This window comes from Bombina bombina, chromosome 1 (genome assembly GCF_027579735.1).
Source record: "Bombina bombina isolate aBomBom1 chromosome 1, aBomBom1.pri, whole genome shotgun sequence".
Classification (NCBI taxonomy): domain Eukaryota; kingdom Metazoa; phylum Chordata; class Amphibia; order Anura; family Bombinatoridae; genus Bombina; species Bombina bombina.
Window position 1 is genome coordinate 973,490,047 of NC_069499.1, and position 144,179 is coordinate 973,634,225.

At 37.0% G+C, this 144,179-nt stretch overlaps 1 protein-coding gene across 1 annotated transcript; it reads right to left on the reverse strand.

Annotated features, from left to right (window-relative positions):
• Positions 1–39,101: 39,101 nt before the first annotated feature.
• On the reverse strand, positions 39,102–85,756 carry HRH3 (histamine receptor H3). Its single transcript, XM_053716012.1, has 6 exons — positions 85,699–85,756; positions 45,028–45,092; positions 44,399–44,678; positions 43,413–43,579; positions 39,554–39,989; positions 39,102–39,496 (listed from the first exon to the last, which is right to left on the reverse strand). The coding sequence occupies exons 1-6, from the start codon at positions 85,754–85,756 to the stop codon at positions 39,102–39,104; spliced, it is 1,401 nt and encodes a 466-aa protein (XP_053571987.1).
• Positions 85,757–144,179: the final 58,423 nt, after the last annotated feature.

Here is a 144,179-nt window from a genome sequence, read left to right on the forward strand (position 1 = left end):
AAGGCTATCCTAAGAAAAAGTAACGTAATATGGGTAGACTTGATGGTCTTTTTGGTCCTTTTCTACTGTCAAAGTCTATGTAATAGGGAGTGAGATTTGCCCATGCTCAGAAAAGGCAGAATGCAACCTAAGTTGCCAACATGTCTTCTCCCTTATCTAGCTTCAGGCAGTGAAATAGTGCAAGGCAAAATGATGTAAGCGCCGTCCATATAAGTGATAGACCTAATGGTATAAAGAGTCTGTAAGTCCCAAAAGATGTATACCCAAATTTAATGGGAATTTGAGCTGCTCCCCTTCAGTAGTACTCTTGTGAGACAAGAAGTATCCAATCTAGAAAACAAAAAACAGGGCGCCCCAATGGAGTGATATCTTCAGACTTTAAAGATGTGATAAGTGACAAAAGAAACATACTCACAGATTGGTATACACTCAAACAGTGCAATTGAGGTAGGCTGAACTGTTGGAAGCCTCCCAGCTGACTTGTGTGAGGTCTCAAATCTTGTGCAGGAACAATGACACACAGCCAGTATTAGTAGAGGGAAAGAGGACCAAAACCAAAACTGCTGACTTATGAAACCTTGGATCCAATGTTGGAAAACTGATACAAATCCCCAGAGTAGATATCCGGAAAGGAAAAGGTGGCCCAAAACAGACACTGCTCAAAGTGCAATATCCTCCTTCTTTCAGAAAGAACTCAGGTCAGCAAAAGATATAATAAAAAATGCTTTAATTAAAACGTATTAATTACAACATAAAAGCACTTAGCTCACAACGCGTTTCTTGGTTTACCATTTCATCAGGTGAGTGACACTGAGAATTGCTTAGTGTTCATTTTGCAAAAAAAAAAAAGTTGTTTGCTGTTTTTGTTATTGTGTGTTTGTTTTGTTACCCAATCTGTTTCTTTTAATGTTAACTTTGATTTAATATATTTATTTTTATTAAAGGGGCACTGTTTTATATCCCTTTAAGTTATTTTAAGTACACCAGACTTCTGAAATCCTCATTTTTAGTGTTAAAATTAGTCTTGTATTTTTGACTACTGGTTCGGCTGTGTGCATGCTCCTATATTCCCTCTAGCACAATACTAACGCTCAGGCAGAGAGTTATTCTTTTTTCTTTTATGTAAGTGGCAAGAGTCCATGAGCTAGTGACATATGGGATTTACATTCCTACCAGGAGGGGGCAAAGTTTACCAAACCTCAAAATGCCTATAAACACACCTCCCATACCTTAGTTTTACAAACTTTGCCTCTCATGGAGGTGGTGAAGCAAGTTGTGCTTGATTTTTCTTCTGTGATAGGGGCTTCTAAGCATATTGAAGCCCAGTTCCTCTCAAAGTACAGTGCTTGTTTGAGGGATGTGAAGGGAGTATTGCCTGATGACGCCATGTTTTCACCTATGGGAAATTATTCTAAGGCTCTCTGTAAATCGGTAGCAGGGATTCATCTGCTGCCTCCCTTTACAGATTGACATTATACTCCTCTACCATAACCTCTGCTATGTTTCATTACTGGTTTGGCTGTCTGCTATATGTGGATGGGTGTCTTACACAGTAAGTATATACTTTTTTTTTTTAATTTTCAAAGAAGCTTTATTTAGATCAACTGAGTATACATGTCGCACATTGGATATTCATAACACATATCAAGAATGTTACAGCGTACAATGTTCTCTGTCTACAATAAACATTATAAATGACCCGTCAATGTCCATTTTCATTGGGTTTCAGTCTTTAAGCGGGTACAACATATTAACTGAAAAAACAATGGCTGTACATCCTTTCGTGATACCGTTGGGGTCGCCACAAAGTCCAGAGTATGGGGGGGCGCTGGGGGGGCATAAGGTGTTATCGGTAGGAATGCGGGCGAGGTGAAGTGAGCTACTGCCTGGGAGCTACACCTGTAAATGTTTAAAGATCACTAATCTTGTTTCAACATCGCCAGCATCCTTTCATGTATTTCCACAGTGTTACTTCTAATGTAATGGTACCTTTCTAATTGTAAAAGTGTATCTACTTGTTTCTCCCATTCCCTAAAAGTGTGGATTGAGGTAGATTTCCAGTGTCTGGGAATCAGCATTTTCACACCACTCATCATCGTTAGCAACAATTTTTGCTTTGCCACATCTTTTAGCTTAGGGAGGCTCATTAAGAGTAATATTTTAGTGTCTCTAGGAACTATGGTCTCTAGGACCCTACAGATGTATGCAATTATGTCTGTTCAGAATTGTTGTAATCTAGGACAGGCCCACCAAATGTGCTGTATGGTTCCCTCATCTGTGCAGCCCCTCCAGCATCTGCCCGTGGAAGTAGGGTATATCACCTTCAGTCTGGCCGGGGTCAAGTACCACCTTGTCAGGTATTTAAAGTTAGTCTCCTGAACCTGAGCTGAGATGGATGCTACTTTCTTATTGAAAAATATGTGTTTTCAGATTTTTAGTGTCAGCCCTAGGTCAAGTTCTTTATCCCATGCCCTGGCGTATGTTGGTAAAAGGTGTTCCCTAGATATTTGTAATTTCTTATACAATATAGAAATTAGGTGTGAGGGTGGCTGGCTTGCCAGACACAATTTTTCAAATTCAGTCGTGGGCGAGAAGTGATGTCTTATGCCTATGCGTGGCGACATAGTGATTTACTTGTGCGTATGACAACCATGTCATGGAGGTGTCTGCTTCTAAAATATCTCCCATCTTTTTTAATTTGTGTTGGTGTTGTTGTGTTAGGTGATGTATTGTGTTTTCTCTAACGTGCCGGCCATTGTGAGTAAACTTTTTTATTATGTTCAACTTCAAGTTGGGGTTATCTACGTAAGGCGTCAGAGGTGACACCGGTGTGGAGATATACGTGGAGGTATGGACAATCCTGTCCCATGTTACAAAGAGTTCCCTCATTAGAGGATAATCCTCTATCAGGGTAGGCCTCTCTTTTTTTGCTGTCCACGCAAGGTGACCTGGATTATTTGTGTGTAATACGAATCTATCTATCTGGATCCAGTGTTTTTTAGGGTCGTTTGTACACCACTCCACAAGCCTCTGCAAAATTATTGCCTGTCCATACAACTGTATGTTTGGGATACCCAGTCCTCTGTCTTTGGGCAGGTATAGTGTTTGTTTTGAGATTCTTGGTTTTATACCATTCCAGATGTAAGCCTTTATTGTGTTTTGTAACTTATTTAGGTAGTCTCATGGTAGGGGGATAGGTAGAGTCAGCAAAATATAAAGAATTCTGGGTAGGACATTCATCTTTATAACTCCAATGAGAGATTTTTGTTTCTCCAACAAGAAAGGTCTCTAGTCAGTGTTCCCTCTAATTGTTTGTAATTGGCCTCAAATAGAGTCTCAGCATTTGCTGAGAGGTATACCCCTAAGTATTTCATTTTATCAGGCTGCTGCTTTAACGGGCAATCTAACAATAATTGTGAAGATTTTTCCTTAGGCGTAGTGATGTTTAACAGTTCCGATTTGTTGACATTTAATAAGAAATTAGAGTGTTTGCCATATTCACTAAAAGTTTGCAATACTCGTGGGAGGGAGATTTCCGTATTTGTAAGTGTAAGTAGTACGTCGTCCGCATATATCACCATTTTATGTTCTATGCAATCTAATGTAATGCCTGCGATCTGTGCACACCCACGGATTTTAAGGGCCAGAATATCTATGGAGATTGCGTACAATATTGGCGAGAGAGGGCATCCCTGCCTATTTCTGTTTGTGATTGTGAAGCTATCCGATAGCCACCCATTGACTTTTACCCTCGCAGTTGGTGTGGTGTATAAGGCGAAGATCATTTCTATGAAAAGTTGGCTAAACCCCATTTTTGACAGAGCGACCCTTAGAAAGGGCCATTTCCCTCTGTCGAACGCCTTTTCTGCATCTGTTGAGATGAGAGTTAGGGGTATCTTATCCCTTAGATGAGCTGTAGTACCCTTAGAGTATTATCTCTTGCCTCGCAGCCCGGCATGAAACCCATTTGGTCTGGATTGATTATCTTTGGAGGATTCTATTAAAACGTGTGGCTAGGATTTTTGCGTATATTTTTATATCAGAATTTAATAAAGAGATTGGCTGAAAGTTTTCTGGTCTATTTGGTGGTTTGCCTGGTTTTGGAAAAACAGTTATGTGAGCTTCGAGTAGGTTGCTATGGAAGCCCCCTTCTTTTAATAATGCGTTGTATGTGTCCGCTAAGTAGGGTGTAAGTAACGCTGCAAATTGTTTATACTAAGACATGCCAAACCCAGACTTTTTCCCGCAGACATATCTTTAATTGCTTTTAGTATTTATTCATGTGATATGGGTAATTATAATTGTTTTGCCTCCTCTGTGTCTATAGTTGGGATTTCTATGTCTTTTAGATAGTTTTCTATTTCTGTCAGGGTGGTCCCTTTGTCTGTGGCAGGGTTTTGTGTTAAATTGTTCGATTGTAAATTATATAGTGAGGAGTAATATAGTCTCAGCATCTCGGCTATATTCTGGCTATCCTTGTGCTACATCCCATGCTGGTCATATATGTGCGCTATGTGAGCCTGAAATTCTTTCCTTTTGAGAGCCTAAGCCAAGAGTGTGCCGGGTTTGTTACCAAACTCAAAGTATTGTTGTGGTAGGCGTAGTGCCCTTAACTGTGTTTCCTTGAGTTGTAGTGCTTGGAGTTCTTCCCTGACTTGTGTGAGTGAGTTAAGTATAGAGACCGACGCTGTGGTATTTTTTGTGTTCGGTTTCCCAATAAGCAATTTGTGCCTTTAATGAATAATTATATTGTCTACTCTGCTTGCGTAGCTGTCCTTTAATTTTAATCATGACTCCCCGTATAACAGCTTTATGGGCCTCCCATACCATTGAGGTTTTGGTCTGTCCAGTATTGTTAAGTCTTTTAGTTCTCTGTCGATTTCTAATTTATGCAGCAGGTTTTTTAGTAAATGTTTGTCTAAGCGCCAGATGTAGGGGAGTAATGGTTTTTCGGGCCAGACAAAGTCACAAAGTGTAGCCGAGTCTGTCATAATATAATCTATTGTAGAGTATGACTGATGTGGGTGTGAGTAAAAAGTGAAATCTTTGTCTCTAGGGTGTAATTCCCTCCATGTGTCGTATACCATGAGTTGTTGTAATTGGTGATTGATGGATTTTAGTACTCTCCTGGGCATGCTGGAGGAGCCACTCGTAGTGTCCATTACGGGGTCCAACGGTGTGTTAAAGTCCCCGCCCAAAAAGATTGCACCCCTACTTAATTCTAGTATCTCTTGTATGACCTCTCTCATTGCTTTGTGTTGTAGTTGATTTGGCATATACACATTCACTAGTGTTATATACCTGTTATATAGCAGCCCAACCACTATGACGAACCTTCCCTCCCTGTCTTTTTCTACTTGAGTTGGCTGGAATTGAAGCGCGTTCTTGATCAGGATTCCCACCCCTTCTGTTTTATTCGGTCCTGAAGACAGAAATGTTCTCTTATATCTGGCATTTAATAGTTTAGGCTCTCTACCCTTTTTAAAGTGTGTCTCTTGAACGAAAATGATATTCCCCTCCTGGCTGTGTAATTCCCTAAAGGCTATGGAATGCATTCCGGACTGTTAAGTCCTTTAGCGTTAATGGTTATAAGACGCAGCCTATGTGAGTGTGGCATGGATCCCTGACCCAGCATTGTGGACCATGTGGCTTTATAATTTCCGTAGGAAATTGTTCACTCAAAGGTCGGAGATGGAAGAGCAAGTTGGGATGGGGGAGGGAAGGGGTGTAGATTAACGGGGGAGGTTAGGTTCTTGAGGATAAGGTTGGGGTGGCGGCAACCCTCACCCAAATACTCCTGGTGGTGTATTGGTGCTATAAAAGCACTGGTGTCTCCTGTTCTCTGGAGAGTAATACAGAAGACGAGTACAATGACTGAGTGTGGTATCCCTTACCCCCAGCCTGAAGTGTTTAAACATATAACTATTCAGTAACAGATCTAAAAAATGTTTTTGCATATTTTCTACTAACGCCCCACTGCAAGCGCACCGATGTTTGTATTTAAGTTAAATTTGTTCCGGCCATTTACCTCTGCATACGTCCATACAGTTCTCATTAAGTGTATGGTTTTGTCTGTGTAATTCAGAATTCTTGTGCTAGTTCTAATGTAATTCTGGGCTGTAATTGGCACTATCCTATCAGTATGTTAGGCGTGCCGTTAAGAGTTTGTATTGTCCCTCGAGAGGTCACTCTATTTGGGTGTTGCATTAGACTGTGTGTGATGGGAAGGACATGGGCTGAATCTGATCTCGTGTAGAGCCCCCATGGTTCCTCCTGCCGTTATAACACTCCCTTTAACCCGGTGTGTTGCATCCATGAAAGTGACCTTGTTACAAGTACCTAAAAAATGAATTCTCGGCTACCCCGTGTAAGCCTGCCTTTGTCATTTGGTACAGTATATACAATACAGAACGGTCATCGCTCCAGAAGCAAGTATCATACAGCACAGTACATATACAAACAGAGTGCATGCAGGGTCATACATTTGGATAATTCAGATAAAATATAGCACATTTTCAAATGCCATTTTAAAACTACATTCCTGCAACATGTTTGCCCCAAAGCTGGCTATATCAAGCGTTAGGATGTCCTGTGATCATCTAGAGTTATTCTGCACTCTAATCACCTATCCCTGTGCTATTCTAGTCCCCGGGAATGTTATCGGGTATGTACTGCAGGGTCATGTTGCTAATGTTAGGTTTCTGTGAGGGAAGGATTTCTTTGTATCCTGCGTTTACATATGAATTAAACTGGGTATTCATGACCAGCATCCAACACTCCCCACTATGTCAATTACATGACATGCTTGCCTTACATGAAAATACACATTATTCTACAAACCTTTTAAACATAGTTAACTGCATAACATAAAAAAACAATGAAAACATGTTGCATCAGTGACTACATATCAACTTTACCCATCCATTGGATGAAAGTCTGTTTGGGTGTGTCGTCCACTGACACCTATAGTAAGCGGTGAGAATGTCCACATCTCAATGAAAGGTAGGAGTAATCCGTTGTAAGAGAACCACTTCCCTATGTTTTTTTGTGCGGTTCTTCTCCTTGAGTGGTGATGCCAGGCATGCCGGCTTGATCTCTTGAAGGTGTAACTTCTATTTGTAGTGTATTGCAGAAAGTCTTCAGGTCATCTAGGCTCCTATATGTGGATGATCTATCTCCTCTTGTGGCGGTTATACTAACCGGAAAGCCCCATCTGTAGGGAAGTTTCTGTGATCTTAGGACTGATGTGATAAATTGTAGCTCTCTGAACGAGAGAAACAGCAAAATCCCAAACGTAATAGTTACATTGTATCTAGCTTAGAGTTTATTTTTATTTTACAGGCAAGTTTATATTTATTTTAACTAGCTACAATAGTTATTAAATATTAAAAAGAATTTAAATTAAAAAGAATTGTTGCTCTACATAAAGATGGCCTAGGCTATAAGAAGATTGCCAAGACCCTGAAACTGAGCTGCAGCACGGTGGGCAAGACCACACAATGGTTTTACAGGACAGATTCCACTCAGAACAAGCCTTGCCATGGTCGACCGAAGAAGATGTGGGCAGGTGCTCAGCATCATATCCAGAGGGTGTCTTTGGGAAATAGACATATGAGTGCTGCCAGCATTGCTGCAGAGGTTGAAGGGGTGGCGGTCAGACGGTCAGTGCTCAGACCATATGCCACACACTGCATCAAATTGGTCTGCATGGCTGTCATCCCAGAAGGAAGCCTCTTCTAAAGATGATGCACAAGAAAGCCTGCAAACAGTTTGCTGAAGACAAGCAGACTAAGGACATGGATTACATTTACTGGAACCATGTTCCGTGGTCCGATGAGACCAAAATAAACTTATTTGGTTCAGGTGGTTTCAAACGTGTGTGGCGGCAACCAGGTGAGGAGTACAAAGACAAGTGTGTCTTGCCTACAGTCAAGCATGGTGGTGGGAGTGTCATGGTCTGGGCCTGCATGAGTGCAGCCAGCACTGGGGAGCTACAGTTCATTGAGGGAACCATGAATACCAACATGTATTGTGACATACTTCGGAGACTGGGCCGCAGGGCAGTATTTCAACATGATAATGTCCCTAAACACACCTCCAAAACGACCACTGCCTTGCTAAAGAAGCTGAGGGTAAAGGTGATGGACCGGTCAAGCATGTCTCCAGACCTAAACCCTATTGAGCATCTGTGGGGCATCCTCAAATGGAAGGTGGGGGAGCGCAAGGTCTCTAACATCCACCAGCTCCGTGATGTCGTCATGGAGGAGTGGAAGAGGACTCCAGTGGCCACCTGTGGAGCTCTGGGGAACTCCATACCCAAGAGGGTTAAGGCAGTGCTGAAAAATAAAGGTGGCCACACAAAATATTGACACTTTGGGCCCAATTTGGATATTTCCACTTAGTGGTATACTCACTTTTGTTGCCAACGATTTAGACATTATAGGCTGTGTGTTGAGTTATTTTGAGGGGACAGCAAATTTACACTGTTATACAGGCTGTAAACTCACTACTTTACATTGTAGCAAAGTATAATTTCTTCAGTGTTGTCACATGAAAAGATATAATAAAATATATACAAAAATGTGAGGGGTATACTCACTTTTGTGAGATACTGTATAAACACATATAAATACGTTAATATTTATGTAAACATATAAAGATATATATATATATATATATATATATATATATATATATATATATAAATACAGGGAGTGCAGAATTATTAGGCAAGTTGTATTTTTGAGGATTAATTTTATTATTGAATAACAACCATGTTCTCAATGAACCCAAAAAACTCATTAATATCAAAGCTGAATAGTTTTGGAAGTAGTTTTTAGTTTGTTTTTAGTTATAGCTATTTTAGGGGGATATCTTTGTGTGCAGGTGACTATTACTGTACATAATTATTAGGCAACTTAACAAAAAACAAATATATACCCATTTCAATTATTTATTTTTACCAGTGAAACCAATATAACATCTCAACATTCACAAATATACATTTCTGACATTCAAAAACAAAACAAAAACAAATCAGTGACCAATATAGCCACCTTTCTTTGCAAGGACACTCAAAAGCCTGCCATCCATGGATTCTGTCAGTGTTTTGATCTGTTCACCATCAACATTGCGTGCAGCAGCAACCACAGCCTCCCAGACACTGTTCAGAGAGGTGTACTGTTTTCCCTCCTTGTAAATCTCACATTTGATGATGGACCACAGGTTCTCAATGGGGTTCAGATCAGGTGAACAAGGAGGCCATGTCATTAGATTTTCTTCTTTTATACCCTTTCTTGCCAGCCACGCTGTGGAGTACTTGGACGCGTGTGATGGAGCATTGTCCTGCATGAAAATCATGTTTTTCTTGAAGGATGCAGACTTCTTCCTGTACCACTGCTTGAAGAACGTGTCTTCCAGAAACTGGCAGTAGGACTGGGAGTTGAGCTTGACTCCATCCTCAACCCGAAAAGGCCCCACAAGCTCATCTTTGATGATACCAGCCCAAACCAGTACTCCACCTCCAACTTGCTGGCGTCTGAGTCGGACTGGAGCTCTCTGCCCTTTACCAATCCAGCCACGGGCCCATCCATCTGGCCCATCAAGACTCACTCTCATTTCATCAGTCCATAAAACCTTAGAAAAATCAGTCTTGAGATATTTCTTGGCCCAGTCTTGACGTTTCAGCTTGTGTGTCTTGTTCAGTGGTGGTCATCTTTCAGCCTTTCTTACCTTGGCCATATCTCTGAGTATTGCACACCTTGTGCTTTTGGGCACTCCAGTGATGTTGCAGCTCTGAAATATGGCCAAACTGGTGACAAGTGGCATCTTGGCAGCTGCACGCTTGACTTTTCTCAGTTCATGGGCAGTTATTTTGCGCCTTGGTTTTTCCACACGCTTCTTGCGACCCTGTTGACTATTTTGAATGAAACGCTTGATTGTTCGATGATCACGCTTCAGAAGCTTTGCAATTTTAAGAGTGCTGCATCCCTCTGCAAGATATCTCACTATTTTTGACTTTTCTGAGCCTGTCAAGTCCTTCTTTTGACCCATTTTGCCAAAGGAAAGGAAGTTGCCTAATAATTATGCACACCTGATATAGGGTGTTGATGTCATTAGACCACACCCCTTCTCATTACAGAGATGCACATCACCTAATATGCTTAATTGGTAGTAGGCTTTCGAGCCTATACAGCTTGGAGTAAGACAACATGCATAAAGAGGATGATGTGGTCAAAATACTCATTTGCCTAATAATTCTGCACTCCCTGTATATATACACACAAATGTATGTGTCTCAAAGTTAAAGTCATTTGCCTGATTTTTTTTTCTAACACCCAAGATCTCAAATCTTTGAGCCCTTATAACTTTTTTGTGCAATGTTTTGTTGTAATAACAGTCAGCCAGATTATGAGTTTTGAGCGCTATAGGGAAATTAATGACCGCAGCATTTTCGGCGGTATTTTACTCCCTATAGCGCTGGTATTACGAGTTTAAAAAAAGCTGGAGTTTGCGGGCGATATGGCAGCGTTGAGCTCCATACCGCACACAAATACCAGCGCTGCTTTGAGCTACTGTTACGTGCTCATGTACGATTTCCACATAAACAACAATGGGGAGAGCCAGCTAAAAAAAGCCTAACACCTGCAATCACGGAGCGTAAAGCTCCGTAACGCTGCCCCATTGATGTCTATGGGGAATTTTTTTTATGTTTAAACACCCTAACATAAACGGAAGTCCAAGAGGAAAAAGAAGAATTTGCCAGGCACCTTCAATAACTTAAAAATTAGTAAACTTTATTGAGTCAAAATTAAAACATGGTGAGAGAGGGGATAAGATACCCCTAAAGTTAAACAGACTGACATGTTTCAGCACAAAACGCCGTAATCATAGTCTCTAAAAACTTCTAAAAGCAAACCGCCTTTTCAATCCAGTGCTCACATATCATTGGTAGGTTACTAATTAAGATTTAAAGGCATACGGGGGATGGAGCATTGTTAAACAATTTTAAGTTAGTAGATATGCTACATAAACATAGATCTATATGCATGCAATTTAGCCTGCTAGCTTAATCAAAAAACATCCTTCACTTATGAAATTCAAACATTTTTTAGACAATAAATATACATTTATATTAGTAGGATTGACTTAAGTATATCTAGGCCCCCTATAAAAGGGTCATAGATAATCTGATCCCTAAGATTGATTAGAGTCCAAGTATCAAATAGCCTACTATTTAAAGGAGATGGTGTTTATATCCCAAAATTTGGGAGAGGATACATATGTATGAAATGCAAACCATACACCTCAAATAGTTAGCTCTAAGTTACTGGATTATATTGTAGAATAAGACACACTCTGTGGGGCATATTCTAGTAACCACAAAACATGTACCACAAAGGACAAAAGATTAATTTGTATCCATTATGTGTATGTTAAACATATGTTGGTATACACTTACAAAAGACTTATTTATTTGATTTGATTAATTAGATTGATCGTCCCTATTCAGGTGCCCCTATGTCTCCTGGACCTTATGTGCAATTTAAAATTTTATATGTAATTATATTAAAGGTGGCTAGGATCTAATTCCAATGATTAATAAAATCATATTCGGAATTTAGGCCCAAAGGTCTTTTGGTTTGGAGTCTAAAAATCCAATACATTTCCTGTCTGGACAGGATCTTAAATAAGTTCCCCCCTCTCTTTTGAGGTTGAACCTTTTCCACAATCGTCCATTTCAACGAACGACAGTCTTTGTCGTGTCGCTGGACGAAATGGGACACCAGGGGTGTGCTGCTTTTACCCACCCATATGGTCGACAGGTGTTCTCTAATTCTAGATCTGACATCCCTGGTGGTCAAACCTATGTACTGAAGTTCACAGGTTGAGCACCAGAGTAGATATATGCAATTAGTCGACCTGCAATTTAGACAAGAGGTAATTTCAAAAGTTTCTCCGGTCACCACCGAAGAGAAGCTATTCCCCACCTGAACATATTCACAGGCCTTACATTGTGAATAGACACACCTGTAGGTACCCCTGTGTCTAAGCCAGGAGGAAGATGGTACCGCCGCTGAGTCTGGCTTCCTAAGCATAGATGGCGACACTGAATTCCCAATAGTTTTATTTCTCCTGTAGGAGAATCTACAGCCATTCCTAGCAGTCACAGCAAGGGCATCATCTGCCACCAATAGGTGGAAATGGTTTCTGACTATGTCACAGATTTCTCCATATTGAGCTGAGTAATCTGTGACAAAGGTTAGTTTATTTTCTTAATCACCCCTATAAGGTTGCTTATCCTTTAGGAGTTGTTCTCTAGACAGGGAATTAACCTCATACCGAGCCTTTTTAATGATCTTTTTCTTATACCCTCTTTCTAGTAGACGTTGTTCTAATTCGTCTGCATGTCTCTTGTAGCTGAGGGGTAGAGTACAATTGCGTTTCAATCGCACAAACTGTCCCTTAGCTACCGAATAGGGCATTTGTTTCGGATGACAGCTCTTAGCATGTAGGAGACTGTTGCCTGATATTGGTTTCCTATAGACTTCGGAGGTGACTCTACCTGTTGGCCATCCCTTCAGTTCCAAATCAAGATAATGCACTATGTGCTTGTTAAACTCAAGTGTAAACCGTAAGTTTACATCATTGGTTCTCAAGTAATCCACAAAACATTCAGCCTGTTCTTTTTCACCCTGCCAGACAAACAGCAGGTCGTCTATGTAGCGTAGGTATAGCAGGATAGCAGGTCTGAAGGGGTTTCTATCCGCATAGATGCTGGACCGCTCCCACCAACCAATGAACAAGTTAGCATAGGTTGGCGCAAACTTGGCTCCCATGGCGGTCCCGCATCTCTGCAAATAGAACTCCCCCTCGAACTAAAAATAGTTATGTGACAACAAAAACTGTGTCACCTCCAGTACAAAATTTCTGAAAGGTTCACTGTGTGTGGTCCCATTCTCTAGAAAATAAGCGACTGCTTTTAGACCCCAAACATGGGGTATAGAGGAATATAATGAGACCACATCCACAGTGAGCCAACCACAATCCGGTAACCATCTCAAGTCTTCAACTTTATTCAACACCTGTTTGGAGTCCCTAGTATAACTAGGGAGGGATTTGACCAAGGGTTGAAGTACCCCATCCAGCCACTCAGAAAGGTGCTCCAACATTGAGCCTATACCATTGACTATAGGTCTACCCTGTACATTTACTAGAGTTTTATGCACCTTCGGTAGGTGGTGAAATAGTGGGATAACTGGATGTTCCACATAAAGGTACTTAGATGTTTCTAAATCAATAAGCCCATCCTCTACTGCTCCATCCAGAAGGTGCATTAGCTCTCGTTGAAACCTGTTGGTAGGGTTCTGTCTAAGATGTTCATAACTGTCTGTGTCTTGCAGCTGTCTCAATGCTTCTTTAATATAGTCAGCCCTGTCCATTATGACCACTGAGTCCCCCTTATCAGCCTGCTTAATCACCAGGCCAGGGTTTTGTTCCAATGATTTTAGGGCAAAGCGTTCATTCCTAGTCAGGTTATTACCACCTGTCGTCCGTGTTAATGAAAGCTGTCTTAAGTCATTTTCCACTCGTTTGTAAAAGGTTTCAATAATGTTACCTCTGCTCTGTATTGGGTAGAAAGTAGAGGGGTTACGATACCTTTTAATAATATCCTTATTAGTCACATCCATCGATGTAGACCCCTCTACTTCCAACTCCCCCAGAGCGATCAGGTCACATGTTTCCATAAACCCCAAACCTTTGGGCCAGGTGTTATGGACACCATTCCCAGGTGTTGTAAATATCTGGTCTTGGTTAGTGTCCCCAAAGTGTTTGCGCAGAGTGATATTGCGTACAAATTTATTTAGATCAAGCATAGTCTTGAAAAGATTAAAATTGACTGTGGGTACAAAACCAAGGCCATATGACAACACTTTCTTTTCTTCCATAGTCAATTCATGACTGGACAGGTTTAGGACGGTGCATACTTGGACAGGACACGAGTCTGCTTCTGTGGGTATCTCCCTTGCTGAGGTATCTGTGTGCTCGTGCCCCCCCCATCTCTCGGGTGTTGACCTATCCGAAAAACCTGTTCCAGTTGTAACAACTCCTCATCCCTGGCCTGTCCACCGGTGGCACCCTGATGAGTGGAATGGTAGTTGCTAGCCCCCTGCTGAATAGATGAATGGTGATGGCTGTCAGTACCATAGTGTGTTGAAACATAATTGTGGTTACCACCACGTTGCTGTGTAGAGGGGTAGTGGTGATCAAAATGATCAGCAGTAGATGTTTGATATCTGTTATACTGATTCTGTTTACCTCTAGTATAACCTGTATATTGTGGGGCTCTGGCTCTACCAAAACCTGGTCTGTTGCCTCTTCCTCGTGGAGGAAGATTATAGCCCCCCTGTCCTATTGTAGTTGGTATTTATTTCCACTAAGTCTTCGGGAAAACTCCCTTCATTTTCTGACTGGGAGCTATCTCCTCCTGAGTCAGCCTCACTTTCAGAAAAAGATACCACTTTGTTACCTCTACCCCTGCGTCTTCTACCCCTCCCACGTCTTTCTGCTCTAGACTGGTTTTGAAATCTCCTAGTTTGTGACCTCTGACTCTTGTTCCAAATGTAAACCTTGTTATTATCATAATCAGCCTTGTCCCGAATGAATTTGGTGTGTTTAATACCCACCAGCTCATTCTTGATCTCTACTAGAGTGTGTTGCAATACATTATCAAACTTAGGATAATCCACATCTTTACAAAACTTATTTAAAAGTAATTGCACATCATCAATCTCAGACCTAATAATGACCAAGAGATTTGTTTTAAAGGTAATCAGAAGTTTCATCAACCTTATAGAACAGTCACTAAGTACATTATTCCACATTTCTATAAATTCCTGATCTTCTGTCTCAAAAGTGGGAAATTTGTTCATTCTGAGACCTCTTGGTATCATGTTCTGTGCTAAATATTTCTCCAAGGTCCAAATGTCCCATTTAAGCTTCTTTTCTTTTGTCAGTAAATATTCCATATCATCAAACAACATAGGTAAATTGTAATTATTACGATCATGTGAAAAGACATGCTCCAACTCTCTGTTATCCCCATCTCTCTCTTCCACTTTCTTAAGGGAGAAGTATGAAACTACTGCAGTTTCTTCTTGTGTATGCTGCATAGTGACAATAATAGATTAAGGCTAGCGGTCAGCCACAAACCACTAATATATATAAAATGAAAAAAGGAGGAGGACCCAACCTATATTGTCACTAATCAAACATATATATATGTAAGCCAGATAGTAGAACTTAGTATATCTTGCAGGGGCAAATGCTCGTTACATTCGAAGATTTGTACTTCAATCAATCACTTTAATCACTTGGCAATACCCCGCAATCCTGGAGGATAATAAGCAGACCAATAATGCTAAATAAAGTTCCCAGATAATAAATAAAGGTATAAAAGTCCTGAGTAAATATTTCCCATAAGTGGAACTTTCGATCCCATATGCAAACAACCCTGTTACCCGGTAAGTTAGTTGCAGATATCAAAAAGTAGAGTTTCAGAGGCAGGTATACAGACCAAACAGTCTCCAAACATAAGGCTAGTTTCACTCACCGGCTGCCGTATTACACCGGGTACCGACCCGTCCACTAACCGCGGAATGAGATCCTTCTCCAGCAGCCCGGGAGTCTTTTGTGTGCGCTTCACCGGGCCCCAGCCTGTCCACCATTAGCGGAACGAACGCCGTCTCCAACAGCCTGACTGTGTCTCGGACCTGGGTGTGTCTCTAAACTCCTCACTGATTGGTCCTTGTGGGGAGTCAAGCCTCTGACGCAATATGGTTGAATCGGAGAAACCGGAGAAATGTATCTCAACAGTCCCAGTAATCCAATGCGAATGTCTTCAGTACCAAAAGTAAACTGTACCGGGTATAGGGAAACTTTTGTTTCTATGCAGCGGGTTACTATGTCTTTGATCAGCAAAAAACTTTGGTCCGCGTCTCCAGCCGGCAAATGCAGCTAGGTGCCTAGCAGTGGCAAAAGGAAGTCCAAGAGGAAAAAGAAGAATTTGCCAGGCACCTTCAATAACTTAAAAATTAGTACACTTTATTGAGTCAAAATTAAAACATGGTGAGAGAGGGGATAAGATACCCCTAAAGTTAAACAGACTGACATGTTTCGGCACAAAACGCCGTAATCATAGTCTCTAAAAACTTCTAAAAGCAAACCGCCTTTTCAATCCAGTGCTCACATATCATTGGTAGGTTACTAATTAAGATTTAAAGGCATACAGGGGATGGAGCATTGTTAAACAATTTTAAGTTAGTAGATATGCTACATAAACATAGATCTATATGCATGCAATTTAGCCTGCTAGCTTAATCAAAAAACATCCTTCACTTATGAAATTCAAACATTTTGTAGACAATAAATATACATTTATATTAGTAGGATTCACATAAGTCTATCTAGGCCCCCTATAAAAGGGTCATAGATAATCTGATCCCTAAGATTGATTAGAGTCCAAGTATCAAATAGCCTACTATTTAAAGGAGATGGTGTTTATATCCCAAAATTTGGGAGAGGATACATATGTATCCAAACCTTGAAATGCAAACCATACACCTCAAATAGTTAGCTCTAAGTTACTGGATTATATTGTAGAATAAGACACACTCTGTGGAGCATATTCTAGTAACCACAAAACATGTACCACAAAGGACAAAAGATTAATTTGTATCCATTATGTGTATGTTAAACATATGTTGGTATACACTTACAAAAGACTTATTTATTTGATTTGATTAATTAGATTGATCCGCTAATGGTGGACGGGCTGGGGCCCGGTGAAGCGCACACAAAAGACTCCCGGGCTGCCGGAGAAGGATCTCATTCCGCGGTTAGTGGACGGGTCGGTACCCGGTGTAATACGGCAGCCGGTGAGTTAAACTAGCCTTATGTTTGGAGACTGTTTGGTCTGTATACCTGCCTCTGAAACTCTACTTTTTGATATCTGCAACTAACTTACCGGGTAACAGGGTTGTTTGCATATGGGATCAAAAGTTCCACTTACGGGAAATATTTACTCAGGACTTTTATACCTTTATTTATTATCTGGGAACTTTATTTAGCATTATTGGTCTGCTTACTATCCTCCAGGATTGCGGGGTATTGCCAAGTGATTAAAGTGATTGATTGAAGTACAAATCTTCGAATGTAACGAGCATTTGCCCCTGCAAGATATACTACGTTCTACTATCTGGCTTACATATATATATGTTTGATTAGTGACAATATAGGTTGGGTCCTCCTCCTTTTTTCATTTTATATATATTAGTGGTTTGTAGCTGACCGCTAGCCTTAATCTATTATTGTCACTATGCAGCATACACAAGAAGAAACTGCAGTAGTTTCATACTTCTCCCTTAAGAAAGTGGAAGAGAGAGATGGGGATAACAGAGAGTTGGAGCACGTCTTTTCACATGATCGTAATAATTACAATTTAAGTATGTTGTTTGATGATATGGAATATTTACTGACAAAAGAAAAGAAGCTTAAATGGGACATTTGGACCTTGGAGAAATATTTAGCACAGAACATGATACCAAGAGGTCTCAGAATGAACACATTTCCCACTTTTGAGACAGAAGATCAGGAATTTATAGAAATGTGGAATAATGTACTTAGTGACTGTTCTATAAGGTTGATGAAACTTCTGATTACCTTTAAAACAAATCTCTTGGTCATTATTAGGTCTGAGATTGATGATGTGCAATTACTTTTAAATAAGTTTTGTAAAGATGTGGATTATCCTAAGTTTGATAATGTATTGCAACACACTCTAGTAGAGATCAAGAATGAGCTGGTGGGTATTAAACACACCAAATTCATTCGGGACAAGGCTGATTATGATAATAACAAGGTTTACATTTGGAACAAGAGTCAGAGGTCACAAACTAGGAGATTTCAAAACCAGTCTAGAGCAGAAAGACGTGGGAGGGGTAGAAGACGCAGGGGTAGAGGTAACAAAGTGGTATCTTTTTCTGAAAGTGAGGCTGACTCAGGAGGAGATAGCTCCCAGTCAGAAAATGAAGGGAGTTTTCCCCAAGACTTAGTGGAAATAAATACCAACTACAATAGGACAGGGGGCTATAATCTTCCTCCACGAGGAAGAGGCAACAGACCAGGTTTTGGTAGAGCCAGAGCCCCACAATATACAGGTTATACTAGAGGTAAACAGAATCAGTATAACAGATATCAAACATCTACTGCTGATCATTTTGATCACCACTACCCCTCTGCACAGCAACGTGGTGGTAACCACAATTATGTTTCAACACACTATGGTACTGACAGCCATGAACATTCATCTATTCAGCAGGGGGCTAGTAACTACCATTCCACTCATCAGGGTGCCACCGGTGGACAGGCCAGGGATGAGGAGTTGTTACAACTGGAACAGGTTTTTCGGATAGGTCAACACCCGAGAGATGGGGGGGGGCACGAGCACACAGATACCTCAGCAAGGGAGATACCCACAGAGGCAGACTCGTGTCCCGTCCAAGTATGTACCGTCCTAAACCTGTCCAGTCATGAATTGACTATGGAAGAAAAGAAAGTGTTGTCATATGGCCTTGGTTTTGTACCCACAGTCAATTTTAATCTTTTCAAGACTATGCTTGATCTAAATAAATTTGTACACAATATCACTCCGCGCAAACACTTTGGGGACACTAACCAAGACCAGATATTTACAACACCTGGGAATGGTGTCCATAACACCTGGCCCAAAGGTTTGGGGTTTATGGAAACATGTGACCTGATCGCTCTGGGGGAGTTGGAAGTAGAGGGGTCTACATCAATGGATGTGACTAATAAGGATATTATTAAAAGGTATCGTAACCCCTCTACTTTCTACCCAATACAGAGCAGAGGTAACATTATTGAAACCTTTTACAAACGAGTGGAAAATGACTTAAGACAGCTTTCATTAACACGGACGACAGGTGGTAATAACCTGACTAGGAATGAACGCTTTGCCCTAAAATCATTGGAACAAAACCCTGGCCTGGTGATTAAGCAGGCTGATAAGGGGGGCTCAGTGGTCATAATGGACAGGGCTGACTATATTAAAGAAGCATTGAGACAGCTGCAAGACACAGACAGTTATGAACATCTTAGACAGAACCCTACCAACAGGTTTCAACGAGAGCTAATGCACCTTCTGGATGGAGCAGTAGAGGATGGGCTTATTGATTTAGAAACATCTAAGTACCTTTATGTGGAACATCCAGTTATCCCACTATTTCACCACCTACCGAAGGTGCATAAAACTCTAGTAAATGTACAGGGTAGACCTATAGTCAATGGTATAGGCTCAATGTTGGAGCACCTTTCTGAGTGGCTGGATGGGGTACTTCAACCCTTGGTCAAATCCCTCCCTAGTTATAGTAGGGACTCCAAACAGGTGTTGAATAAAGTTGAAGACTTGAGATGGTTACCGGATTGTGGTTGGCTCACTGTGGATGTGGTCTCATTATATTCCTCTATACCCCATGTTTGGGGTCTAAAAGCAGTCGCTTATTTTCTAGAGAATGGGACCACACACAGTGAACCTTTCAGAAATTTTGTACTGGAGGTGACACAGTTTTTGTTGTCACATAACTATTTTCAGTTCGAGGGGGAGTTCTATTTGCAGAGATGCGGGACCGCCATGGGAGCCAAGTTTGCGCCAACCTATGCTAACTTGTTCATGGGTTGGTGGGAGCGGTCCAGCATCTATGCGGATAGAAACCCCTTCAGACCTGCCATCCTGCTATACCTACGCTACATAGACGACCTGCTGTTTGTCTGGCAGGGTGAAAAAGAACAGGCTGAATGTTTTGAGGATTACTTGAGAACCAATGATGTAAACTTACGGTTTACACTTGAGTTTAACAAGCAAATAGTGCATTATCTTGATTTGGAACTGAAGGGATGGCCAACAGGTAGAGTCACCTCCGAAGTCTATAGGAAACCAATATCAGGCAACAGTCTCCTACATGCTAAGAGCTGTCATCCGAAACAAATGCCCTATTCGGTAGCTAAGGGACAGTTTGTGCGATTGAAACGCAATTGTACTCTACCCCTCAGCTACAAGAGACATGCAGACGAATTAGAACAACGTCTACTAGAAAGAGGGTATAAGAAAAAGATCATTAAAAAGGCTCGGTATGAGATTAATTCCCTGTCTAGAGAACAACTCCTAAAGGATAAGCAACCTTATTGTCATATTCCTGTAGCTTTAAGAACTAAGACCAACCCACTCCTTCACCTCCCTTTAAAGGTGTGTTCAGTACACCTGTGCTTTGCTTGATAATTGAAGTTTGTAGTTCCCACTCTGCTTCAAGCTCTAAAGCTAAAATCTACAGATCCTGCTTTTATACCTGTTAAAGGAAATCCTTGTTGTCATTTCTCCAGCTTCTAAACCTAAGAAGCATTTCCTGCTGCTTTACACTTCAAGGAACAGTCTTTGGCAGCAACTCTTGCAAGTCTGTGTTAACTCTGCAGTCTGATTTTCCAGCCAGCTCCATTACTGAGTGTTTACCTCTACCAGGAAATAAGAACATCTTCCCTGCTGTGATCCATTTTGACTCAGTGCCAACTTCGCTCTCTGCAGTTCTAAACTCACTCGCAAGTATCATTAATTTTATATACAATTGTCTCTAGCTGTATATATTCTTATCCAAAGTTCTGCTGACATACAAACTGTTAAAGTGCTCACAACTGGTTAAATCTGGCTCTCTCCTTCTCTCTGCATCACACACTCTGCCTGCTGTAACCTGATACCTCTTGATATATGGACACTGCAGACTGCAAATCAGTTTCTCATTTCTAAGCTTAACTATAAAGAGACTTTGCTATAAAATTCTGCTTTTCTCAGACAATACCAATAAGCTGCTTGTTTGCTGCCTTCTATCTTAAAAGAACACAACTCTTTACAACTGTGTAAAATATACAAAGGCTTCATTTCATCTGTTTTATTCACTTTATTTTGATTTTGTAAAGTGTTATAAAAAGAACTTGTACTAAGTAAACCAGCTATCTCCCTTGGTAATAACCTTTTGTATAAGCCTGTTTTACTTAAGGTTCTCTGGGAATAGCCACATTATACAAGCTTATAACAGAATTATCAAGCCATAAAGAAATTTACTAACATATATACATTATAGTTTAAAGCTTGTATATAAAAAAATCATGGATCCTGCCTCAATGGCAATTGAAATAGCTTCCTTAAACCAGAAAGTTGAAATTTTAGCACAAGGTTTGACTGAAGTTAAAAATGAAAACCACACCCTGAAGAGGTTAATGAATGATTTCTTTTCAAGGAAAGAGGCTGATCACCCTGAACCACAGGTTAACCCTCCACACATTTTTTCTGGTGAAAGAACACGCTTTCGTGAATTCAGAAATGCATGCATGCTGATGTTTTCCATGAAGCCCAGGACATATTATACTGACAAGATCAAGGTTTGTACTACCATCTCTTATCTAACTGGAGATCCCCGTTCGTGGGCTGATAAGTTTTATGAAACTGATGATCCTATTTTGAATTCTATCAGTGAATTTTTTAAGGAGATGGCTGTCTTATATGAGGATTGCAACACCCAGTTAACCGCAGAAACAAATTTGCGCACCCTGAAGCAAGGCAAACGTCCAGTTGAGGACTATGTGGCAGATTTTCAGCTCTGGGCTACAGATTCACAGTGGAATACTGTAAGTCTAAAAAAACCAATTCCGTTTAGGTCTCTCTGAACATCTTAAGGATGAGATCTCTCGCATTGAACCTCCAGACACCATGGAATCCCTCATAAAGATATGCATAGCCATGGACAGACGATACAGAGAGAGGAGAGCTGAAAAACAACACCCAGAAACTTACCTCAAAAGGTTTACACCCTCTCATTCTGAAAAGACCTCCACAGCCCCTGTGCCCATGGAAATTGGGGCCATCCGAGGACCATTATCCCAAGAAGAGAAACAGAGAAGGAGGATTTCAAACCTCTGTATGTACTGTGGGAATAAAGAACACAGTGTCTCTTCCTGCCCTATTCTGAACCGGCAAAAAAGGGGTAAGATTCTTATAGTTAACCCAAATACTGATAACATTCATGAATCACAATTAACTTTCACATTGTCTTTACAGTGGGACCAGCATCTTCTCAAGACTGAGGCGCTGATAGATTCTGGAGCTTATGGAAGCTTCATTGACAAAACCCTTGTAGATACTAATAAAATACCTTGTGTGCAAAAGCAAACCCCTATCTATGTGAAGGTTATTGATGGCTCTACTTATTTAAAAGGCCCAATCACACACCATACTGTTCCTTTACTTGTCTCTTGTAACATGGGTCATACAGAATACATTACGTTTGATATCATTCCTAGCTCACTACACCCCTTAATATTGGGTTATCCTTGGTTAAGAAAACACAACCCTCAAATAGACTGGAGCAGTAACACAGTAACTTTCTCTTCCCCATACTGTTCTGCTACCTGTTTTCCCTGTGTGGAAATCAAAACTCTACACCCTCATATACCATTGCAGTATTCAGACTTTTCAGATGTATTCGACCTTAAGGAAGCCGAAAATCTACCTCCACACAGACCTTATGATTGCCCCATTGATACTAAACCTGGGTCTATCATACCGTTCGGCCGAATTTTTCCACTCTCTCAAAAAGAATTAAAATTTCTCAGAGAGTACCTAGACGATAATCTAAGGAAAGGTTTTATTTCTACCTCAACCTCTCCTGCAGCAGCGGGCATATTCTTTGTCACAAATAAAGATGGGACCTTACGCCCAATCATTGACTACAGAGCATTAAACTCTATTACGATTAAAAATAGGTATCCACTTCCTTTAATACCTGAATTACTTGAACGATTAACAGATGCAACCATCTTTACCAAACTAGATTTGAAGGGAGCATACAATTTAATCAGGATAAAAAGCGGTGACGAATGGAAAACAGCATTTAGAACCCGTTATGGTCTCTTTCAATATAATGTTATGCCATTCGGCTTAACTAATGCTCCGGCCACATTTCAATTTTTCATAAACAATATTTTCAAAGACTTAATGGATGTGTGTGTTGTAATATATCTAGACGATATTTTGATATACTCCAAAAATCTAACTGATCATGTAAAACATGTAAGATGGGTTTTGTCTAGATTAAGAGAACATCAGCTATACACCAAGGCTGAGAAATGTGTATTCCATGTAAAGACAATAAAATTTTTGGGTTACATAATTTCCCCTAACGGTGTAAACATGGATCCAGAGAAGGTTACATCCATACTCAAATGGCCTGTACCTACCTCTGTGAAATCACTTCAGAGGTTTCTAGGCTTCTCTAATTTTTATAGGAGATTCATCAAAGGATTTTCATCCATTGTCCAACCTCTAACTAAGTTAACCGGTAAGAATCGACTCGTTTGGACTGTAGAAGCCCAACAAGCTTTTGAGCACTTAAAAGAATGTTTTACTTCAGCTCCTATCCTACAGCTTCCTAATCCAGAATTTCAATTTGTGTTAGAGGTTGATGCTTACACTGTTGGTATTGGTGCTATTCTCTCCCAACAACAAACCGATACTTCAGTCCTACATCCCGTAGCCTTTTACTCTCGACTCCTGTCTATAGCTGAAAGGAATTACTCCGTTGGGGACCTGGAACTTCTAGCTATCAAATGTGCCCTGGAACACTGGAGACACCTACTGGAAGGGACACTCAAACCTTTTACAGTTCTTACAGATCATAAGAATTTACAATATCTTAGAAAAAACAAGACCTTGTCATCAAGACAAGTCCGATGGTCTTTATTCCTGGACCGATTTAACTTTCAGATCACATATAGACCAGGTTCAAGGAACATCCAAGCTGATGCTCTTTCCCGTTCTTTCATTAAACATAATGAAAAGGAAGAACAACAAACAGTTATACCGTCAACCAAGTTTATAGCTGTAACTTCTAGCCTACAAAAAGACATTTTATTAGCTTTACTAAAAGATTCTACCATTCCATCATGCTGCGTAAAGGACACTACTTCAGGTTTATACTTCTACAACAATTTGTTATACGTTCCTCCTTCTGTAAGGAAGGAGATCCTACATCTACATCATACGAACCCTATGTCCGGTCATCCTGGAATCACTAAAACACAGGATTTATTAACAAGGAATTACTGGTGGCCTGGTTTAAGACAAGATGTAGTTACCTTTGTGTCAGATTGTCATGTATGTGCAGCTTGCAAAAAAGAACACCACAGACCTTTTGGTTTACTAAAACCATTACCTATACCTGAAGTCCCTTGGACCATGATTGGAATGGACTTCATAGTCGAATTACCACCATCTAATTCATTCACAACCATATTAGTGGTTATAGATCATCTTACTAAACTCTCTCATTTCATACCTCTTAAGAGAATTCCAAACGCTATCACAACAGCTAAAACATTCTTTGATCACATTGTGAAACTCCATGGTTTACCGACCTCTATAGTCACTGATCGAGGGACTCAATTCACATCCAGGTTTTGGAAGGCACTATGTAAATTGTTAAGAATCTCCTCTAGAATGACAACAGCATTTCATCCCCAATCTAATGGCCTTACTGAAAGACTGAATCAGACTTTGGAGCAATACTTAAGGTGTTATATCTCACAGAACCAGGATGACTGGGTTGAATGGTTACCGCTTGCAGAGTTCGCATACAACAACTCCATCAACTCTTCTACTAAAGTCTCACCCTTCTTTGCCACTTATGGTTACCATCCAACCACTGTACCCAACTTCATCTCCACCTCAAAATCACCTTATGCTCTGGATTATGTCTCTAATTTGAAACAAACTTTGACTTCCCTAAAGATTCACTTAGAGAAATCTAAATGTACCCAAAAGAGTTATTTTGATAAAAAAACATCTAACTCCACCTCAATACTCAGTTGGCGATAGAGTTTGGCTCTCAACAAAAAACCTCAAATTAAAGGTACCAAGCAAAAAACTGGCTAACCAGTTCATAGGTCCGTTCAAGATAAAGAGAATGATTAACTCTAATGCAGCGATTCTTGATCTACCTGTATCTTACAGGATACACCCATCCTTCCATGTTTCTCTACTTAAACCCTATCAAGGATCTGATGTTAATATTCCTCAAGTCATCGAGGACTCTCCTCAGCTGATAGAAGATCAAACGGAATTCGAAGTGGAATCAATTCTGGATTCGCGCCACTGGGGTAGAACAATTGAGTATCTAGTACATTGGAAAGGGTATGGTCATGAGGAGGATTCTTGGATACCCCTTAGGGACTTACATGCTCCCCAATTGCTCACATCCTTCCATCGTCTACATCCTGACAAACCAGGTTTGGAGCCGGGAAGGGGGCGCCCCTGAAAGGGGGGATCTGTCATATTCCTGTAGCTTTAAGAACTAAGACCAACCCACTCCTTCACCTCCCTTTAAAGGTGTGTTCAGTACACCTGTGCTTTGCTTGATAATTGAAGTTTGTAGTTCCCACTCTGCTTCAAGCTCTAAAGCTAAAATCTACAGATCCTGCTTTTATACCTGTTAAAGGAAATCCTTGTTGTCTCCAGCTTCTAAACCTAAGAAGCATTTCCTGCTGCTTTACACTTCAAGGAACAGTCTTTGGCAGCAACTCTTGCAAGTCTGTGTTAACTCTGCAGTCTGATTTTCCAGCCAGCTCCATTACTGAGTGTTTACCTCTACCAGGAAATAAGAACATCTTCCCTGCTGTGATCCATTTTGACTCAGTGCCAACTTCGCTCTCTGCAGTTCTAAACTCACTCGCAAGTATCATTAATTTTATATACAATTGTCTCTAGCTGTATATATTCTTATCCAAAGTTCTGCTGACATACAAACTGTTAAAGTGCTCACAACTGGTTAAATCTGGCTCTCTCCTTCTCTCTGCATCACACACTCTGCCTGCTGTAACCTGATACCTCTTGATATATGGACACTGCAGACTGCAAATCAGTTTCTCATTTCTAAGCTTAACTATAAAGAGACTTTGCTATAAAATTCTGCTTTTCTCAGACAATACCAATAAGCTGCTTGTTTGCTGCCTTCTATCTTAAAAGAACACAACTCTTTACAACTGTGTAAAATATACAAAGGCTTCATTTCATCTGTTTTATTCACTTTATTTTGATTTTGTAAAGTGTTATAAAAAGAACTTGTACTAAGTAAACCAGCTATCTCCCTTGGTAATAACCTTTTGTATAAGCCTGTTTTACTTAAGGTTCTCTGGGAATAGCCACATTATACAAGCTTATAACACTTATAGGGGTGATCAAGAAAATAAACTAACCTTTGTCACAGATTACTCAGCTCAATATGGAGAAATCTGTGACATAGTCAGAAACCATTTCCACCTATTGGTGGCAGATGATGCCCTTGCTGTGACTGCTAGGAATGGCTGTAGATTCTCCTACAGGAGAAATAAAACTATTGGGAATTCAGTGTCGCCATCTATGCTTAGGAAGCCAGACTCAGCGGCGGTACCATCTTCCTCCTGGCTTAGACACAGGGGTACCTACAGGTGTGGCTATTCACAATGTAAGGCCTGTGAATATGTTCAGGTGGGGAATAGCTTCTCTTCGGTGGTGACCGGAGAAACTTTTGAAATTACCTCTTGTCTAAATTGCAGGTCGACTAATTGCATATATCTACTCTGGTGCTCAACCTGTGAACTTCAGTACATAGGTTTGACCACCAGGGATGTCAGATCTAGAATTAGAGAACACCTGTCGACCATACGGGTGGGTAAAAGCAGCACACCCCTGGTGTCCCATTTCATCCAGCGACACGACAAAGACTGTCGTTCGTTGAAATGGACGATTGTGGAAAAGGTTCAACCTCAAAAGAGAGGGGGGAACTTATTTAAGATCCTGTCCAGACAGGAAATGTATTGGATTTTTAGACTCCAAACCAAAAGACCTTTGGGCCTAAATTCCGAATATGATTTTATTAATCATTGGAATTAGATCCTAGCCACCTTTAATATAATTACATATAAAATTTGAATTTGCACATAAGGTCCAGGAGACATAAGGGCACCTGAATAGGGACGATCAATCTAATTAATCAAATCAAATAAATAAGTCTTTTGTAAGTGTATACCAACATATGTTTAACATACACATAATGGATACAAATTAATCTTTTGTCCTTTGTGGTACATGTTTTGTGGTTACTAGAATATGCCCCACAGAGTGTGTCTTATTCTACAATATAATCCAGTAACTTAGAGCTAACTATTTGAGGTGTATGGTTTGCATTTCATACATATGTATCCTCTCCCAAATTTTGGGATATAAACACCATCTCCTTTAAATAGTAGGCTATTTGATACTTGGACTCTAATCAATCTTAGGGATCAGATTATCTATGACCCTTTTATAGGGGGCCTAGATAGACTTATGTGAATCCTACTAATATAAATGTATATTTATTGTCTACAAAATGTTTGAATTTCATAAGTGAAGGATGTTTTTTGATTAAGCTAGCAGGCTAAATTGCATGCATATAGATCTATGTTTATGTAGCATATCTACTAACTTAAAATTGTTTAACAATGCTCCATCCCCCGTATGCCTTTAAATCTTAATTAGTAACCTACCAATGATATGTGAGCACTGGATTGAAAAGGCGGTTTGCTTTTAGAAGTTTTTAGAGACTATGATTACGGCGTTTTGTGCCGAAACATGTCAGTCTGTTTAACTTTAGGGGTATCTTATCCCCTCTCTCACCATGTTTTAATTTTGACTCAATAAAGTTTACTAATTTTTAAGTTATTGAAGGTGCCTGGCAAATTCTTCTTTTTCCTCTTGGACTTCCTTTTGCCACTGCTAGGCACCTAGCTGCATTTGCCGGCTGGAGACGTGGACCAAAGTTTTTTGCTGATCAAAGACATAGTATCCCGCTGCATAGAAACAAAAGTTTCCCTATACCCGGTACAGTTTACTTTTGGTACTCAAGACATTCGCATTGGATTACTGGGACTGTTGAGATACATTTCTCCGGTTTCTCCGATTCAACCATATTGCGTCAGAGGCTTGACTCCCCACAAGGACCAATCAGTGAGGAGTTTAGAGACACACCCAGGTTCGAGACACAGTCAGGCTGTTGGAGACGGCGTTCGTTCCGCTAATGGTGGACGGCTGGGGCCCGGTGAAGCGCACACAAAAGACTCCCGGGCTGCCGGAGAAGGATCTCATTCCGCGGTTAGTGGACGGGTCGGTACCCGGTGTAATACGGCAGCCGGTGAGTGAAACTAGCCTTATGTTTGGAGACTGTTTGGTCTGTATACCTGCCTCTGAAACTCTACTTTTTGATATCTGCAACTAACTTACCGGGTAACAGGGTTGTTTGCATATGGGATCGAAAGTTCCACTTATGGGAAATATTTACTCAGGACTTTTATACCTTTATTTATTATCTGGGAACTTTATTTAGCATTATTGGTCTGCTTACTATCCTCCAGGATTGCGGGGTATTGCCAAGTGATTAAAGTGATTGATTGAAGTACAAATCTTCGAATGTAACGAGCATTTGCCCCTGCAAGATATACTAAGTTCTACTATCTGGCTTACATATATATATGTTTGATTAGTGACAATATAGGTTGGGTCCTCCTCCTTTTTTCACCCTAACATAAACCCCAAGTCTAAACACCCCTAATCTGCTGCCCCCAACATCGCCGCAACCTACATTACTGTTATTAACCCACTAATCTGCTGCCCCCAAAATCACTGCAACCTAACTACACTTATTAACCCCTAATCTGCTGCCCGCAATTTCGCCGCCACTGTACTAAGGTTATTAACCCCTAAACCTAACCCTAAGTCTAACCCTAACGTAACCCTAACCCTAACACCCACTTACTTTAACATAATTAAAATAATTCCAAATAAAAATTTCAATTAATACCTAAATTATTCCTATTTAAAAATAAATACTTACCTGTAAAATAAAACCTAAGATAGATACAATATAACTAATAGTTACATTGTATCTTTCTTAGGTTGTATTTTTATTTCACAGGTAAGTTTGTATTTATTTTAACTAGGTAGATTAGTTATTAAATAGTTATTAACTATTTACTAACTGAGTATCCTGCAGATGACAGAGAAAAAAGAGATGCGGCACCATAGAACAGTATCGTTTGGATAATTTCTGGATCACAGGAGTAAACCCTCCCCCAAAGATGAATCTACTCACAAGTGGAGCGGCACAAGCCAAAGTGCCAGAAACAACTAGACAAGACTGTTGTGAGTCACCCGTCAGACACACTGGGACGCCACTCCGTCAGTGCTTTCGTCACAGGGGCTCGTCCAGTCTGAATGCTGAATCCTCCAAATTAAACACAATGGTGTCTTGCTAGATTTGCCGGTGAGGTTAGCAAACTCCAAAGTGTTACGTTGTAAATAATACCGGTAAATTTTGATAAGGAAAACACGATGATATAAAACACTCTCAAGGTTCCAAAGGGTGTTGTAGGTTCAGCAAATTGCACATCGGTGACCAATTGTACCCCAGCTGGCCAGACTAGTTACCACTACTAGTTTCAGGGTCACACCCCTACTACCTAGTTAAAATAAATACAAATTTACCTGTGAAATAAATCCTGTCTTACAGTAAAACCTAACATTACACTAAAAATAAATAAATTACATTAATCAAATACAATTAACTAAATTACAAAAAAAATAAACACTAAATTACAAAAAATAAAAAAGAAATTATCAAATATTTAAACTAATTACTCCTCATGTAATAGCTAAGCTAAAAATAAAACCCACCCAATAAACCCTTAATAAAACCTAACACTAACCCCTGAAGATCACAGTATTGGAAGACCGGACATCCATCGTCATCCAGCCGGTGAAGTCCTCATCCATGCGGCAAGAAGTTCTCAATGAAGTCGGGAGAAGTCTTCATCTTAGCGGCAAGAAGTCATCCTCCAGGTGGGCAGAAGTCTTCATCCAGACTGCATCTTCTATCTTCATCCTTCCTACGCGGAGCAGCTCCATCTTCAAGACATCCGGCGCAGAGCATCCTCTTCATACGGTCCCAGCCGTACACTGAAGGTTCCCTTTAAGGGACGTCATCCAAGATGGCGTCCCTTGAATTCCGACCCAATCAGCCAATGGGATTGAGCTCGCAATCTATTGGCTTTTCCAATCAGCCAATAGAATGCAAGATCAATCCTATTGGCTGATATTTTTAACAATTATCAGCTGCATCCTATCGGGACAAGTGACCCTTCACTGGAATAAAATTATTCTGCTCTTTAAGATGAGATTTTACCTACCACACTAGCACAAATGGGGGGGGGGGTAATAGCTGTGTTAGAGTCCCATCCTCACCAGGGTAAGCATCTGCTGCAGGTTATTGCTACTTTTGTATCTGAACCACACTCAACCAGTGATGGCGAAAGAGACTGCATTCAATTTCCCTTGCTGCAGTGTATGGGGTCCCCAAAATCTAGATTAGAAGAGGAACATCCCAGGAAGACAACACATTGTCGTCCTCCACACTCAGGGTTAAGAGTGGGCAACAACAATGTGTCATCCTTCACACTCTATAGTTTAAGTTGTATTTAAAAGTAAAATAGCAAGTAACCCACTGATCTCAGCAAAATTGACATATTGAAGTCAAAAGTAAAAGCGCCTGCTGCATTTAAATTAAACTGAAGAGAGAAGCAGAAGGCAATCATTTTACAGGAGTCTAATCAGATGCTGGCACCAGAGGGTTCCTCTTCAGTGTATGAGCTGTGTGTGCATATGTTGTAGCGGTAATATCCCTGCATCGTCTAATGGATGCCTTCCTACATATAACTAGTAGAAAGATAAGCTAGAAGAGGTAAATTACACTCAAACACACAAAAGTGGTGCTAGCGTCTGCCTTTGATTGTTGGATGATAATCATCATTTCTAAATATAGCATAAGGGAGGTAACAGTTCAAATGTAGAGCAAGAGATTATACAACCAAGGCTGGATTTATACTGCAGGCTCTGAATGTTGGTATTTTCCCCAGCCATGAGAGAAGCAGCAGTGCTTCTTGTAGAACCCAGTACCTCTACCCCATATCAAAGCTCAGCGCAAGAGCTCATTCATATTTATCTCTAATTTGCTAAAGAAAAAGAGATAAACAATGCGCAGAGAACATATTTCTATGCTTTAATACTTACTTTATAAGATAATATTTTTTAAACTGTTGATATATTCGGAATAGAAAATCATGTCCGCTCGACATTGCTAAATGCCGACAGCATAAGCTGTCGGCATTTATAATTTCACAAGCATTTCTAGTGAAAAGCTTGTGCAATGCCACCCACTGCTCACTGGCATCCAATCAGCCGCTAGCAGGGGCTGTTAATCCTATTCATCGTATCGGATTGGGATGATTTCAATACGCCACCTAAAAAGGTGGCAGAGAGGTTAAGAAGAAGCGGACTTATAACCGCTGCTTCTTAACATCCGTTTCAGGTGAGCCTTAAACAATGGGCCTCCAATGCTGCATACGCTGCTTAATAAATGGAGCCCATACTCTTACTGTATTAATAAGATTATGTTAAAAGGATATGAAACCTCCCCCAAAAAATGATGATTCAGACAGAGCGTTAAAAAAAGCTTCCAATTGACTTCTATTTTCAAATTTGCTTTGTTCCTATACCTAGGTAGGCATCTGAAGCACTACATACAGGAAACAGTGCTGCCATGTAGTGCTCTTGAAAATGGATAACATTCTTGCAAAACTGCTGCCATATTGTGCTCCTTAAATGGGCCGGCTCCTTGGTGTCTGCATTGCTACTTTACTGTAACGGCACAGGTAAGTGAGGAAGGAATTTATCACTTGACATTTCTGTAAGAGTAACTGTATCTCACAGCTCTAATCACACCGGAACCTGTATTAAATGACTAGAATAAAGATTTATTTGTTTGTAATCATGCCCTGACAACTTCTACCAGAAGTCGTTATAAGTTCATTGTTTTTATCTCTTGACTAGCCTGGAAAGCTACCCTCTGAGATAAAGCTAGATAACTATAATGCCTGTTAACTAATCTTGTCTTATTTTAAGATTATGTCGGCGCTCTACAAATAAATTATATTTATAAAAGTATTTGTCTTTAAATGAATAAAAAAAAGGTAAAAACTGCAAGTATGCAAAGTACAGCACAGTTTTGATGTGACTTTGTATTTCCTATAAAAGTAACCTGGGTTCCTATTACCCTAATACTCCCATTTTATTGAAGGGACATCAAATATCTGCAGTGGAAACTACCAACAATTTCATGCCATAAAGCATTTTAAAAAACAAAAACAAAAAACCTTTTTAGCCTTTTATAACGCAAATATTGGCTCAATGTGCACATGCACAGTGTTTGTTTACACTGATAGACTGAGCATACCAGTGTTTAATGCACCAGGTGCATGCTTGTGACTCCAATGGAACATTACAAAAACATTGCCTTTAACATTTATAAAGGGACATTTTTAATACGAGCAATTGTATGCTTATAGCTGTACATGTCCCTTTAATGTTGCCAGCCCTATGCTAAGCTATTTATAACAGAAGAAGAATAAATACTCTGTGCCTACACAGAGGGCTCCATACGTTCCATATATTCAGCCATTAAAATACTTGTGGTTTATATTAATATCAATAAGGTAAAGGATAATATTTAAAAGTAAATTAAAAAGACATTTAAATACTTTTTGATTTTGTATAAAACTGTGCTTGTTTCACACATCTGTGTAATCTGCAAATGCTGCAAATCAAACAACTGGTTTAGGCATTTGCAGCACTTTGAAAACCTAGTTTACAGATTTGCTTTTTGACCTCTATAGGGAACATGGGGGAAGCACAATTTTTAGACAAAAACATGAAGTGTTTAGAGTCTATTTAGAATGTTACATTTTGAGTAGTAAAAAACTAAGCAATGTACGCTTATTGTTTCTTTTTACCCACTTTTCCTGTAACTAAACACAGGAAATAAAAAAAACCAATGTAAACTGTCCACAGAGAAGCTGGAGTATATTTTGTTTAGAATCTATAACCCTAACCCTGCAACATTTTATACAGCAATTGCTGGATAAGTTCAGTAACTCATTTACATCAGTCCCTAACTGTTCCTAATTTACCACAGATAAACTGTTACAGGAGGTAAACTAATCAAAAGACTGTTAAAAGGAAAATGTCTCTGGAAAGCAAATCAAAACAATGCAATTTGTGCTTAAAAAATGTCAGTTACAGGGACAATGAACAGTACATAAATGCTGGATATAATAATGCATTCATAACAAAGAATAAAATGTAGCTTTAATTTTAAAATCATATTAGTTATTTAAATATTGAATACTTTAAAGAAATTAAACTTTACATTTATGTAATGAGGAACCAATATGTTGAAACCTAGGTTTCCATGATCTAATCTCTTCTTCTGAGGACAATTAGGGACAGATACAGATCCCCATTTATGAAAGTGTAGGTGGAGTAGTTTCCCAGGCAGGGAACCTGTCTTATTGCTTTTGGGGCCTCCAATGAAGCATTTAAATGGACAGTCTACTCCAGAATTGTTATTGTTTAAAAAGATAGATAATCCCTTTATTACCCATTCCCCAGTTTTGCATAACCAACACAGTTATATTATGTTATGTTTTACCTCTGTGATTACCTTGTATCTAAGCCTCTGCAGACTGCCCCTTATTTCAGTCCTTTTGATAGACTTGCATTTTAGCCAATCAGTGCTGACTCCTAGGTAACTCCATCTGAGTGAGCACAAGGTTATCTATATGGAACACATGAACTAGCGCTGTCTAGCCTTAAAAAAAATGTCAAAATGCAATGAGATAAGAGGTGGCCTTCAAGGGCTTAGAAAGTATCATATGAGCCTACCTAGGTTCTAGCTTTCAACAAAGAATACCAACAGAACAAAGTAAATTTGATGAAAAAAGTATCTGAACCATGAAAGTTTCATTTTGAATTGACTGTCCCTTTAACACTGCACAATACTTTTTTGGACAGCCCTGTTCCTGTGCAACCAATTGTGTGAGAGCATAACTTGTCAATTACTCTTGATTAAAGAGTTTGGAAAGTTGGAAATGTGCAACACCTGAGGACCTCTCAAGACCGCTAATTCTTAACTTGCATTTACAGGTCACATAAGCAAGCCTGCACTGCTAGCGCTCCAACGCTGCACCCACAGCTTCATAAATGGAGCCAGAAGTGTACAATTGTACAATAGCTGTGTGCAATTTGTCCCTAATTGTCTTTAGAAGAAGATATTATATAAGAGAAACCTAAGTTTCAACATGGCATCACTCATTGCTTTATTAAAACTTAGGGGAAACCCCACAATTTTCATAGGTAAATTACAGGAAAAATAAATAATGAAAGAATGTTGCAAGTGGTGTACTATACTGGAAAGTGATTTACTACACTTAGACATTTTATACTACAATCTCAAAAGATTTTAATGTCACTTTAAATTTCTAGTATTGCAATGCTTATTATATTAATGCCTGATCAATATTTTCCATGGAGAATTTACTTTGATTTAATAGCATTTTCCTGCTTCAGTTCCTGTTTGTTGTTGTTTGTTTACAGATTATCAGAATCCAGTGTATTTCTCATGTTCATATTAAGAAATTTCAGCAAACACAATCATATACTTTTTTGATAACTGTGAGAACCACAAGCTATTTTATAGATTGCTGACGGTACAAAACGTCTCTGCCAGTGTAAGAAAATATCATTTATTATTTCAAACAGCAGCACAACAATATTACAACATCACAGGTAGATCCCAGTTGCTGTATAAGTTGACCTCCTGACGCACACACATGCAGAACACATACACACATCACGTGGGATGATATGTGGAAATGTGTAGGCGCGAGGCACCACACAAACGGCTTTGTTTAAGAATAAAATGGTGGTGAACACAAGCTGTCTATCTTGTCTTAATGGAAAACAATTAAAGCTTTCCATTTTTGAATTTGGGGAAAAGGGAATTTTGGGAAATATTGTCAATTTTCCTATTTAAAAGGACATTAAAGTATTTTCAATTTGTTGCATCTAAAATATGGCATTTTTTTGGTCAGATTTTTTACTTTGTGGGGTGATATTGTCCACCAATTAGAGGGGTATTAAAGGGAGAGTAAAAACCTTGTAATTACAAGACATTTCTGTGCTGTAGATATAGAATAACATATATCAGCCAAGTCTTAATGTTTTTTTTTAATACAAATTAACATCCTTTTTTACTGCAGTTATTTTTCAATAGCCAAACTCCACCCACTATTTGCCTTATTTGGAGGAGCCGATCTGGCCTTCAGTTTGCAAACAACTAGACTAGTCATGTTCATAAAAATACTATAAAAGGCTTTGTTTTGCAATTGTTATCTAACAAAGCCAATTAGATACATACATGTAGCAGAGTTAGCCTTGAAAAAGTCAGCAGGGGACATTTCAAGGTCTGACGGAAATAGAAATTGATCAATTTTCAGAGCTGAAATACATGAAATGGGAGCAAAATAAAAATGAAAGTATACGTTGTTTCATTATGCATAAATAAAGATTTTTTTATACAAATCTCAAGGTGTTTATTGTCCATTCAAATACCTTGTAATTACAAGTTTTTTTTGTTGCCTTGGAAAAAATTAAAAGAGCAGAGTGTGGAAATTTACATAGGATATTAATACTGTGTTTCTGCAATTTTTTTCCAAGACAAAACTCCTACGACCATTTTGTCTTATTAGCCAATCCAGATCAGTTAATGTAGTAGACAAGACTTGACACTGTAAAACTTGTATTGCTTTTGCAGTTCATTACCTGATAACTTCTGTGGGAGCCAATTAGGAACATATATGTGGCAGGGTTAAGCTTGTGACGTCTGCAGTAAGCATTTCCATTTCTCAGAATTGGAAAAAACAAACACTTTCAGTGTCAAGTTACATGAAAATAAAAAATAAATTATATTGCATTCTTTTTTTTACTTCACATGATTAAACATTTGATATTACAATTGAAAAGAGGTTTATATCCCTTTAATAAAGACTACTTATTAATAAACATAGGCATGTTTTGTGTATTAATTTAAATAGCGTTAACTTTTTTTTGCAAAAAAAAAGTTAACGTTAGCATGACATTTTTTTAATGTCCCTTTAAAGAATCCTTTATTTCTCATTAGATTTTTTTTTTTTTTTTTAAATAATGAGCAAATTGGTCCAATTACAGTGATACTGTCAGCTACAACATGACTACCGAAGGAAACTGGGGACAGACTTAGGTCCATGGAAGAATGTAAAATGTAAACCCACTGCAACCTCAGACTCAATATCACAACATTAAGATGAAAAAATATAATTTCTTTCAGGGTTCAGCTATACGAAATAGAAGACAAATGTTTTGATAGCAGAGGAACATGTTATGTTATTAAAAAAAAAAAAACAAGAGAAATGTGCTTTAGCTTGATGAATTATAGTTGCATGTTTAAGTCCTAAATACTGCAGGATGAAAGGTTTTAAGGATTGTTTTAGATGCAATAACAGACATATTACATAGGGTATGTTATATTTTGGACATTCCACGTATTTTCGAGTAATATATGTTTATCTTCCCCAGAGTGAAATGAAAAATAAAATTTGGCACTAAGCATCAAAATTGATGACATTTTATCATAGGTCTGCATTCTAATTCATAATAGTCTTACACAAAAACATTTAATGCAAAGCTATTGAACTGTGAACTTTGTTTTCTAAGCTTTTCCTATACATTTGCATAGGCACCATCTGAGTTAGATACAGGTAACTAAAAACAAAAAAATAAAAAATAAATTAATTTCATGTGCATTTCAAGTGGATTTTTGCATGAGTTTTCGCAATCTTTCATGGAAGCAAAAGATTTGTAGGCAATGATAATGTTATGTATAAAATATCAGCTATTGATTTAATATTGATAATGATAATGTTATGTATAAAATATCAGCTATTGATTTAATATTGATAAGATAATGTTATGTATAAAATATAATTATGGCATCCTAAGGTTTTTGAACAGTTTTTTTTATTTTATTTATGTAATAATGGGGTAGATTGGAATCCTTTAGAAAAGATCATCAGATGATTTTTCTACAAAAACCCTCCTAGACTTTAATGGAAAAATCATTAGACAATTTTTTTTTCAATAACTGTGATCGACCCCAATATTTAAAAATGTGTGCTTAGTAAAATTAAAATTTTATAATTAATCTTTTATTACCCACAAACTTAAATAAATGAACATAATGATTTTAGTTGAGTAAATGTTTATTACTATAAAAAGTGTGATTTAGGTTATATTTTTAACTTTTTACTAAACCAAGAATTGATCATGTTTATTATAAAATTGCATGCTCACCTTGAACAAAATCATTAACACAGTTGGGTAAAAGTCAAGATATGCCTCGCAGAAGAAGCCAATATTGCTTTTTCTTAACTGGTCAAGACTGTTGAAAAAATCATGCAAAAAGCCACTCACAAGTGTTTTCTGCTCGATTTTCTCAATTTAAAGTATTGGCAAAGTTAGGGTAGTGCATAGTCACTGTTAAACTACACAATAACTAGATGTTCTAATAGTTTTCAAACAGATTTAAATGGTCTTGAATTTTGAATCTTTTCAAAAAGCCATACAAAACATTTTTCAAAGCTCTTCTAATAGATTGGAAAAGACCCTATATTCAGTTGCCATGGTAACTGTATCATATGATTGCATGTTTAGCTAGGGGTTAGGAGTGATTGTTCCACGTACAATGTGACAATGATTAGAAATATTATAGGAACAAAACAAATCCATTCCTATAGGTTGAGTTGTCAGTAACTGTAAGACATATTTGCATAGTACTGTAGCCAGTGGTAAAAAAAAGTCTGTATGCAATAGAAACAAAAATGGAATTCAAATATCTGTATAGAAAGAAGAATCATAAAGACTCCAAGAAGGAAATTTCCATGCACTATTAGTTCTAGAAACATACAAAATGATGCTTTATGCAATATTGCTAGATCCACACTCACATCTCATTGTAGTCCATCTACCAGAAATAGTTTTTAACAGAATCCAATAGAAGAGATCCGCACTCACTGGATTTGTAATGTATTATGAAGACAGTGATTGAGTCTGATGAAGGGACTGTGAGTTGGAAGCATCACGTCTTCACAATAAATTGTAATGCTTTCTCCAAATCCAGTGAGTGTGGATCTCTCTAGCATTGGATTTTATTTATATAGCTTTTTTTCCTGTTTTCAGCGAGAACAAAGATCACAACAGCTACAATGAGATTTTGTGTTGACTACAGACTATAACGCCATATGTGTAATTGTCTTGTTATAAAATACCACTGGCCACAGAATTCAGATGTGCCTAAAAGCAACAAATATATAAGCAACCTACATACCTACAGTAGAATATGAAAAGAGCAGATACCATAGAACATTGGAACATCTAAACCTTAGGTAGAAAACTGGTCTAAAGGGACTCCATGCTGGTACTTTATTCTATATAATTTTAATTTGTAACTATTGAGGGTTGTTAGATATATTGTTAAATTTGATTGATAATTTCACTCTGTAGGACTGACAAATGATAACAGAATAGCAGCTAAAACCACCCCAATTATATTCTTAAATAAAATCTATGATTGCATTTAAAACAATGGCATTAAGGGGTTTGCCAAATCTATTGTGTTTTCAATTACTTTTGTGTATAAGAAAAAATAACTGAAAATAGAACCACAAAATAACACACAGTCCAGAATTCTCAGATGATCACTCTCCACAAACCATCTATTATATGGGCCCATTTCCAACGGCATAATGGTGTTTATTATGCAGCATCTATTATATTCCTATCAGCAGTGAATAAGCAAGATATTGAGAGATTAAAACAGAATGCTCTGGAGAAACTCCCTACAGATATGTCACTGCCTGGCCATAGCACTTATATTAAGAGATTGTATTCTGAAAACATTTGTAATGATGCTCTTTTAGAGTGTTCACTTCCAACAGTGCTGGAGTTTGCTGTGTGGTTTTATTTTGAGCTTTTGTGGGCACAGGATTTTCTTAAATGCTCTCTTGAAACTGTAGTGACACAAAGGATACAGGATAGGGTTCACAGCAGAGTTTATCCACAGCAACCAGAAGGATACCTCATACCAAACTTCAGGCACACAGTGGCCCCTGCATGCTGCCCTTATGATCATCAGTAGAGTATATGGAGCCCAGCATAGCCCAAATATGCAAACAATCACTGCCAAGGATTTGGCAATTTTTTTGTCTCTAGATAAACGGAACCGTTGAGCGATTCCTTGGGAAACTATCCTCATCCTTTTCTCCAGAGATGGGTTGCTGCAGGATTCATTAAAACTTCTCCTAGTTGACTTGGATTTACCTGCCACAGTCAATGTATTCCCATTCAATGAAGCCCTTTTAACCGCTTGTGCCTTACTCAGCATCTCAGCATCTTTGGCTTTGGATGTTCCATGGTGACCATTTTTCAGAATCTTTTGCTTCCAACATTTTAAAGAGCTGGTCCTGGGTGGTTCTGAAGCCACCTTAATATCCTCCATTGTAGTCTGGCTCTGTGTTTCCTGTAAGACGTCAAGGCGGCTTTTTGTTCGCCTCTGAATGTTCATGTAAATGCTTACATTAAAGAATGTCACACTGATAAAAGGAGTGAAGAATTCAAGAGTGGAAGCAGTTATCAGGAAGTACCAGTTATAGAAGAATTCAGCAAAGCATTCACCCTCTGGAATTATGCTCCTTCCTGCGATATACTCCCAAGTGATAATAGCTGGCCCATAAAGGAGGAAGGCTAAGAGCCAAACCATTGACATCTTCAGAACTGCATGCTTGCTATTACTCTGCTGGGCCCTGTAGCTCACCTAAAAAAATATGCCAATTATTTGAGAGCCTAGTAGAAATCAATACTATACACTATATCCAACAAAAAGGGACAAATCTTGTATAAACAGTTTTTATTTTAATTCTTCTGATTTTTTTAAATATATATTTTTGCACATATACTGATTTCTTTCATGTTGTTTTTTTTATGATTTGCTGTTCCCTGTGTAGATAATAATTAAAACTTGATCAGGTATTAAAACATGTATGAAATCTAGATGTCATGCAACTGTTTGACCTGGATCAACTAAACCTTGTCCTAGGGTAGCTTGGCAAATTTTGTGGGGAAGTTCTATATAAGAAGCCTTCCCAGTTCTTTGCTCTTTAAAAGTGTATTTATTTATTACTTTTATTACAAATCAATACAAAAAAATGTGTAATAATGTGCACTAAAGGATATAGTCCCAATATAAGTGATTGACTGTCTGGTAATCTTCTTCCACTTTATAATAACCTCCAAGAAAACAAAGGAGTGAAAATGATGCAGTTTGCAATCAGTTTATACACTCATATGCATAAAACATACATACAATGAGTATATTCTTCAGTGACCTATATTGTATATGTAATCTTTGTTCCATGTGGTTGTTTGTATGGACACTGAACTTCGGGGCCTATTTAACAGGCTGCTAAAGTAAAAATTAAAGTTTCATGATTAAGATAAACCATGCAATTTAAATAAATATATATATATATATATATATATTATATACACACCTTCTGAGACTCCAGCTCCTACTGAGCATGTGCAAAAGTGTACAGTATATATGTATATGCATTTTGTGACTGACTGATGGCTCTCACATCTTACAGGGGGAGGGGAAATATGGAAAATATTCAAAGTGCATTGTACTGTCTTTTTATTGTGAATTTGTTTCTTGATTCAGATAGAGCCTGCTATTTTATACAACTTTCCAATTTACTTATATTATCTAATTTGCTTCATTCTCTTAATATCCTTTGTTGAAAAGCATATCTAAATAGACTCAGTAGCTGCTGATTGGTGGCTGCACAAAGATGCCCTGTGTGATTGGCTCACCCATGGTCATTGCTATTTCTTCAACAAAGGATATCTAAAGAATGAAGCAAATTAGATAATATAAGTAAATTGGAATGTTGTGTAAACATTTTGGAATTCATGTCCCTTTAAATAATTCTCTATTGTCTTTTTTTAAAAGCTAGATTACACAATGCTCTATGTTTGTCTATATAAAACCAAATGTTATTAATATCACTTAACCCATGCATATTTGCCTTTTTCTATGTTTTGCAAAATATCTTCACCTACTGTCCTATGGCTACCATTTATGTTCTGCCCTAACCTTTATGTAAAGTACAGAAAACCAGCCATTATAAATTCTAGTCAGTTAGATTTCTGTTATTAATGAGGTCTAGAGTATTAAAAGGCTTAATGGTGAACAGTATGCATTGATGGGGGCTCTGGCTGCTTAGATGTTACAATTCTCATTTCTAATCACTTGAAAGGAAAATTCTTTGATTTATTTGAATCCAATGGAATCCCTTTCTTCAAATGCAGTAACAAACTAATTCCTTAGAGAATAAATTAACAAGGTTCAAATCCATTTAGCAGCTTCTGAATATTCAATACAATTTGATAGGGAACCTCAAAATATAGAATACACAAAATGTAGAACAGTGTTAACAAATTTGCCCAAGGCTCAGCAATCCAGTTCTTCACTCACTGCACCTATGTATACCTGGTTTGACTTGCAGCAGATCATCAGTGTCTCATGTATTTATGGAACAGAATTGATATGTTGCTTTAGTGCTGGAGAGTTAGTTGTTAAATGGGAGATGCCAGGTAAAACTCGATTTGGAGTTGGTTGTGTGTGTGTTTGTGGGGGGGGGGGGGGTAGCTGTGGGTGTGCAAGGGAAATCTCACTCCAGAGGGGCTGGCTGTACCAGAGAATGTGGTAAAATAAGGGGCTATAGTGCAAGAAGAGAATATTGTACAAAGAGCTGGGGGCAGTAGTGAGTAACAGTGCCAATAGCGGGTAGTGCCAAGGAAAACTAGCTTTGGAAGGGGGGCACTTTATGTGCGAGTATTTCTGGGTTGGCTACCAAGGAGGAGATACCAGGGTTAGCACTACAGATGATCATGGAAGGGGAATTTAGATGTGCAAAAGAAGCTTTTGTGAAGTGTATGGTAGGTAGATACATTTGAAAGTGGTGGTGTAGGTAGATAAATGTGAAAGTGCTGGGTTCAATGAATCACTGGACTACAGACTTAGCTGTGCATATATGGGGATTTGCTGGGTAAAGGAGGTTGCTCTTGATACAAAGATGAAGATGAAGAATTGGATATGCAACGAGGAATTGGTCTTACAAAAAGGAATTCGCTCTCCAGGTTCAGCAAAATGTGGTTAAAAGGACAGTCTACACCAGAATTTGTATTGTTTTAAAAGATAGATAATACATGTATTACCCATTCCCCAGTTTTGCATAACTGTGATTAGCTTGTATCTAAGCGCTGCCCCCTCATCGCATTACTTTTTTATGATCTATTAACTTGCATTTTAGCCAATTAATGCTGTGTTGTGCTGACTTAAATAACTCCCAGGGCGTGAGCACAATGCTATCTATATGGCCCACATGAACCAGCAGTTTCCTGTTGTGTAAAGCAAATACAAAAGCATGTGATAAGAGGCTGTCTTTAGTGGTTTAGAAACAGGAAGAAATTTAGAGGTTTAAATGTTATAAAGTATATTATTATTATTATTATTATTAACAATTTGGTTGTGTAAAGCTGGGGAATGGGTAGTAAAGGCGTTATCTATCTTTTTAAACAATAACAATTTTGGTGATGACTGTCCCTTTAACTGTGCATAAGGTAAAGTGATATGTAAGGAAAAGGAGAACTACCGATAAGCAATTCTAGCTCTCAATTTCCCTTCCAGCAAATACAAGTTGTGATGACAACTGTGCAGCTGGTCTGACTATTACAATCCATAACCACAATACATTTTCTACTATAAATAGTGTTATAAATTAATGTATAGTAATTGCAGATGAATCTACAGAAGATGGTGCTTACTGTCAAGCAGAGGCTTTTGAATAGGTCACAAAATTATAGTGACTGAGCAATGCAAAAAAGTGTGATTCACAGAATAATTGCACTTGCTTGTTCAATGATTTAAAACAACACTGGTGTCGGAACCAAGGGGCATTTCTAGTAAGCTAAATGTAAAATATAAGAGCACCTATCGATTTGCAACCAATGTGTACAATTCAGTATCAGATTTTGCATTAGAAGCTACACTTTTATCCCAGGATTGACCCCTTGAGTGCCAGACAGAAATGCTTTGGAAGCATTCTAGTAGCCAATGGATTCAACGTGGGAGTTTAAAATAAGACATTCGATTAACCCATTAATTGATACTTACAGCTCTGGTTACCGAGATGAACCTGTCATAACTTATCAGAACGATGTTAAACACTGAAGAGGTGCAGAGTAGGTAGTCGAGGACGAGCCAGAGTTTGCACATATGCCTTCCAAAACTCCATCTTCCAGTGAGCACATATGGCACATAAAGAGGAATGCACAAGGCACCTGGAATTAACAAGCATTGATACATTTAAACTGGCATCAGAGCATTATTCCCCGGTGCAGAGAGCATGCAGATGATTCTGTTTATGAGGAAGCTGCATGAATATCTACAGCCTGTGAACGTCTCTATTTCTCATGACTTACTCCAGTCTAATTTGTACTATTACCCCATATGTCATCTGCATATGCTAGAGCAATCTTTACTGCACAGAGTATGGATTTATTGGCAAATGTGCTCAGTGTATTCCATATTACACCTTTATTTGCTCAAGCTATACAGAAAACGTTGTATGTCAATGTATGCAGATAATCCTGCTTGTCTCTATGTTTGCATCAGCCAATGTATGTCAAATTATTACTTCTATAATAATGTTTCCAATCACAACTGTTTGCACAAGGTATGGATCAATCTGTCAGGGAATATGAGCTATCCTATGTTTCAGTGAATACATATAGCATTGTCCAGAATATTTTCCAAAATAATAGGGTAATTATGCTATCCCATTTGCCAATGTATTCGCACATTTTATATTACAAAGTGCGTGATGTTCCTCACACTTTTAATCCAGCACTTAATGCAGCGATATATATTTAGTAAAAATAAGCCTTAGATCATTTTTGCAATCATCTTTTATACACCAGGTGATTTAATTTATACTAAACCTTCATGTTTTGAGACACCATTTGAAAGTGCTAAAAAGATCCTTTTATCGATGTCATATACTAACACTTGAATGTTAATGTTCTGAATTAAGGAAATGAATGAGATGTTCCTGTCATCAATGTGATTAATGAAAAAGATTTTTGTAGAAAATACTTTACCTACTAAAAAATCCGAAATAGCCAGGTTGAGTAGGAAGTAATTATTCTGTGTCCTGAGGCTGGAGTCTACCAGGAAAGCCAACATGACCAGAGCATTGCCCAGTACAGTGGTCACTATAAGAATCCCCATGAGGATTGCAAGGAAGACTGTCCAGGAGAAAGTGAAGTTACCAGGGTAGCGATCATCCACATCAGCGCTGGTCCAAACAGAGTCATTATGTGGCCAGTTCTGCTGGGAGCTGTCCATTTCAGCACCACAGCAGTTGCGAGTCTCTAGGACCTAAACATTACAACAACAAATAGTCCCCCAGATCAACAGGCTGTGCATCTCCACTTAGCCTTCAGCAAGCAAAGACATAAGCAGGAAATGTAGAGAGCAGAGGGCTAATTCTAATCTTAACTCCAAAGGAATTTGTCCTTCCATGATGTTTCTAATGCAACTTTCTTTTGTAGATATCCCGTTCTGTGCAGATTGGGTGTTCCAGTACTTTACTAATTGCACTGATATTATTTACTGTCTGACTCTATATTATTTTCTGACTCTTTCTACCCCACGCCAGTGAATACACTGAACCACCTCCCAATGTTTTCCTGTGTGAGAGCTGCACCACCTCCAAACCGCCTCCTACCTCCCATCCCACAAGTAGCCCCTTGCACAAATCCTGAAGGATATGCGTATACCCGTCATAGACAGCTGTAATACATATAAGGAGAATTCACAATAAATCTTAGTCCCAGAGTAACACAGAGTTTAACCTTTTGCAGTCAGGAATATAGTATACCATTCTGTAATACTTGAGGAGTCTCACAATTTTGCATCAATCTTTCATTTGATGTGATTCTTAATTTTTGAATGGAATTTTATTATAAGGAATTTGCAATCTCAACAACTTGAAGCCAGTTATACCACATATTGCATATGTCAGGAAGTCTAGTACAATATAATCTCTTCTGCGATTCCTGCATCACTGCTGTCATTCAACCGCTGTTCAATGACACAAGCAGTCAAGTTTGTGGCAAGTGACATATGAATCTTGCTGTAGCTCCATAACCTGGTCTGAAGCTAGACCTTTCCACATTTTATTTTTTACTAATTTAACCACCTATTGCATCAATCTGTAGGTGAAACAAACTATGTCATAGATCCTGATTTATGCAATTAATTGTTCCTATTTATCAATCAACTATTAATAAACACAGTACTCCCACATCTTGAAGTAGAACTGATCAGAACAAAATTACATTCTCGACTCTTGTTAATCATTAAAAAGACATGGCACATTTAGATTATGTCCTGCATGTTTTAATCTAAACGAATGTTCTTTATTTAGCATGAACACGGTGATAGGATTCTAGAAACAAATGTTACATTATGTCCTACAGATCATATTTATCTCTGTTCCATACTCCATCATTTTAACTAAAGGGATTCATATTTTTGTTAGCAACAGATACATCTACAGGTGATTAAAACATACTATGAACGCTGAATAGCATTTATGGTTACGACTCTTCTGGTTACACATATTAACCACAAAACACGATTTAAAAAATAAAATAAAAAAAATTGCTACATGGAAAATTAAGTGGTAGTTTATAAAACTGAAATGTGGAGCAATTTAATTTATTAGATTTCTATAAATTCTACACTGCCACAGATGTTGCAACTGGGAAGCAAAATAAAATGTTATTGTGGATAATTCTGCTATTGCTTATGGTATTGAGGCACGAGAGCATTTTAACCCCCTCCCCCAGGTTTTAGACCTTTTTTGGTCAGGGTGTAATGTGACTTTTTTTCATGCCATTTCCAAAGTAAATGCTCACCAGGACTTGGAAAACATTTGCATACACTTATATACACTATATATTTATATATATATATATATATATATATATAAATATATATATATATATATATATATATATATATATATATATATATATATATATATATATATATATATTACATAGACGGAGTCACCTGCTGCTCCCAACAGAGTCTCAAAAAGTGCTCCCCCCCAATTTGCCACACTAGGCAAGTGTCTTGTTTGCCTAGGTCAAAATATTTTCCTGGATGAACATTCTTACTCATGCTGTCTGTGCACATTGGTTTTGGGTTTATATTATGATTTATGTTGTATAGATCCAAACCAGGCATATTACAATACACATATCCACACCCTGTATTCCTGGTTACTCATTGAATACCATCCCTTAGATAAAATGTCTATAACCCCATATGTAGAGATCAGTTGTGCAGCATGTAATCCCCTGCACAGATGGCAATTATATTCTTTGTATTCATATATACCTTGATAATTTTATGAACAGAGAACAATAATACCTGCAGTTACACAAATGTATAGTATAGTAAGAAATGACAGCCCCAAATGAAGAGTAAAGATTGATATACAATAAATGTTTTTTTTTTTTGCATGAATTGATTATGCAAAAATTAGGCCCTTGGTGCTCCACTCCCTATTCGCCTGTATTGACTCCCCTATTAAAATTATTTATGAAAATGTATTTTACTAATGGGTTTACATTTATAAAGGCAATACCTAAAGCTATGTCTGTGTGAGTATTTTCATTTAAAGGGACAGTTAACTCCAAAATGTTTATTTTTTAAAAATATATATAATCCCTTTATTACCCATTTCCCAGTTTTGCATAACCAATACTGTTATAGAAATACACTTCTTATCTCTGTGATTACCTTGTATCTAAGTCTCTTTTGACAGCCCCCTGATCACATGGCTATTTATTTATTATCTATTGACTTGCATTTTAGCCAATTAGTGCAGTGTCAGCCACAACTCCTCGAGCGTGAGCACATTATCTTTATGGCTCACATGAACTAACAGTCTTATATTGTGAAAAGCTAACAAAAAAGCATGTGATAAGAGGCTTTTTGTAGTGACTTAGAAACAGGCAGAAATTTAGAGGTGTAAATGTTATAAATTATATTAATATAACAATGTTGGTTGTGCAAAGCTGGGGAATGGGTAGTAAAGGCATTATCTATCTTTTTAAATAATAGCAATTTCGGTGTTGACTGTCCCTTTAAGTTTAAAAACAGGATAAATTGTAAATGATACCTAATAGATTAAACTACATTAAGCAAAATACTTATTATTTTACCATATATTATCAAATGTAACACATTTTTACAGAGTCAATTATTGCAGTGAATGGAGTCTTTTCAAATAAATTCAAATTGTTTTGTGAGGCTTAAAATTCCTGTCCTTCAGAGAACCCAATTTTCTATTTTTTTCTCAGTTTGCTCTACAAGGGCGCGTGGAAACCTGCGCCGCCCGTAGTTTCACCTTGCACATCGGGTTATCATATATACGGCGCCGACAGTTGCTAAAGTGCCGTAAGTCGGACAAACTAGCGATGTCCAGAAATAAGCGTAAGTACAAATTTCTAAAGTCGCCAGTGACTTACAGCACTTTAGAAACTGCCGCCGCCTAAAAAAATTAACTAAAGTATACAATCTCCCGTTTACTGTCTAACACACCTCCCAAAAATAGCCCGACACGTATACCCCTCTATCCGCAATTCCCCCTCTCACTCCTAACAATAAATGTATTAACTCCTAGACTGACAACCCCCACAATGCAATAAGCCTAATTATTAACCCCTAAACCGCCATAGCCCACACCACAATAAACCTATCCTAGTATTAACCCCTAAACCGCCGCTCACGGACCCCGCTGCCACCTACATTAAATGTATTACCCCCTAATCTAACCCCCCCTACACCGCCGCCACCTATATTAAATATATTACCCACTAATCCGACCCCCCTACACCGCTGCCACCTATATTAAATTTATTAACCCCTAATCTGATCCCCCTACACCGCCGCCACCTATATTAAATATATTACCCCCTAATCTGACTCCCCTACACTGCCGCCACCTATATTAAATGTATTACCCCCTAATCTGAAGCCCCTTCACCGCCGCTACCTATATTAAATATATTACCCCTAATATGATCCTCCTACACCGCCGCCACCTATATTAAATATATTAACCCCTAATCTAATCCCCCTACACCGCCGCCACCTATATTAAATATATTACCCCCTAAACCTAAGTCTAACCCTAACACCCCCTAACTTAATTATTATTTAAATAAATCTAAATAATATTAATATTATTAACTAAATTATTCCTATTTAAAACTAAATACTTACCTATAAAATAAACCCTAAGATAGCTACAATATAATTAATAATCAGATTGTAGCTATTTTAGGGTTTATATTTATTTTACAGGTAACTTTGTATTTATTTTAACTAGGTACAATAGCTATTAAATAGTTAATAACTATTTAATAGCTACCTAGTTAAAATAATTACAAAATTACCTGTAAAATAAATCCTAACCTAAGTTGCAAATACACCTACGCTATCAATAAATTAATTAAATAAACTACAATTATCTAAACTAAAATACAATTAAATACACTAAACTATATTACAAAAAAAAAACAACACTAAATTACAAAAATAAAAAAAGATTACAAGAATTTTAAGCTAATTACTCCTAATCAGCTCTTTTACCTGTAAAAAAAAGAACAACCCCCCCTATTACAACCCACCACCCACACACCCCTACTCTAAAACCCACCCGATCCCCCCTTAAAAAACCTAAGTCTAACACCCAAGTGCTCCTTACCTCTCCTGAAGACCGGCGGAGAAGGTCCTGTTCCAGGCGGTAAAGTATTCTTCCAAGCGCCGACCTCTTCTTCTTCCAGGAACCAGCTGGCGCGGGCCGGAGGAGTTGAAGACCGATGACCGCGGAGCTGAAGACCGTCCACTCTGGAACTGAAGACCGGCGATGCTGGAACTGAAGATCGGCGACGCTGGAACTGAAGACCGCGGAGCCATGGAGCGTGGAGGATCCTCTTCATATGATCTCCGCCGTACACTGAATAAGAATTCAAGGTACGCGATTAATAATGGCATCCCTTGAATTCCTATTGGCTGATTTGAGCCTTCAAATTCAAATCAGCCAATTGGATGAGAGCTACTGTAATTCTATTGGCTGATTTGAATAGCCAATAGAATAAGAGCTACTGTAATTCTATTGGTTGATTTGAATAGCCAATAGAATAAGAGCTACTGACATTCTATTGGCTGATTTGAATAGCCAATAGAATGTCAGTAGCTCTTATTCTATTCTATAGGTGTTAATACATTTAATATAGGTGGCGGCGGTGTAGGGGGATTAGATTAGGGGTTAATATATTTAATATAGGTGGCGGCGGTGTAGGGGGATTAGATTAGTGGTTAATACATTTAATATAGGCGGTGGCGGTGTAGGGGGATTAGATTAGGGGTTAATACATTTAATATAGGTGGCGGCGGTGTAGGGGGATCAGATTAGGGGGTAATACATTTAATATAGGTGGCGGCGGTGTAGGGGGATCAGATTAGGGGGTAATACATTTAATATAGGTGGCGGCAGTGTAGGGGGGTCAGATTAGAGGTTAATATATTTAATATAGGTGGCGGCGGTGTAGGGGGGTCAGATTAGGGGGTAATGCATTTAATATAGGTGGCGGCGGTGTAGGGGGGTCAGATTAGGGGGTAATACATATAATATAGGTGGCGGCAGTGTACGGGGTCAGATTAGGGTGTAATACATATAATGTAGGTGGCGGCGGGGTCCGGGAGCGGCGGTTTAGGGGTTAAACACTTTATTAGGGATTGTGGCGGGGGATTGCGGTTGACAGGTAGATAGACATTGCGCATGCGTTAGGTGTTAGGTTTTATTTTGCAGGCAGTTTAGGGAGTTACAGGGCTCCAATACTCAGCGTAAGGCTTGCTACACCTGCATTTTGTGGCAAGGTGAAAATGGAGTAAGATTTCGCAATTTTCGCCACGTAAGTGCTTACGCTGTATATTGGATACCAAACTGCGCAGGTTTTGTATATCAGTGTATGGGGGGAAAACTACGGGCGAAGGCAGAAATATACGAGCGTAACTTCTATATAGGATACCAAACCAGTGCAAAATTTGGCGTCGCCGGCTTTTGCGGGCGACGCTGCATATCGGATCGGGCCCCACGAATTTGCCATTCAAAACCCAATCTGTTAGAAAACACTCTATGAACAGGTTTTCACATGATTTTTAGGTTGATATTTAACAAGTTTGAGCCTTCAAATTCAAATCAGCCAATTGGATGAGCCAATAGAATAAGAGCTACTGTAATTCTTTTGGTTGATTTGAATAGCCAATAGAATAAGAGCTACTGACATTCTATTGGCTGATTTGAATAGCCAATAGAATGTCAGTAACTCTTATTCTATTGGCTATTCAAATTACTTTTGTAATTTAGTTTAGGGTAGGGAAATTTGATTATTTTGGGGGGCTTTTTTATTTTATTAGGGGGCTTAGATTAGGTGTAATTAGCTTAAAATTTTTGTAATCTTTTTTTATTTTTTGTGATTTAGTGTTTGTTTGTTTTTGTAATATAGTTTAGTGTATTTAATTGTATTTTAGTTTAGATAATTGTAGTTGATTTAATTAATTTATTGATAGTGTAGATGTACTTGTAACTTAGGTTAGGATTTATTTTACAGGTAATTTTGTAATTATTTTAACTAGGTAGCTATTAAATAGTTATTAACTATTTAATAGCTATTGTACATAGTTAAAATAAATACAAAGTTACCTGTAAAATAAATATAAACCCTAAAATAGCTACAATGTAATTATTAATTATAGTGTAGCTATCTTAGGGTTTATTTTATAGTTAAGTATTTAGTTTTAAATAGGAATAATTTAGTTAATAATATTAATATTATTTAGATTTATTTAAATAATAATTAAGTTATGGGGTGTTAGGGTTAGACTTAGGTTTAGGGGTTAATATATTTAATATAGGTGGCGGCGGTGTAGGGGGATTAGATTAGGGGTTAATACATTTAATATAGGTGGCGGTGGTGTAGGGGGATTAGATTAGGGGTTAATATATTTAATATAGGGGGCGGCGGTGTAGGGGGATTAGATTAGGGGTTAATACATTTAATATAGGTGGCGGCGGTATAGGGGGATTAGATTAGGGGTTAATATATTTAATATAGGTGGCGGCGGTGTAGGGGGATTAGATTAGTGGTTAATACATTTAATATAGGCAGTGGCGATGTAGGGGGATTAGATTAGGGGTTAATACATTTAATATAGGTGGCGGCGGTGTAGGGGGATCAGATTAGGGGGTAATACATTTAATATAGGTGGCGGCGGTGTAGGGGGATCAGATTAGGGGGTAATACATTTAATATAGGTGGCGGCAGTGTAGGGGGGTCAGATTAGAGGTTAATATATTTAATATAGGTGGCGGCGGTGTAGGGGGGTCAGATTAGGGGGTAATACATTTAATATAGGTGGCGGCGGTGTAGGGGGGTCAGATTAGGGGGTAATACATATAATATAGGTGGCGGCGGTGTACGGGGGTCAGATTAGGGTGTAATACATATAATGTAGGTGGCGGCGGGGTCCGGGAGCGGCGGTTTAGGGGTTAAACACTTTATTAGGGATTGCGGCGGGGGATTGCAGTTGACAGGTATATAGACATTGCACATGCGTTAGGTGTTAGGTTTTATTTTGCAGGCAGTTTAGGGAGTTACGGGGCTCCAATACTCAGCGTAAGGCTGCTACGCCTGCATTTTGTGGCAAGGTGAAAATGGAGTAAGATTTCTACATTTTCGCCACGTAAGTCCTTACGCTGTTTATTGGATACCAAACTGCGCGGGTTTTGTATATGAGTGTATGGGGGGAAAAACTACGGGCGAAGGCAGAAATATACGAGCGTAACTTCTATGTTACGCCGTATATAGGATACCAAACCAGTGCAAAATTTGGCATCGCCGACTTTTGCGGGCGACGCTGCATATCGGATCGGGCCCCACGAATCTGCCATTCAAAACCCAATCTGTTAGAAAACACTCTATGAACAGGTTTTCACATGATTTTTAGGTTGATATCATTTAACAAGTTTGAGCCACCATTTACTCAGGCACATTTTGTCTTTTTTATTTTTTATCAAGCATTAGTTAAAATGTTACTAAACACAATTATTTTTATTAATTAAAATCATCCAAATACTTATTTCTTATATTGTTTTTCCCCTTAATTGTGCTGTACATTTAAACAATGTTTAATAATCTATATATCATATTTAGTTTAGGTGAGTGAATTAATTGAAACAGCAATTCTTCTAATAGTTTGGAAAGCCATAGAAGAGAATACCAACCCATTTAAGTTAAATACAAAGTTTTGCATGGCAACCTTTAATGTATTAGAATAAGGTTTATTAAGCAGTGTTTATATATTATGTGATACTTTGTTAAAAAGATTTTGAATGGGACAATATGGATTGCAAACACATTTTATTAAAACCCATCTTTTAGGTTCTCACACAAACACAAAAAAACTAAATTTATGCTTACCTGATAAATTCCTTTCTTTAATAGTGGTGAGAGTCCACAAGCAATTTCTCATGGCCACTAGAAGAAGGCACGGATTACCAAAACCACTTAATTCTACCATCTCTCTGGTATTCTAGTCTGACGTATAGCCAAGAAAGGAGAAGTAGAAAGGTAGAAAAGGACAAAATAGGGAAAATGCAAACTGAAACTGCTGCCAGAAAAAATAATTAAAGGGACAGTCAACTCCAAAAATGTTATTGTTTAAAAAGATAGATAATCCCTTTATTACCCATTCCCTAGTTTTGCATAACCAACACAGTTATATTAATATACTTTTTTTTTTCACCTTTGTGATAACCTTGTATTCATATATACCTTGTTAATTTTATGAACAGAGAACAATAATACCTGCAGTTATACAAATGTATATTAAAGTAAGCAGTGACTGCCCTAAATGAAGAGTAAAGATTGATATAAAAGAAATGTTGTTTTTTTTTGTGGTTTTTTTTACATGAATTCATTATGCATAAATTAGGCCCTTGGGGCTCCACTCCCTACTCGCCTTTATTGACTCCCATATTAAAATTATTTATGAAAAATTATTTTACTAATGGGTTTACATTTATGAAGGCAATACCTAAAGCTATGTCTGTGTGAGCATTTTCATTTAAAGGGAAAGTCAACTCCAAAATGTTTATTGTGTCAAAATATATATAATCCCTTTTTTATCCATTCCCCAGTTTTGGGGAATGGGTTATATATCTTTTTATACAAACCGTTTTGGTGTTGACTGTACCTTTAAGTAAAAAAATAAAATGAGCGGGTCTCATAGACTCTCACCATCATGAAAGAAATTCATTTATAAAGTAAATGTAAATATTGTTTTTATTCATAAGGTGGTGAGAGTCCATGAGCCATTACTCCTGGGAATTAATACACAGGCTGTGGAGTCCATGAGTTATTGGGTGAGGCAATTTTTTTTAAGGCAGGCACCTAATTACCAGCCACTGCTGCCTAAAGGACTTTCATACCAACAACATCACAGTAATCAAATCTAAAGAAAGAATGTTGCTGCCTTGTAAATTTATTCAACACACGTCTCATAATCTTTGCAGTTTAAAAGTAGAATTTAAATGCTCTTACAAAATCTAAATTAAAGAGACAGTCTTCTCCAGAATGTTTATTGTTTAAAAAAGATAGATAATCCCTTTATTACCCACCCCCCAGTTTTGCTTAACCAACACAGTTATATTAATATACTTTTTACCTCTGTGATTACCTTGTATCTAAGCCTCTGCCGACTGCCCCTTTACTTCAGGTCTTTTGACAGACTTGCATTTGAGCCAAACAGTGTTGACTCCTAGGTAACTCCATGGACGTGAGCACAATTTTATCTATATGGCACACATGCACTAATGTCATCTAGCTGTGAAAAACTGTCAAATGCATTCAGATAAGAGGCAGACTTCAAGGGCTAAGAAATTAGCATATGAGCCTACCTAGGTTTAGCTTTCAACTAAGAATACCAAGATAATAAAGAAAGTTTGATGATAGAAGTAAATTAGAAAGTTGTTTAAAATTACATGCCCTTTCTGAATCATGAAAGTTTAATTTTGACTAGACTGTCCTTTAAGTAAGAGGCCATCAAATTAATTATTTGGATTACGGCAAGTAGATAATTAATTATTTGGATTAGGGCAAGGAGATGTGCTATAATTTCCTGATTGATGTTATCTGAAAAATCAATTTAGGTAAAAAAAAATCATATTGAGTATTTAAAAACTGTCTTATCATTATGAAAATAAGACAAAAAAGTTTGCAAGAAAGAGCAAAAAATAAATAAATCAGAAACTCTTCTGGCAGAAGATATTGCTAAAAGCAACAAAAACTTCCAAGACAGAAGCTTTATGTCCAAAGCAATTCAAGTTCCAAAAGAGAAACCTGTAAAGCTTGTAAAAAACAAAACAAATTAATGTTCAAAAGAGGAGAAATTGGTTTAGACACTGGATATATCCTGACTAAGTCTGAACAAAGCCTAGATGTCAAGACATTTAGCAATTTTCCTGTAGGAAGCAGGAAAAGACAAAATATGACTTTAAAGAGTTAGCAGATAAGTCATTATCCGAGCCGAATGCAAAACAAAGAATTCTTGGAATTGTAAAAGAATGCCATCTAAAACCGTAATTTTCATAACAGAAAACATTTTTTAAAATCATTTGAGAAATGTTATTTGTAACAGGTTTGAAGGTCTTAAACAAGAATAAGGCATTCAATGCAGCATCAAAGAAACCTAAAACAGGTATTCAGTCTCTAATCCAACAAGATGAGAGACATGAAATCTTGAAAATTGGAGAAAGCTTGACATCTAAATCGGATTTGCAAATCAAGTTCTGTGGGGCCTGACTGAAGCAATCAGGTTCATGAAGAACGCTCTATTCCATTAGAACTATGACTCTTGGAAAAATAAGTCATTAGGTCTATGTCTGGGAGACCCCATTGTTCCACAATCTATTAGGGAACTAATTGAAGGAGAAAACATTCATGTGGAAGGGATTACCTACTAAGGAAATCTACTCCCCAGTATGCACAATGAAATAATACATAAACAGGCAAAAAATAAATGAAGACAACCACCTTTTTAAATTGTCTTTTCTTTACTGTAAATACATCTAAAAACAGTAAATACAATGTTTGCAAACAATGCAACTGGGAACTTGTAGAATAAAGCCAGAGACATATGAGACAGACAAGCTTGGGCAATACGTAGTAAAGGACCTCTAAATACAGTATAATAGCATAATCAACAAATACATCATACATAGACAATGCATACACACATGGGAAGTACATTTTTTTCTGACAAATTTCTAAGTTAGTTTTATTTTCCTTCCCACTTCATCACTGTGTTTAATTTTTACTTTAGTGGTACTTTACAGTGAAAACCTCTTTGTGTAATAATAGTAAATAATAATAATGCACTGCATAAAAATGAAGCCCAGCATAATACTTAAAATAAATAAATATCTTGTTCTTCAGCAATAAGACATCTGAAAAATGGCAGTTTTACTGTGTATATAACATAGGTGAATTAGCTAAATAGAAATAGGAGCTATTACCACATTATAAAGTTTCCATAATTACTAGACTAAGTATAAAAGGTCTATGTAATAAAGGTGGAATTAGTCTGTTACATGTGTATGTTCCCTAACTATGATGTACCTCAAATTGGTGTATCTACTAATATCCTGTAGGCCATGTGAGTGCAAGAAATGGCCTCAGATGCACCCAATTTACCGTGCATAGTGGCTGCATAAAAGACTGCTTCCAGTAGAGAGCCGATCCAGTGCTGTGTACGTCACAGCAGAGGCTCTATGTACGGAGTATTTTGATGACCCAACAGGAGGAGGCTGAGGATCCGGACCCTGTGACACCTGTGGCAGGCATGAGACCAACTCCTTTACTCGGAGTGATTCTCTCACTATCTCATATTCCAATCTCCGCCTCCGCCTCTCAGTAGCACCTCAACTGAGGTGAAAATGGGCCACCTGAATTCTTCACTTTCCTCCTATGCCTGCAGAGAAAAGACTAGAATACCAGAGAGGTGAAAGGGATTAAGTGCTCTTAGAGCTTTTGGAATCTTTGCCTCCTCCTAGTGTCCAGGAGTTGAATCTCAGGAGTAATGGCTCATGGACTTTCACCACCTTATGAAAGAAAATGCACTGATTTATTCTGTAAATGTAAATTCTGCAAATTTTTAAGATGTGTTATTTATGTTTAATTAAATATAACATCATGCATGAAAATACACATCATCATTCAGTAATCATGTGATATACAACATGACAAAATACATCTTAAATAGCCCCCTAACAATGAAGCCACAATCAAATATATGTCCTATGGGCACTACCCATCATTTTCAGCATATCTGAAGAAATGTTAAAAGAAAAGAAGAAGGCGCCACAATAGTGCACAATCAGTAGTATTGAAATATCACACACACAAGACGAGTACTACTTACTAGAACATAAGCACTTGAGAAGTGCCACAGGTGCAGTCTGGACTCTTATAGCTGCCCAGCAAGCTATCCTCTCGCTACTTCAGCAAAACCTGCAGCTCCAATTGCGATGACAGGACATGAAAACGGCAACCAGGTATAGTCTTTCACTGTTGCCCGATATGTCGAATAGCAGCTGTTCCAAGAGGACAGAGTACAATAAAGTATGTGATGCCAAAGTCATTAAAAAACAACTCCAGTTTATTAAAAACAAAGTACACAACGCATTTCCCGGTACACAGACCGTTTCATCAGGTGTATACAAATAAAATGACATCACAACTTATAAAGACAAAATCAGCGTGTATAGCCAAACATTGTGCATGCGCGCCAAGGTAATTGACCAATAGGAATTCAAACAGAACCGGCTTTGCTACTTATAGGCGGATCAATGGAGGTGTGTGAGACAATACTACCGATAAACCAATAGGCATTATACAAATGAAACGACTCAATGGGATAGATTAGTTATCGGTGATGTTAAGAAATGAAAAACATCTGATTGTCACTATTTACTCCTGATAGTCCAATCAAACTGAGAGAGATATTATAAATCCAAATAACGGATCTAAAGAGATATAGTCAAAAATAAAAAGTATAAATTCCAATATAATCAAAGGTAAATAAAAAGTCTGAATTCACATACATATACACTTGCCGTTCGGCAAGAATCAAGATAGTGAAATATATACCAGTCATTATGAACATACCACATCTTGTGATTATAAACATAAAGATTGATCAATTATAGATAGCTGTGATATACTTCTAAAATACTGGAAATAAATTGCATATATCAATAAGATTATCAATGGAATTATATCATGGAATGATATGAATTGTGGTGATTAATTACATCAGTCAAGTAATAAAAATGATATATTGTGTTAAATTATACTTTTATATATATATATATATATATATATATATATATATATATATATATATATATATATATATATATATATATATATATATATATATATATATATATATATAAAAGCCGGTTCTGATAGATCCACAATGGCATTTATATCTGGTAAAGTAACATAACATACCATATACATCTCACCTAGAACAACAGTCTTATTCAAAAATGCTGGGGATATATCAAGCAAATAGTCTAAAGATTAAAAGATTAAAACAAGATCACAATGTTGTCTTCAATATAAAACAATATAAAACAAATAGATAAGCACTCCACTTAAAGCCTATATGGATGTTGAAATGTTATCTATCTACAACATTATAAAACATCTATTTTATCATATTGGTATATTTCAAAAGGCGATAATAGTATTTACTATACAATATAAATATCCAGCAGTTGATCAATTGAAAGCTGCCATATCAATGTTTTCATTTAATCCATATGGCTTTAAAGTTTTTATTTTCCATATCAAATATGTCTCTCTCTGACGTAAATGCATATATCTATTTCTCCCCCATTTAGGTATAATATATTCAATGGGGAAAATTTTAAAAGTATCTGATTCTCCTTCATGAAATTTTACCTTATGACGTGGTACACTATGATTAGCTAGAGATTTTTTTATGCTCCTCAAATGTTCTCCCCACCTCTTTTTTAGGGGTCTAGAGGTTCTGCCAATGTATTGTACCCCACATTTACCTTGCAGTAGATACACTACAAATGCAGAATCACATGTCAAGTGAGATGTGATATTGAATTTTTCTTTTGTGGAGTGTGATATAAATTCTGTTTTACTACCTGTGGTGTACATACATAGGCCACAATTTGCTTTTTTACATTTAAAAAACCCTTTTTTTAGTCTCCAAAAAGGAGCTTTTAACAGATCTATTGCTTAGGTTAGTGCAAGGCTTCTTCATAACGACCTTACTGGGCGCTAGCTTGTTTTTGAGAGTCGGGCCCTCCTAAAGGTACACATATGGGTCTCATCTAGCACATCTTTCAATAGAGGGTCTCCTTTTAAAATAAACCAGTGTTTCCGTAGAATATTTTTTATTAAATTATGATTGTTATTATATCTAGTTATAAATCGTGGACTATTCCTGGTTTTAGACTTGAATTCAATCTTATCTGTGGTCACCAAATTTATTTGACTCTGCTTACTGATAGTGAAAAATTCTGATCTATCTTTCATTCTCGCTCTCTGGTAACTATCTTCTATCAATTTAGGTGGATAATTTCTTTCCAAAAATCTTTTTTTTCAAAATTTTAGATTGTTCATCAAAGACTAGAACATCAGTACAATTTCTACGTATTCTGCAGAACTGATTATAAGGGATGTTCTCTTTCCATGGTTTATAATGATTGCTATTGTAGTTTAAGTAGCTATTAGTATCTACTGTTTTTTAAAAAAAGTTTTGGTTAATACAGATCCTTCAAAATCCCAATATAGCACTAAATCAAGAAACTCTATTTTCTCTTTTGCAATTTTGGACGTAAAACTAAGACCCATATCATTTTTATTAAGTGATTCTACAAATTCTATAGCTGATACTTCCGTACCATTCCAGATTAACAAAAGGTTGTCTATAAAACGGCAATAGAAGACCAGACTTGCCCCCAGAGGGGAGTTGTAAATATATTTTTCTTCAAAAATCCCCATGAATAGATTTGCAAAGCTGGGGGAAAACCTGGTCCCCATGGCCGTACCCTTAATTTGCAGAAAAAATTGTTCCTGAAATACAAAGTAGTTGTGTGTCAACACGAAAGTAATGACATTCAATAGAAACAATCTCTGCTCTTCAGGTAGATATATATCTCTAGCTAGAAAACTATCTATTGCTTGAACACCCAAATCATGTGCTATATTTGAGTATAATGCTGATACGTCACAAGTCAGCCATAATAAATTCTTAGTATCCATATTCTTAAATTTGGCTAGCTTGCATATTAAATCTGGTGTATCTTTGATGTACGATGGTAAACATCTAACTTCTTTTTTTAAAAATTGATCAATATATTCTGACAAGTTACATGTCAAATTGCCAATCCCCGAGATGACCGGTCGTCCCGGAGGATTAGTAGTACATTTATGTATTTTCTGGAGGTGGTAATAGTATGCAAGATTTGGGGTAGTAGGAGTCAAATATTCTTTTTTCTTGGTTAGAATACCTTTATAATACCCATCATCAATCAATTTAATGAGACTATTTAAATATTGTTTGGTAGGATTAAATGAAAGTCTCTTATAATAATTGGTATCTAATAAGATACGATTTGCTTCCTTAATGTAATCTTCCCAATCTTGCAATACTATCCTACCTCTCTTGTCAGCTTGTCTAATCACCAGAGAGTCATTCTTGGCCAGTTTAGATAGAGCTTTAAGTTCAAATATATTTTAATTTGAGGTCTTATTTTTAGTGCCCAAAGATCCAAATTCTTCCAAAACAAGATTTTGGAAGAGTTGGATACTATGACTAGTGATTGGGGGATTAAAGTTTGATTTCGACATTAAATTGGAATGTATAAAGTAATCAAATAAAGAATCACAAAGACTTTCAGGTTCAAAATAAACAATATCAGTAACTGGACTCTCTGTCATATTGTCTGTAACTATTGATACTTGTTTCTCCTGTTTTAATTTCTTATCACAAAAGTAACGTTGTAGAAACAATTTCCTGATGAATCTATTTAGATCTACAAATAGTTCAAACGGGTTATGGTCATTAGAGGGGCAAAAGGACAGACCTCTTTTTAATACACAAATTTCTTCATTTGTTAGTGAATGACTAGAGAGGTTAAATATACCATCTTTCATTCTCTTAAATTTCTCCTTTTTGGTAGATTTTGCTCTCCCTCTGCCGCCACATTGGCGTATGTTCTTTTTTTTGAGGGAGTGAGAAAATCTCCTCTGGCATATTCTGTTTCCATTTGTTTCAATCGAATCGGTGTATGCCTTGGATGTTGTCTGTAATGATTTTGTTTTTTCTTAACATCACAGATAACTAACCTATCCCATTGAGTCTTTTCATTTGTATAATGCCTATTGGTTTATTGGTAGTATTGTCTCACACACCTCCATTGATCCTCCTATCAGTAGCAAAGCCGGTTCTGTTTGGATTCTTATTGGTCAATTACCTTGGCGCACATGCGCAATCTTCGGCTATACACGCCGATTTTGTCTTTATAAGTCGTGATGTCATTTTATTTGTATACACCTGATGAAACGGTCTGTGTACCGGGAAACGCATTGTGTACTTTGTTTTTAATAAACTAGAGTTGTTTTTTAATGACTTTGGCATCACGTACTTTATTGTATTCTGTCCTCTTGGAGCAGCTGCTATTCGACATATCGGGCAACAGTGAAAGACTATACCTGGTTGCCGTTTTCATGTCCTGTCATCACAATTGGAGCTGCAGGTTTTGCTGAAGTAGCGAGAGGATAGCTTGCTGGGCAGCTATAAGAGTCCAGACTGCACCTGTGGCACTTCTCAAGTGCTTATGTTCTAGTAAGTAGTACTCGTCTTGTGCGTGTGATACTTCAATACTACTGATTGTGCACTATTGTGGTGCCTTCTTCTTTTCTTTTAACATTTCTTCAGATCACCGCTTATCTGCCTATTAGCTTTGGAAGAAGCACAGCAGCCGCTTGTCCTCATAAGATTGGATATCATCTTTCGAATCTACACTACACTTCCTTGGGATTTCTAATTAGGAGTTTACATCACTATATCTGTAGTGATCACGTTTGTGTATATATTATTAATATATCTTTTTTGATGTGTTTCAACATTTTGTGCTGAATGTTACAATTTTAGGTAACCTAACGTTATCATATTATTTGTTACTACTACTCAGATTGTGAGTAAATTGGTACACAAGGAATAGCAACATTATTCCAATTAACTCACTGATAGTTATTGTTGCAACACTATCACACATTTCTTTTTGAACATTTTCTTTTTGCACGTTATAACATTAGGCGCCTTTAACAATCACATTAATTTAAATCTTTGTATTATCACTAGGCACTAGTTAAAGAGTGACTATCAATATTATACACTAGCGGAAATATGCAGAGTAAGGAATTAAGAAATCAGAGTAGTTTGACTCTAAGCAATTGTGAAAACTTTATGGAGGTTTCCACTACTTTGGATAATAGTAGCTTATCCATGATAAAATTATTTTTGAAACTTGAGGATGCACTGAAACAAGAGCACCATCACTGGTGGGACATAGACACTTTGAAAAAATACAAAAATAAGGGACACAAACCTAGAGGTCTTAGGATATCTAAAATGTGTTATTTTATTAATGATGTAGATTTGACATCTAAATGGCAAAATTTATTGTCGGAATGTTTCTTCAAATTAATTGATTTATTGATTGAGCATAAAGAAATGCTTTTGAAAAACACTGAACTAGAGATAGAGAAGCTTCAATTAGCTTTGTTAAAATTTGAACAACATTCTGAATATGTGAATAAGAACAAAGAAATCTTAGAAAAGACTGATAACTAATAAAAAAAAATAAATTAAAATTAAAGCTAAAAAATTGGCTATAGATGATAAGGATTATCTAGAAGGGTGTATATACACCAGTAAATCTAATGTTGAAAATGAAATAGTGGAAGAATTGCGCCCAAACGAGGTTTCTACTGACACAAAGATTACAAATGAGAAATGGGTAAAAGTAAATTATAATAAACCTAAAGATAAAAAAAGAATGTAATTCACAAAGAAGTGAATTTTCCACACCCTAATAATACCTGGAATAACCAGGGACAGAGTACGTCCCGACAGTATAACTCCTCTTGGAGAACCAGGGAGGATAATGTTCCTTCTAGACAATATAGAAACAATAAATACAGATTTAATAATAACCCTGTTCGCCATAGGGATTATGAGAATAATTGGTATGAGAGGGAACAACATAGAGACTATTATGAGGATAGCTACTGTTCTAATCAAAATCAACCTGACCAAGTAAACTCAAGAGTTAGGCCAGTAGATGTAGAGGATAAACCACAGGTTTTTCCATTAAACAAAAAACAAAATCATTACAGACAACATCCAAGGCATACACCGATTCGATTGAAAGAAATGGAAACGGAATATGCCAGAGGAGATTTTCTCACTCCCTTAAAAAAAGAACATACGCCAACGTGGCGGCAGAGGGAGAGCAAAATCTACCAAAAAGGAGAAATTTAAGAGAATGAAAGATGGTATATTTAACCTCTCTAGTCATTCACTGACCAATGAAGAAATTTGTGTATTGAATAGAGGTCTGTCCTTTTGCCCCACTAATGACCATAACCTGTTTGAACTATTTGTAGATCTAAATAGATTCATCAGGAAATTGTCTCTACAACGTTACTTTTGTGATAAGAAATTAAAACAGGAGAAAACAGTATCAATAGTAACAGACAATATGACAGAGAGACCAGTTACTGATATTGTTTATTTTGAACCTGAAAGTCTTTGTGATTCTTTATTTGATGACTTTATACATTCCAATTTAATGTTGAAATCAAACTTTAATCCCCCCATTCACTAGTCATAGTATCCAACTCTTCCAAAATCTTGTTTTGGAAGAATTTGGATCTTTGGGCACTAAAAATAAGACCTCAAATTGAAATATATTTGAACTTAAAGCTCTATCTAAACTGGCCAAGAATGACTCTCTGGTGATTAGACAAGCTGACAAGGGAGGTGGGATAGTATTGCAAGATTGGGAAGATTACATTAAGGAAGCAAATTGTATCTTATTAGATACCAATTATTATAAGAGACTTTCATTTAATCCTACCAAACAATATTTAAATAGCCTCATTAAATTGATTGATGATGGGTATTATAAAGGTATTCAAACCAAGAAAGAAAAAGAATATTTGACTCCTACTACTAACCCAAATCTTGCATACTATTACCACCTCCAGAAAATACATAAATGTACTACTAATCCTCCGGGACGACCGGTCATCTCGGGGATTGGCAATTTGACGTGTAACTTGTCAGAATATATTGATCAATTTTTAAAAAAAGAAGTTAGATGTTTACCATCTTACATCAAAGATACACCAGATTTAATATGCAAGCTAGCCAAATTTAAGAATATGGATACTAAGAATTTATTATGGCTGACTTGTGACGTATTAGCATTATACTCAAATATAGCACACGATTTGGGTATTCAAGCAATAGATAGTTTTCTAACTAGAGATATATATCTACCTGAAGAGCAGAGATTGTTTCTACTGAATGCCATTACTTTCGTGTTGACACACAACTACTTTGTATTTCAGGAACAATTTTTCCTGCAAATTAAGGGTACGGCCATGGGGACCAGGTTTGCCCCCAACTTTGCAAATCTATTCATGGGGATTTTTGAAGAAAAATATATTTACAACTCCCCTCTGGGGGCAAGCTTGGTCTTCTATGGCCATTTTATATAGACGACCTTCTGTTCATCTGGAATCGTACGGAAGTATCAGCTATAGAATTTGTAGAATCACTTAATAAAAATGATATGGGTCTTAGTTTTACATCCAAAATTGCAAAAGAGAAAATAGAGTTTCTTGATTTAGTGCTCTTTTGGGATTTTGAAGGATATATATTAACCAAAACTTTTTAAAAAAAGTAGATACTAATAGCTACTTAAACTACAATAGCAATCATTATAAACCATGGAAAGAGAACATCCCTTATAATCAGATCTGCAGAATACGTAGAAATTGTACTGATGTTCTCGTCTTTGATGAACAATCTAAAATTTTGAAAAAAAAGATTTTTGGAAAGAAATTATCCACCTAAAATGATAGAAGAGAGATACCAGAGAGTGAGAATGAAAGATAGATCAGAATTTGTCACTATCAGTAAGCAGAGTCAAATAAATTTGGTGACCACAGATAAGATTGAATTCAAGTCTAAAACCAGGAATAGTCCACGATTTATAACTCGATATAATAACAATCATAATTTAATAAAAAATATTCTACGGAAACACTGGTTTATTTTAAAGGGAGACCCACTATTGAAAGATGTGCTAGATGAGACCCCTATGTGTACCTTTAGGAGGGATCCGGCTCTCAAAAACAAGCTAGCGCCCAGTAAGGTCGTTATGAAGAAGCCTTGCACTAACCTAAGCAATAGATCTGTTAAAAGCTCCTTTTTGGAGACTAAAAAAGGTTTTTTTAAATGTAAAAATGCAAATTGTGGACTATGTATGTACACCACAGGTAGTAAAACAGAATTTATATCACACTCCACAAAAAAATTCAATATTACATCTCACTTTACATGTGATTCTGCATTTGTAGTGTATCTACTGCAATGTAAATGTGGGGTACAATACATTGGCAGAACCTCTAGACCCCTAAAAAAGAGGTGGGGAGAACATTTGAGGAACATAAAAAAAAATCTCTAGCAAATCATAGTGTACCACGTCATAAGGTCAAATTTCATGAAGGAGAATCAGATACTTTTAAAATATTCCCCATTGAATATATTGCACCTAAATGGGGGAGAAATAGATATTTGCATTTACGTCAGAGAGAGACATATTGGATATGGAAAATAAAAACTTTAAATCCATATGGATTAAATGAAAACATTGATATGGCAGCTTTCAATTGATTAACTGCTGGATATTTAGATTGTATAGCAAATACTATTATCGCCTTTTGAAATATACCAATATGATAAAATAGATGTTTTATAATGTTGTAGATAGATAACATTTCAACATCCTAATAGGCTTTAAGGGGAGTGCTTATCTATTTGTTTTATATTGTTTTATATTGAAGACCACATTGTGATCTTGATTTAATCTTTAGACTATTTGCTTGATATATCCCCAGCATTTTTGAATAAGACTGTTGTTCTAGGTTGAGATGTATATGGTATGTTATGTTACCTTACCAGATATAAATGCCATTGTGGATCTATCAGAACCAGCTTTATATATATATATATATATATATATATATATAAAAAAGATTTTTTTTAAATATATAAGTATAATTTTACACAATATATAATTTTTATTACTTGACTGATGTAATTAATCACCACAATTCGTATAATTTCATAATATAATTCCATTTATAATCTTATTGATATATGCAATTTATTTCCAGCATTTTAGAAGTATATCACAGCTATCTATAATTGATCAATCATTATGTTTATAATCACAAGATGTGGTATGTTCATAATGACTGGTATATATTTCACTATCTTAATTCTTGCCGAACGGCAAGTGTATATGTATGTGAATTCAGACTTTTTATTGACCTTTGATTATTTTGGAATTTATACTTTTTATTTTTGACTATATCTCTTTAGATCAGTTATTTGGATTTATAATATCTCTCTCAGTTTGATCGGACTATCAGGAGTAAATAGCGACAATCAGATGTTTTTTATTTCTTAACATCACCCATAACTAACCTATCCCATTGAGTCTTTTCATTTGTATAATGCCTATTAGTTTATTGGTAGTATTGTCTCACACACCTCCATTGATCCTCCTGTCAGTAGCAAAGCCGGTTCTGTTTGGATTCCTTCAATCTTCGGCTATACACGCCGATTTTGTCTTTATAAGTTGTGATGTCATTTTATTCGTATACACCTGATGAAACGGTCTGTGTACCGGGAAACGCGTTGTGTACTTTGTTTTTAATAAACTGAAGTTGTTTTTTAACGACTTTGGCATCACGTACTTTATTGTATTCTGTCCTCTTGGAGCAGCTGCTATTCGACATATCGGGCAACAGTGAAAGACTATACCTGGTTGCCGTTTTCATGTCCTGTCATCGCAATTGGAGCTGCAGGTTTTGCTGAAGTAGCGAGAGGATATCTTGCTGGGCAGCTATAAGAGTCCAGACTGCACCTGTGGCACTTCTCAAGTGCTTATGTTCTAGTAAGTAGTACTCGTCTTGTGCGTGTGATACTTCAATACTACTGATTGTGCACTATTGTGGCGCCTTCTTCTTTTCTTTTAACATTTCTTCAGATCACCGCTTATCTGCCTATTAGCTTTGGAAGAAGCACAGCAGCCACTTGTCCTCATAAGATTGGATATCATCTTTTGAATCTACACTACACTTCCTTGGGATTCCTAATTAGGAGTTTACATCACTATATCTGTAGTGATCACGTTTGTGTATATATTATTAATATATCTTTTTTGATGTGTTTTAACATTTTGTGCTGAATGTTACAATTTTAGGTAACCTAACGTGTATCATATTATTTGTTACTACTACTCAGATTGTGAGTAAATTGGTACATAAGAAATAGCAACATTATTCCAATTAACTAACTGATAGTTATTGTTGCCTCTGAAAAAGCAGTTGCGAAACGCGCGTCAGGCGTTTGCACTGCTCCTCTCATACAGTCCGTTGAAATTAGATTAATTGTTGGCCTCTTTTAGGCACCTTTAGCTTAAACTTTTCATAGTTAAAAACTTAGTCTGACCTAGCGAATATAGGCTTTAATGGTATCGAAATATGCTTTAATTGTTGGAGCGATATGCTCAAGTACAAGCCGTCGCTATAGACAGACGACTTTCTGAGTACAATTATTTTCTGACAATAATCTTTATAGTTAATATTACCAGTTCATGTTTACTGCAGCAATAGTATAGCCCTAGTTCAATTGAAATAGGCCATCAAAAGCCGCACAATATAATGTTTACTTTTTAATGGGTTATCACGCTATATGAGCCTGCACAGTGTTATGAGATTCTGGACTATCTCAGAATCCTACGCTCACCTGGAGTATTTGTATTCACCATGTTAAAGCAATGCAAACAGCACAAATCTAATGCATGATTAACTGGGGTAAATCAATATTAAACAATATACGCCAGACATCGCTAAACTGTCAAATTTGGCAGCAAAAATTGTTCAGACTATTGAACTGATGTTAATAGCATAAACATCCTGACGCATAGTTGTTTATTATAAGTTCTCTCTATACATATCAGAATATAATCAATCTGTGTGCCATCATTAATAAAGACCTTTTTACAATGTGGTAAACACTCGAACGTCCACATAACCCCACTAGAGGTCGGAGAATTTATTTTGTATGATAATATTTGCAACGGGCCAAGTTAAATGCAAAACACTTACATGGCATATCACCACAAATATAACTGATGGAAACGGTACTCATACTTTCAAGTATTAACATATAGCTAAAGATATTGTATTCACTTTATTTCAATAGGACAGTGTGATACAAACTGATCACTGTATCACATTTGAGAGGAGCCTTTTGTGTACCGAGTACCACTCGGACACAATTTTAAGATTGTTTGTCTGTTCTTATATTCACCAGTGGAATTTTCCACTCTCTTTTTTTAAATGGTTATTGATATAAAAGTTAAGTTTTAATAAACAAACGACACACCACACAATTAATATAGCATTGGTTTTTGCCCCGCCAAGTGTGCCCTATATGCCTCACTTTCTCTATCCCTCTTCTCAGTAATAATTATATATTAATTGGCATAAGGCACTACCTATTGGAAACACCCAGGTTTGGTTTCTATAGGTTTAAGGGCTCAAACCCCTAGTCCCCCCCTCTCTCCCTAGAGGTCATAGGGAATCTATAACCAATTGTTGCAACACTACCACACATTTCTTTTGCACATTTTCTTTTTGCACGTTATAACATTAGGCGCCTTTAACAATCACATTAATTTAAATCTTTGTATTTTCTGCATATCAACTGTACATTACTTTTTTTTTCTTTATACTAAATATTATTAGCACACATGATTTAATTAGTTATGGCTGCTAAAAAATAATTAATTGAACCTAGCTACAGAGATGTTTCCATTGAGATGTTTCAATTTCAGCAGCAAATTACATGATTTGCAAATAATGTTCAGTATGAATAGACACTATTTTTTAAAAATTGAATTGCTTGCACTTGTGACTCTGCTGTGAAAGCAAAGCTTTTATTATTATTGAAATTATCCAAAGCTTTATTTAACACCTTAAAGGCTGTAGGTAGTTTGTATATTAGAAGATATTTTTAATGTCATTTTATGACATGCTTTGATTAAATGGAAACCTATACTTTTTTCTGTACCACCAATTTTTTTCCGGACAAAAAGAGCTTTCAACTCTCACAAGGCATTCATACCTATCGTGCAGAGGGGGACTGAGCAGTCGGGCAATAGGACCTGGACTGGGGGCCTAGCATCTAAGAGGGGGCCCCAAGAGCTAGTTAAATTAGCTAGAGCAGCAGTGACAGCCCCCCAACCCCAGTTTAAAGATTAGCTGTAGCAGCTACAGTGCTGACAGCTGTGCTAGAAGTTGTAAGCTGGGGAAGGCGACAGATGATCAGGAATAAGCGCAGCGCTGACAGTTGTAGTTGCAGTAAAATAACAGTTAAGACTGGGTGGAAAATGGTCCTAGGCCTTGTGTCTGACCCTGAAGTGGGTACCTTGTTCCTAAATAAGAGGTCTGTTGCTCTAGGGGTCCTGTAGTGTGGGGTCTTGCCTGTTAGGGAGGGTTTATGGGGACCCTGTTCCTTGAGTTTGGAGACCCTGTTGGCGCAAGATATGCAGGCACTGAGGGAGGGGCATAAGGGACATGGTGGGAGAGGATTGTTCTCAATCTGCTCCTGCTACCATTTTGTAAGTTATTGCAATATGTTTTAAAAAAATAAATAAACATGTTATAATCAATTTTTACCTTTTTATTTTAGCAATTATTGTTTGATTTTACTCTTTATAGATAACCCCCCCAAATAAATATGTGGATTTTGGGGAAATTGTAAAACATGTGTTTCACATCTGTAACATTGTATTTTTTTGAGATATAGGTATCCTCATAAATCAGCCCCCCCTCTTTAGACCCCCCTTAAGTGGATTTTGGGGAAATGGTAAAACATGTGTTTCTTTATTTTCAAGGAGAATCAAAATACCAATTTTCATGTCTGTAACATTGTCGGTTTTGAGGACCATTGTCCAGGACCCTATATGAAATAAAGGTCTTTTAAAGAAATTGGAGGCTGGAATATTCTTTATACTTGGATTGACTGGGACCTGGCAAGTCCTTTTTTCCGTTCCCCACTACAAGCAGAGAAGGTGTGCTGTTTTTCTAACCTTTTGGTGATCTGGACATCAGTGAAAACAGAGTTAAGTTACAATCTCCCTACTCACGTTGCGTAGCACTGCGCAACTTGCGTAGCTAGATTGTATTTTTAATACCTCTCCCGCCCGGCATGTTGCTCAGAGGAAGATACTTCCATTCTAAAGCCAGCAGAGGTTGATATAGTCTTGGCTTGAAATAGTGGAATTAAGTATATAAAAAAAGAAAAACTTAAAAAAAATTCTCTCTTATATTTCATTTATTTTCTTTCCTTTACCTGTCTCTTTGTAATAGTTTTCCTAATTCCTTCAGATGGACTTACATCACTGTTTGTCTTCCTCCCCTCCATCTTCTTTTTTTATTAAATATTAATTATTTTTCATTCTAATAAATTTATTCCACCTGAATTCCAGTAATTGCTATCCAGCAGATCAGCCATATCCCACCAGTATTATAGTAATTGCCAGTAACATCAGCCGTAGTTAGCTCACATCCATATTGAGAGCTTTCTGATATAAACTTAATTTATGACTCCAATGTCTGTCCATGATCATAAGTAGTTTTGCATAATTCCTAACTGGGGAGGTAACTTGGAAGTCTTGTGGTCCTTTTAAACATAATTCTTTTTCCCCCACTTTCTGCCTCTGTTTCCAGCTCAAAAGTTGGCACTCACCCTTCATCTGTTATTTGGAAGTATTCTCTCAGTTCTGTCATTCAGTTAGTTAATTTAAAAAAATAATTCTTAAAAATGCGTAAATATATACATAATGTAAACTTTCCTATTAGATGATATTGTCTGCACACACATGGCCCTTGTGGGCGGAGCAGGGCAGCTGTGCATCATGTAGGAGCTGTGATGCTCTGTAGTCACTGCTACTGTCCTGCATGAATACATCAATTGGATGTCAAGTGCCAAGATGTAGGAGAGGCTCTTCTTCTGGACCTCATATGGTGACAGCAGTAGCAGATGCTTTTCACTTCACTGAGGGAGTGAAAGAAGAGTGTGTGCCAAGTACTTTTTCTCATACTAAAACCTGAAGGGATTGAATAAATGAATATATTTGCTTTTGTATGTGAATCTGGATCTTTTGAGAGTGTGTCTGAGAGTTAGTGAGAGTGTGTCTGAGACTTTGTGAGAGTGTGTCTGAGAGTTTTTGAGAATGTGTCTGAGAGTTCTTGAGAGTGTCAGTTACAAAGGTTATGAGGCGGCGCCTTCAGGCTGACTGTTTGTTGAATTTAATGAAGCATGTTAATACAGCTATAATCAATTGATTAAAAATGCTAAAATCACCTATGTATATTTCATATACTGTATATACACAATGCTTAAATAATTACGTGAATTCATAAACCTCTATTCAGTGAAAAAAATTTTTTAATGACTAAACACAAGATATACAAATGACGGTGTAATTTAAAATAACAGTATAATTTAAAATGACATGAACTTTCATTCATTTAATTAAAACTAAATTGATTCATTATCCTTTGATAAAGTATAAATAGTTGAAAAAATGATCTTTAAAAAATTATATTATGAAAAATTAATTGACACATTTGCTCAGAAAAAATTTGATTATAAAAAGTTAGATTGCAATTATGTGCAGTATTTTAAGAATATCCCACGTTGTAAAAAAACATTAATAACTGATGTATCAATGTCTTATTAATCAATTTTCTTCCTCTTGAAACAAATGGTACAGCTTGTAAGTGAACACAATATATTGTTAAAGTTCTTGTCAGTTGGAACTTAAATACTTTTCTCCATTTTTTAGACGTTAACATTTTTAACCCCTTAATGTGGAGCTGTGTACTGGAGCTAGTTCCTTTCTACGCGTTTCGGCTCTGAGTGTATGTTGTGAGCCTTTGTCATTAAAATTTTTTTTCACTGAATAGAGGTTTATGAATTCACTTAATTATTTAAGCATTGTGTATATATTTATGAAATATACATAGGTGATTTTAGCATTTTTAATCAATTGATTATCGATGTATTAACATGCTTCATTAAATTCAACAAACAGTCAGCCTGAAGGCGCCGCCTCATAACCTTTGTAATTGACTTTTTTCCACGTTGCTAATTTGTGAGAATTGGTAACATTTGAGGTAGGCAAACACTGTTACACCCATAGCAGATAGATAACTACACCACCCTTTTTTTCACAGTTCCTGAGAGTGTGTTTGAGAGTTTGTGAGAGTGTGTCTGAGAGTTTGTGAGAGTGTGTCTGAGAGTTTGTGAGAGTGTGTCTGAGAGTTTGTCTGAGAGTTTTTGAGAGTGTGTCCTTTGACGTAGTGGACTGGAACCCTATGCAAAACTACAGTCCCATACTATAAAATAACAATGAAAATATTTTATTTATTAATATTTGGGTGTAATCAGTGATATTACTCATTATGTCATTGGTACTTGTAATTCCTTTGTCATCAGCAAAATCAAAGAATTGGCAGATTTTAAGTTCACAGGGAATTCAATTCTATATTTAACAGCATGTGTGCATTTGAACGGGAACTTAAACATACAATACCTTTAACAAAAGTCTTTGCCATTTGTCTAAAGATTAGTACTGCACGCTGTTCATTATTAAGGGGAATACAAGAGCCTTTAACTAATAATTTTACACATGGATATTAAACCATACACTGCAAAAACCCAAATGGATTATCAAATATTTTGTAGTTAATATAGTTACTTAGAGACAGTACTTTTATTTATTTTTCTGCATTTCCGAATGTTGTGTGCACCCCCTAATTAGTTATTACAAATTTTTAAGCATAGTTAATAGTTATTACAAGTTTTGAAACATTTACATTATAATATAATAGTAAACTAAACTTCCCAGGTATCTTTGGGACTCTTCTTATTTGTAAATACCTCCTTGCAGGTTTCAGTTCTGTTTCTACTGTTATAGCATATAAAACATTTTGGGCTAGATTACAAGTGGAGTGCTAAATTATTGCGCACCCGTAAACGGGCAAATTCGCCCATTTATGGACGCGCAATAAATAACCAGCCATTACAAGTGACTGGCTATTGCTATGGCGAGCTCACAATAGCAATTAGTGCTCTGAAAATTAACCAGAGATAAGATCTCTGGTTAATTTTCAAAGTATCCCCAATTCCTGCAAAATAAAGTATAGTAGTTTTTTTTATTAAAAACAAACAAACTGCCCATTATAACGTGGCTAGCCTTGCAGCTGAATCCCTAAACAATTAAGAGAGCTTTGAGGTTCAATGGGAACCATACATAATGTTCCATGAAGCCAATATGAGGTTAAGGAGTAGATTAAGAATATAGCACGGAAAACACTCTACTGGCAAGGAGAGCCGGGGCCTACCACCAGTTCTTATTCTTTACATTGCTCACACAAAATATAAAGGGATTTACGTGCTATGTGTAAATAGGTTATACAAAACTTCATGGTACTAGAAAAGTTCTTTAATACTTAAAGATAAACTAGACTACCAGTTGATACACAAAAACACAAAGCAACCAAAGAATGTTTAAAATTATTTTTTTATTTTGCATGAATAATGTACTTTTTGAGACATGCTAAGGAATGTATTGTATTACAATGATATGTTTGATTAATTTGTAAACATGAAAAAAATGACAATAAAAACTATTTTAAAATAAAAAAAACTGCGCAAAGCAGTTTTTAGTGGTTAACGTTAGAGGGAACTGTGTGTTCCTTGTAAATATAAACACATAAATATATAAGTATATAAGCATAAACATATATATTTAAAATCTGCTGCCCATCGCTGCATGACTTACCCTCTTTGCTGCGCTAGGTTCTCATATACACACACACAAAAGAGAGTAAACTGCTGGTAACATAATTCTTCATAGACTTTAATGGAGATAAATGTTTGTACCACCAATATCCAAACTTTACCACCTCAATGTAAAATAGGCCTCAATTAGAAAGTCAACTAGGGAAAAGGATGCCTTCAGCACAAACAAAATATGTGAAAAACAAATAAAATCTGAGAAATTATCCTCTTTAAAATAACTTGTATTTAGTAAATATTATAAACATTTAGAATTGCACTGAATGGTGGTTGTGCACTTGCAGTAACTTTACAAAACACTAAACTGAAATAACCAGAATGATAGAGTAGGGGAGTTTATTCAAAAATGGGAGGTAAATATTGGTGTATAGTTACCTATAAGGGTAGGATTGTGCTATTTTGTAGCTAGTCATGTCTTTGTTAATTGTATGACTAAATTATAGTAACTATTATCATCCAATCCAGAATCCATCCATACCACTAGTTATGACTCTATTCATCCACAGCCAATATTATTTTTCCATTTTCAAAGTTTGAAGGTAATTTCAATATGCAATTAAATATTGTAAAGAATAATCATTCCTTAACATTCATTGGAATCTCTATTCGCTGAACACTTATTCAGAGGGGGGGGGGGGGGGGGGGGGGGGGGGGAATATACAGGGAGTGCAGAATTATTAGGCAAATGAGTATTTTGACCACATCATCCTCTTTATGCATGTTGTCTTACTCCAAGCTGTATAGGCTCGAAAGCCTACTACCAATTAAGCATATTATGTGATGTGCATCTCTGTAATGAGAAGGGGTGTGGTCTAATGACATCAACACCCTATATCAGGTGTGCATAATTATTAGGCAACTTCCTTTCCTTTGGCAAAATTGGTCAAAAGAAGGACTTGACAGGCTCAGAAAAGTCAAAAATAGTGAGATATCTTGCAGAGGGATGCAGCACTCTTAAAATTGCAAAGCTTCTGAAGCATGATCATCGAACAATCAAGCATTTCATTCAAAATAGTCAACAGGGTTGTAAGAAGCGTGTGGAAAAACCAAGGTGCAAAATAACTGCCCATGAACTGAGAAAAGTCAAGCGTGCAGCTGCCAAGATGCCACTTGCCACCGGTTTGTCCATATTTCAGAGCTGCAACATCACTGGAGTGCCTAAAAGCACAAGGTGTGCAATACTCAGAGACATGGCCAAGGTAAGAAAGGCTGAAAGACGACCACCACTGAACAAGACACACAAGCTGAAACGTCAAGACTGGGCCAAGAAATATCTCAAGACTGATTTTTCTAAGGTTTTATGGACTGATGAAATGAGAGTGAGTTTTGATGGGCCAGATGGATGGGCCCATGGCTGGATTGGTAAAGGGCAGAGAGCTCCAGTCTGACTCAGACGCCAGCAAGGTGGTGGTGGAGTACTGGTTTGGGCTGGTATCATCAAAGATGAGCTTGTGGGGCCTTTTCGGGTTGAGGATGGAGTCAAGCTCAACTCCCAGTCCTACTGCCAGTTTCTGGAAGACACCTTCTTCAAGCAGTGGTACAGGAAGAAGTCTGCATCCTTCAAGAAAAACATGATTTTCATGCAGGACAATGCTCCATCACACGCGTCCAAGTACTCCACAGCGTGGCTGGCAAGAAAGGGTATAAAAGAAGAAAATCTAATGACATGGCCTCCTTGTTCACCTGATCTGAACCCCATTGAGAACCTGTGGTCCATCATCAAATGTGAGATTTACAAGGAGGGAAAACAGTTCACCTCTCTGAACAGTGTCTTGGAGGCTGTGGTTGCTGCGGCACGCAATGTTGATGGTGAACAGATCAAAACACTGACAGAATCCATGGATGGCAGGCTTTTGAGTGTCCTTGCAAAGAAAGGTGGCTATATTGGTCACTGATTTGTTTTTGTTTTGTTTTTGAATGTCAGAAATGTATATTTGTGAATGTTGAGATGTTATATTGGTTTCACTGGTAAAAATAAATAATTGAAATGGGTATATATTTGTTTTTTGTTAAGTTGCCTAATAATTATGCACAGTAATAGTCACCTGCACACACAGATATCCCCCTAAAATAGCTATAACTAAAAACAAACTAAAAACTTCTTCCAAAACTATTCAGCTTTGATATTAATGAGTTTTTTGGGTTCATTGAGAACATGGTTGTTGTTCAATAATAAAATTAATCCTCAAAAATACAACTTGCCTAATAATTCTGCACTCCCTGTATATCCATGTCATAGTGTAGAATTTGGTGTTAAATTATTATTATTATTAGTTATTTAACAGCACAATTAATATAGGTATGATATGCAAAGTAGAATTTATAGGAAACAAATGGGTAATGGGCCCCGCCAAGAGTTGCACTGTTGAAAATCAGCTATCTTGAAGGTTATCTACAAAATAACTGGGCTTGTAAGCTTAAATGCTAAGGGGTTAAAGGGGATGACATAAGAAGGAGAGGACTTGAGGTAAGTATATTGTATCCATCCTGAACAGTAGAGTCTTTTAGAAGAGCTTGAATCTTTTTAAACCAGGGGAAAGTCTTGTGGGGCGAGGTAGAGAGTATGAGGAGGTGACACAAAAAACTTTTCTGGAGAAAAAGTCTTAGGGAATCCCACTTAAAGCTCATAAATTGTATCCAGACCACAGATAAAAGCTGGAGGTGGTATTCACAGTTAATCTGGATTTAATAATAAATTGCTGTCCATTCACATAAAACCAATATCCTTATAATAAATAGCAAGCATTTTATCAGAATAATCCCCTTTACTGTGCAAATCATCGTTTAAGGCTACAGGGATGTAAAACTGTTCAGTTCTCACACAGCAAATTAGACCATGGTCGCTTTTATCCTCTTGCTTCAAAAATCTGTGGCCACACTTTTTTTTGGGTGTAATAAAATGAATATCTTTATCCAGACTACTAACTTATAAATGAAAATAGAAGGAGCATATAGTTGTATTTATTATTTGTTCTTTTTATTTGATGTGTTGCATTATACAGTTATAAAGAAGAAAAACATAATCAAAATTAAACACACAAGAAGCAACTTAAAGGGACAGTATACACCAATTTTCATATTACTGCATGTAATAGACACTACTGTAAAGAAGAGTATGCGCAGATACAGATCTAAATATCCAGTATTTTTTTTTTAAAAACGTACTTAGAAGCTCCCAGTTAAGCACTGTTGATGAGGCAGTCTGGGACACCCAGTGAAAGGGATTGGGTAAACAAAAAGAGCAGACACTCCCCACCTCCCTCCTTCCCTGCATATGAAAAGACAGATAACATAAACAGGGGCAAACAGGTCTGTAAACGCGTGTATACATCTGGCACTGTAGGGCTTGGTTAGGAGTCTGAAGATCAGCACAATGTTCTTTAAAAATAAGCAAAAACTATACATTGTTTCAAAAACACTTCCAAGTGGGCTTTATAAATGAATAAGCTACAAAACATTTATGCAAAGAAAAATCTAGTATACAATGTTCCTTTAAATTAACCTTAACATCTAAAGCCTAAAACTGGTAACAGCACATTACCTAAAATGTGCAAAATAGACATTCCTCTATTTGTGCTCTTGGCAAAACTTAACAAACTATTCCAGTATGTGAGTAGCAGGACTCTAAACAGAAAGTGTTAACTCAGATCACATTGCCATATTCTTTGCTGTTGTTAAAAAGGTGGTGGGAGTGGAAATCCCCCAACATAGCTCATAGCACACATATAGCAGAGAGGTGGGGGTGAGACCTCATGCAAAACTTTCTGCCTTCCACAAAGCTCACTTGCCACCACTGTACAAGGCATGCTGGGAATTAGAGTCTAAGGGGACAATTTTTTAAGCAGCGTATGCTGCTCATTCCGTACGAGCCTTCTGGCTCGCCATAATCAGGAGTTAAGATGCAGCGGTCGCTGCTCCTTAACCCGTCCGCCACCTCTGAGGTTATGGACTGCAATCATCCCGATCAGATACGATCGGGATGATTGACACCCCCTGCTAGCGGCTGTGAATGTGCAGGGGGTGGCATTGCACAAGCATTTCACCAGAAATGCTTGTGCAATGATAAATGCCGACAGCGTATGCTGTCAGCATTTATCGATGTCCGCCCGCCATATAATAAATCGGCCCCTAAAATTGCAGTGGCGAAATACTGAGAGGGAAATAATGAACTTCATATTCCAGAATGCTATGTAACTCCAAGAATAATGTGCTTCTTCCACTAAAACAGAGCTACATTCAAGGGAATTGAAAGAAAAAAACAAACAGACATTGAATTGTCTTTTTTTCTGCAGTTTGTTCTCCAGGTGGGGAGGAAAATTTTGAGGGTGCAGATGCCCCCCTTGCCCCCCCTGTGGATGCCCATAAATGCAGAACATATGTTGTAGCAGGGACTCAATTGACATACCAAAAGAGGGTACATATAAGTGGAATAGCACTAGAAAATGGTGAGGATTTCAGGATATAATTTACAGCAGGAACTCACTTGACATTCCAATCGTGTACGCTGAAGTGGAATAGCACCAGAAAATAAATACAATTAGTATAACATTCAAAATTCTTGTATTTTATTTGACTTACTTTCACAAGTAACACAATTTTATCATCACAGACGAATACTGAATGTTATACCAATTATGCTTTTCTCAAGGTACTTGTCCAAGGCTAGAATTTTTTGTTGTTGCAATTTTCTTCCCTAAATAAAAACCACAGGTGTTAGATGTTTTCTCTGAAAACTGATAGGGAAGACTTGATCTGGAATTTGGACTCACAGTCATATTTTAAAAATAGTTTATTTATTGTGTGTTAGAGAACATTTCTTGTTTTTTAAAAAAAAGCAAACTATATTAATTTTTGTTTATTATTCATTATTAGAATTACAGTTGCAGTTACTTGCCTAGGGATGTGCATTTGGATCAATCTGTAGGATCTACATGCAGGGGAAGGCGGCCTCCTTATGGCATTCGTCTCTTTTCAAGGTCAAATTTATTCTTGTTAAAAATCAACACACTAAGATCTGTTCAAATCCAGATGCTGCCTTCTTCTGCTTTCGGAGCCTAATGAGTCTACAAATAACCGATAATAATGAAGGATCTGAATGCACATCCCTAAGCAAGTAACATAATTCTAATAATGAATAATAATATAACCTAGCATAGGCTAGAACAAATATACACAGTGGAGGCTCCTCTATAGGAGCACAGGCACACGTGAACCCCTGGAGAGAAAAACAAAAAACAAAAAAAAACTTTGTTGGCTGAATGAATATAACTTTTCCAATTGCCCCCTATTGGAAAATTTATATTTATACAGCCAACAAAGTTCCAGTCCAGTTTTGTTAATTCCCCCCCCCCCCCCATTTTAACTTCTATCACACCGCATGTGCGATAGATAGAAGTATAGGCTTCAAGCCCTTTGCACTTATTTCAAAGTGCCTGCAGCACCGCCCCCAACCCAGCCCTAAACCTTGTTAATCGCACAGTTTTTGATGTGTGAATAGAGGCAGGAGCTAAACAAATCAGCCAATCAGTGGTTCCTCTTTTGTCTGGGGAGGCGTGGCCGTGGAGCATGGACATGAGTCATACTGGTGGGAAGTAAAGGAAGGAGCTGCTGCTGACTAACTTGTGACTCTCTCTCTCTGACAGTGACAATCAGAGTCAGACACAGTGTCTGTCTTTGTGAGTCACTTGACGCCCGGCCCCGGTGTTGCAGGAGATGGAGTGGGTGCCTGGTGCCAAACTGCTTGCCATGCCACTGCTGCTGAAGAGAGAAGAGGAGCTGCAGCTGCTGCTGACCTGCCTTAGTGCCGCTGCTTGGAGGACACGCTTATTACGGTAAGGTAAGTAATTTTTTTTTTGCTTGCCTGGCAAAATCCACTGGCACCTGTCATAGTTTCACTCACTGATTTTACACCTGGTAATCCCCATGTGATTGTACTGTCTGTAAGGACTTTCTAGTAATGGATGCTCATTATGAGTTCGCTAGTGTTTTATAAATGTTGCAGCTGCCTTTTTATGGGAAACAGTGTGTTTGCAAACCTGTACAACATTTTACAGTTGTATAAAATATCTCAGGAGTTTATACACATCTGAAATAACTTGATAGATTTTTATGTACGTTAGTTTAGAGACAAATAAGAATCTCAGGCATGTCAAAATGCTCCTTCTGTTTTCCAAGTGTTAAAATTACAGTATTTCCCTAGAGTGTCTTTAAATACAAATAACATTCTAATTAGAATTAGTTTATTGGTGTTATGATTTTGTCCACTTCTGTAGGTGTCACCTTACCATGCTATTAGTGCAAGTAAATATGTATTTTCTTTAGATATATGTATCACTATCCTATTGTAAGTTCACAAGATTGATGTCACTATTTTTCTCATGCCCATATTGTGCCCAGCCTCTGTTCCTCAGCATGTCCTTGGGCATGAAATAAGTATCTTTGTAAGGAGCTGATAGCCAGGCTCTCACTCTGCTGTACAATATTTGTGCGTAGTTGTATAAAAATATATGAAGCTTAGCTGTACTGCTTGCTTCTCATACGTATGACTATATATCTGTGTTTCACAATTTACTGTCAAATTACTGTATTAAGGGTTATATTCTGTACATCATCCACACAATATTCCTAAGGTATCCATGAGAGAACACAGCATAGTTGGTATGTTTATTTATGAGGCCTGTGTTTGAGGCCTGACATCACACAAACTATAAGATAGTAACCACGGAAACTCAGCAGTTGTTCCCTGTAACAGCTCCCTATATAGCCATCATGTAAACAGACAGGCTCATTTATAAACAAGAGTAAACAAAAAAGTTAGCTTTAGTAACCAATATTCCCACATCTTATATATACAGACTGGGACCCATCACATATATTGTTAATGAGTGTCTTCGTTTTCTTCTTATATATTTTTATGTAGGTATGGATAATAAACTATATTTTATAATAGATAGAGGCAACAGCATCAACCATCAGACTCTCCTAAAAGTACACACCTTGGTTAGGGAAGAAAACTACTAATGCTGTTTAGTATACAACATTTTTTTGGGGGAAAATAAAATATATAGACATTAGCCATCATGTGACAGAGACAGTGTTCTTTAGGGAACAACCTTTTTCAGAGCCATGTGTGCTTTTATGTTTTTAATATAATATTGGCACTTAACTTTTTATCCCCTACTTTTTACACATTCTATAAAAGAATGGAGCAGTTTACTCCTTTGCCATTTTACTGTTATTGTAAACTCCCCCCAATAAATATTTTTTAAAAAAATGCTAATAAAAAAACAGACCAAATGAGTATTGGTTCAAACATGTAGGGCAAATTTGGGCTTTTGTCCTTGTAAAGCTAATAATTATAAATTGCATACATTTGGGGAGCTAAAAAACTATATACTAATATTTTCATACATACATGTTATGCCATTCCAGATGTTAAAGATAATTATCACTGCCTTAAAGTGACAGTAAACATGAAATAAATAAAACATTATATTCAGTGTGTACCTTAAAGGTTTTATTGACCTATAAATGAAAGGGACCTAATTACCTAATTAAGAAACTTTGCAATATATTTTCATTATTTATTTTGCCAATTTTCATGGTATTTAGCTCTGAAAAATGAGCAATTTCTAATTCTCAGAACTCTCTCTCTCTCTCTGTTTTTCTCTTTTTCTCTCTCTCTCTCTGTCCTTCTGCATACAGGGAGTGCAGAATTATTAGGCAAGTTGTATTTTTGAGGATTAATTTTATTATTGAACAACAACCATGTTCTCAATGAACCCAAAAAACTCATTAATATCAAAGCTGAATAGTTTTGGAAGTAGTTTTTAGTTTGTTTTTAGTTATAGCTATTTTAGGGGGATATCTGTGTGTGCAGGTGACTATTACTGTGCATAATTATTAGGCAACTTAACAAAAAACAAATATATACCCATTTCAATTATTTATTTTTACCAGTGAAACCAATATAACATCTCAACATTCACAAATATACATTTCTGACATTCAAAAACAAAACAAAAACAAATCAGTGACCAATATAGCCACCTTTCTTTGCAAGGACACTCAAAAGCCTGCCATCCATGGATTCTGTCAGTGTTTTGATCTGTTCACCATCAACATTGCGTGCCGCAGCAACCACAGCCTCCAAGACACTGTTCAGAGAGGTGAACTGTTTTCCCTCCTTGTAAATCTCACATTTGATGGACCACAGGTTCTCAATGGGGTTCAGATCAGGTGAACAAGGAGGCCATGTCATTAGATTTTCTTCTTTTATACCCTTTCTTGCCAGCCACGCTGTGGAGTACTTGGACACGTGTGATGGAGCATTGTCCTGCATGAAAATCATGTTTTTCTTGAAGGATGCAGACTTCTTCCTGTACCACTGCTTGAAGAAGGTGTCTTCCAGAAACTGGCAGTAGGACTGGGAGTTGAGCTTGACTCCATCCTCAACCCGAAAAGGCCCCACAAGCTCATCTTTGATGATACCAGCCCAAACCAGTACTCCACCTCCACCTTGCTGGCGTCTGAGTCGGACTGGAGCTCTCTGCCCTTTACCAATCCAGCCACGGGCCCATCCATCTGGCCCATCAAGACTCACTCTCATTTCATCAGTCCATAAAACCTTAGAAAAATCAGTCTTGAGATATTTCTTGGCCCAGTCTTGACGTTTCAGCTTGTGTGTTTTGTTCAGTGGTGGTCGTTTTCAGCCTTTCTTACCTTGGCCATGTCTCTGAGTATTGCACACCTTGTGATTTTGGGCACTCCAGTGATGTTGCAGCTCTGAAATATGGCCAAACTGGTGGCAAGTGGCATCTTGGCAGCTGCACGCTTGCCTTTTCTCAGTTCATGGGCAGTTATTTTGCGCCTTGGTTTTTCCACACGCTTCTTGCGACCCTGTTGACTATTTTGAATGAAACGCTTGATTGTTCGATGATCACGCTTCAGAAGCTTTGCAATTTTAAGAGTGCTGCATCCCTCTGCAAGATATCTCACTATTTTTTACTTTTCTGAGCCTGTCAAGTCCTTCTTTTGACCCATTTTGCCAAAGGAAAGGAAGTTGCCTAATAATTATGCACACCTGATATAGGGTGTTGATGTCATTAGACCACACCCCTTCTCATTACAGAGATGCACATCACCTAATATGCTTAATTGGTAGTAGGCTTTCGAGCCTATACAGCTTGGAGTAAGACAACATGCATAAAGAGGATGATGTGGTCAAAATACTCATTTGCCTAATAATTCTGCACACAGTGTATTTTAACATCAGGCATGATGTAATGCTGAGTTGGTCATTTAGGCATTCTAAGGGTTAAGATCATATATGGATAGAAGGGAATGATGAGAGTTGCATAGGGTATTTAAAGGGTATTTAAGATGTATGAGAGGTAGCAGTATTCAGAGTGCCTCTCTAGAAGGGAAAACATCAAGTTACACTCCATGACCTAAGGCCTCCCACAGTTAAAGCAAACTGAGTAATATAATTGTATTTACTATTTCTTTGTTAAATTGTTTATTTTTGTGTTTTAACCTTGCAAGCAATAATAAGTAATCTTGTTATTTATCTTTCCTTAATAAATGTGTGATTGATGATATTATGAAGGAAGTATTGTTGTCTGTTATTGGAAGGTCAGATAGATATACAGGAGATTGTATATAGATTTTGTTTGCACAAGGCTGATTATTGATATATATATATATATTAATTTTTCGTCGTGTATGGTTTTTAACATAAGATCCTTCTTTGTTTAAGTGTAATTTCTTACATATTTTGGCGATTTCATATAGGAGACTGTTAGAATTTGTGTTTAGTAAAGATCGCTTCAGTAAAAAACAAACTGAAATTTTAAATTGCATAGAGGGTGTTTGTAATCCATAGTTTAGTGTACAAGATTATGTATTATAGTATTGAAACTAAGATATTTTCTAAATCTGAAGGAAAAATAAATAAATAAAAAAGCATTAATGTTTAATGCATATAACATAGAAATATATTACTCAGGTAATTGGAGAATTACAGAACATAGGCAATTAGCTGTTGAATTTCTTTTGAGTCTAGCAAGTGCAACAGATGCTTCTGTCAAGTCAATGAAACGAGAGATGTTTTGTTGAAAAAAATGTGGTGAATGTGTCTTTACAAATAGTGACTGAATTCTTGTAGAGCAATCAGAGTTTTACAGTCAGGACAAATGTGTGTCTTTGAGGATATTTTTGTGTCAAAATATTAATAAATTGCAAATAAAACTGGGAAAGGTTAATGTATTAATCGCCGTATGTAGAATACCAGTTGATTTTGTAGATTTAGAGTGCGTTGAAAAAATATTTGACATGAAGAATGTGGAAATTGTAAAGATTGCATTTTGGTTTTAGAAGAAGCATTTGATAAAGCAGGAGTGTTGATTTCATACTAAATTTAACCAGCTTTTCTCTAGTATGGAATACAGCACTTATTAGCGGTGTCAAAACCACGTTGATTTAACACATAATGGCTAACAGCCAAGAGTATGAACGAATGGTGGGACTATCTTCTAACTAAGCTAATGGGTTATTAATACGAAAACTAAGCTAACTGCAGCGCATTGCATAACAATATAATCCGACAATATTAGTATCTAGTAGTTCCCTACCGCTTGTGTGGAGCCCTCGGGCACCTTAGAAAAATACTGTTAGAGATACGATAAGATAACTCTAGCACATAATCACTCTATATGGACTTTTAGAACCGTTACATTTAAACGGAAAGATTTGTATCTACTGAATGAATGCATAACACCCTTAGAATTGTTACATCTAAGTGTTTGAAGCTGTGTCTATTTTATTAATCTATACTATCTGCTACAATATATGCACACCATATTGATGTGCAACAAAACAAATTATTATAATTAAAATAGATCACAGCTACACTTGAAATTAGAATCAAAAAGAAGGGGGGTATCCGAACATGATACTAACTATATGCTAAATATTAAATAGTCCATCAGCATCAATACTACTGAGTATTATTTATTACTTGATCTTGTATCTACACAATCTAACTCCAAGTGGAAGATATATTATTCAATATTTTGAAGTGACAAAATAAGTGGCATTTTTGTTTCATCATTTTATTGTGACCAGAACAATATTCCAAACAACTGCTATAATAAATTATTTATAACAATTTAGCTAGCAACTTTATGCCAGCATTAATAGCAGTGACGATAGGAATAGAAATTTAATGATTATAACACTGGATCACTAATAATATTTAAAGTATATATAGATGTGAAGTACTATTACCATTCTACTAGAAGTCTGATTACTAAGACCACGATAAACTGAACATTTAAGTGAAATGAGTACCCACACTTATAACTACCAATATCGTACATTAAACTCTCTACAATGGGGAACACCCTTTCAATTGGGTATACCCTCATCCTGAGTTAAGAGTTAACTCTCTGTGCAATTCCCTGGATTTAGCATCAATACTTAGTACCCAGTACCCTCACTAACATTCTGTGTTTTTATTAATAAACTTTTGTGTTTGTTTGTGGATCATATTTTTAACTAAACTTCTAATAAAGGTTATATTTTAATTGCTACGGCTTAGACTACCTTCCCTTTGGAATAACATGTTCTAACTAATATGCCACCTTCTCTTAGATGTGAGTGCTGACAAGTGTACATCCTTCAATCTCAGGATTGAAATACCCTTCTCTTTTCAGAACAAAACAGTACACAGCACCTAACTCCTGTTATTATAGCAAGGCATATTACTTGCCTCAAGTATTACAGAGCATCTTAAGAATATCAGATAGTAGTGCCATTAGCTTTTTTTCTCTCTCTTAGTGAAATAAATTATATATTGTTTATAGACCACAATCATCAGTAGCAGTATAAAGGGGTAATAGGACATTAAAAAAATCTATTAACTAAATTTTGTAGTACTAAACCTTCAATGTGGCAAAAACATTACCTTTATGTTTAATGGCAATAAGATCCACCCCACACTCTACTACAGGTGTCACCCCCATATCAAGCAATGACTGGTAGATTGATGAGAACACCCGGAAGGACTTTACTTCCAATTGATACTTACAATTTACAAGGGGTAATAACAGAAACTTGGGTCAAACAAGTGTCACAGCATATTGATAATGTAAATATGTTTGTAGCTCAAAATATTGGGAGGAGTAAAGCTCAAATAAAAACATATTTTGACAAAAAGTTTAGACCTTTTGAATATAATGTGGGAGATTTAGTGATGGTAAAATATTTTTTTCCTAGAATGAATTTAAAGGACATACCATGAAGCTCACAATGAGTTTTTTAATTTGGGAAAATCCATACCCTGTTGTGGTCATGGCTGATTATGCAGAGTTTTAGTGGACAAGATTCTTTTACATCATCAGAGAACAGCATGAGTATTTTGGGTATGGATAAGAGACAACTTAAAGATCAAATTGATACTTTTGCAGATCCCAGTTGTCGTATAAAATCAATAATGTATATAACGGAACCACATTTCGGACGACGATGGGGACCCTATACTTTTAAAGTAAACCAACAGCATCAAAATAATAATTTTAATCCTGCACATATTAACATGGTATTAGACGAAGGATCCAGTCTAACAGTACAGTGTTATACAGAATGGGTTAAATGTGGCAAGGAAGCATTTATCTACACTCCTTTCTTCTGTAAAATGGGAAATCAAGGACAGTGTAATTTCATGGAAACAGAGAACTTTACAATATCATAAACCACAGAGATTGCCACTAGTTTTACCAATATGCTTTGGATAAATATAACTAGTTTAATAATAAAAAATAGAGGAGAGTATGTATGTAAAAACACAGTATTACCAAATTCATTATACCAGGGTGCAACATTAAATTTAGTAGTAAATAAAAAAAACATCAATTATTTGATACTTCTCTTCCACCACCTGTTGAAGTAGAATGTCCTATCTTAGAAGAATTATCTTTAAGTGGGTTGGTAGCTCCAAAAATACCATGGATAATTTATAATGACATACGTTTTATTCATATACCTGTTATAATGAATTTGGATACTTGGATTTTACTTGCAGAACTATGTGAAGATAAAATTATTTATATGTGTAACATATTTTTAAAGGATAAATTAAAAGCATTTTGGGAAAGAAATGTTGGTCAAGAAAGAAACCCTTCAGGAAGAGTAGGTAGATTAAATCCTAAAATTGCCAAAAGAAGTATAGAAAATTGGGTAGGTTCAATTTCAGGATTATTTGGGGCTGGTATGTCAATATGGAATAGAGCTGATTTGGATTCAATTTGGGAAAATAATGAAAGATTTAAAAGATTATTAGAGGAATTTTTTTACAACCAGTTATAGATTCTCAATTAGTATTGGAAGATGAAGAATTAGCGACTGTATATAACATTAAAAATATTGGGAATTTGTTTTTACAACTAGAAGAGAAATTAAATGAAATAATCAATCAAACCAACAAGGAGGCGTAGGAAAATAATATAGTAAGAGCAATAGCAATGGAAATTTTTTTACTAAGTAAATTAACAGATGTAATAAGAGACATTGAGCAAGGTAAATTATTTGATTTCATCAGATGAACAAATCCTTAATTGGTATAAGGTTAATATGAGTATAAATTTGTGTACAATTAGGGATTTAACAAAATAGCATTACATAATATAAACTGTAATGAATCAAATAATTTAATTACTTTAACCATTTCCCTACCAATTGTAAATAGATCTGAAATTTATAAAGATTTAGTTAGAATTCATTCTTTAGGTTATTTAGAAACAAAATATTTTTAATAATCCACCACAAATTATGGTTAAGTTATTTTCTGGAAAGTGGCATACTCCGTGTTGTACACATCAAAAAGAAAACTATATTTGTAGATGTAACGTGATAACAACAGATGATCCTGGATGTAGTCAAACTTTAGGTAACAGTAATTATAAAAGTAATACGAGCTTAGAATCATTTTTCACTTGTACAGTAAAACTTTTAAAATGGAATGCCAACATGACAAAAATTGCATACATTGGTGATGGAAAATATTGTTTTGTTTCTAAAGGAATTGATTTTTTTTATGGATCAAAAGAATGTTTCTATACTTCACCTAATTTTTGTATTGTAGTAGAACAGGTTATGAGAATTAATGGACATACTGTTGTACCTGTTCCAGTTTACAACAATATTACAACAATTAGAAATTAAAGGATCTGTACCTACATTTGTTTTGCCCATTCCATCTTTATCATTAGATATTAAAGAATTGATGAAAAGAACTCCAGAAAATGTATTGCAAATTAAACAGACTACTCAAGGAGTTACATTTGCAATTGAGGACTTGACTCGTGAAAGTTTGTGGAATTCAATATATAATGTTACTCAGTATCCAGTTTTGAGGATTACCTTTAAAGGGAACCACAACACCTGCTTGACATGTTTTAAACTAACTTTTTTTAATTGTGCAAAATAAACTAACAAACTATTCTGTATGCAGTATTTTCATCTTACTGCATTCTGTTGTAGATAAAAGCTTTATCATTTAAACGTTGCTCTTCAGCCTTGTACCTGCAAAGTAAGCTGCCATATTGCAAAATTGGTTCCACAACAGTGAGTCACGTGATGCACACGGCACCTTCTATTGCTAAAGTTTAGGAAGCAGATTAAGATCTGCAGTGTCTAAGAAGAACGGCTTCAGGCAGACAGGCACTGTTATGTTTAAAAATAGCACGAGCAGGGAAGAAATTGTGAGGGGGAGGAGAGGGAGGAAAGAAAGCAAACACTCTGCATATAAGATTGTAAGGAGACATTTGCATTCATCTACATACTTACTCCGGAGACTTTCTTCCCTCTGTGCATTCCTCTCCTCCCCCTGTGCATTCTTCTCCTCCCCCTTCCTTCCCTGCGTGTGCTATTTATAAACATAACAGTGCCTGTCTGCCTGAAGCGTTCTTCTAAGACACTGCAGGGCTCAATCTGCTTCCTTTAGAAATAGGTGCCGTGTGCATCACGTGACCCACTGTTGTGGAAGAACGTGCGTTCCAATATGGCAGCTTACTTTGCAAGTACAAGGCTGCAGAACAATGTTTAAATGATAAAGCTTTTACCTACAAAAGAATGCAGTAAGATGAAAACTGCATACAGAATTAAAGTCAATATATTTTGCATAATTAGAAAAAGTTGGTTTAAAATATTTCAAGCAGGTGTTGTGGTTCCCTTTAAAATGATCATTGTTATTCAATTTATTATTGTTTTAATTATGTTGATTTTTGTATGTAAAATGAGAGCACAGATTAAGTTAATGAAAAGAATAGTATACAAACAATTGCAATGTGCTAAACCTTTATGTTACACTATAAGGCTTAGCAAAGGGGTGGACTGTAAGATTTTAATATGTATAAAATGGTACCACTGTGGTTATATAGAGGTTAGTATGTCCTTCTGACTATTTTAGCATCAGGCATGATGTAATGCTGAGATGGTCATTTAGGCATACTAAGGGTTAAGATCATATATGGATAGAAGGGAATGATGAGAGTTGCAAAGCCTTACAATAGTTCAATATAAAAAGAAATTCCTGAGGAGGAAAAAACTTAAGAGGATGCGCTTGGAACACAGGTTATCAAAGTAGGACCTAACACTTTATGATTGGGTTTGTACCCGTATGCATAAATAAAAAATATAAACAGCACAGTGTTTGGTATGTATGAAAAATTAATAATAATGATGAAAATAAATTGTGTGTAAAACAAGTGCTCAGGACAATTTGTGTATAATATTAGTGATACATTGAAATAATCAGATATCCCAGATAAACAATTATATTTGTGGCGATGAGTAAAATATATAAAAAGTACTTATCAATGTCCCAAAAATTGCTGTGATGTAAAAAATAAGTGTCCAATCCTAATATGTGAACGGTGATGTGTTCAGGTGTTTGGCGTGCTCCTCTTGTGTCCCGCGGTGCGAAGGGTCAGGGTGTCTAGAATGGAAGATAAACAAGGGGCGCCAACATTGTGTGAATCGTTCAAACAACAAATATAAAAGTGATGTGCAAAAAACTACTCACAAGGAAAGTGGCACCTTAAATGAATAAGGTGCGATAAAGCAGGCTGACATTCAAATTCCAGCAGTCAGTACGCTGGAGGTCTCACCCAGAGGACCTGTGGAATCCAGATAGGCGTCTAGAAAGTAGCACCCACGTTTTTTAGGGCCGATGGCCGGACCAGGTGAGCTGCAAGCTGATAGGTGTTCTCCTGCTGCACTCACGCCACTGAGACTTTTCTCCAAAACTGACAGTGTTATTGTATTAAAGGTTCCGTGGTAAAAGTCCTGTTTCAAAAACAAGTGGATCGTGGAAAGAAGCAAAAATACCGGGTCGTGGTATAAAACAAACAGTATTTATTTTGCAACGCGTTTCTCAGTCTATTCCAGACCGTTTCATCAGGCATAATCATAGTTAACAATAGAGATCTATTTAAACCCACAGTGACCCGGAATTGAAACAAAAGGTCAACTTTATTAACAATGTTGCAATTGCAAAAACATTTAACTTTTGATACATTGTATAAATTGGTTTGAACAATTGTGACCACACAGATAACAGTTAAATAAAAAGTATATAAAAAATCCTATTCGCAATTACCAAATATATCTGGAAAAAAAAATATCTCATAGTAAACTGGACATATATTAACATGTGTGTATATGTATATCTCATCTCCTGGTTGGATTCAAACCCAGGACCTAATGTGTGCTAGGCAATGGAAAAATCAAAAGGCTACCTTTATGTCTTGTTTAAATTTCTTGCAAAAAGGATTAGTATTGATACAAAATATATAAATTGATCTACATGTCTCGCAATGTCTAGAAGATAATCTTATTTGGTCTTTTTAATAAATGACTCTAATTTTTAAAACCAAACTAAAAGGAATTTTCTTATAAATATAAAACTAAAAAAGAAATGTTCGTGACAAATGCTTACTATAAATAAGTGACATATAAAAATTATAAAAAATGATAAAAAATATATGTGTATATATATATATATATATATATATTTTATTTTATGGCTCCACTGGACTTGAACTTGGGACCTTCTGTATGTTAAGCGAGCATGAAATTGATAAGGCTATCTTGAAGGCCTATTTTGATGTTATATATTGGAGCAGAAATATGTTAGGAATTATGTTATTAATTATATGTATATATATATTTGGGACTCCCCTGGACTCGAACTTGGGATCTTCTGTATGTTAGGCGAACATGAAATTGGTAAAGCTATCTTGAAAGTTTATGTTATATATTGGGGCAAAAATATATTTAGGAATTATGTTATTAATTGTTTCCAATCATATACAACAACCAAATAGACTAAAAAGTGTATCCAGAATGTATATAAACAATTGTAGGTGTATGTATTGATGAATAATCAAACATTCAAAAAGATGAAATGTGCAAAATAGTGTATCGTAAAAAATAATATAAATCAGGTATGTAAAATATAATATAATATGAAACTATATAGGTGCTTGGACTATTAGGTTTAGAACCGGATAGACAAGTGCATACATATACACAACTATGTGGACATGCTCGTCATGGGCATATACCCATAAATATAAGTGTATGGAACATAACATATTCTATATGTGTCTAAATTGCATTAATGCAATATATTATTGAAGACTGACAAAGAAGAGAAAAAGAAATAAGAGAGATATAATGTAGTGGTATCGACGTATGGTAGTGTTTGTTAATGTATATCAAAAAATATAAGTAAATATAATGTACTAGACCCTAAAAGCTAAATCTCATGTTAGATACAAATGTAACCTGTATAAAAGTGATAATTTATGTGAAGGCTGCCAAATCTACATTGGCATTTAAGCCTAATGGATACAAGGTTTTGAGTTTGTGTATCCAATATGTTTCTAATTGCCTGAGTTTAATCAGGCGATCATAATCTGTGGAAGGTGGTACATGATCAATAGGGATAATTTTATAGATATCTGAACTCCCGTCGTGTATCGTTTCACAATGGTTGGGGACACTATGGTTGGTTTTAGTTTTTTTACAATTTTTACAATTTCGATGATGTTCACCCCAACGGGTACGGAGATTTCTAATAGTGCGCCCTACATACTGGACATCACAAATACAATTAAGGAGATACACTATATATTTAGATTCGCAATTGAGACGATGTGTGATTTGATAAGTTAAACCAGTAATATTGGATTTAAAAGATTTTTGTGAAATTGTAAATTTGCACATGTTGCAACCTCTTTTGCCACATTTAAATGATCCATGGGAAGCTAAAAAGTTTAAAGTTTTGGTTTGTTTATTGGACCGAAATTGGCAATGTTTTACTCTTTTACTGGGGGCTAATTGATTCCTTAAAGTGGGAGCTCGTCTATATACAATTTTGGGGTTTTCACCAACTATATCTTTAAGGAAAGGATCCTTTTGGATAATGTTCCAATGTTTATGTAGTATGTTTCGAATGTTGTAGTGGTTGTTATTGTATTGTGTAATGAAAAGTGGTTTACAAACAACGTTCTTTGTGGATTTCTTTTTGGTTTGATTGTTGGTGCTATTTTGGACTTTTTCAAATATTAATTCTCTATCTAGATTGCGTGCTTTTTTAAGACATTGATTTAGTAGATCTATAGGATAACCTTTGTCTACAAAGCGTTGGTAAAGAACCTTGCTTTGAATGTCAAAAGATTCTAAATTGGAGCAATTCCTGCATATTCTCTTAAATTGGCTGTATGGGATGTTTCTTTTCCACCCTATATGGTGGTTACTAGAGAAGTCTAGATAGCTGTTGCTATCGACTTTTTTGAAAAAGGTTTGAGAAATTATGTTACCTTGATTATCCCAACTTAGTAATAGATCCAAGAATTCTATTGAAGATTTTTGTATATTAGCTGTGAAGGTTAAACCCATCTGATTCTGATTTAAGTGTTCTATTAGTGTGTTAGCTAGCTCATGGTTCCCTCTTAAAATAAAAATCAGGTCATCTATATAGCGGCCATAGTATACCAGGTTCGCCCAAAAGCTTGAGGAATAAATATATCGGTCTTCAAAGATTCCCATAAACAAATTTGCAAAGCTCAGGGCGAACCTGGTACCCATGGCCATCCCCTTGACCTGTAGAAAAAATCTATCTTGAAAAATAAAATAATTGTGCTTGAGGATGTATTCTATTCCTTCCAATATAAATTCTTTTTGGATGTCTGGCATATATAGGTCCTTTTCCAAAAAGATGGAAACTGCATTAATACCTATGTTATGGCAAATGTTAGAATAAAGGGAGCCAACATCACAAGTGATCCAAATTAGATCATCGTTAGTAGAAATGTTTTTAAGTTGATATAGTAAATGTGTGCTATCTCTGATATAGGAGGGTAAAGTAACAACATATTTTTGTAAAAATTGATCTAAATAAAAAGATAAATTATATGTGAGGTTACCAATGCCTGCTATAATGGGGCGTCCAGGTGGATTAACTTGATCTTTGTGGATTTTGGGCAGGTGGTAATAGTGTGCCACACTAGGATTTGTGACTTTGAGAAATTCTTTCTCTTCTTTATTTAGAATACCTGTGGATAGGCCCTTTTGTATTAGTGTACTGTACCCTTTTAGGAAAATACTTGTTGGATTGAAAGAGATTTCCCTATAGTATTCAGTGTCTGTTAAAATTCTATTGGCCTCTTTGAGATAATCTCCTAGATCTTGTAGGACAATACCACCGCCCTTATCTGCATCCTTGATTATCAGATTTTTATTGTTGGCTAGCATACGTAAAGCTGTTTGTTCGCTTTTGTGTAAATGGTACTGTTTTTTGTGATCTTTTGAAAGTTTTTCAAGATCCTCAATGACTGATCTTTGATATAATTCTATATAGTGGTTTGTTGAAAAAGATGGTGTAAATTGGGATTTTACCTTAATATCTGTATGAATATAATCATCAAATAAATGGGTAGTTAAGCTTTCTGTTTCTGCAAATATGACCTTCATATTCTTATTAGGGGTCATATTATTGACTAGTATAGTCTGTGTATTTTCAGGTTGTATATATTTTTGTTGTTTTAGTTTCTTTTGTGCAAAGAATTTCTGCAAGGATAGTTTCCTTGTAAATTTATTAACATCCACAAATAGATGATATAAGTTGTGAGGATTGGGTGGGCAGTATGAAAGGCCTTTGTGGAGTACTCTTTTCTCATTAGTTGTTAGAATGTGCGATGATAAATTGAATATACCTTGTTCTAATTTGGATAATTTTTCTTTTTTGGCTGATAAACCCCTTCCTCTAGACCCTCTTGGTCTGAAGTGTACGGTCTTTTTCGTTGTTTTTCTACACTTAGGTTGCTGTTTGGAAAGGGATGTCTGTTGTGATTTTGGCCATTCTCTAAAAAAGAAGAGGAATGTTCATATGAGGTGCCTGGTGTGTTTTCTTCATCTGGCAAAGATGCTAAAATATTGAATCTATTTGTGTGTTCTAATGGACTGTTTGGTTTGAGTATATGCCCATGGGGTCTCTCCAGAAGTGTTCTATTAGGTTGTTGTGTATGATAATTTGTTGTATTGTGAGAAGTAGGATGATTGGAATGAGGCCTGAAGCCATGCTGGGGTGAAAAATGTTGTTGATATGTGTTAGAATGGTTATCACGAAATTGACTCTGATATGTCCCTTGTGGATATTGTTGGGAATGTCTATTTGTGTTGGAGTAATGAGTTCTAGGTCCATAGTTATTACGGGGGTTTGGGGAATTGAATCTGTAATTCTCATTGTAGTGCGGTCTATAATTAGCATTGTAATTGTTATGTGTATTCCTGTAGGTTCTGTTTTGTTCTCTTCTATAGTTTCTATTCTGAACAGTCGTCCAATTTTCACCCTCTGTTTTGTGTGATGTATAGGAGTTTTTTTGTCCCTTGTTTTCTTCATTTGGATTATTAGAAAGTGTGAGTTTTTCTTTTTCAACTCTATTGAAAGTGTAAACTTGGTTATTATTATAATCTATTTGGTCCTTCTGTAATTTTTTGCTTTTACTCTGGACAATGTCATCTTGATATTTATCAGTGCGGTCAGTAATTTCTTTAAGAATTTTTTTGATATTCAGGGTTATTAACATGTGATAATAGATCTTTTTGTATCTTTTCAATATTCTGACTGCATTCGTCAGTTAATTTTTGTCTATGTTCAATCAAAATTTTGATTAAACTAAAAGAACAATCATCCAAAGCTTTATACCAACTGTCTAATAAATCTTTGTCTTCCTTAAAAGAACAATGTTTCAAAATTCGTAAACCCCTAGGGATTTGTTTGATTTCTATATATTTTTCTAGAGTTTTTAAATCCCACCAATGGCGGTGTTCTTTCATAAGTTCCTCTTCTAACAGATGGAACAAATCTTTCATAGATTTCAAAATACTGGGGTCAGAGTAAGTTTCTAGAGTGACAGTGTTACCTTGCAAAATATAATTAGACCGTTTTTTGTTTCTGTCATCCCTAGATTGCATATTGGGATTGAAAGGTAATTGCTAGGTGTGTTAAATCAATGGGTTAATAAAAAACTATGAGTTGATGAAGAAAATTAAATTGCTAAATCCTAAAAATAGATGCTATATAGGTAATCACAATATATAGAAACTGAAATGGATATCAATAAAATATATGCACCTAGTAAAAAATGTTATTAAAATATTAAAATAAGCAAGCAATCCTCTGATATCACCAAAATCTAAATAATATAAAAAGAAATTCCTGAGGAGGAAAAAACTTAAGAGGATGCGCTTGAAACACAGGTTATCAAAGTAGGCCCTAACACTTTATGATTGGGTTTGTACCCGTATGCATAAATAAAAAATATAAACAGCACAGTGTTTGGTATGTGTAAAAAATTAATAATAATGACGAAAATAAATTGTGTGTAAAACAAGTGCTCAGAACAATTTGTGTATAATATTAGTGATACATTGAAATAATCAGATATCACAGATAAACAATGATATTTGTGGCGATGAGTAAAATATATAAAAAGTACTTATCAATGTCCCAAAAATTGGAGAAAAGTCTCAGTGGCGTGAGTGCAGCAGGAGAACACCTATCCGCTTGCAGCTCACCTGGTCCGGCCATTGGCCCTAAAAAACGTGGGTGCTACACATCACCGTTCACATATTAGGATTGGACACTTATTTTTTACATCACAGCAATTTTTGGGACATTGATAAGTACTTTTTATATATTTTACTCATCGCCACAAATATCATTGTTTATCTGTGATATCTGATTATTTCAATGTATCACTAATATTATACACAAATTGTCCTGAGCACTTGTTTTACACACAATTTATTTTTGTCATTATTATTAATTTTTCACACATACCAAACACTGTGCTGTTTATATTTTTTATTTATGCATACGGGTACAAACGGGTACAATCATAAAGTGTTAGGTCCTACTTTGATAACCTGTGTTCCAAGCGCATCCTCTTAAGTTTTTTCCTCCTCAGGAATTTCTTTTTATATTATTTAGATTTTGGTGATATCAGAGGATTGCTTGCTTATTTTAATATTTTAATAACATTTTTTACTAGGTTCATATATTTTATTGATATCCATTTCAGTTTCTATATATTGTGATTACCTATATAGCATCTATTTTTAGGATTTAGCAATTTAATTTTCTTCATCAACTCATAGTTTTTTTATTAACCCATTGATTTAACACACCTAGCAATTACCTTTCAATCCCAATATGCAATCTAAGGATGACAGAAACAAAAAACGGTCTAATTATATTTTGCAAGGTAACACTGTCACTCTAGAAACTTACTCTGACCCCAGTATTTTGAAATCTATGAAAGATTTGTTCCATCTGTTAGAAGAGGAACTTATGAAAGAACACCGCCATTGGTGGGATTTAAAAACTCTAGAAAAATATATAGAAATCAAACAAATCCCTAGGGGTTTACGAATTTTGAAACATTGTTCTTTTAAGGAAGACAAAGATTTATTAGACAGTTGGTATAAAGCCTTGGATGATTGTTCTTTTAGTTTAATCAAAATTTTGATCGAACATAGACAAAAATTAACTGACAAATGCAGTCAGAATATTGAAAAGATACAAAAAGATCTATTATCACATGTTAATAACCCTGAATATCAAAAAATTCTTAAAGAAATTACTGACCGCACTGATAAATATCAAGATGACATCGTCCAGAGTAAAAGCAAAAAATTACAGAGGGACCAAATAGATTATAATAATAACCAAGTTTACACTTTCAATAGAGTTGAAAAAGAAAAACTCACTTTCTAATAATCCAAATGAAGAAAACAAGGGACAAAAAAACTCCTATACATCACACAAAACAGAGGGTGAAAATTGGACGACTGTTCAGAATAGAAACTATAGAAGAGAACAAAACAGAACCTACAGGAATACACATAACAATTACAATGCTAATTATAGACCGCACTACAATGAGAATTACAGATTCAATTCCCCAAACCCCCGTAATAACTATGGACCTAGAACTCATTACTCCAACACAAATAGACATTCCCAACAATATCCACAAGGGACATATCAGAGTCAATTTCGTGATAACCATTCTAACACATAACAACATTTTTCACCCCAGCATGGCTTCAGGCCTCATTCCAATCATCCTACTTCTCACAATCAGGTTACAACAAATTATCATACACAACAACCTAATAGAACACTTCTGGAGAGACCCCATGGGCATATACTCAAACCAAACAGTCCATTAGAACACACAAATAGATTCAATATTTTAGCATCTTTGCCAGATGAAGAAAACACACCAGGCACCTCATATGAACATTCCTCTTCTTTTTTAGAGAATGGCCAAAATCACAACAGACATCCCTTTCCAAACAGCAACCTAAGTGAAGAAAAACAACGAAAAAGACCGTACACTTCAGACCAAGAGGGTCTAGAGGAAGGGGTTTATCAGCCAAAAAAGAAAAATTATCCAAATTAGAACAAGGTATATTCAATTTATCATCGCACATTCTAACAACTAATGAGAAAAGAGTACTCCACAAAGGCCTTTCATACTGCCCACCCAATCCTCACAACTTATATAATCTATTTGTGGATGTTAATAAATTTACAAGGAAACTATCCTTGCAGAAATTCTTTGCACAAAAGAAACTAAAACAACAAAAATATATACAACCTGAAAATACAGACTATACTAGTCAATAATATGACCCCTAATAAGAATATGAAGGTCATATTTGCAGAAACAGAAAGCTTAACTACCCATTTATTTGATGATTATATTCATACAGATATTAAGGTAAAATCCCAATTTACACCATCTTTTTCAACAAACCACTATATAGAATTATATCAAAGATCAGTCATTGAGGATCTTGAAAAACTTTCAAAAGATCACAAAAAACAGTACCATTTACAAAAAAAAGCGAACAAACAGCTTTACGTATGCTAGCCAACAATAAAAATCTGATAATTAAGGATGCAGATAAGGGCGGTGGTTTTGTCCTACAAGATCTAGGAGATTATCTCAAAGAGGCCAATAGAATTTTAACAGACACTGAATACTATAGGGAAATCTCTTTCAATCCAACAAGTATTTTCCTAAAAGGGTACAGTACACTAATACAAAAGGGCATATCCACAGGTATTCTAAATAAAGAAGAGAAAGAATTTCTCAAAGTCACAAATCCTAGTGTGGCACACTATTACCACCTGCCCAAAATCCACAAAGATCAAGTTAATCCACCTGGACGCCCCATTATAGCAGGCATTGGTAACCTCACATACAATTTATCTTTTTATTTAGATCAATTTTTACAAAAATATGTTGTTACTTTACCCTCCTATATCAGAGATAGCACACATTTACTATATCAACTTAAAAACATTTCTACTAACGATGATCTAATTTGGATCACTTGTGATGTTGGCTCCCTTTATTCTAACATTTGCCATAACATGGGTATTAATGCAGTTTCCATCTTTTTGGAAAAGGACCTATATATGCCAGACATCCAAAAAGAATTTATATTGGAAGGAATAGAATACATCCTCAAGCACAATTATTTTATTTTTCAAGATAGATTTTTTCTACAGGTCAAGGGGACGGCCATGGGTACCAGGTTCGCCCCGAGCTTTGCAAATTTGTTTATGGGAATCTTTGAAGACCGATATATTTATTCCTCAAGCTTTTGGGCGAACCTGGTATACTATGGCCGCTATATAGATGACCTGATTTTTATTTTAAGAGGAAACCACGAGCTAGCTAACACACTAATAGAACCCTTTAATCAGAATCAGATGGGTTTAACCTTCACAGCTAATATACAAAAATCTTCAATAGAATTCTTGAATCTATTACTAAGTTGGGATAATCAAGGTAACATAATTTCTCAAACCTTTTTCAAAAAAGTCGATAGCAACAGCTATCTAGACTTCTCTAGTAACCACCATATAGGGTGGAAAAGAAACATCCCATACAGCCAATTTAAGAGAATATGCAGGAATTGCTCCAATTTAGAATCTTTTGACATTCAAAGCAAGGTTCTTTACCAACGCTTTGTAGACAAAGGTTATCCTATAGATCTACTAAATCAATGTCTTAATAAAGCATGCAATCTAGATAGAGAATTAATCTTTGAAAAAGTCCAAAATAGCACCAACAATCAAACCAAAAAGAAATCCACAAACAACGTTGTTTGTAAACCACTTTTCATTACACAATACAATAACAACCACTACAAAATTCGAAACATACTACATAAACATTGGAACATTATCCAAATTGATCCTTTCCTTAAAGATATAGTCGGTGAAAAACTCAAAATTGTATATAGACGAGCTCCCACTTTAAGGAATCAATTAGCCCCCAGTAAAAGAGTAAAACATTGCCAATTTCGGTCCAATAAACAAACCAAAACTTTAAACTTTTTAGCTTCCCATGGATCATTTAAATGTGGCAAAAGAGGTTGCAACATGTGCAAATTTACAATTTCACAAAAATCTTTTAAATCCAATATTACTGGTTTAACTTATCAAATCACACATCGTCTCAATTGCGAATCTAAATATATAGTGTATTTCCTTAATTGTATTTGTGGCGTCCAGTATGTAGGGCACACTATTAGAAATCTCCGTACCCGTTGGGGTGAACATCATCGAAATTGTAAAAATTGTAAAAAAACTAAAACCAACCATAGTGTCCCCAACCATTGTGAAACGATACACGACGGGAGTTCAGATATCTATAAAATTATCCCTATTGATCATGTACCACCTTCCACAGATTATGATCGTCTGATTAAACTCAGGCAATTAGAAACATATTGGATACACAAACTCAAAACCTTGTATCCATTAAGCTTAAATGCCAATGTAGATTTGGCAGCCTTCACATAAATTATCACTTTGATACAGGTTACATTTGTATCTAACATGAGATTTAGCTTTTAGGGTCTAGTACATTATATTTTCTTATATTTTTTGATATACATTAACAAACACTACCATACGTCGATACCACTACATTATATCTCTCTTATTTCTTTTTCTCTTCTTTGTCAGTCTTCAATAATATATTGCATTAATGCAATTTAGACACATATAGAATATGTTATGTTTCCATACACTTATATTTATGTGTATATGCCCATGACGAGCATGTCCACATAGTTGTGTATATGTATGCACTTGTCTATCCGGTTCTAAACCTAATAGTCCAAGCACCTATATAGTTTCATATTATATTATATTTTACATACCTGATTTATATTATTTTTTACGATACACTATTTTGCACATTTCATCTTTTTGAATGTTTGATTATACATCAATACATACACCTACAATTGTTTATATACATTCTGGATACACTTTTTAGTTTATTTGGTTGTTGTATATGATTGGAAACAATTAATAACATAATTCCTAAATATATTTTTGCCCCAATATATAACATAAACTTTCAAGATAGCTTTACCAATTTCATGTTTGCCTAACATACAGAAGGTCCCAAGTTAGAGTCCAGTGTAGTCCCAAATATATATATACATATTATTAATAACATAATTCCTAACATATTTCTGCTCCAATATATAACATAAAAATAGGCCTTCAAGATAGCCTTATCAATTTCGTACTCACTTAACATACAGAAGATCCCAAGTTCGAGTCCAGTGGAGCCATAAAATATATATATATATACACATATATTTTTTATCATTTTTTATAATTTTTATATGTCACTTATTTATAGTAAGCATTTGTCACGAACATTTCTTTTTTAGTTTTATATTTATAAGAAAATTCTTTTTAGTTTGGTTTTAAAAATTAGAGTCATTTATTAAAAAGATCAAATAAGATTATCTTCTAGACATTGTGAGACATGTAGATCAATTTATATATTTTGTATCAATACTAATCCTTTTTGCAAGACATTTAAACAAGACATAAAGGTAGCCTTTTGATTTTTCCATTGCCTAGCACACATTAGGTCCTGGGTTCGAATCCAACCAGGAGATGAGATATACATATACACACATGTTAATATATGTCCAGTTTACTATGAGATATTTTTTTTTTCCAGATATATTTGGTAATTGCGAATAGGATTTTTTATATACTTTTTATTTAACTGTTATCTGTGTGGTCACAATTGTTCAAACCAATTTATACAATGTATCAAAAGTTAAATGTTTTTGCAATTGCAACATTGTTAATAGAGTTGACCTTTTGTTTCAATTCCGGGTCACTGTGGGTTTAAATAGATCTCTATTGTTAACTATGATTATGCCTGATGAAACGGTCTGGAATAGACTGAGAAACGCGTTGCAAAATAAATACTGTTTGTTTTATACCACGACCCGGTATTTTTGCTTCTTTCCACGATCCACTTGTTTTTGAAACAGGACTTTTACCACGGAACCTTTCATACACTGACACTGTCAGTTTTGGAGAAAAGTCTCAGTGGCGTGAGTGCAGCAGGAGAACACCTATCAGCTTGCAGCTCACCTGGTCCGGCCATTGGCCCTAAAAAACGTGGGTGCTACTTTCTAGACGCCTATCTGGATTCCACAGGTCCTCTGGGTGAGACCTCCAGTGTACTGACTGCTGGAATTTGAATGTCAGCCTGCTTTATCGCACCTTATTCATTTAAGGTGCCACTTTCCTTGTGAGTAGTTTTTTGCACATCACTTTTATATTTGTTGTTTGAACGATTCACACTATGTTGGCGCCCCTTGTTTATCTTCCATTACAATAGTTCAGACTACCTTATTTGGAGCATGGCCAAAAGTATATTGTCAGCAATTTTAAAGGGTATTTAAGATGTATGAGAGGTAGCAATATTCAGAGTGCCTCTCTAGAAGGGAAAACATCAGGTTATACTCCATGACCTAATTTACTATTTCTTTGTTAAATTATTTTTCTCTGTTTTAACCTTGTTTTAACCTTGTAAGCAATAATAAGTAATCTTGTTATTTATCTTTCTTTAATAAATGTGTGATTGATTATTATGAAAAAAGTATTGTCTGTTCTTGGAGAGTCAGTTAGATATACAGGAGATTGTATATAGATTTTGTTTGCACAAGGCTGATTATTGATATATATATATATTAGACATGTGCGGTTCGTTTCGGATTTATTCGGAAATTCGGAAAATTCGGTAAATTCGGAGATTCGGATCGATTCGGATTTCTGAATTAAAATACTTCCGAATCTACCGAATGAATCTGAAATAGCTGCCGTATCTCCGAATAAATCCGAATTAGCTCGGTAAAATTCGGCATTCCCCATAGGAAACAATGGGGCAGTTTCGGCTGAAAAAAAACCTAACACCGCAGCCCCATTGTTTCCCATGGGGAAACACTAACCGCTAGATTTGGAGTTTTGTCGGTAACGACTCGAAAAACTAACGCCGGCTTTTTTCTGGCCGCACCATAAAAATAACTCTGGTATTGAGAGTCTACAGAAAGGCTGCGTTAGGCTCCAAAAAAGGAGCGTAGAGCATTTTTAACGCAGCTTCAACTCTCGATACCAGAGTTGCTTACGGACGCGGCCAGCCTCAAAAACGTGCTCGTGCACGATTCCCCCATAGGAAACAATGGGGCTGTTTGAGCTGAAAAAAAACCTAACACCTGCAAAAAAGCAGCGTTCAGCTCTTAACGCAGCCCCATTGTTTGCTAGGCGTTAACCCTTCCTACGTCTGCACTTAACACTCTAACATGTACCCCGAGTCTAAACACCCCTAACCTTACACTTATTAACCCCTATTCTGCTGCCCCCGCTATCGCTGACCCCTGCATATTATTATTAACCCCTAATCTGCAGCTCCATAAACCGCCGCTACTTACATTATCCCTATGTACCCCTAATCTGCTGCCCTAACATCGCCGACCCCTATATTATATTTATTAACCCCTAATCTGCCCCCCACAACGTCACCTCCACCTGCCTACACTTATTAACCCCTAATCTGCCGACCGGACCTGAGCGCTACTATAATAAAGTTATTAACCCCTAATCCGCCTCACTAACCCTATCATAAATAGTATTAACCCCTAATCTGCCCTCCCTAACATCGCCGACACCTAACTTCAAACATTAACCCCTAATCTGCCGACTGGAGCTCACCGCTATTCTAATAAATGTATTAACCCCTAAAGCTAAGTCTAACCCTAACACTAACACCCCCCTAAGTTAAATATAATTTAAATCTAACGAAATTAATTAACTCTTATTAAATAAATTATTCCTATTTAAAGCTAAATACTTACCTGTAAAATAAATCCTAATATAGCTACAATATAAATTATAATTATATTATAGCTATTTTAGGATTTATATTTATTTTACAGGTAACTTTGTATTTATTTTAACCAGGTACAATAGCTATTAAATAGTTAAGAACTATTTAATAGCTAAAATAGTTAAAATAATTACAAATTTACCTGTAAAAGAAATCCTAACCTAAGTTACAAATAAACCTAACACTAGACTATCAATAAATTAATTAAATAAACTACCTACAATTACCTACAATTAACCTAACACTACACTATCAATAAATTAATTAAATACAATTGCTACAAATAAATACAATTAAATAAACTAGCTAAAGTACAAAAAATAAAAAAGAACTAAGTTACAAAAAATAAAAAAATATTTACAAACATAAGAAAAATATTACAACAATTTTAAACTAATTACACCTACTCTAAGCCCCCTAATAAAATAACAAAGCCCCCCAAAATAAAAAAATGCCCTACCCTATTCTAAATTACTAAAGTTCAAAGCTCTTTTACCGTACCAGCCCTGAACAGGGCCCTTTGCGGGGCATGCCCCAAGAAATACAGCTCTTTTGCCTGTAAAAAAAAACATACAATACCCAAGCCCCCCAACATTACAACCCACCACCCACATACCCCTAATCTAACCCAAACCCCCCTTAAATAAACCTAACACTAAGCCCCTGAAGATCATCCTACCTTGTCTTCACCATACCAGGTTCACCGATCGGTCCAGAAGAGCTCCTCCGATGTCCTGATCCAAGCCCAAGCGGGGGGCTGAAGAGGTCCATGATCCGGCTGAAGTCTTCAATAGAATGCAAGCTCAATCTGATTGGCTGATTGGATCAGCCAATCGGATTAAACTTGATTCTGATTGGCTGAGTCCATCAGCCAATCAGAATATTCCTACCTTAATTCCGATTGGCTGATAGAATCCTATCAGCCAATCGGAATTCGAGGGACGCCATCTTGGATGACGTCATTTAAAGGAACCGTCATTCGTCGTTCAGTCGTCGGCCAGGATGGATGTTCCGCGGTGGAGGTCTTCAGGATGCTGCCGTTTCGCTCCGGATGGATGCCGCTTGTAAGAAGACTTCAATCGGATGGAAGACCTCTTCTGCCCCGCTTGGATGAAGACTTCAGCCGGATCATGGACCTCTTCAGCCCCCCGCTTGGGCTTGGATCAGGACATCGGAGGAGCTGTTCTGGACCGATCAGTGAACCTGGTATGGTGAAGACAAGGTAGGATGATCTTCAGGGGCTTAGTGTTAGGTTTATTTAAGGGGGGTTTGGGTTAGATTAGGGGTATGTGGGTGGTGGGTTGTAATGTTGGGGGGCTTGGGTATTGTATGTTTTTTTTTACAGGCAAAAGAGCTGTATTTCTTGGGGCATGCCCCGCAAAGGGCCCTGTTCAGGGCTGGTAAGGTAAAAGAGCTTTGAACTTTAGTAATTTAGAATAGGGTAGGGCATTTTTTATTTTGGGGGGCTTTGTTATTTTATTAGGGGGCTTAGAGTAGGTGTAATTAGTTTAAAATTGTTGTAATATTTTTCCTATGTTTGTAAATATTTTTTTATTTTTTGTAACAGTTCTTTTTTATTTTTTGTACTTTAGCTAGTTTATTTAATTGTATTTATTTGTAGCAATTGTATTTAATTAATTTATTGATAGTGTAGTGTTAGGTTAATTGTAGGTAATTGTAGGTATTTTATTTAATTTATTTATTGATAGTCTAGTGTTAGGTTTATTTGTAACTTAGGTTAGGATTTCTTTTACAGGTAAATTTGTAATTATTTTAACTATTTTAGCTATTAAATAGTTCTTAACTATTTAATAGCTATTGTATCTGGTTAAAATAAATACAAAGTTACCTGTAAAATAAATATAAATCCAAAAATAGCTATAATATAATTATAATTTATATTGTAGCTATATTAGGGTTTATTTTACAGGTAAGTATTTAGCTTTAAAGAGGAATAATTTATTTAATAAGAGTTAATTAATTTCGTTAGATTTAAATTATATTTAACTTAGGGGGGTGTTAGTATTAGGGTTAGACTTAGCTTTAGGGGTTAATACATTTATTAGAATAGCGGCGAGATTTGGTCGGCAGATTAGGGGTTAATAATTGAAGTTAGGTGTCGGCGATGTTAGGGAGGGCAGATTAGGGGTTAATACTATTTATGATAGGGTTAGTGAGGCGGATTAGGGGTTAATAACTTTATTATAGTAGCGCTCAGGTCCGGTCGGCAGATTAGGGGTTAATAAGTGTAGGCGACGTTGAGGGGGGCAGATTAGGGGTTAATAAATATAATATAGGGGTCGGCGGTGTTAGGGGCAGCAGATTAGGGGTACATAAGTATAACGTAGGTGGCGGTCGGCAGATTAGGGGTTAAAAATTTTTTTTTCGAGTGTCGGCGATGTGGGGGGACCTCGGTTTAGGGGTACATAGGTAGTTTATGGGTGTTAGTGTACTTTAGAGTACAGTAGTTAAGAGCTTTAGAAACCGGCGTTAGCCCAGAAAGCTCTTAACTACTGACTTTTTTCCTGTGGCTGGAGTTTTGTCGTTAGATGTCTAACGCTCACTTCAGACACGACTCTAAATACCGGAGTTAGAAAAATCCCATTGAAAAGATAGGATACGCAATTTACGTAAGGGGATCTGCGGTATGGAAAAGTCGCGGCTGAAAAGTGAGCGTTAGACCCTATTTTGAGTGACTCCAAATACCGGCGGTAGCCTAAAACCAGCGTTAGGAGCCTCTAACGCTGGTTTTCACGGCTACCGCCAAACTCTAAATCTAGGCCTAAGTCTGCACCTAACACCCTAACATGTACCCCGAGTCTCTAAACACCCCTAATCTGACACTTATTAACCCCTAATCTGCCGCCCCCGCTATCGCTGACACCTGCATTATTTTATTAACCCCTAATCTGCCAACCGAATATCGCCGCCACCTACATTATAGCTATTAACCCCTAATCTGCTGTCCCTAACATCGCCGACCCCTACATTATAGTTATTAAAATCTAATCTACTCCCCCCAACGTAGCCGCAATCTAACTACAAGTATTAACCCCTAATTATTATTATTATTAATTTAATTTAAACACCCCTAATCTGACACTTATTAACCCCTAATCTGCCGCCCCCGCTATCGCTGACACCTGCATTATTTTATTAACCCCTAATCTGCCGACCGAATATCGTCACCACCTACATTATAGCTATTAACCCCTAATCTGCTGTCCCTAACATCGCCGACCCCTACATTATAGTTATTAACCCCTAATCTGCTCCCCCCAACGTCGCCGCAATCTAACTACAAGTATTAACCCCTAATTATTATTATTATTAATTTAATTTAAACACCCCTAATCTGACACTTATTAACCCCTAATCTGCCGCCCCCGCTATCGCTGACACCTGCATTATTTTATTAACCCCTAATCTGCCGACCGAATATCGTCGCCACCTACATTATAGCTATTAACCCCTAATCTGCTGTCCCTAACATCGCCGAGCCCTACATTATAGTTATTAACCCCTAATCTGCTCCCCCCAACGTCGCCGCAATCTAACTACAAGTATTAACCCCTAATTATTATTATTATTAATTTAATTTAAACACCCCTAATCTGACACTTATTAACCCCTAATCTGCCGCCCCCGCTATCGCTGACACCTGCATTATTTTATTAACCCCTAATCTGCCGACCGAATATCGCCGCCACCTACATTATAGCTATTAACCCCTAATCTGCTGTCCCTAACATCGCCGACCCCTACATTATAGTTATTAACCCCTAATCTGCTCCCCCCAACGTCGCCGCAATCTAACTACAAATATTAACCCCTAATTATTATTATTATTAATTTAATTTAAACACCCCTAATCTGACACTTATTAACCCCTAATCTGCCGCCCCCGCTATCGCTGACACCTGCATTATTTTATTAACCCCTAATCTGCCGACCGAATATCGTCGCCACCTACATTATAGCTATTAACCCCTAATCTGCTGTCCCTAACATCGCCGACCCCTACATTATAGTTATTAACCCCTAATCTGCTCCCCCCAACGTCGCCGCAATCTAACTACAAGTATTAACCCCTAATTATTATTATTATTAATTTAATTTAAACACCCCTAATCTGACACTTATTAACCCCTAATCTGCCGCCCCCGCTATCGCTGACACCTGCATTATTTTATTAACCCCTAATCTGCCGACCGAATATCGTCGCCACCTACATTATAGCTATTAACCCCTAATCTGCTGTCCCTAACATCGCCGACCCCTACATTATAGTTATTAACCCCTAATCTGCCCCCCCAACGTCGCTGCAATCTAACTACAAGTATTAACCCCTAATCTGCTGACCCGATATCACCGCCACCTACATTATAGCTATTAACCCCTAATCTGCTGTCCCTAACATCGCCGACCCCTACATTATAGTTATTAACCCCTAATCTGCCCCCCCCCCAACATCGCCGCAATCTAACTACAAGTATTAACCCCTAATCTGCCGACCTGATATCACCGCAACTTAAATTATAGCTATTAACCCCTAATCTGCTGTCCCTAACATCGCCGACCCCTACATTATAGTTATTAACCCCTAATCTGCCCCCCCAATGTCGACGCAATCTAACTACAAGTATTAACCCCTAATCTGCCGACCGCAAATCGCCGCCACTATAATAAATGTATTAACCCCTAAACCGCCGCACTCCCGCCTCGCAAACACTATAATACATTTTATTAACCCCTAATCTGCCCTCCCTAACAACGCCGCCACCTACCTACAATTATTAACCCCTAATCTCCCGCCCCCAACGTCGCCGCTACTATAATAAGATTATTAACCCCTAAACCTAAGTCTAACCCTAACACTAACACCCCCTAACTTAAATATAATTTAAATAAAACGAAATAAATTTACTATAGTTAAATAAATGAATCCTATTTAAAACTAAATACGTACCTGTAAAATAAACCCTAAGATAGCTGCAATATAACTAATAGTTACATTGTAGCTATTTTAGCATTTAGATTTATTTTACAGGCAACTTTGTATTTATTTTAACTAGGTACAATAGTTATTAAATAGTTATTAACTATTTAATAACTACCTAGCTAAAATAAATACAAATTTACCTGTAAAATAAATCCTAACCTAAGTTACAATTACACCTAACACTACACTATCATTAAATTAATTAAATAAATGAATCCTATTTAAAACTAAATACTTACCTGTAAAATAAACCCTAATATAGCTTCAATATAACTAATAGTTACATTGTAGCTATTTTAGCATTTATATTTATTTTACAGGCAACTTTGTATTTATTTTAACTAGGTACAATAGCTATTAAATAGTTATTGACTAATTAATAGCTACCTAGTTAAAATAATTACAAAATTACCTGTAAAATAAATCCTAACCTAAGTTACAATTAAACCTAACACTACACTATCATTAAATAAATTAACTACAAGTACCTACAATTATCTACAATTAAATAAACTAAAGTACAAAAAAAACAAAACACTAAATTACAAAAACAAACAAACACTAAATTACAAAAAATAAAAAAATATTACAAGAATTTTAAACTAATTACACCTAATCTAAGCCCCCTAATAAAATAACAAAGCCCCCCAAAATAAAAAAATGCCCTACCCTATACTAAATTACAAAAGTTAACAGCTCTATTACCTTACCAACCCTTAAAAGGGCCTTTTGCGGGGCATGCCCCAAAGAAAACAGCTCTTTTGCCTGTAAAAAAAAACACAATACCCCCCCACATTACAACCCACCACCCACATACCCCTACTCTAACCCAAACCCCCCTTAAATAAACCTAACACTACCCCCCTGAAGATCTCCCTACCTTGAGTCGTGTTCACCCAGCCGGGCCGAAGTCTTCATCCGATGGGGCAGAAGAGTACATCCAGACCGGCAGAAGTCTTCATCCAAGCGGGGCAAGAAGAGGTCTTCCATCCATCATACAAGTACCAAAATACAAACAAACACTAAATTACCAAAAATAATAAAATATTACGATAATTTTAAACTAATTACACCTAATCTAAGCCCCCTACTAGCTATTAATATAGCTACAATATAACTAATAGTTACATTGTAGCTATTTTAGGATTTATATTTATTTTACAGGCAACTTTGTATTTATTTTAACTAGGTACAATAGTTATTAAATAGTTAATACCTATTTAATAACTACCTAGCTAAAATAAATACAAATTTACCTGTAAAATAAATCATAACCTAAGTTACAATTACACCTAACACTACACTATCATTAAATTAATTAAATAAATGAATCCTATATAAAACTAAATACTTACCTGTAAAATAAACCCTAATATAGCTACAATATAACTAATAGTTACATTGTAGCTATTTTAGCATTTATATTTATTTTACAGGCAACTTTGTATTTATTTTAACTAGGTACAATAGCTATTAAATAGATATTGACTATTTAATAGCTACCTAGTTAAAATAATTACAAAATTACTTGTAAAATAAATCCTAACCTAAGTTACAATTAAACCTAACACTACACTATCATTAAATAAATTAACTACAAGTACCTACAATTAAATACAATTAAATAAACTAAACTAAAGTACAAAAAACCCCCCATTAAATTACAAAAAATAAAAAAAATATTACAAGAATTTTAAACTAATTACACCTAATCTAAGCCCCCTAATAAAATAACAAAGCCCCCACAAAATAAAAAAATGCCCTACCCTATACTAAATTACAAAAGTTAACAGCTAAATAAACCTAACACTACCCCCTGAAGATCTCCCTACCTTGAGTTGTGTTCACCCAGCCGGGCCGAAGTCTTCATCCGATGGGGCAGAAGAGGACATCCAGACCGGCAGAAGTCTTCATCCAAGCGGGGCAAGAAGATATCTTCCATCCATCAGAAAAGTACCAAAAAACAAACAAACACTAAATTACCAAAAATAATAAAATATTGCAATAATTTTAAACTAATTAAACCTAATCTAAGCCCCCTACTAGCTATTAATATAGCTACAATATAACTAATAGTTACATTGTAGCTATTTTAGGATTTATATTTATTTTACAGGCAACTTTGTATTTATTTTAACTAGGTACAATAGTTATTAAATAGTTAATAACTATTTAATAACTACCTAGCTAAAATAAATACAAATTTACCTGTAAAATAAATCCTAACCTAAGTTACAATTACACCTAACACTACACTTTCATTAAATTAGTTAAATAAATGAATCTTATTTAAAACTAAATACTTACCTGTAAAATAAACCCTAATATAGCTACAATATAACTAATAGTTACATTGTAGCTATTTTAGGATTTATATTTATTTTACAGGCAACTTTGTATTTATTTTAACTAGGTACAATAGCAATTAAATAGATATTTACTGTTTAATAGCTACCTAGTTAAAATAATTACAAAGTTACCTGTAAAATAAATCCTAACCTAAGTTACAATTAAACCTAACACTACACTATCATGAAATAAATTAAATAAATTAACTTCAAGTACCTACAAAAAAAAAACACAATACCCCCCCCCACATTACAACCCACCACCCACATACCCCTAATCTAACCCAAACCCCCCTTAAATAAACCTAACACTACCCCCCTGAAGATCTCCCTACCTTGTCTTTACCCAGCCGGGCCGAAGTCTTCATCCGATGGGGCAGAAGAGGACATCCAGACCGGCAGAAGTCTTCATCCAAGCGGGGCAAGAAGATATCTTCCATCCATCAGAAAAGTACCAAAAAACAAACAAACACTAAATTACCAAAAATAATAAAATATTGCAATAATTTTAAACTAATTAAACCTAATCTAAGCCCCCTACTAGCTATTAATATAGCTACAATATAACTAATAGTTACATTGTAGCTATTTTAGGATTTATATTTATTTTACAGGCAACTTTGTATTTATTTTAACTAGGTACAATAGTTATTAAATAGTTAATAACTATTTAATAACTACCTAGCTAAAATAAATACAAATTTACCTGTAAAATAAATCCTAACCTAAGTTACAATTACACCTAACACTACACTATCATTAAATTAGTTAAATAAATGAATCTTATTTAAAACTAAATACTTACCTGTAAAATAAACCCTAATATAGCTACAATATAACTAATAGTTACATTGTAGCTATTTTAGGATTTATATTTATTTTACAGGCAACTTTGTATTTATTTTAACTAGGTACAATAGCAATTAAATAGATATTTACTGTTTAATAGCTACCTAGTTAAAATAATTACAAAGTTACCTGTAAAATAAATCCTAACCTAAGTTACAATTAAACCTAACACTACACTATCATGAAATAAATTAAATAAATTAACTTCAAGTACCTACAAAAAAAAAACACAATACCCCCCCCCACATTACAACCCACCACCCACATACCCCTAATCTAACCCAAACCCCCCTTAAATAAACCTAACACTACCCCCCTGAAGATCTCCCTACCTTGTCTTTACCCAGCCGGGCCGAAGTCTTCATCCGATGGGGCAGAAGAGGACATCCAGACCGGCAGAAGTCTTCATCCAAGCGGGGCAAGAAGAGGTCTTCCATCCATCAGAAGTCTTGATCCAGGCGGCATCTTCTCTGTTCATCCATCCGGAGCGGAGCGGCAGCATCCTGAAGACATCCGACGTGGAGCATCCTCTTCTTTCTTGATCCGACGACTAAATGACTGTACCTTTAAGTGACGTCATCCAAGATGGCGTTCCTTGAATTCCGATTGGCTGATAGGATTCTATCAGCCAAACGGAATTAAGGTAGGAAAATCTGTTCCGATCAGCCAATAGAATGCGAGTTCAATCAGCCAATCGGATTGAACTTGAATCTGATTGGCTGATTGAATCAGCCAATCAGATTTTCCTACCTTAATTCCGATTGGCTGATAGAATCCTATCAGCCAATCGGAATTCAAGGGACGCCATCTTGGATGACGTCACTTAAAGGTACAGTCATTTAGTCGTCGGATCAAGAAAAAAGAGGATGCTCCGCGTCGGATGTATTCAGGATGCTGCCGCTCCGCTCCAGATGGATGAACATAGAAGATGCCGCCTGGATCAAGACTTCTGATGGATGGAAGACCTCTTCTTGCCCCGCTTGGATGAAGACTTCTGCCGGTCTGCATGTCCTCTTCTGCCCCATCGGATGAAGACTTCGGCCCGGCTGGGTGAAGACAAGGTAGGGAGATCTTCAGGGGGGTAGTGTTAGGTTTATTTAAAGGGGGTTTGGGTTAGAGTAGGGGTATGTGGGTGGTGGGTTGTAATGTGGGGGGGTATTGTGGTTTTTTTTACAGGCAAAAGAGCTGTTTTCTTTGGGGCATGCCCCTGCAAAAGGCCCTTTTAAGGGCTGGTAAGGTAATAGAGCTGTTAACTTTTGTAATTTAGTTTAGGGTAGGGCATTTTTTTTTTATTTTGGGGGGCTTTGTTATTTTATTAGGGGGCTTAGATTAGGTGTAATTAGTTTAAAATTCTTGTAATATTTTTTTATTTTTTGTAATTTAGTGTTTGTTTTTTTGTACTTTAGTTTAGTTTATTTCATTGTATTTAATTGTAGGTACTTGTAGTTAATTTATTTAATTTATTTCATGATAGTGTAGTGTTAGGTTTAATTGTAACTTAGGTTAGGATTTATTTTACAGGTAATTTTGTAATTATTTTAACTAGGTAGCTATTAAACAGTAAATATCTATTTAATAGCTATTTTACCTAGTTAAAATAAATACAAAGTTGCCTGTAAAATAAATATAAATGCTAAAATAGCTACAATGTAACTATTAGTTATATTGTAGCTATATTAGGGTTTATTTTACAGGTAAGTATTTAGTTTTAAATAGGATTCATTTATTTAATTAATTTAATGATAGTGTAGTGTTAGGTGTAATTGTAACTTAGGTTAGGATTTATTTTACAGGTAAATTTGTATTTATTTTAGCTAGGTAGTTATTAAATAGTTATTAACTATTTAATAACTATTGTACCTAGTTAAAATAAATACAAAGTTGCCTGTAAAATAAATATAAATCCTAAAATAGCTACAATGTAACTATTAGTTATATTGTAGCTATATTAATAGCTAGTAGGGGGCTTAGATTAGGTGTAATTAGTTTAAAATTATTGTAATATTTTATTATTTTTGGTAATTTAGTGTTTGTTTGTTTTTTGGTACCTTTCTGATGGATGGAAGACCTCTTCTTGCCCCGCTTGGATGAAGACTTCTGCCGATCTGCATGTCCTCTTCTGCCCCATCGGATGAAGACTTCGGCCCGGCTGGGTGAACACAACTCAAGGTAGGGAGATCTTCAGGGGGGTAGTGTTAGGTTTATTTAAGGGGGGTTTGGGTTAGAGTAGGGGTATGTGGGTGGTGGGTTGTAATGTGTGGGGGGGTATTGTGTTTTTTTTTACAGGCAAAAGAGCTGTTTTCTTTGGGGCATGCCCCGCAAAAGGCCCTTTTAAGGGCTGGTAAGGTAATAGAGCTGTTAACTTTTGTAATTTAGTATAGGGTAGGGCATTTTTTTATTTTGGGGGGCTTTGTTATTTTATTAGGCGGCTTAGATTAGGTGTAATTAGTTTAAAATTCTTGTAATTTTTTTTTATTTTTTGTAATTTAGTGGGGGTTTTTTTGTACTTTAGTTTAGTTTATTTAATTGTATTTAATTGTAGGTACTTGTAGTTAATTTATTTAATGATAGTGTAGTGTTAGGTTTAATTGTAACTTAGGTTAGGATTTATTTTACAGGTAATTTTGTAATTATTTTAACTAGGTAGCTATTAAATAGTCAATAACTATTTAATAGCTATTGTACCTAGTTAAAATAAATACAAAGTTGCCTGTAAAATAAATATAAATGCTAAAATAGCTACAATGTAACTATTAGTTATATTGTAGCTATATTAGGGTTTATTTTACAGGTAAGTATTTAGTTTTATATAGGATTCATTTATTTAATTAATTTAATGATAGTGTAGTGTTAGGTGTAATTGTAACTTAGGTTAGGATTTATTTTACAGGTAAATTTGTATTTATTTTAGCTAGGTAGTTATTAAATGGTTATTAACTATTTAATAACTATTGTACCTAGTTAAAATAAATACAAAGTTGCCTGTAAAATAAATATAAATCCTAAAATAGCTACAATGTAACTATTAGTTATATTGTAGCTATATTAATAGCTAGTAGGGGGCTTAGATTAGGTGTAATTAGTTTAAAATTCTTGTAATATTTTATTATTTTTGATAATTTAGTGTTTGTTTGTTTTTTGGTACTTTTCTGATGGATGGAAGACCTCTTCTTGCCCCGCTTGGATGAAGACTTCTGCTGGTCTGGATGTCCTCTTCTGCCCCATTGGATGAAGACTTCGGCCCGGCTGGGTGAACACGACTCAAGGTAGGGAGATCTTCAGGAGGGTAGTGTTAGGTTTATTTAAGGTGGGTTTGGGTTAGAGTAGCGGTATGTGGGTGGTGGGTTGTAATGTGGGGGGGTAATGTGTTTTTTTTTACAGGCAAAAGAGCTGTTTTCTTTGGGGCATGCCCCCGTAAAAGGCCCTTTTAAGGGCTGGTAAGGTAATAGAGCTGTTAACTTTTGTAATTTAGTATAGGGTAGGGCATTTTTTTTAATTTGGGGGGCTTTGTTATTTTATTAGGGGGCTTAGATTAGCTATAATTAGTTTAAAATTCTTGTAATATTTTTTTATTTTTTGTAATTTAGTGTTTGTTTTTTTTTGTAATTTAGTGTTTTGTTTTTTTTGTACTTTAGTTTAGTTTATTTAATTGTAGATAATTGTAGGTACTTGTAGTTAATTTATTTAATGATAGTGTAGTGTTAGGTTTAATTGTAACTTAGGTTAGGATTTATTTTACAGGTAATTTTGTAATTATTTTAACTAGGTAGCTATTAATTAGTCAATAACTATTTAATAGCTATTGTACCTAGTTAAAATAAATACAAAGTTGCCTGTAAAATAAATATAAATGATAAAATAGCTACAATGTAACTATTAGTTATATTGCAGCTATATTAGGGTTTATTTTACAGGTAAGTATTTAGTTTTAAATAGGATTCATTTATTTAATTAATTTAATGATAGTGTAGTGTTAGGTGTAATTGTAACTTAGGTTAGGATTTATTTTACAGGTAAATTTGTATTTATTTTAGCTAGGTAGTTATTAAATAGTTAATAACTATTTAATAACTATTGTACCTAGTTAAAATAAATAAAAAGTTGCCTGTAAAATAAATCTAAATGCTAAAATAGCTACAATGTAACTATTAGTTATATTGCAGCTATCTTAGGGTTTATTTTACAGGTAAGTATTTAGTTTTAAATAGGATTCATTTATTTAACTATAGTAAATTTATTTCGTTTTATTTAAATTATATTTAAGTTAGGGGGTGTTAGTGTTAGGGTTAGACTTAGGTTTAGGGGTTAATAATCTTATTATAGTAGCGGCGACGTTGGGGGCGGGAGATTAGGGGTTAATAATTGTAGGTAGGTGGCGGCGATGTTAGGGAGGGCAGATTAGGGGTTAATAAAATGTATTATAGTGTTTGCGAGGCGGGAGTGCGGTGGTTTAGGGGTTAATACATTTATTATAGTGGCGGCGATTTGCGGTCGGCAGATTAGGGGTTAATAACTATAATGTAGGGGTCGGCAGTGTTAGGGACAGCAGATTAGGGGTTAATAGCTATAATGTAGGTGGCGGCGATATCGGGTCGGCAGATTAGGGGTTAATACTTGTAGTTAGATTGCGGCAATGTTAGGGGGGGCAGATTAGGGGTTAATAACTATAATGTAGGGGTCGGCGATGTTAGGGACAGCAGATTAGGGGTTAATATTTATAATGTAGGTTGCGGCGATATCCGATCGGCAGATTAGGGGTTAAATAATGTTATTATAGGGTGTGCGATGTGGGGGGGCCTAGGTTTAGTGGTTCATAGGTAGTTTATGGGTATTAGTGACTTTGTGTACTAAATGGGTGTTAGTGTACTAAAACATGCCGAATTTCGGAACCGAATAGAACCGAATTCAGCCGAATCCGAATAAATCCGAAATGAATTTATTCGGATCCGAATAAATCCGAAACGAATTTATTCGAATCCGAATAAATCCGAAACTAATTCATTCAAATTTTGCCGAATCCGATTCGATCCGAACCAAAATTTGAAAAATCCGAATCGATCCGAACCAAAAACGAACCGAATTTTTTAGCCGTGCACATGTCTAATATATATTATTTTTTCGTTGTGTTTTTTAACATAAGATCCTTCTTTGTTTAAGTGTAATTTCTTACAGTATTACAAATTGAAGGTAAAAAATTTGAGTGAGAGCGAAACCCGCTGCACGCTAACCAAATGACTTTGCAATATCAAGAACAAGTTAACTCATTATCCCCAAAGAAGTAAAATGAGAGAGCAGAAGAAAAAAAAACTAACACCTATCGCTCACTAACCAGACAGTAGTTATGAATATTTCACATTACAATGTTCTTCAAGTAGAGAACAATTACATTTTTATTGTAAATACATATTTCTATATATATATGTATACCTGTATATCTATTCCTATAGATATAGATATCTATTGGACATTAACATCATCACATATATTTATAGAAATATATATTAATAAAACGTAAAATATTTTACATGTGAAGAACATAGGAATGTAAAATATTCATAACGCGATTCAGGTTTTATGCTTTAAGTCTAACGGTGTCGGGTTAGCGCAAATGAAAAATGTATAATCTCAAAGAGCATTTTAATAATATTACATATAAAATATAAAAATATTAATAATAATTATTAGAAATTATTATACATACTTTAATATATATATATATATATATATATATATATATATATATATATATATATATATATACTGTATATATATATATATATATATATATATATAGTCTATGGGTTATTTAGAAGTTTTTACAGTATGTTTAAGAATTTTTAATAATTGTTTTTTTAATATTTTATATGTAATATTTATAAAATACACTCTAAAAATAGCAATTCTTCATGTGCCCATAGCCGACACCGATTTAGACCCTAAAGCACAAAACCCAAATCGCGTTTTTATGTTTTTCACCTAGAATTTTTATTATTACATATATATTTCTACATATATCTGATAATTTAATGTAAAATAGATATCTATACCTTTAAGTATATATAGCTATATACAGGTATGTGTTGCTTACCGTTCTGCGAAACTGGACGTTATGTAATATGTAGTTAGCAAACTACAGGGTAATGTATAATATGTAATCCGCACTTACCACAATTGGAGTTTTCATAGCTAAAGTTGATCTGTAGGCTGTTGCTGGTACAGGATACTGTACATAATAATAATATTTTTTTTACTTCCAAATCAATACTTTTTCTTTGCCTCTTGCTGCTGCTATCAGTAGAACTTTTTTTGCATTTGGGAGCCCTGATACTACTTTTCTGTGCATTAAACTTAGCCTTACTGGTACTGTATTACGTCTATGTCCTTTTGTCCGATCAGGATTTCTTATCTCTATGGACCACGGATGTATATGCGGTCGAACGTTGACTGAATGTTCATTATGCGGCTCACAACACTTTATGCGCGCTGTTCAGTCACCCTAACCCAACGAACGTTAATGGCGATTGCGTTTGAGAAAAGTACTTACTTTAACTTGTAATACGAGCGCTATTTCCAATGCATGCAAAAAGCCACAAAAACGTGATATCACTCCTAGCAAAAGTTAACGCATCATTTGTAATCCATACCCATATCATCAAACTCTTGTGAGAGTAACTGAAAAACCAAAATCAGAGCCTGATACTGTTATTATTTGAAAAAGCTTTTGACACAAGTTCATTTTTAAATGTTTTTGAGAACAGACTCCATGATAAGCTCTTATTATATTTAAAAGCTTTTTATACAAATTACCAACCAGGTTCTAATTATCACTCAGTTTGTAAATTGAGGCTTTTAAATTATAATCAAATGTAACACCTAAGAGCCCTTTGACACTTTTTACTTTTTTGTGCGAATTAAAAGGCCTACATTTAAAAATATTCTCAGTACATGTTAAAATCATCATGAAGGAGATTAAATTGCAAAGTTTATAGCCTATTTTTCCATGTGCTTTGCACAAATCAAAAGAGGCCTGCGATACTTTTTTACAGGGAATTGAAAGGGGTTTCTGTCATTTATTTATGGTGGCATATTTATACCTTACGTAAAGTGCAGAGGCAGAAAGTTATGACTGTGCATCCATGCTTAGAGGCATGTTACAACACATCCCATGTTTAAACCACTGATTAATGGTTTTAGAAAAAGACAAGCACGAAAGCACAAGGTCAGGGTGTAACTGGCTTGCCAGAACAGAAAATATGTCAGGGCAGATGGCTCGGACTGTCTGGTTAGTTTCTATGCAATGGTCAGTGCATGATAGCCCAGGTTTAATAGATTGCTGCAGGCAAGTTGGAGGACACATACATAAGCAACATTAGCACACCCTAGGGGATAACTAAGCACTGCATTAAAAGGACATAAAAGTGCAAAATGTGTTGGATCATTTTATTATTGCACCATTGCTAGCATTTAACTATGTGTTTATTCCATGAAAAGGGCTTAAACACATAGTCAAAGTCATGTATAGTCACCAATCAGCAGCTAACGTTAGTATGATTTTCCACAAAGGCTACAAATGAAGTTAAGTTAATTGGTAAATGAAGTAAACTGTAAAGTTTCCTAAAATTGAATGCTCCAATTGAACCATGATTTTTTTATTTTGAATAAAAAAAATAAAAAAAAAATCAGTCCATTAGTTTAGTATATTAATTTCTATTTATGATAGTCTACTTAGAATAACATGACCCCTCAGCAATAAAGTTGTTTATTGGGACCTTTGATGGATATATGTTTGTTTTTAATGTTAATATCAGTGCTCTTTTCATTTTTTTTCTTTAGAATGACCAAGAATTGTTGTATGTTCAAATAGGCCTAGATTTAGAGTTGGGCGGTAGCCGTCAAAACCAGCATTAGAGGCTCCTAACGCTGGTTTTTACCGCCCTCTGGTATTTGGAGTCAGTCATTAAAGGGTCTAATAATCACTTTTCAGCCACGACTTTTCCATACCACAGATCCCCTTACGTCAATTGCATATCCTATCTTTTCAATGGGATCTTTCTAACTCCGGTATTTAGAGTCTTGGCTGAAGTGAGCGTTAGAAATCTAACGACAAAACTCCAGCCGCAGAAAAAAGTCAGTAGTTAAGAGCTTTCTGGGCTAACGCCGGTTTATAAACCTCTTAACTACTGTGCTCTAAAGTACACTAACACCCATAAACTACCTATGTACCCCTAAACCGAGGTCCCCCCACATTGCCGCCACTCTATTAAATTTTTGTAACCCCTAATCTGCCGACCGCCACCTACGTTATACTTATGTACCCCTAATCTACTGCCCCTAACACCACCGACCCCTATATTACTCAAAAAATTTCTCCCCTTTAATTTGTTCCCAATGATCCACTACCTGCTGGAGTGTATTAAATTGTTTACAAGTAGCTCCTTTACCCTTATATTGGCATTTGAAATTGTTAATTTAGCATGTGGTATCCCCACCTATTCTGAAAGTTTGTGGCCGCGCGTACCAGCTATAGATAAGCTTTGTAAACACAGCCAGCAGAAGAAATTACACTCCCAGTGTGATAAAGCAGAGATAAGGTAATAAAATGTTGATTTTTCCATTGTTCTCTCAAAGTATTGGTGATTGTTTTAAGGACAGATATAAGATAAAGAAGCAGGTATATGTGCACAATGTGATACAGTAATGAGATATGATTATACCTACAAGCTCAACCTATTTTATTAGGCTGTGGCTTCAAAACACAAAATCAGAGCTTTAATATCCAGAAATAAACCTTAAAAAGCTAATTTTCATACATTTTTTACTCTGCAGTTGGTAAAAAAAGCAATTGTAAACACATTAAGGGAAAAACTATTTTACAGTATACTGTCCCTTTAACCCCTAATCTGCCCCCCACAACGTCGCCGCCAGCTACCTACAATAATTAACCCCTAATCTGCCGACCGCAAAGCGCCGCTACCTACGTTATCCTTATTTACCCCTAATCTGCTGCCCCTAAAACCGCCGACCCCTATATTATATTTATTAACCCCTAACCTGCCCCCCACAACGTCGCCTCCACCTGCCTACACTTATTAACCCCTAATCTGACGAGCAGACCGCACCGCTACTATAATAAAGTTATTAACCCCTAATCCGCCTCACTCCCACCTCAATAACCCTATAATAAATAGTATTAACCCCTAATCTGCCCTCCCTAACATCGCCGACACCTAACTTCAATTATTAACCCCTAATCTGCCGACCGAATCTCGCCGCTACTGTAATAAATGGATTAACCCCTAAAGCTAAGTCTAACCCTAAGACCGGCAACCATCTTGATCCAAGCGGCATCTTCTATCTTCATCCGATGAGGAACGGCTCCATCGTGAAGACCTCCAGCGCGGATCAATCTTCTTCCGACGACGTCCAACTGAAGAATGACGGTTCCTTTAACGGACGTCATCCAAGATGGCGTCCCTCGAATTCCGATTGGCTGATAGGATTCTATCAGCCAATCGGAATTAAGGTAGGAAAATTCTGATTGGCTGATGGAATCAGCCAATCAGAATCAAGTTCAATCCGATTGGCTGATCCGATCAGCCAATCAGATTGAGCTCGCATTCTATTGGCTGTTTCCTACCTTAATTCCGATTGGCTGATAGAATCCTATCAGCCAATCGGAATTCAAGGGACGCCATCTTGGATGACGTCCCTTAAAGGAACCGTCATTCTTCAGTTGGACAACGTCGGAAGAAGATTGATCCGCGCTGGAGGTCTTCACGATGGAGCCGTTCCTCATCGGATGAAGATAGAAGATGCCGCTTGGATCAAGATGGTTGCCGGTCTGGATCGCCTCTTCTTCCTGGATAGGATGAAGACTTTGGAGCCTCTTCTGGACATCTTCAGGGGCAGGATTATGGATCGCCAGCCCCCGCTTGGGTTGGATGAAGATTTTGGAGCCAGGACCGATCGATGATACCCGGTGAGGTGAAGATAAGGTAGGAAGATCTTCAGGGGCTTAGTGTTAGGTTTATTTAAGGGGGGTTTGGGTTAGATTAGGGGTATGTGGGTGGAGGTGGAGGTGGAGTACTGGTTTGGGCTGGTATCATCAAAGATGAGCTTGTGGGGCCTTTTCGGGTTGAGGATGGAGTCAAGCTCAACTCCCAGTCCTGCTGACAGTTTCTGGAAGACACCTTCTTCAAGCAGTGGTACAGGAAGAAGTCTGCATCCTTCAAGAAAAACATGATTTTCATGCAGGACAATGCTCCATCACACGCGTCCAAGTACTCCACAGCGTGGCTGGCAAGAAAGGGTATAAAAGAAGAAAATCTAATGACATGGCCTCCTTGTTCACCTGATCTGAACCCCATTGAGAACCTGTGGTCCATCATCAAATGTGAGATTTACAAGGAGGGAAAACAGTACACCTCTCTGAACAGGGTCTGGGAGGCTGTGGTTGCTGCTGCACGCAATGTTGATGGTGAACAGATCAAAACACTGACAGAATCCATGGATGGCAGGCTTTTGAGTGTCCTTGCAAAGGAAGGTGGCTATATTGGTCACTGATTTGTTTTTGTTTTGTTTTTGAATGTCAGAAATGTATATTTGTGAATGTTGAGATGTTATATTGGTTTCACTGGTAAAAATAAATAATTGAAATGGGCATATATTTGTTTTTTGTTAAGTTGCCTAATAATTATGCACAGTAATAGTCACCTGCACACACAGATATCCCCCTAAAATATCTAAAACTAAAAACAAACTAAAAACTACTTCCAAAAATATTCAGCTTTGATATTAATGAGTTTTTTGGGTTCATTGAGAACATGGTTGTTGTTCAATAATAAAATTAATCCTCAAAAATACAACTTGCCTAATAATTCTGCACTCTCTGTATAATATAGGGGTCGGCGATGTTAGGGCAGCAGATTAGGGGTACATAGGGGGTGTACGGAGCGGCAGATTAGGGGTTAAAAATAATATGCAGGTGTCAGCGATAGCAGGGGCGGCAGATTAGGGGTTAATAAGTGTAAGGTTAGGGGTGTTTAGACTCGGGGTACATGTTAGAGTGTTAGGTGCAGACGTAGGAAGTGTTTCCACATAGAAAACAATGGGGCTGTGTTAGGAGCTGAACGCGGCTTTTTTTGCAGGTGTTAGGTTTTTTTTCAGCTCAAACAGCCCCATTGTTTTCTATGGGGATATCGTGCACGAGCACGTTTTTTAAGCTGGCCGCGTCCGTAAGCACCGCTGGTATCGAGAGTTGAAGTTGCGGTAAATATGCTATACGCTCCTTTTTTGGAGCCTAACGCAGCCCTTCAGAGAACTCTCAATACCAGTGGTATTTAAAAGGTGCGGCCAGAAAAAAGCCAGCGTAGCTAACGCACCCCTTTGGCCGCAGAACTCTAAATCTAGGCGATAGTTTTTTTCATGTTAGCTGTTACTCAAAAACAATCTGTTGTTGATGTATAGTGGGAGCTGCATCTCCGTAGTGTGATTCCTTTGTAATGTTTGAAATACTCTAATGAAAAGTGGATTATGGAGAAAAAAATGTTTCTCACTGTTACTTTTAGGCTTTGACACTATGGCTGTTGGTTGACTGCTGACAATAATTTGACCACGTACGCTACAGCTGATACCGACAATGTTACTGTTAATGTTACTGTTAGGGGAGCCATCGTGAGGTGGGGGTGGGGGGGGGGGGGGTTAGGGAGGGCTGAATGAGGTCTTGTAAAACTCTGCTTGCGAGTGGCAAAGAATATGCACACTACGTACACACACTACGCACACACACACACATATCATTTCAGTGTGTCAGTGAGGGAGACACAATGTGCAAATTACTTCTGCCTTCGCTCCTCCAACTTTTAACACTAAATTCTACATAAGCCACAGAAATACCCAAGAGTACTTTGGGGACCAAAGTTTACCTTTGAACAAAGTCACAGATTCATGACTACCTTACAGAGGTGCTCATCTTCATCTCACCTTTCCTCTATAGTCAAAATAGGTGACACAATGTGAGCTGGAGGTAATAGAGACGGGGAAGGACAGTGCTGCTAGCTACTACAATGGAGAGGTAAGCCATATAGTCCCCAGAATGCAGATATTGGTTTGTATAAATATATTTCAGGGATGAGTGGGTTAATAGGCAACCATGCATTTTGCAGGATATCGGGGATACCCAAATGGTGAAGTGATGCAGCATTGTTGTAAAAGGCTGACTACAAAATATCACCTGAACATCTCTATATAAAGAAGGATATTTTACATCAAATATTCCTCAGTAGCCATATCACATTGTAAATGGATTTTCAATAACCAATCAGGATGCTAGTCATGTGCAGGCAAAGCCATGTTATCTCCCTATTCAGTTTTATGGAAGTTTTGTCACGCCGCTCCTCTGTCTCCGGTTCCGGACGCCGATCCATTGTCATGGCCATTGCCATGAATGCGGCGGTTGCTTCAGGTGCACAGCGATGACGTAATGGCCACACGCCCTGTCTTTCCTGATGCCTGTCCGGATCTCACCTGTGCTCTCCTTGGCATGAATCCTGCTTGTTATGTAAGTACCTCATTTGCTCTCATCTCTGCCCAAGTATAGGTGTTACTGTGTGTACTCTTGGTTGCTTATATTTTGCTGAACTGCTGTTGCTTAATTGTTACTGAACTGCTGGATTGCCTAATTATTACTTAACTCTGCCTGTCTGTCCACTCTGACTGTTTAATCCCTGAATTGCTGGATTGCCTAATTGTTACTGAACTCTGCCTGTCTGACCACTCTGTTGTTTAACCCATGAATTGCCAGATTGCCTTACTGCTGCTGAACTCTGCTTGCCTCTGAACACTATTCTGATTAACCTCTGAACTGCTGTTACTGTGGATTGCCTCATTGTAGCCAAACTCTGCTTGCCTGACTACACTCCAGTTATTCCCTGTAGTGCCGAGAAGGATTGCCCCTCTACTGTGAGTACTGTTGTTACCTCATTTACTTATGGAGAGAAAAGAAGAGAGGCGCCAACCATAAAACAGTATCGAAGGGATTTCCAAGGCACATATAGAGCCCTCTCCCCACAAATACAGTATACTCACAAACGAAGTGGCACGATTAGAGTGCCAAAGGTAGTGAGTCGGGACTGTTATGAGTCACCCGACAGACACGCTGAGGCTAGGTACGTCACAGAGGATCCTCCAATCAAAGCATCCACTGCTCCTGAACACCAGCTACAGGATCTCGATCTCATTAAGAAACTAGAGTCAGTGGTTATTACTTCAGATTTACTGTGGATAACATGTGACGTTCAGTCACTTTATTACAATATATCACATCATCTAGGCATTTTAGCAATATCTGAATATCTTCAGGGAGATATTTATCTCCCTGAAAATCAATGTTAGTTCATTTTACAACTCATATCATTCATCCTGAGGCATAACTATTTTTTGTTTCAGGATGATTTCTTCCTTCAGGTCAAGGGTACCGCCATAGGCACCAGGTTCGCCCTGAGTTATTCCAATTTCTTCATGGGTTCATTTGAACAAAAATACATCTATGACAAGGCATACGGGGTGAACCTGGTGTTCTATGGGTGGTACATTGATGATATGATCCTGGTTTGGAGGGGAGATATTGTATCTGCTAACTCCTTCATTGAACATCTTAATAACAATGATAGGGGTTTATCCTTTACTAGCTGTATACACCATGAAACTATAGTGTTTTTGGATCTTGCATTAAAATTTGATAACAATAGGGTGACTAGTGTTACCCATTTTAAAACAGTGGATTGCAACAGCTATTTAGACTTCAATAGCCACCATTATTTGCCTTGGAAACGCAATGTGCCATACGGCCAATTTAAACGGATCCGTCGTAATTGTAGCACTCTAGCAGACTATGAAGTCCAAAGTCTGGTACTCAAAGAAAGTTTTAGTGAGAAACACTATCCACCCTATATCATAGATAATGGCTACCAAAGAGCTAAACAGGATAAAAGGGAGGATTATTTCAAATCCAATAAAACTACTAAAGTAGGGTCTAATATGACAGAAAATTCTGCTTTATTTATTACTGAATATAATTGTCATCACAAATTAATTAGACAAATAATTACCAAACATTGGGTATCCGGAAGAAGGATCCAATTTTAGGTAATTTACTGGGGACCAAGCCTAGAATAGTTTACAAAAAAGCACCTAGCCTGAAAACTATGTTGGCCCCGAGTAAAATTGTGAAACATAAGATTTTTAACAAAACCAAGCGAGTAAAAGTTCCACCTGTGGGCTCCTTTAGATGTGGGGTCAAAAGATGTAAACTTAGTGCGAAAATAACACACAAACAAAAAGTCTTCAAATCTAATGTGACAGGTGTCAGGGGGCCAGGAATCAGACTGAGATGAGAAGTGCAAAAATAATCACACCTTTATTAATAGCAAAAAGTCCACAAGTCAAATAACAAGCCAGGAGTCAAAACCAGAGCTGGTAGTCAGACGAGCCAAGTCTGGAGCCAAAGCAAATAGTCAGACGAGCCGGAATCAGGAACAAGGAAAACAGCAGAGTCAGGAACAAGCCAGGGATCAGGAACCAGGAAGGACGTCAGGCAGCCAGGTAATACAAAGGAGCTCTCACAAACAGGTCTGAGACAACTCAAAGGCAAAGCATACTGAACAGAGGCCCTTTAAATAATAAGTGATGACATCACAATTCTGAGACTGTATCCTGTCTCACATGGATGATGCACACCGGTCTGGCCATAAAAGGAAGTGGAGGAAATGAGCAGCATCCCCCACAATGCACCATAGTCAGGAAGAGAGGTGAGTAAAATGGCTGCCAGCAGCACATGGCAAACACAACATGGAAAAAACCCTGACAGGCCTGTAGGAGATTGAGCATCAGGTGGTCTGAACATGTATGGAATATGAAAAATAATTACAAGAACCAAAGTGTAGCTAGACACTGTAATGATTCACATAGAGGCCTAACAGACTGCTTCACCCTTAGTCCTATAGTATTCATTCCCATATCCCATTTGTATAATAGGTTGTCTAGGCTGAGGCAGAGGGATACCTACTGGATACACACTTTGAAGAGTCTCCATCCTTTCTCGTCTTAATCTTAATGTAGACTTGGCGGCCTTTTAGTGATCTAGAACAGTGTGATCCAGTGGGTCTCCCTTAGTCTGGGACTATGGCAAAAAATTTTCTAGTTAGTGGACATTTGTGTGATTATGTATAATTCACCTTGTTGATGGGACTTTGGTGTGGTCCCGTGCCTATCCCATTGTGGATATGGACGGCACTGTTATGTAAACACCCATTTGGGAATCACATCATTCACTTTGTTTGATGTGATTTTGTTATGGTTCCATGCCTATCCCATTACGAATATGGATAGCAGTGTCATATAAACACTCATTTGGGAATTATTTGCAATTTATATATACATAATGAATTTTGTATTTATAATGAATTATCGTATATGATTAATTATTAATATTAGGTCTTCTGATTTATTCATTTTTATATATATATGGATTTATATAAATTGCATATATTTTTATAGATGTCATATATTACATCATTTAATTATGTTGTTAGTATAGACCCCCATATATGACTGAGATCAAGAGAGATATATATATATTTATATTTTAGAAAGTTTTTTTATTCTGTTTGTATAATTTTAAGATTTGTATTTATATTTTATATATTCAGTTGTTTGATTAACATATATTTTATCATTATAATCAGTATTTTCATAGGGTTTTTGTATTAAGAGTAAGAGTATCAAACTTACTGATGTATTTTATCTGTTGGGTGTATCTGTTGCACACTTATACGATCACCTAAACAGTTAAAATTCATTCTTGTCAGACAGGTGTGTAATTGAGAACGCCTCCTGATAGGTGAGCGTAGGGTATTTAGTGCGAACAAATGTTATGTAATGTGATGAAACGGCCACCAGCCGAGAAATGCATTGCTGTTGTTTATCTAATAAAACTATTGCTGTTTTTACACCTACGCTTGCACTGTGATTATATATCACCATCACCACCTTTTATGTCAGTTAGTTGTATCTAGCAATAAAACTTTGTTGCAACACATCAAGATCCTGTAGCCGGTGTACAGGAGCAGCGGATTCTTTGATTGGAGGATCCTCTGTGAGGTACCTGGCCTCAGCGTGTCTGTCGGGCGACTCATAACAGTCCAGACTCGCTACCTTTGGCACTCTGATTGTGCTGCTCCGTTTGTGAGTATACTGTATTTGTGGGGAAAGGGCTCTATCTGTGCCTTGGAAATCCCTACAATACTGTTTTATGGTTGGCGCCTCTCTTCTTTTCTCTCCATTGTATACAGGAGTGAATCCGGGATATTCTTATGGGAGTGCAGCCTGAATTCACTATTTCCGTTTGAAGATTGTTCATTCCACACAAGCGCACCTCTTTTTGATCCTTATTTGTATGATATCACTCATTTACTTATCTATTTTCTTGTTCTGGGATATTTCCTTATCCTTCCACTTGATGCCGTGATAAGAAGACTACTGGCCAAGTTTGGTCTGATAGGGAAATAACACATGAACATTACATTATACTTGGGCCATGGACCCAAATGAGGTAGCTAGAGCAATCTATCTTCAGGGACAGATGCTGGGAACCCACACCTCACACCTACAAAGCCTAGATTCCAAATTGGAGACGATTACTACTCTGCTCTCCTCACTTGTTGCAGAGAAGAATGCTGCACCTGTTGCCATACAGTCTGTCCTTGCTGCTAGTACCGCAACCTCCTCCCCTGCTTCTGGTAGCATACCCCGGATACCATTGCCTGACAAGTCTGATGCACTACAGACTGCAGGGGTTTTCTCAACCAGTGCAGATTGCGTTTCCGCAATTACCCTCATACCTTCCAGTCTCATCAGTCAAAGGTTACCTTTATTATTTCTTTGTTGAAAGACAAGGTCCTAGCCTGGGTCTCTACCCTCTTGGAACAAAATGCTCAGCTCCTCAACAATGCTGATACCTTCATTTCTGCATTATCTTTTATATTTGGGACTTCTGCTGCAGAGTACTCTATCTTGGATTTCCGTCAGACCAATAGATCTGTGGCACAGTACTCCATCGAGTTTCGCACCTTAGCACTTGAGACCAGTTGGGATAGCAGTGCTCTCAAGGCGGCCTTCCAGAGAGGCCTGCATGAATGCATCAAGGATGAGATTACTTATCGTGATGTTCCCTCTTCCCTAGATGATTTTGAAGCACTTTGCATCAGTCTGGATTCTCACTTTCAGGAAAGACATGCTGAGAGAAAGAGAACTCGCGGAATCCTTCCCTCTCGTCCTCCTGCCCGTCCACCCAATAGACCACCTTCTACCCTTCCAGCACCTCCAGTTACCTCTGAAGAGGAACCCATGGATCTCTCTTACCTCAAATCCTCAGAATCTGAAAACAGAGAAGAAGGAGATTAAGACAGTGCTTCTATTGTAGTTCTAATGCACATCAATTTAAGAATTGTGATATGACTTCCGGTGGGCGGCTCTAGAAGATGGCTGCAAGCTTGTGTAGCTCTGAAGAAACCATCTTCTAATACCTGCTATACTGCCATCACTCCTATGCCATCTGCATCTCCCTTGACAGATAAGCTGTCCGGGAATCCCAAGCAGATAGAAGTAACCCCATCTCTTCTCCCCTGGAAGGCACTTAACAAGGCCATTTGGCGTTCTGGCATGCTGTTTATCGCCACGTTGTATTTAGCTCCATTTCACTTCATTAACCTCAAGAAATGGAAAGGCACATTACTAAAGACTCAGATTTCAACAGTTATATTCTTGCTGAACTAAGGGCTACGTTCTTGCCTAAGTTGGCCCGACTAATATCATCCTGCACGAAGCTATGTGAAATGGCAAAGATGAAGGAACGGCCTCCATGACTAAGCAAACTCGTTTCTAGCGGACGTGCCCCTACCCTACAAACTTTGCCTGGTAATATCACACACCACTCACAGGAAACAGTTGGCAGCCTCAAGACACTCGCTCCCCCACAGAACAGACTAGCGGCAGAAACATCGGAGAACAGAGCAATTCCCTCCGGCCAGGGCTTGTCAGAATCTGCCACAGAATTGCTCTTGGATTCAAGTAGAGGCCTACTGAATCCTTCTATGTCCATGCAGGCATCTGCTGCAGCCACGGACATGGATCTAAGTCCAGGCAGAGAAGATGGCATACGGCACCTCTATTCCAGTAATGAAAGCAGAGGCATACAACGGCTCCCAACGTATGGTAATCGACAAGATTGTTGTACACGCGGTGTGGAGGGCACATCTGTGGGAATACTCATCAATTCTGGGACGGCCACAACTGTCACAGTGGAAGCGGCTTATGGTGACAAGAAACAGCGAAGCTCAAGCTTGCAGAAACCATTCATCTGCTGTCCCGACATGACAGACCTTTCTGAGCTCCTACATGTCAACATATTATCTTGAGGAAAAGAGATACTAGCAGTCCGGATGGTCAGCACATTGGCAACAGAACAGTTTGCAGTTTTTTACAGCTCTAGCCCCCATGCAGAGGACAATACACAGATCACTGGTTGGAAAATGGGCATCGGCTGACTAAAGATATATTCAAAGCCACAACGGCACTATTCTGGTTAGCTTTTCTGGACTAAGTTATGGTGGCACAAATTGTTATCCCTCTAACGTTCATTTTATAGTTAGGCTTTATAGTTTATGTTTGCCTCAAACTTCCTATTAAGTTTTTTTTATTTTATTTTAACTTATACACAGCTCCCTTTATGCTTAAAATACTAAGCTCACTATATCTGCTAGAAAGCATAGTAACTCACCATAGTGCACAGAGGCTGAAAACATTTAGGGGCAACTACTGAACTAATTGACTGTTATGTATATCAACCTTCCTAGTGGTATATGCAGAATCTCTCTGCCTCTATGTTGTTTATTTAATCTGTCAGGTAATTAGATGCTGCCTATTAGTAGTACTTTGCTTGGCACAAGATTCTGACAACTAACAATAGGATCAGTGTTAACACTATTTTTATTAGTTATATCCTTGAATATTAAAAAGTCTATGCAACCTGAGGTCTCAACACGCATACAAGCTCCTGCTTCAAATTATAGCCAGACACATGCAATCATATTAAGTAACCTAGGCATATGCATATTCCACTCCATATTCACCAAGAAACCATACATGCAATACTAAGGCAGCCATGCTTTCCATATCTGGTCATTTGCACAGTCCGTCTCTAAATTGATGTTTATTAGTAGATATTTGCCTAACAGTATAATTTATTTGTCAGTTAAAGTTGAGTAATTTATGTACTGATATTTCTCACACATATCTAACTGGGGATTCTCTTCTATTATGTCAGCGGTCCACATACTTCATGAACCTAATTGGGCTATATCTTTTTTTTGTTTAGTTTTACTTGTACAGATTAGATGTTTATTTTATTGTTTTATTATGTGTTGTGTTTTTAGTTTTGGTTTGTGTTAATAATATTATAAAACTAAGAGGTGCAGGTGCAATATGTGATGATCAACTAATTTTGCTATAACTCTCATGGCGGGGATTATTCCATGTTATAGCATGGCTATGATCTCAAACTTGTAAAATACATGTGTGCTATGCTCTATGAAAAGAAATTGCAGTTTCTCATGGCAATTGATGATAGCAACGGTAACACTAATGACCTTGTATTGATACTCAACACGCTATGCTCATCCCATAATATCAATTGTTATGACGTTGTAACTATACATGTCAGTATATACACCTGTTTAATAGTACCTGTGCTTCTTTAATAAAAAGAATAAAAAAAAAAAAAAAAAAAAAGAATTGTGATATACTGCCGGGAAAAGCCAACGCTTAGCAGATAAGAGTGAGGTACCTCTAAGCATGGCCACTACTAATTCCCCTCACTCTTCTCGGATCTTGGTACCTTGTACCCTCACCTTTCTCCAGAACATTATTCACTCTCAGGCCTTTATTGATTCAGGAAATTTCCTGGATCACCGTTTTATGATTCATGCAGGGTTGCCTCTTCTCAAGAAAAAACAATGTCTAAAAATAACCACTCTGGATGGCACTCCTCTTGGATCAGGTTTAATCCATTTCGAATCAGAACCCCTAACCATGACTGTCGGGGTCTTACATTCTAAACAGTTGCAGTTCAATGTCATCCATTCTCCAGCAAAAACAGTTATCCTTGGTCGTCCTTGGCTACGTAAACACAATCCTCAATTTGACTGGACTGAGGGACAGTTGGGCTCCGCTGCATCACATTCCTATAGCCAGCCTTCTGACCCCCTCTAATCTTCCCTCATTATATGCAGAATTTATGGATGTCTTTGAAAAGAGAGCAGCTGACGTGCTGCCACCTCACCATCTTTACGATTTCAAAATTTGCCTCTTTCCTGGAGCCCCACTTCATAAAGGGAGGACTTATCCACTCTCCAAAGCTGAAACCAAGGCCATGGAGGAATACATCCAAGAGAACCTAGCTAAAGGTTTTATTTGTCCTTCCTCCTCTCCTGCCAGGGCTGGCTTCTTTTTTGTCAGTAAAAAGGATAGTGGTCTCAGACCCTGTATCGACTACAGAGCCCTAAACAATCAAGAACCGTTATCCTATTCCTTTGATCATTGAATTATATGATTTGCTCCAAAATGCTTGCTACTTTACTAAGTTGGATCTACGTGGGGCCTACAATCTCTTTTGTATCTTCCCAGGACATGAGTGGAAGACTGCCTTCAACACGAGATCAGAGCATTATGAATACCTCGTAATGCCTTTTTGGGTTATTCAATGCCCCTGGTGTCTTCCAAGCATTCGTCAATGATGTCTTCCATGACCTTCGTAATCACACTGTCATAGTCTATTTGGATGACATCCTCATATTCTCCTCTACCCTTGAGGAGCATCAGGAGCATGTAAAACAGGTACAATTCTCAAGTAGCCAAGCTGCAGAAATGTGTTTGATCAAGTCCAGATCCAGTTCCTTGGATATGTCATCTCAAAGGAGGGTTTTGCCATGGATCCTACAAAGCAAACCGCAGTTCTGAAATGGCCTCAACCCACCTCATTAAAGAACTACAGAGATTCTTGGGGTTTTCAAACTTTTTGTACTGCTCTTGTGCTACGTCATCCTGATCCTGATTTACAATTCATCTTAGAGGTTGATTCCTCTGAAATAGAAGCTGGTGCAGTCTTAACCCAAAGAGACCCTTCGACCTCCAAGTTGCATCCTGTGGCTTTTTTTTCTAAGTGGGTTTCTCCTGCAGAGAGGAATAACGACATGGGAAATCCTGAACTCCTATCCATCAACATAGCCATTACTAAATGGCATCACTGGCTAGAAGGTACTGCGAACCCTATTCAGATTCTCACGGATCACAAGAACCTGACGTACTTTGAAATTGCTCGTCGACTCAATCCTTGACAGGCCAGGTGGGCCTTATTCTTTTCCAATTTCAACTTTATAGTCTCTTACCTTCCTGGGACCAGGAATAAAAAGGCTGATGCCTTTTCCCATCAGTTTCCTCAGTCTAACGACTCTTCTGAAGCTCCTATCAAACACATCATACCTCCCTCCTGTGTGGTTGCTCAGCTCAACACCTCTCTTTGTCAGGTTCTGCCTGGTTCAACCCATTTTTCTCCTAGCTACACCCACTACTTTCTGATTTGTTCCTCCTTCTTTAAGAGTGCCGCTCACCTGTTACACCTTGCTCAGTATTGATGATCTTCGCTACAGAGAGGTTTACCTGCCTGCTCAGCCTTTTCCTTCTCCACCTTATTATACAGAGTTCTGAGCCTTATCCTAAACAGCAACTTCTACTTTGGAATTTCATTCACAGCCTCTCTCTCTCTGCTTGTGGGGTAAAGTACCTATTGTATTTTTCTATTGCCTCTCGCTGCTTTCTTTTTACCGCAGCTCATACCCTCAGTGTTCATTCAGCCTGTCAGTGAGATTCTCTCGATTACGCTACACAGCGTGACGTCACTTCCAGGTCTGCTCCGGTCTCACTCTAACTACTCTGATTCACCTACGAAGGTAACCCTGCTTGCTCTCCTGGCTGTCTGCATTACCAAGGTACAAATTACTGCTAAACATCATATCTCATAACGTATGTACTGAGTCTTGTATTAAAGATAAGAAGGTTAATCATAAACTTTAAAGCCTTAACCGCAACTTCACTTGTCTGGTCCTGTTGCTCAAATGCTGCCTGTCTGAATCTTCATCTTGTTCTCATATCTCCTGTTATTATCTAAGGGTGATCTTAACAGTATATTAATTTTCTTATTCACTTTCTGCTGAATAAGTTATCAATGCTTGTTATATTATACTTACTCACATGACTGAAGGAAGCCTTTTCAGAAATAGAGGTTTTAGACAGTCCTGTGTAACATACATATTATTATTCTTTCTGCAGTTGTGTTCCACCTAAACATATATTCACCAGTTCCTGATATAATACTGAGCCATAAATATGGAACCAGCAGACCTACATCAAATAGTATGTAACCTCAATCAAAAGGTAGATCAACTGGCACAAGGCCTGCATGATTTACAAATTGAGAATGCTGCTCTGAGAAAAGTAATTACAGAGTCTATCTCTATAAAGGGGAATCAGACTGAAACTGTTATTGAACCTCAAGTCTCTCTTCCAGACCTCTTCTGTGGTAACAGAAAGGCATATAGGCAATTTAAAAACGCCTGCCTTTTATTGTTTTCAATGAAACCTAGGACTTACCCCACTGAAAGAGTGAAAGTCCTCACTACAATCTCCTTTCTCAGAGGGGATCCTAGAAATTGGGCTGATAAATTCATAGAGAACCAGGATCCCATTCTCGGATCCCTTGTAGACTTTTTCACAAGTATGGATGAAATGTTTCAGGACACAGATATTCAGCTTACTGCTGAGATGAGTTTGAGGAGTTTAAAACAAGGAAAGAGACCTGTGGAGGACTATATCACAGACTTCAAACAGTTCGCCACGGATGCTCTCTGGACCCCTGTCGCCCTGCGTAATCAATTCCGGTTGGGACTTTCAGAGTCTTTAAAAGATGAATTCGCCAGAATTGAATTACCAACAACTTTGGAGGCTTTTATGAAAACAGCTATTCAGATAGACCGCCGTCTACGTGAAAGGAAGGCTGAAAAGTATGCAACAGACCCAAAACCTAAACCCTCATCTGGCTCTTCGGCCCCAAGCAGTGTTTCTGCTACTAAACCCTCTGTGGAACCCATGGAGATTGGCTTTCTCAGAGGTCCCCTCTCTCAAGAGGAGAAACAACGGAGACGTTTAAGGAATCTATGCCTGTACTGCGCTAGCCCAAGTCACGCTGTTCAGGACTGTCCCCTACTTTTGAAGAACAAAAAATGTAAGTCCACTTACCTTTATACATCTCTACCTTCCCCAGAACATTCTCCTTACTGTACTTTATCTGTCTCCCTACAGTTGGAGCAAAGTCAACTGAGGATCAGTGATGCCATTGTCGACTCTGGCGCTTCAGGGAACTACATGGATCGGGACTATTGCATTAGGGAAAACATCCCTTTAATAAAGAAAACTACTCCCATACCAATCAGAGTCATAGATGGTTCACTCATGTTCTCTGGACCTATAACTCATGAGACTGTTCCACTCATGCTTAATATATCAGGACATTACGAATTACTCTCTTTCGATGTCCTTCCCTCTCCCCATTTTAGTTTGGTTCTCGGGATGAAGTGGCTACAACTTCATAACCCCACTATTGTTTGGCACCCTTTTCAAATAAAGTTTTGTTCCACTTATTGCAAAGAAACATGTTTTCCTAGTCCTGTTTTGTTGCACACTATTACTGATACTGAGGGCTTACCCTCTCAATATTTGGAATTTAAAGATGTATTTAGTAAGACCGAGGCAGAGAACCTGCCACCTTATAGGGCATATGATTGCCCTATCGATCTCCTCCCTGGAGCCCGCATACCCATTGGACACCTCTACCCACTAAGTAATCCTGAACTGGAACATCTTAAAGTGTATCTTGACGACAACTTAAAGAAAGGCTTCATTAGGCCATCAACTTCTCCTGCAGGGGCTGGTTTTTTCTTTGTTCGTAACAAGGATTCCAGCCTCAGACCCATCATAGATTATCGTGAACTAAATAAATGCACGATTAAGAATCGTTATCCTTTACCCCTAATACCAGAGATGATTGAGAGGCTATCTGATGCTACTATTTTTACCAAACTTGACTTAAGAGGCGCATACAATCTTGTCAGGATTAAAGAGGGTCATGAATGGCTGACGGCATTCAGGACCAGATATGGGTTATTCGAGTACCTTGTAATGCCTTTTGGTCTCTGCAATGCCCCAGCCACCTTCCAATACTTCATTAATGATGTATTCAGAGACCTCCTAGATGTATGCATTGTCATATATCTGGATGATATACTCATTTATTCCAGAACTTTGCAGGAACACATCAGGCATGTCCGCCAAGTCCTAGCTCGACTGAGAGCGTATAAATTGTACGCCAAATTGGAGAAATGCAAATTCCACACAACACAGGTATCCTTTCTAGGATATGATATTTCTCCCTCAGGAATCCAGATGCAGAAAGAGAAGGTTGAGGCTGTTTTGGATTGGCCAGAACCAAAGACTAAAAAAGACCTGCAACGGTTCCTTGGTTTTTCAAATTATTATAGAAAATTTATCAAGGGATTTTCCAAAATAGTAAAACCACTCACCGTTTTAACAGGCTCTACAACACCTTTCTCATGGGGTTCAGATGCTACACAAGCCTTCCGTTATTTGAAATCCAGATTTACCTCTGCACCAATCCTTCAATTTCCCAATCCTTCACATCAATATACTCTAGAAGTTGATTCTTCCGATTTCGCCATTGGAGCAGTCCTCTCACAACAAAAATCTCTATCTGATCCTCTCCATCCAATTTCCTATTTTTCTAAATTAATGTCCCCTGCTGAACAAAATTATGCCATAGGGGATAAGGAGTTATTGGCCATTCGACGTTCCCTTGAACACTGGAGACACCTCCTTGAAGGCACCACTCTGCCAATTAATATCTACACAGACCATAAGAACCTCCAGTATTTGCAATCTAATAAAACCTTATCTGCCAGACAGGTTCGTTGGAGTCTGTACTTTGACCGTTTCAATTTCGTTATCATTTACAGACCTGCCAATAAAAACATCAAAGCTGACGCTTTATCCCGGATACCAGAACGACCGACTCACATCCCTGTCAGAAAAGACATTGTTTCCCCTCAATGCTTCATTGGGTTCACTTCGACGATCTTGACTGACCTCCGCAAATACTGCAAGGAACATTCAAACCCACCTGAACCAACTTTAACCAAAATGCATGGCATTTACTACTATGATAAGAAAATCTTCATACCACCCACCTTGAGAAAACAAATTATACAGACCTGCCATGACATTCCCTTAGCTGGACACCCAGGTCTTCAACGTACCTTGGATCTTGTTTCACGTACTTATTGGTGGCCACACATGAAATCCACCATTTCTGATCATATCGCCAGCTGTAGGACTTGTGTCACTTGCAAACCAGAAAGAAGACCACCTTTTGGCTTGCTCATGCCTATACCAGTCCCTAAAAAGCCTTGGCACCATGTTTCCATGGATTTTATTGTAGATTTACCACCATCAAAAAATCAAACAACTATCCTTGTGGTCATTGATTTATTCACTAAAATGGCTCATTTCATCCCTTTCCATAAACTTCCCACTTCTTCTGAAACTGCCACTCTGTTCATTGACCACATTATTAAGTTGCATGGGATACCTTCTATCCTGACGACAGATAGGGGTACACAATTCACCTCAAAATTTTGGAGTAAATTATGTGCCTTGATTAATATGGAACATCGTTTTACTACAGCTTTTCATCCCCAAACTAATGGGCAGTCAGAGAGGTTAAACCAGTGGCTCGAACACTTTCTCAGATGTTATTGTTCCTATCAACAGAACGATTGGATGAATTACCTCTCTATGGCCGAATTCGCCTACAATAACTTAACCAATGCATCTACAAAAATGACACCCTTCTTCGCAAACTATGGCTACCACCCTACCCTGACCTTCTCCACCTTTGCTTCATCTGATTCACCACCGCTGGATCAGCTCCACAATTCTCTGCAGGAGAATTTCAATGTCATCCAGGAGAACATTCGTTTGGCCCAAGAGAACCAGAAACATTATTATGACCTCAGGAGAAGGAAGCCACCTGAATACTCCCCAGGAGATTTAGTCTGGCTTTCTACTAAGAACTTGAGATTACAAGTTCCTTCCAAGAAGATGGCCAGTCTCTTCATTGGACCCTTCCCTGTCCAAAGTGTTATCAACACCAATGCTGTCAAGCTACGTCTACCTAGTACTCTTAAGATTCATCCTACGTTTCACGTATCTTTATTAAAACCTTATACACCTGCAAGAGATGCACAAATTCTTCTGCCACCTACAAGCCTTCCTCTTCCTGATGATGAGTATGAAGTTGAATCCATTTTGGACTCCAGGATCTCCAGGGGTGTTCTGCAGTACTTGGTCAGGTGGAAAAATTATTCAAGTGATGAGGATTCTTGGGAGCCTCTCTCCAATCTCAACTCGCCTAGACTTCTCTCCTTGTTTCATCGTCGCCATCCTGATCGGCCTCGTCCATCCGCTGTGGAACAGCGTCCTTGAGGAGGGGGTTCTGTCAGGTTCTGCCTGGTTCAACCCATTTTTCTCCTAGCTACACCCACTACTTTCTGATTTGTTCCTCCTTCTTTAAGAGTGCCGCTCACCTGTTACACCTTGCTCAGTATTGATGATCTTCGCTACAGAGAGGTTTACCTGCCTGCTCAGCCTTTTCCTTCTCCACCTTATTATACGGAGTTCTGAGCCTTATCCTAAACAGCAACTTCTACTTTGGAATTTCATTCACAGCCTCTCTCTCTCTGCTTGTGGGGTAAAGTACCTATTGTATTTTTCTATTGCCTCTCGCTGCTTTCTTTTTACCGCAGCTCATACCCTCAGTGTTCATTCAGCCTGTCAGTGAGATTCTCCCGATTACGCTACACAGCGTGACGTCACTTCCAGGTCTGCTCCGGTCTCACTCTAACTACTCTGATTCACCTACGAAGGTAACCCTGCTTGCTCTCCTGGCTGTCTGCATTACCAAGGTACAAATTACTGCTAAACATCATATCTCATAACGTATGTACTGAGTCTTGTATTAAAGATAAGAAGGTTAATCATAAACTTTAAAGCCTTAACCGCAACTTCACTTGTCTGGTCCTGTTGCTCAAATGCTGCCTGTCTGAATCTTCATCTTGTTCTCATATCTCCTGTTATTATCTAAGGGTGATCTTAACAGTATATTAATTTTCTTATTCACTTTCTGCTGAATAAGTTATCAATGCTTGTTATATTATACTTACTCACATGACTGAAGGAAGCCTTTTCAGAAATAGAGGTTTTAGACAGTCCTGTGTAACATACATATTATTATTCTTTCTGCAGTTGTGTTCCACCTAAACATATATTCACCAGTTCCTGATACTCTTCTTCAAAGACAGCAACGTACCCAGTCAAGAAAACCTTCTGAAGCCACTGCCACTCCGGAGATCCTTTATGTTCCTCCAAACCTTTGCTCTCCTGTGCTATCCTGGCTCATGACAGCAAGCTGTCAGGTCATCCTGGTTTGAAAAGGACCTTTAAACTCCTTTCCCAACACGTGTGGTGGCCTACCATGAAATCAGACTCTCAGGATTATGTCAAAGCTTGTCAGACTTGTGCTGTTAATAATACCCTTTCCCTACCTTATGGCCTACTTCAACCATTGTCCATACCTAAACAACAATGGACACACATAGCCATGGACTTATTGTAGACCTCCCTCCTTCTGACCGTCATACTGTTATCTGAGTTGTGGTGGATTGGTTCTCGAAACTTGCTCACTTTGTACCCTTACCTAAGTTACCTACAGTCTAAGAATTTTCCACTCTGTTTCTGTTACATGTGGTATGCCTCCATGGTATACCCTTAAATATAGTCTCTGACAGAGGACCTCAATTTATTTCCACCTTTTGGAGAAGCTTCTGCAAATTGCTTGGAACCACTGTTTCTTTGTCTTCTAGTTATCACCCCCAGACTAACGAGCAGACGGAGAAAACCAATCAGGATCTTGAAGCTTATCTTAGAACATATGTCAATTCCCAGCATACTAATTGGTCTGAGCTGTAACCCCTAGCTGAACTGACAAAGAATACTCATTGACATTCTTCTCTACAATGCTCTCCTTTCCAAGCCACAGCTGGTTATCAACCTCATGGTTTTCCTCTTTCTGTTCAGTCTACAGGAGTTCCTGCTGCAGAATGTTACTTCTCTGACCTCAGTACCCATTGGCAACGAATGCGCTCTCAGTTACGCTCAGCTGTCTCCAGATACATGAGCTTTGCTGACCATCATCAAGCTGCTATTCATGCCTTTTCTGCAGGTGATCGTGTCTGGGTCTCTACTCGACATATACGATTACATCAACTTTGCCACAAATTAGGGCCTTGATATATTGGTCCTTATATAGTTCTCAAGAGACTTTCTCCTGTAGCCTACATAGTGGCCTTGCCTAAGCCCTTATACATTCACCCAGTCTTTCACATCTCCCTGCTAAAATCCTACATCACAAGTAAATAAACTCGACTCAGATGTCATCCTTCTCCACTCATGATTCAAGGGGAGCCGGAGTATGAGGTTGCTAGGATCCTGGACTCCAGAATTAAACGCAGGCAGCTCCAATACCTCGTTCACTGGAAGGGTTACTCTGTGGCGGATCGTTCCTGGGTTCCTGCCTGTGATGTGCATGCTCCTTCTTTGGTCTCCAGATTCCATGCTGCTCATCCTTTGAAACTCGACATGTGCACGGCTAAAAAATTCGGTTCGGATCGATTCAGACTTTTCGAATTTCGGTTCGGATCGAATCGAATCGGGCAAAATTTGAATGAATTCGTTTCGGATTTATTCGGATTCGAATAAATTTGTTTCGGATTTATTCGGATTTGAATAAATTCAGCTGAATTCGGTTCTATTCGGTTCCGAAATTCGGTATGTTTTAGTACACTAACACCCATTTAGTACACTAAGTCACTAACACCCATAAACTACCTATGAACCACTAAACCGAGGCCCCCCCACATCGCAAACCCTATATTAACATTATTTAACCCCTAATCTGCCGACCGGATATCGCCGCAACCTACATTATCCCTATGAACCCCTAATCTGCTGTCCCTAACATAACCGACCCTTACATTATAGTAATTAACCCCTAATCTGCCCCCCCCAACGTCGCCACAATCTAACTACAAGTATTAACCCCTAATCTGCCGACCGGATATCGCCGCCGCCTACATTATAGCTATTAACCCCTTATCTGCTGTCCCTAACACCGCCGACCCCTACATTATAGTTATTAACCCCTAATCTGCCCCCCCAACGTCGCCGCAATCTAACTACAAGTATTAACCCCTAATCTGCCGACCGGATATCGCCGCCGCCTACATTATAGCTATTAACCCCTAATCTGCTGTCCCTAACACCGCCGACCCCTACATTATAGTTATTAACCCCTAATCTGACCCCCCACGTCGCCGCAATCTAACTACAAGTATTAACCCCTAATCTGCCGACCGGATATCGCCGCCACCTACATTATAGCTATTAACCCCTAATCTGCTGTCTTTAACATCGCCGACCCCTACATTATAGTTATTAACCCCTAATCTGCCCCCCCCCCAACGTCGCCGCAATCTAACTACAAGTATTAACCGCTAATCTGCCGACCGGATATCGCAGACGCCTACATTATAGCTATTAACCCCTAATCTGCTGTCCCTAACATTGCAGACCCCTACATTATAGTAATTAACCCCTAATCTGCCCCCCCACAAAGTCACAGCAATCTAACTACAAGTATTAACCCCTAATCTGCCGACCGGAAATCACCGCCACTATAATAAATGTATTAACCCCTAAACCGCCGCACTCACGCCTCGCAAACACTATAATACATTTTATTAACCCCTAATCTGCCCTCCCTAACATCGCCGCCACCTACCTACAATTATTAACCCCTAATCTCCTGCCCCCAACGTCGCCGCTACTATAATAAGGTTATTAACCCCTAAACCTAAGTCTAACCCTAACCCTAACACCCCCTAACTTAAATATAATTTAAATAAAACGAAATAAATTTACTATAGTTAAATAAATGAATCCTATTTAAAACTAAATACTTACCTGTAAAATAAACCCTAATATAGCTGCAATATAAATAATAGTTACATTGCAGCTATTTTAGGATTTATATTTATTTTACAGGCAACTTTGTATTTATTTTAACTAGGTACAATAGCTATTAAATATTTAATAACTATTTAATAACTACCTAGCTAAAATAAATACAAATTTACCTGTAAAATAAATCCTAACCTAAGTTACAATTACACCTAACACTACACTATCATTAAATTAATTAAATAAATTAATCCTATTTAAAACAAAATACTTACCTGTAAAATAAACCCTAATATAGCTGCAATATAACTAATAGTTACATTGTAGCTATTTTAGCATTTATATTTATTTTACAGGCAACTTTGTATTTATTTTAACTAGGTACAAGAGCTATTAAATAGTTATTGACTATTTAATAGCAACCTAGTTAAAATAATTACAAAATTACCTGTAAAATAAATCCTAACCTAAGTTACAATTAAACCTAACACTACACTATCATTAAATAAATTAACTACAAGTACCTACAATTATCTACAATTAAATAAACTAAACTAAAGTACAAAACCCCCCCACTAAATTACAAAAAATAAAAAAATATTACAAGAATTTTAAACTAATTACACCTAATCTAAGCCCCCTAATAAAATAACAAAGCCCCCCAAAATAAAAAAATGCCCTACCCTATACTAAATTACAAAAGTTAACAGCTCTATTACCTTACCAGCCCTTAAAAGGGCCTTTTGCGGGGCATGCCCCAAAGAAAACAGCTCTTTTGCCTGTAAAAAAAACACAATACCCCCCCCACATTACAACCCACCACCCACATACCCCTACTCTAACCCAAACCCCCCTTAAATAAACCTAACACTACCCCCCTGAAGATCTCCCTACCTTGAGTCGTGTTCACCCAGCCGGGCCGAAGTCTTCATCCGATGGGGCAGAAGAGGACATCCAGACCGACAATTTTAAACTAATTACAGCTAATCTAAGCCCCCTAATAAAATAACAAAGCCCCCCAAAATAAAAAAAATGCCCTACCCTATACTAAATTACAAAAGTTAACAGCTCTATTACCTTACCAGCCCTTAAAAGGGCCTTTTGCGGGGCATGCCCCAAAGAAAACAGCTCTTTTGCCTGTAAAAAAACACACACCCCCCCAACAATACAACCCACCAACCACATACCCCTACTCTAACCCAAAGCCCCCTTAAATAAACCTAACACTACCCCCCTGAAGATCTCCCTACCTTGAGCCGTGTTCACCCAGCCGGGCCGAAGTCTTCATCCGATGGGGCAGAAGAGGACATCCAGACTGGCAGAAGTCTTCATCCAAGCGGGGCAAGAAGAGGTCTTCCATCCATCAGAAAAGTACCAAAATATAAACAAACACTAAATTTCCAAAAATAATAAAATATTACAAGAATTTTAAACTAATTACACCTAATCTAAGCCCCCTACTAGCTATTAATATAGCTACAATATAACTAATAGTTACATTGTAGCTATTTTAGGATTTATATTTATTTTACAGGCAACTTTGCATTTATTTTAACTAGGTACAATAGCTATTAAATAGTTAATAACTATTTAATAACTACCTAGCTAAAATAAATACAAATTTACCTGTAAAATAAATCCTAACCTAAGTTACAATTACACCTAACACTACACTATCATTAAATTAATTAAATAAATGAATCCTATTTAAAACTAAATACTTACCTGTAAAATAAACCCTAATATAGCTGCAATATAACTAATAGTTACATTGTAGCTATTTTAGGATTTATATTTATTTTACAGGCAACTTTGTATTTATTTTAACTAGGTAAAATAGCTATTAAATAGATATTGACTATTTAATAGCTACCTATTTAAAATAATTACAAAATTACCTGTAAAATAAATCCTAACCTAAGTTAAAATTAAACCTAACACTACACTATCATTAAATAAATTAACTACAAGTACCTACAATTAAATAAACTAAACTAAAGTACAAAAAACCAAACACTAAATTACAAAAAATAAAAAATATTACAAGAATTTTAAACTAATTACACCTAAT

What these genes read in the sequence shown, in the direction of transcription:
- HRH3 (XM_053716012.1), bottom strand. Translation starts at nt 85,756, where the DNA reads ATGGGGGTGACACCTGTAGTAGAGTGTGGGGTGGATCTTATTGCCATT. An exon ending in GGCTACTTGTGGGATGGGAG is followed by an intron (nt 44,679 to 45,027) that starts GTAGGAGGCGGT and finishes TGTAATGTTTAG; the next exon opens with GTCCTAGAGACTCGCAACTG. An exon ending in TATTTCGGATTTTTTAGTAG is followed by an intron (nt 43,580 to 44,398) that starts GTAAAGTATTTT and finishes TGTTAATTCCAG; the next exon opens with GTGCCTTGTGCATTCCTCTT.